General features: G+C 40.1%; 4 protein-coding genes across 8 annotated transcripts; 1 reads left to right on the top strand and 3 right to left on the bottom strand.

The window, feature by feature from the left end:
* Positions 1-43,402: 43,402 nt before the first annotated feature.
* cUnh8orf76 (chromosome Un C8orf76 homolog) lies at positions 43,403-49,102 on the bottom strand. Of its 2 annotated transcripts, XM_080767385.1 has the most exons (8): positions 48,990-49,102; positions 48,575-48,676; positions 48,077-48,220; positions 47,790-47,840; positions 47,261-47,405; positions 46,619-46,772; positions 45,218-45,350; positions 43,403-45,041 (listed from the first exon to the last, which is right to left on the bottom strand). In XM_080767385.1, exons 1-8 carry the CDS (start codon positions 49,095-49,097, stop codon positions 44,847-44,849), a joined length of 1,032 nt encoding a protein of 343 aa, XP_080623511.1. In that variant the 5' UTR covers positions 49,098-49,102; the 3' UTR covers positions 43,403-44,846. The 2 variants fall into 2 exon arrangements, with proteins under 2 accessions (XP_080623511.1, XP_080623512.1); XM_080767386.1 differs by lacking the exon at positions 48,077-48,220.
* Positions 49,103-50,740: 1,638 nt separating this feature from the next.
* Positions 50,741-69,366, bottom strand: tbc1d31 (TBC1 domain family, member 31). Of its 2 annotated transcripts, XM_080768900.1 has the most exons (23): positions 69,025-69,366; positions 68,423-68,563; positions 65,997-66,112; positions 64,761-64,939; positions 63,728-63,876; positions 63,239-63,398; positions 62,374-62,574; positions 61,356-61,517; positions 60,853-60,932; positions 60,323-60,469; positions 59,499-59,632; positions 58,670-58,803; positions 57,005-57,184; positions 56,418-56,650; positions 55,731-55,803; positions 54,881-54,960; positions 54,642-54,777; positions 54,298-54,390; positions 53,865-53,993; positions 53,326-53,520; positions 52,497-52,566; positions 52,130-52,309; positions 50,741-51,531 (listed from the first exon to the last, which is right to left on the bottom strand). In XM_080768900.1, exons 1-23 carry the CDS (start codon positions 69,093-69,095, stop codon positions 51,392-51,394), a joined length of 3,183 nt encoding a protein of 1,060 aa, XP_080625026.1. In that variant the 5' UTR covers positions 69,096-69,366; the 3' UTR covers positions 50,741-51,391. The 2 variants fall into 2 exon arrangements, with proteins under 2 accessions (XP_080625026.1, XP_080625027.1); XM_080768901.1 differs by lacking the exons at positions 68,423-68,563; positions 69,025-69,366 and adding an exon at positions 66,849-66,939.
* Positions 69,367-71,041: 1,675 nt separating this feature from the next.
* derl1 (derlin 1) lies at positions 71,042-78,971 on the top strand. Its single transcript, XM_080767168.1, has 8 exons — positions 71,042-71,398; positions 73,218-73,329; positions 74,486-74,550; positions 75,157-75,183; positions 75,349-75,444; positions 75,571-75,623; positions 76,010-76,120; positions 77,147-78,971. Exons 1-8 carry the CDS (start codon positions 71,246-71,248, stop codon positions 77,304-77,306), a joined length of 777 nt encoding a protein of 258 aa, XP_080623294.1. The 5' UTR covers positions 71,042-71,245; the 3' UTR covers positions 77,307-78,971.
* On the bottom strand, positions 78,735-105,332 carry zhx2a (zinc fingers and homeoboxes 2a). 3 transcript variants are annotated; one of them, XM_080767166.1, is made up of 14 exons: positions 105,183-105,332; positions 102,145-102,260; positions 93,082-93,607; positions 91,327-92,022; positions 90,663-90,875; positions 89,624-89,866; positions 87,742-87,957; positions 87,148-87,232; positions 86,800-86,985; positions 85,582-85,967; positions 84,139-84,382; positions 83,873-84,029; positions 82,885-83,010; positions 78,735-82,392 (listed from the first exon to the last, which is right to left on the bottom strand). In XM_080767166.1, the coding sequence occupies exons 3-13, from the start codon at positions 93,178-93,180 to the stop codon at positions 82,893-82,895; spliced, it is 2,643 nt and encodes an 880-aa protein (XP_080623292.1). In that variant the 5' UTR covers positions 93,181-93,607; positions 102,145-102,260; positions 105,183-105,332; the 3' UTR covers positions 78,735-82,392; positions 82,885-82,892. The 3 variants fall into 3 exon arrangements, with proteins under 3 accessions (XP_080623292.1, XP_080623293.1, XP_080623291.1); XM_080767167.1 differs by lacking the exon at positions 105,183-105,332 and adding an exon at positions 104,985-105,153 and having other exon boundaries at positions 82,889-83,010; XM_080767165.1 differs by lacking the exon at positions 105,183-105,332 and adding an exon at positions 104,985-105,153.
* Positions 105,333-144,179: the final 38,847 nt, after the last annotated feature.

Below are 144,179 nucleotides of genomic sequence, written 5' to 3' on the forward strand. Positions count from 1 at the left end.
ACTTGGTCATGCTACAGTGTCACACACTAAAGTAGCAAATGGCTGATCTACAAGCTCAGGATGCAAAGATCATCCATTATTGAATATAACCTATTTTTGTGTGCACGGTTTCTACCCGACCTTTCATCTCCTCTTCTATTCTTTGCTTTAATAAACGTATTGGTTTTTCTGGTCTCAGAGTTTTTAATCGCATTTTGCTTCATATTTTAAAGTAATTTCTTTCTTTCCTGTGATCTTTCCTATCACTAGTTCTTCACTAGTGTATGTGGTGCGTGTGTCGGGTCGTGTCTCGCGTACAGTTTCTAATCATTTGATTGGAGCTGTATGTCGTTTCACGTCATTTGCGTTGAGTCATTTGCCGGTAAAGCGCTATCACGTCAGTTCACATCAGATATGAACACACCCTGTATGTGATGTGCATTTATGTGATTTATTTTCACAGTAATTGCGGATAGCTCGTCTGTGTCGTCGCACGCCATACGAATTTTGTTCATTGCTGTTGTGTTCTAATGTCATTTGTAGTGTTTTCTCATGTTCATAGTGTTGCTGACAAATACTGGGGTCCAAAGAATGCTGCTGCCATTGCATAATTTGCACCTCGTATAATTAGGCAATTATTTTGAAAACACTAAATATCAATTTTAAAATAAAAATGTAGAAGACCAGGGACAACTAGCTAGAAAATCTTGCACCACGAAAACCTAAGGCCAACTGCTTGGGCAGAGACCAAGAATCTTTTTGTTTTGTTCATGTTCATAAAGCGCTCCAAGTGTTTCAAGTGAAGTCCAGCAGCAAACCTCTAGGAGTCATAAGACCATTGTTGGTGCTATATTATCAGATCTAATTTTGAGTAAAGCTTCATCTAAGCCCACATCACATATGCACACAGGCCCGGTATGTGATGTGTGTTTATGTCTCGTATCATTTCACATTGGTGAGTAAGGCTTCATCACGTCATCCCCACATCACATAATGAACATAGGGTTAGGGTAGGGTTAGGTATGTGATGTGGATTGATGTGATGTATGTCTTTTATAATGTGCGAGTGAAGCTTCATCGTGTCAATACACATCACATTATGTGGTGTGTATTGATGTGATTTATTTATGCTGCCATTTGCAGCTAAAACTTCATTCATGCCGGTCAGTAGGCGAGGCATTGATGATGGTCCTATGACCCAAAGGTTTTCTGCTGCACTTTTCACTTTTAGCACTTTGGAGCACTTTATGAGCACGGAAAAATAAAGATGTTCTTAGTTTATGTCAGGAGTTTTCTTTAAGGTATTTGTGGAGTGAGTCTTCTTCTTCTCTCTTTCAATTGTATAAAGACATAATCATGGCTATCATTTATAGTCTGTTATGAATCAAATTGTTATGAATGATTGCTTTTGGACATGTAAATTACAACAAAACCAACTAAGGCACTGGTGTGGTACTACTGGTTTACCAGAATGGGGTTCAACTCCCTGCGGTGCCCTCAATTTGTTGTATTTACATGGTTCATTTTCATAGATGATAACCCCCAGGTTCTTTGCTGTGTTTGTACTCCCTACAGTTGGGTTACAAGTCCATTTAGGGACCAAGACCAAATGGACTCTTGGTCCCTTATTTTTCTCTTCTCCTTCCACCAAAAATGCCAGTTCTGGCTGAACCGTCGGGTTTTCGCGAAAAGATATGTGACCAAATTTGTCTGAGACTGCCATTGGATTTTTTGCTTTTTCAAGTTGTATGAATCATAGCTTCAAATTGATGTATCTGTTGTTCAGTTTGACCCACCAGTTTTGGAGATATGGCTTATAGAGTAATGTCCAGGTGGAAAACCCAGTTTACCTTGTTTTATACAGGCAAATCCCTGTTGTGAGACTTGATTCCTGACGTCGCTCAGTACTGGAACATTAGATGTGATTCGGTGAGATATCTGTGGCTGTTGAAATGTTGTTGTAACTTACTAGTGTGCTGGGAAATATATTATTGTACTAACTGCACAAAAATGGGGTTTGAGTTATAGGATGCCCTTTAAAATGGGAAATGTTACAATTACTCCTTATGGTGCAAATGCATTTTAAAGGTGCATTCCACATGTTTAAATTTATTTTTAGTTCATGATTAATAAGAGGTATTTTATGTTGATATAATGGTTAAACTGAAGCAGTTTAATACTTATGTATTCAACCAGTTATTGGTTAAAAATATGTGACTATGTGAAGATATAATTCTAAATTCATCAAACCCAAGTTGGCCGCTCCCACTCCACCTAATCACCCAGAGAATAAGGGGCTTAATGCATCATGGTATAATGGACATGGATCACAAATCAAAAGACAAAATCAGAAACAAACTGTTACATATACTGTGTGGCATGTGCACATGCAGAAAAATGCTTTAGCGTCATTTTAGATGGATACACAGAGTGATAAGATAACTAAGTGTGATTAGATGGATAGATATACAATTACAAACGTGCACATGCATACATCGCAATTTTACAGTATATTTGCATGTATGTTTTCTCATGCCAATAGTGTGTTTGATGGGGGCAAAACTTGATTGGGGGGTTAGTAAGCATTAAGACTGAAGAAAATCTAAGCTCTTTAACCGGTACTCCTTTGCATATAAATGAGAGATTAGGCAAAAAGTATCTTTACTGAACTGCTCAAATACATATGCCTAATTACAATATATTCATAAAGTGAGAATGTAATTTCCACAAAGAAGATTACAAAACGAGCCACAAGGTCATGAGGAGCCCTTTTCTAATCTCCGAATGCCATTATGATGTCGCTGCTGATGCTCGGCAGGAAAATGACTCATGGTCACAGGTTGTCTTTTCCAGACCAGATATCAGGGTAGAAGTGACAGGAGAAAGTGATGAGTGACTGATATACACACAGGTGGTCTGTAATGTGAAACTGAACCAAATTAACCCTACTTCCTGGGCATGTGAAAATGGCCAATTTACACGCTCACATGCTATACTATGGCAAATAAAACCAAATGCACTATACTACTGTTAAAAATCACACCTGTGTGAACAGAGTGGTGCAACTCTCCTCTCTCTCTCTGTCTCTGTCTCTCTCTCTCTCTGTCTGTGTGTCTCTCTCTGTCTCTCTGTCTGTCTCTGTCTCTCTCTGTCTCTGTCTCGCTGCATGGCACAACAGCGCCCCTACTGGTGCTCATTAACACATGCATACATAGGTGAACACATACATAGGTGAACACATAGGTCTACACGGACATTGCTGGTTGTAGGAGTGGTTGCACCACTCAAAAAGACATAATTATGGCATGTTCACAGATCGATCATTGAAGATCCTGTTAATTAACGGTCTTAACGGATAGACTTTTCACAGATCATTGAAGGTCTTGTCCACAAAATATACATGTATACTGTAGCTCTCCATTACAGGCAAAGACTGAATGTGAGAATTACAGTATAGAAGGCATGCTCAGCCAATGGTCTGGTTCAAATGTGAACGTCTTTGTCCTGAATGATGGTGGCAGAGTGAAAATCACACCTGTGTGAAGTGAGGGGCGCTCTTGTCATCGTACAAATGTACGTCATATTCGGCAGACATTTTTAACCTAATTTCTCCTTTCATTGTCAATGGCAAATATAATATGAGATGTGTGGGGACAAGATATACGTCATATTTGGGCGGACATTTTTACCCAATTTCTCCTTTTATTGTCAATGTCAAATATTGAGACGTGTGGACAAAAGCTGTGTAGGAGGGGCTAGTGCCCCTCAAAAAACATTTGCCTCTGGTGTTAATCCATTTTGGGCGGGAACCCCTTTTGGTGTTTCAAGCATCATGTTATGCTTTAGCTATTGAAAAATAGCAGATCTACAAGCTCATAGCGAGCCACCGAGTGGCGCGCTACGAGCTTGTAGGTCTGCTATTTTTGAAAAGTCGTGAAAATGTGGCACAAATATTTGAATATATATTTCAGAGCGAACATTTTTAACTAAAGTATTGGCTTCTGGGGGGTCCCTGAAACTACATATTTTGAGATGGGGGTCCGTGGCCCAATAGAGATAATTCTGGGGGTCCTTGACATGAAAAAGGTTGAGCACCACTGACATATAGAAACATGGGTTTTTTAGAAAAATGTTAGGATTTTGAAGCCTTTTTTTATCAACCTCAGTCCAGAACGGGTTAATTAAAGACCACACCATTATGGCGGTGTCCAAGTTGTAGATGCCACTCATGTAATTCATATCGTCCTCCAGTCAGCCCCCCCCCCCCCCCCCCCACACCACCACGACCTTCACAAAGACACAGGCTGAGTGGTATTCCCTTGCCGTCGGGAACAGTCCCATAAATCTTAGGGCTTGAACTACTTTGGATGTCAGACATCAAATACATAAAACATGTTGCAGAACTCCAAGCTGACAATCATCCCCCACAAATAATAATAATGTAGATATAACCTTCTATCAGTAATGGCACGCACACCTGCTGTGTGGCCATATAGTGCATGGAGGGGAACCTCATTCTCCATTTTGGGTTGTCGCCGCTTGGGCCAACATCATCCAATTTAAAGGCTAATGTTGAAGATATGGATGTCTGTCTGTATCAAGGTTCAAGGTTGTACTTAAACCCATTTTGGTGTTTTAAGCATTATGTTAGCTATTGAGAAATAGCAGATCTACAAGCTCATATAGCGTGGCACAGAGTGCCGTGCTACAGGCTTGTAGGTCTGCTATTTTTGAAAAATCTTGAAAATGTGGCTCAAATCTTTTGAATATATCTTTCAGAGCGAATGTTTTAACTCAAATCTTTGCTTCTGAGAGGTTCCAGGAACAACATATTTTCATATGTATGTTATTTTATATTTTCGGTGGCCAATTACATATCATTTTTGGGGTCCTTGACATGAAATATCGAGCACCACTGATATAGATACATGAGGTTTTTCAGAATTTATAAAAAGACATTTTTTAAATTTCGATGTCGGGCCTAAACGGGTTAATGTTACATCCTGTGTACAGTACAGGTACTGTATAAGAGTAGAACTTATTTTGGTTTGGCTTCCTTCAGACAACGCAGCATACAGTAGACTAGAGCTAATCCAGGGTGGAAAACAGGGTAATTTCTTGTTGCAAGTGTGTGTAAGGATGCTACAGTAAATTAATGTCCTATATTATACTACGTTGTATGACAACCTTGTATGCGCAAAAGTAGCGGAAATAGTAGATCCAGAAGCTCCACAATGAAGTACTGTACAGCCTGTACAGGTTGAGGACAAATCATGTTGCCGTTTGGATTGTTTCACCTTCTCAGACAAAATGAATTAACATTTGAGTACACACTCAATTATAATGATATTGAGGTATTAGGGAATTCTATTTTAAAGAAAGTAAATTTAACTTACCTCCTTATATTCCCTTTAAATTTATGTTTTTGTATAATATGGCAAAACCTTATGTTGGCTATAATCTATTTCCACATGGCCATAAAACTCTGCAGTATTAATTTAAATAAACGAACACTAAACGAGGGTTTTAATGTGTACATTCTTAGACAGCTTTCCACAATCTTGTAGAATATAGATTAATCATTTTGTGAGCAAAGTCTTCATTGTTTGACAGCCATTGACAAATATCTGGCACTTGATTGACTAGTATAGTACTGACAAAATTAATCATGTATTCTTTATTTATTCATTTTAAGACAGCTGGGCTTTTGCTCAATTTAAATAAGTCAAGTCAATTTTATTTATATAGCACATGAGTGCTTTCCAGAATAGGTAGACCGTAGTCCATCACAGTGCAATAACAAAACATGTAATACAATCGAAGAAAAAAAACAGGCCAAAACAAACAAAATAACAACAAAAACAATGAACAACAATAAACACTAAACTTCACACTGTATTAAAAGCCAGACTAAAAAGGTGTGTTTTCAGGTTATCTCCAGGGTGGGGCTAGCCTTTATGTGGAGTGGAAGACTATTCCAAAGTGTAGGTCCAGCTACAGAGAAAGCCTGATCACCTTTTGTTTTCAGATTTGAAGGGGGACTGGACTGTAATGAGTTTGAGAGTGGAGGATCTGAGTGTCCTGGTGGTATAGGCGGAGCTGTTATTAGTTCAGAAATGTAGAAAGGGGCAATGCCGTTTAGGGATTTAAATACAAAGAGTGATTTGAATTGAATGCGGAATTTAACAGGCAACCAGTGTAGTTTTTCCAATGCTGGGGTGATATTATCTCGTTTTGTCGTTCCAGTTATCAGTCTGGCAGCAGCAAATAAGACACAACTTTGCAAGTTAGTGAAAGGGAGCTTTGCATTCATAAGATAGCTGCTGATGTCATTAGTATTAGCTTTTACTCTACCTTTAAATGTGAGAATATTTTGGCACAAAGACGATGTTTGCTCGCTATGGTTTTACAGTGGTTAATTATGTACTGTATACATGTATTAGCATAGCCACAATACCATATGCTTACAGTGAATGAATGCAGATTTGGGTTAAAGAAGGACCGGCCCACCCTTTGGATCTTTTTATAATCGGCTTAATCGATTAGTCTGAATTAAGCCCTGTAATATACAGTACTTCGTTTTCCAATGGAGAATAGCCAATAAACAACCTCACAATGTAGTGAAGAAACTAGTCCGCACACAGGCTTTGCTCCAGTACCGTAGTTCATCAGGATCCTGATGAAGGCCGTCGTGTATTTACTAATGGTGTTTTAAATGCTGTGTTTTAATATGACTGTCTCTGATCTAGAGAAAAACATCACGGAATATACCATAAAAAAGCGTTTTTTTTAGCTCTTCTGCAGCCGACGAGTTCTCTCGTCATCTGGGCCCCCCCCTGCCCGATACCCCCCCAGTAAATGATATGGTTCAAATTTTTAATCTTAAACTAGAGTCAGCTCTTGATATAGTGGCTCCTTTGAAAACAAAAAAGAAACATAACACCAGAATAACACCCTGGATAAATGAGCATACACGCTCACTGAAGCAAGAATGTCGTAGAGCTGAGCGAGCGTGGAGAAAAAACAAACTCACCATCCACCTAGAGATTCTTAAAAAGTCAACAGTCGCCTATAACAAAGCCTTGCGTCTAGCAAGGCAGGCATATTTCTCTGGCATTATTAATGAGAACAAGAAAAATGCCAGAGTCCTATTCTCTACCATTGAACGACTTTTAAACCCCCCCCAGTCCTACAAGCAGTCATTCCCGGCCTCTAAAGCTAAGTGTAATGAGTTTGCATGCTTTTTTGATAACAACATTTTTAACATTAGAGCTGATATTATGAATGGTGCTGCTGCTAGCGCAAACCCTCAAACAGCAGCTAATGGTCCCAGAGTAGATCTCTCCAGGGGGAGCCTATTAACGTTCTGCGCAATTGATGAAGATGAACTCCGCAAAACCATATCACAGATGACATCATCCTCCTGTTCATTGGATAAAATTCCCACCACCTTTCTCAAAGAGGTCTTGGACAGTGTGATTGGAGATATCCTAAAAATTGTAAACAGCTCTCTACAATCAGGTGTCTTGAGAGAATGGCAGTGATACCACTTGAGAGGACCTCCGTGCATAGGTGCCTCTGTGGCAACACACACCTTTTAGTGGTACCACGATTCACACTTAATTTAAAGGTGTCAACCGTGTCAATGGGTGTAGTGTGGCAAATCAGCCCATATCGTACGGCATACTATAGCGCGCCGTTTTTCATCATTTTTGATCATTTGACAAAAATGAAAAAATGAAAAAAACGATGGGTTATAGCCCATGTTTTTTGAAATTTTGAAAAAAAAAGTTATCCTCGTTTCTCATTTTGGACCATGGGCTATAGCCTATATCGTACGGCATACTATAGCGCACCGTTTTTCATCATTTTTGATGATTTGACAAAAATTTAAAAATAAAAAAAAACGATGGGTTATAGCCCATGTTTTTTGAAATTTTGAAAAAAAAGTTTTCCTCGTTTCTCATCATTTTGGACCATGGGCTATAGCCTATATCGTACGGCATACTATAGCGCGCCGTTTTTCATCATTTTTAATGATTTGACAATATTGAAAAAATGAAAAAAACGATGGGTTATATTGAAGCGTGCACCTACACACGCACAGGCGCACATGCGTATGCACTAAGGCACTGGTGTCGGACTTCTGGTTTACCGGAACGGGGTTCAACTCCCTGCAGTGCCCTGCTCAATGTGTTGTATTTACCGGAAAGGACGGGAAACATTAGCAAATTGCGGAGGATGGGAAAAATTAGCAAATTGCGGATTGTCAATGGTTTTTTGAATTTTTTGAAAAATTGCGGAAAAAACGTTCAGTTATAACCGATCGTTTTTTTAAAAAAATTGAAAAATTTCCCGATACCCCCCCAGTAAATGATATGGTTCAAATTTTTAATCTTAAACTAGAGTCAGCTCTTGATATAGTGGCTCCTTTGAAAACAAAAAAGAAACATAACACCAGAATAACACCCTGGATAAATGAGCATACACGCTCACTGAAGCAAGAATGTCGTAGAGCTGAGCGAGCGTGGAGAAAAAACATCGTTTTTGTCATTTCGTCATTTTTTTCAAATCTTCAAAAATGATGAAAAACTGCGCGCTATAGTATGCCGTACGATATGGGCTATAGCCCACGGTCCAAAATGATGAGAAACGAGGCTAACTTTTTTTTTCAAAATTTCAAAAAACATGGGCTATAACCCATCGTTTTTGTCATTTCGTAATTTTTTTCAAATCTTCAAAAATGATGAAAAACTGCGCGCTATAGTATGCCGTACGATATGGGCTATAGCCCACGGTCCAAAATGATGAGAAACGAGGCTAACTTTTTTTTTCAAAATTTCAAAAAACATGGGCTATAACCCATCGTTTTTGTCATTTCGTCATTTTTTTCAAATCCTCAAAAATGATGAAAAACGGCACGCTATAGTATGCCGTACGATATGGGCTATAGCCCACGGTCCAAAATGATGAGAAACGAGGCTAACTTTTCTTTTCAAATTTTCAAAAAACATGGGCTATAACCCATCGTTTTTGTCATTTCGTAATTTTTTTCAAATCCTCAAAAATGATGAAAAACGGCGCGCTATAGTATGCCGTACGATATGGGCTATAGCCCATGGTCCAAAATGATGAGAAACGAGGATAACTTTTTTTTTTCAAAATTTCAAAAAACATGGGCTATAACCCATCGTTTTTGTCATTTCGTAATTTTTTTCAAATCTTCAAAAATGATGAAAAACTGCGCGCTATAGTATGCCGTACGATATGGGCTATAGCCCACGGTCCAAAATGATGAGAAACGAGGCTAACTTTTTTTTCCAAAATTTCAAAAAACATGGGCTATAACCCATCGTTTTTGTCATTTCGTCATTTTTTTCAAATCTTCAAAAATGATGAAAAACTGCGCGCTATAGTACGCCGTACGATATGGGCTATAGCCCACGGTCCAAAATGATGAGAAACGAGGCTAACTTTTTTTTCCAAAATTTAAAAAAACATGGGCTATAACCCATCGTTTTTGTCATTTCGTCATTTTTTTCAAATCTTAAAAAATGATGAAAAACTGCGCGCTATAGTATGCCGTACGATATGGGCTATAGCCCAGGGTCCAAAATGATGAGAAACGAGGCTAACTTTTTTTCCCAAAATTTCAAAAAACATGGGCTATAACCCATCGTTTTTGTCATTTCGTAATTTTTTTCAAATCTTCAAAAATGATGAAAAACTGCGCGCTATAGTATGCCGTACGATATGGGCTATAGCCCACGGTCCAAAATGATGAGAAACGAGGCTAACTTTTTTTTTCAAAATTTCAAAAAACATGGGCTATAACCCATCGTTTTTGTCATTTTGTCATTTTTTTCAAATCTTCAAAAATGATGAAAAACTGCGCGCTATAGTATGCCGTACGATATGGGCTATAGCCCACGGTCCAAAATGATGAGAAACGAGGCTAACTTTTTTTTTCAAAATTTCAAAAAACATGGGCTATAACCCATCGTTTTTGTCATTTCGTCATTTTTTTCAAATCTTCAAAAATGATGAAAAACTGCGCGCTATAGTATGCCGTACGATATGGGCTATAGCCCACGGTCCAAAATGATGAGAAACGAGGCTAACTTTTTTTTTTCAAAATTTCAAAAAACATGGGCTATAACCCATCGTTTTTGTCATTTCGTCATTTTTTTCAAATCTTCAAAAATGATGAAAAACTGCGCGCTATAGTATGCCGTACGATATGGGCTATAGCCCACGGTCCAAAATGATGAGAAACGAGGCTAACTTTTTTTTTTCAAAATTTCAAAAAACATGGGCTATAACCCATCGTTTTTGTCATTTCGTCATTTTTTTCAAATCTTCAAAAATGATGAAAAACTGCGCGCTATAGTATGCCGTACGATATGGGCTATAGCCCACGGTCCAAAATGATGAGAAACGAGGCTAACTTTTTTTTTCAAAATTTCAAAAAACATGGGCTATAACCCATAGTTTTTGTCATTTCGTCATTTTTTTCAAATCCTCAAAAATGATGAAAAACGGCGCGCTATAGTATGCCGTACGATATGGGCTATAGCCCATGGTCCAAAATGATGAGAAACGAGGATAACTTTTTTTTTTCAAAATTTCAAAAAACATGGGCTATAACCCATCGTTTTTGTCATTTCGTCATTTTTTTCAAATCTTCAAAAATGATGAAAAACTGCTCGCTATAGTATGCCGTACGATATGGGCTATAGCCCACGGTCCAAAATGATGAGAAACGAGGCTAACTTTTTTTTCCAAAATTTCAAAAAACATGGGCTATAACCCATCGTTTTTGTCATTTCGTCAATTTTTTTCAAATCTTCAAAAATGATGAAAAACTGCGCGCTATAGTATGCCGTACGATATGGGCTATAGCCCACGGTCCAAAATGATGAGAAACGAGGCTAACTTTTTTTTCAAAATTTCAAAAAACATGGGCTATAACCCATCGTTTTTGTCATTTCGTCATTTTTTTCAAATCCTCAAAAATGATGAAAAACGGCGCGCTATAGTATGCCGTACGATATGGGCTATAGCCCATGGTCCAAAATGATGAGAAACGAGGATAACTTTTTTTTTTCAAAATTTCAAAAAACATGGGCTATAACCCATCGTTTTTGTCATTTCGTCATTTTTTTCAAATCTTCAAAAATGATGAAAAACTGCGCGCTATAGTATGCCGTACGATATGGGCTATAGCCCACGGTCCAAAATGATGAGAAACGAGGCTAACTTTTTTTTTCAAAATTTCAAAAAACATGGGCTATAACCCATCGTTTTTGTCATTTTGTCATTTTTTTCAAATCTTCAAAAATGATGAAAAACTGCGCGCTATAGTATGCCGTACGATATGGGCTATAGCCCACGGTCCAAAATGATGAGAAACGAGGCTAACTTTTTTTTTCAAAATTTCAAAAAACATGGGCTATAACCCATCGTTTTTGTCATTTCGTCATTTTTTTCAAATCTTCAAAAATGATGAAAAACTGCGCGCTATAGTATGCCGTACGATATGGGCTATAGCCCACGGTCCAAAATGATGAGAAACGAGGCTAACTTTTTTTTTCCAAAATTTCAAAAAACATGGGCTATAACCCATCGTTTTTGTCATTTCGTCATTTTTTTCAAATCTTCAAAAATGATGAAAAACTGCGCGCTATAGTATGCCGTACGATATGGGCTATAGCCCACGGTCCAAAATGATGAGAAACGAGGCTAACTTTTTTTTTCAAAATTTCAAAAAACATGGGCTATAACCCATCGTTTTTGTCATTTCGTCATTTTTTTCAAATCTTCAAAAATGATGAAAAACTGCTCGCTATAGTATGCCGTACGATATGGGCTATAGCCCACGGTCCAAAATGATGAGAAACGAGGCTAACTTTTTTTTCCAAAATTTCAAAAAACATGGGCTATAACCCATCGTTTTTGTCATTTCGTCATTTTTTTCAAATCTTCAAAAATGATGAAAAACTGCGCGCTATAGTATGCCGTACGATATGGGCTATAGCCCACGGTCCAAAATGATGAGAAACGAGGCTAACTTTTTTTTTCAAAATTTCAAAAAACATGGGCTATAACCCATCGTTTTTGTCATTTCGTCATTTTTTTCAAATCTTCAAAAATGATGAAAAACTGCGCGCTATAGTATGCCGTACGATATGGGCTATAGCCCACGGTCCAAAATGATGAGAAACGAGGCTAACTTTTTTTTTCAAAATTTAAAAAAACATGGGCTATAACCCATCGTTTTTGTCATTTCGTCATTTTTTTCAAATCCTCAAAAATGATGAAAAACGGCGCGCTATAGTATGCCGTACGATATGGGCTATAGCCCATGGTCCAAAATGATGAGAAACGAGGATAACTTTTTTTTTCAAAATTTCAAAAAACATGGGCTATAACCCATCGTTTTTGTCATTTCGTCATTTTTTTCAAATCTTCAAAAATGATGAAAAACTGCGCGCTATAGTATGCCGTACGATATGGGCTATAGCCCACGGTCCAAAATGATGAGAAACGAGGCTAACTTTTTTTTCCAAAATTTCAAAAAACATGGGCTATAACCCATCGTTTTTGTCATTTCGTCATTTTTTCAAATCTTCAAAAATGATGAAAAACTGCGCGCTATAGTATGCCGTACGATATGGGCTATAGCCCACGGTCCAAAATGATGAGAAACGAGGCTAACTTTTTTTTTCAAAATTTCAAAAAACATGGGCTATAACCCATCGTTTTTGTCATTTCGTCATTTTTTTCAAATCTTCAAAAATGATGAAAAACTGCGCGCTATAGTATGCCGTACGATATGGGCTATAGCCCACGGTCCAAAATGATGAGAAACGAGGCTAACTTTTTTTTTCAAAATTTCAAAAAACATGGGCTATAACCCATCGTTTTTGTCATTTCGTCATTTTTTTCAAATCCTCAAAAATGATGAAAAACGGCGCGCTATAGTATGCCGTACGATATGGGCTATAGCCCATGGTCCAAAATGATGAGAAACGAGGATAACTTTTTTTTTCAAAATTTCAAAAAACATGGGCTATAACCCATCGTTTTTGTCATTTCGTCATTTTTTTCAAATCTTCAAAAATGATGAAAAACTGCGCGCTATAGTATGCCGTACGATATGGGCTATAGCCCACGGTCCAAAATGATGAGAAACGAGGCTAACTTTTTTTTTCAAAATTTCAAAAAACATGGGCTATAACCCATCGTTTTTGTCATTTCGTCATTTTTTTCAAATCTTCAAAAATGATGAAAAACTGCGCGCTATAGTATGCCGTACGATATGGGCTATAGCCCACGGTCCAAAATGATGAGAAACGAGGCTAACTTTTTTTTCCAAAATTTCAAAAAACATGGGCTATAACCCATCGTTTTTGTCATTTCGTCATTTTTTTCAAATCTTCAAAAATGATGAAAAACTGCGCGCTATAGTATGCCGTACGATATGGGCTATAGCCCAGGGTCCAAAATGATGAGAAACGAGGCTAACTTTTTTTTCCAAAATTTCAAAAAACATGGGCTATAACCCATCGTTTTTGTCATTTCGTCATTTTTTTCAAATCTTCAAAAATGATGAAAAACTGCGCGCTATAGTATGCCGTACGATATGGGCTATAGCCCACGGTCCAAAATGATGAAAAACGAGGCTAACTTTTTTTTTCAAAATTTCAAAAAACATGGGCTATAACCCATCGTTTTTGTCATTTTGTCATTTTTTTCAAATCTTCAAAAATGATGAAAAACTGCGCGCTATAGTATGCCGTACGATATGGGCTATAGCCCACGGTCCAAAATGATGAGAAACGAGGCTAACTTTTTTTTTCAAAATTTCAAAAAACATGGGCTATAACCCATCGTTTTTGTCATTTCGTCATTTTTTTCAAATCTTCAAAAATGATGAAAAACTGCTCGCTATAGTATGCCGTACGATATGGGCTATAGCCCACGGTCCAAAATGATGAGAAACGAGGCTAACTTTTTTTTCCAAAATTTCAAAAAACATGGGCTATAACCCATCGTTTTTGTCATTTCGTCATTTTTTTCAAATCTTCAAAAATGATGAAAAACTGCGCGCTATAGTATGCCGTACGATATGGGCTATAGCCCACGGTCCAAAATGATGAGAAACGAGGCTAACTTTTTTTTTCAAAATTTCAAAAAACATGGGCTATAACCCATCGTTTTTGTCATTTCGTCATTTTTTTCAAATCTTCAAAAATGATGAAAAACTGCGCGCTATAGTATGCCGTACGATATGGGCTATAGCCCACGGTCCAAAATGATGAGAAACGAGGCTAACTTTTTTTTTTCAAAATTTCAAAAAACATGGGCTATAACCCATCGTTTTTGTCATTTCGTCATTTTTTTCAAATCCTCAAAAATGATGAAAAACGGCGCGCTATAGTATGCCGTACGATATGGGCTATAGCCCATGGTCCAAAATGATGAGAAACGAGGATAACTTTTTTTTTCAAAATTTCAAAAAACATGGGCTATAACCCATCGTTTTTGTCATTTCGTAATTTTTTTCAAATCTTCAAAAATGATGAAAAACTGCGCGCTATAGTATGCCGTACGATATGGGCTATAGCCCACGGTCCAAAATGATGAGAAACGAGGCTAACTTTTTTTTTCAAAATTTCAAAAAACATGGGCTATAACCCATCGTTCTTGTCATTTCGTCATTTTTTTCAAATCTTCAAAAATGATGAAAAACTGCGCGCTATAGTATGCCGTACGATATGGGCTATAGCCCACGGTCCAAAATGATGAGAAACGAGGCTAACTTTTTTTTCCAAAATTTAAAAAAACATGGGCTATAACCCATCGTTTTTGTCATTTCGTCATTTTTTTCAAATCTTAAAAAATGATGAAAAACTGCGCGCTATAGTATGCCGTACGATATGGGCTATAGCCCAGGGTCCAAAATGATGAGAAACGAGGCTAACTTTTTTTTCCAAAATTTCAAAAAACATGGGCTATAACCCATCGTTTTTGTCATTTCGTCATTTTTTTCAAATCTTCAAAAATGATGAAAAACTGTGCGCTATAGTATGCCGTACGATATGGGCTATAGCCCACGGTCCAAAATGATGAGAAACGAGGCTAACTTTTTTTTTCAAAATTTCAAAAAACATGGGCTATAACCCATCGTTTTTGTCATTTTGTCATTTTTTTCAAATCTTCAAAAATGATGAAAAACTGCGCGCTATAGTATGCCGTACGATATGGGCTATAGCCCACGGTCCAAAATGATGAGAAACGAGGATAACTTTTTTTTTCAAAATTTCAAAAAACATGGGCTATAACCCATCGTTTTTGTCATTTCGTCATTTTTTTCAAATCTTCAAAAATGATGAAAAACTGCGCGCTATAGTATGCCGTACGATATGGGCTATAGCCCACGGTCCAAAATGATGAGAAACGAGGCTAACTTTTTTTTTTCAAAATTTCAAAAAACATGGGCTATAACCCATCGTTTTTGTCATTTCGTCATTTTTTTCAAATCTTCAAAAATGATGAAAAACTGCGCGCTATAGTATGCCGTACAATATGGGCTATAGCCCACGGTCCAAAATGATGAGAAACGAGGCTAACTTTTTTTTTCAAAATTTCAAAAAACATGGGCTATAACCCATCGTTTTTGTCATTTCGTCATTTTTTTCAAATCCTCAAAAATGATGAAAAACGGCGCGCTATAGTATGCCGTACGATATGGGCTATAGCCCATGGTCCAAAATGATGAGAAACGAGGATAACTTTTTTTTTTCAAAATTTCAAAAAACATGGGCTATAACCCATCGTTTTTGTCATTTCGTCATTTTTTTCAAATCTTCAAAAATGATGAAAAACTGCTCGCTATAGTATGCCGTACGATATGGGCTATAGCCCAGGGTCCAAAATGATGAGAAACGAGGCTAACTTTTTTTTCCAAAATTTCAAAAAACATGGGCTATAACCCATCGTTTTTGTCATTTCGTCATTTTTTTCAAATCTTCAAAAATGATGAAAAACTGCGCGCTATAGTATGCCGTACGATATGGGCTATAGCCCACGGTCCAAAATGATGAGAAACGAGGATAACTTTTTTTTTCAAAATTTCAAAAAACATGGGCTATAACCCATCGTTTTTGTCATTTCGTCATTTTTTTCAAATCCTCAAAAATGATGAAAAACGGCGCGCTATAGTATGCCGTACGATATGGGCTATAGCCCATGGTCCAAAATGATGAGAAACGAGGATAACTTTTTTTTTCAAAATTTCAAAAAACATGGGCTATAACCCATCGTTTTTGTCATTTCGTCATTTTTTTCAAATCTTCAAAAATGATGAAAAACTGCGCGCTATAGTATGCCGTACGATATGGGCTATAGCCCACGGTCCAAAATGATGAGAAACGAGGCTAACTTTTTTTTTCAAAATTTCAAAAAACATGGGCTATAACCCATCGTTTTTGTCATTTCGTCATTTTTTTCAAATCTTCAAAAATGATGAAAAACTGCGCGCTATAGTATGCCGTACGATATGGGCTATAGCCCACGGTCCAAAATGATAAGAAACGAGGCTAACTTTTTTTTTCAAAATTTCAAAAAACATGGGCTATAACCCATCGTTTTTGTCATTTTGTCATTTTTTTCAAATCCTCAAAAATGATGAAAAACGGCGCGCTATAGTATGCCGTACGATATGGGCTATAGCCCATGGTCCAAAATGATGAGAAACGAGGATAACTTTTTTTTCCAAAATTTCAAAAAACATGGGCTATAACCCATCGTTTTTGTCATTTCGTCATTTTTTTCAAATCTTCAAAAATGATGAAAAACTGCGCGCTATAGTATGCCGTACGATATGGGCTATAGCCCACGGTCCAAAATGATGAGAAACGAGGCTAACTTTTTTTTTCAAAATTTCAAAAAACATGGGCTATAACCCATCGTTTTTGTCATTTCGTCATTTTTTTCAAATCTTCAAAAATGATGAAAAACTGCGCGCTATAGTATGCCGTACGATATGGGCTATAGCCCACGGTCCAAAATGATAAGAAACGAGGCTAACTTTTTTTTTCAAAATTTCAAAAAACATGGGCTATAACCCATCGTTTTTGTCATTTCGTCATTTTTTTCAAATCCTCAAAAATGATGAAAAACGGCGCGCTATAGTATGCCGTACGATATGGGCTATAGCCCATGGTCCAAAATGATGAGAAACGAGGATAACTTTTTTTTCCAAAATTTCAAAAAACATGGGCTATAACCCATCGTTTTTGTCATTTCGTCATTTTTTTCAAATCTTCAAAAATGATGAAAAACTGCGCGCTATAGTATGCCGTACGATATGGGCTATAGCCCACGGTCCAAAATGATGAGAAACGAGGCTAACTTTTTTTTTCAAAATTTCAAAAAACATGGGCTATAACCCATCGTTTTTGTCATTTCGTCATTTTTTTCAAATCTTCAAAAATGATGAAAAACTGCGCGCTATAGTATGCCGTACGATATGGGCTATAGCCCACGGTCCAAAATGATGAGAAACGAGGCTAACTTTTTTTTTCAAAATTTCAAAAAACATGGGCTATAACCCATCGTTTTTGTCATTTCGTCATTTTTTTCAAATCTTCAAAAATGATGAAAAACTGCGCGCTATAGTATGCCGTACGATATGGGCTATAGCCCACGGTCCAAAATGATGAGAAACGAGGCTAACTTTTTTTTTCAAAATTTCAAAAAACTTGGGCTATAACCCATCGTTTTTGTCATTTCGTCATTTTTTTCAAATCTTCAAAAATGATGAAAAACTGCGCGCTATAGTATGCCGTACGATATGGGCTATAGCCCACGGTCCAAAATGATAAGAAACGAGGCTAACTTTTTTTTTCAAAATTTCAAAAAACATGGGCTATAACCCATCGTTTTTGTCATTTCGTCATTTTTTTCAAATCCTCAAAAATGATGAAAAACGGCGCGCTATAGTATGCCGTACGATATGGGCTATAGCCCATGGTCCAAAATGATGAGAAACGAGGATAACTTTTTTTTCCAAAATTTCAAAAAACATGGGCTATAACCCATCGTTTTTGTCATTTCGTCATTTTTTTCAAATCTTCAAAAATGATGAAAAACTGCGCGCTATAGTATGCCGTACGATATGGGCTATAGCCCACGGTCCAAAATGATGAGAAACGAGGCTAACTTTTTTTTTCAAAATTTCAAAAAACATGGGCTATAACCCATCGTTTTTGTCATTTCGTCATTTTTTTCAAATCTTCAAAAATGATGAAAAACTGCGCGCTATAGTATGCCGTACGATATGGGCTATAGCCCACGGTCCAAAATGATGAGAAACGAGGCTAACTTTTTTTTTCAAAATTTCAAAAAACATGGGCTATAACCCATCGTTTTTGTCATTTCGTCATTTTTTTCAAATCTTCAAAAATGATGAAAAACGGCGCGCTATAGTATGCCGTACGATATGGGCTATAGCCCACGGTCCAAAATGATGAGAAACGAGGCTAACTTTTTTTTTTCAAAATTTCAAAAAACATGGGCTATAACCCATCGTTTTTGTCATTTCGTCATTTTTTTCAAATCTTCAAAAATGATGAAAAACTGCGCGCTATAGTATGCCGTACGATATGGGCTATAGCCCACGGTCCAAAATGATGAGAAACGAGGCTAACTTTTTTTTTCAAAATTTCAAAAAACATGGGCTATAACCCATCGTTTTTGTCATTTCGTCATTTTTTTCAAATCCTCAAAAATGATGAAAAACGGCGCGCTATAGTATGCCGTACGATATGGGCTATAGCCCATGGTCCAAAATGATGAGAAACGAGGATAACTTTTTTTTTTCAAAATTTCAAAAAACATGGGCTATAACCCATCGTTTTTGTCATTTCGTCATTTTTTTCAAATCTTCAAAAATGATGAAAAACTGCTCGCTATAGTATGCCGTACGATATGGGCTATAGCCCACGGTCCAAAATGATGAGAAACGAGGCTAACTTTTTTTTCCAAAATTTCAAAAAACATGGGCTATAACCCATCGTTTTTGTCATTTCGTCATTTTTTTCAAATCCTCAAAAATGATGAAAAACGGCGCGCTATAGTATGCCGTACGATATGGGCTATAGCCCACGGTCCAAAATGATGAGAAACGAGGCTAACTTTTTTTTTCAAAATTTCAAAAAACATGGGCTATAACCCATCGTTTTTGTCATTTCTTCATTTTTTTCAAATCTTCAAAAATGATGAAAAACTGCGCGCTATAGTATGCCGTACGATATGGGCTATAGCCCACGGTCCAAAATGATGAGAAACGAGGCTAACTTTTTTTTTCAAAATTTCAAAAAACATGGGCTATAACCCATCGTTTTTGTCATTTTGTCATTTTTTTCAAATCTTCAAAAATGATGAAAAACTGCGCGCTATAGTATGCCGTACGATATGGGCTATAGCCCACGGTCCAAAATGATGAGAAACGAGGCTAACTTTTTTTTTCAAAATTTCAAAAAACATGGGCTATAACCCATCGTTTTTGTCATTTCGTCATTTTTTTCAAATCTTCAAAAATGATGAAAAACTGCGCGCTATAGTATGCCGTACGATATGGGCTATAGCCCACGGTCCAAAATGATGAGAAACGAGGCTAACTTTTTTTTTCAAAATTTCAAAAAACATGGGCTATAACCCATCGTTTTTGTCATTTCGTCATTTTTTTCAAATCCTCAAAAATGATGAAAAACGGCGCGCTATAGTATGCCGTACGATATGGGCTAAAGCCCATGGTCCAAAATGATGAGAAACGAGGCTAACTTTTTTTTTCAAAATTTCAAAAAACATGGGCTATAACCCATCGTTTTTGTCATTTCGTCATTTTTTTCAAATCTTCAAAAATGATGAAAAACTGCGCGCTATAGTATGCCGTACGATATGGGCTATAGCCCACGGTCCAAAATGATGAGAAACGAGGCTAACTTTTTTTTTCAAAATTTCAAAAAACATGGGCTATAACCCATCGTTTTTGTCATTTCGTCATTTTTTTCAAATCCTCAAAAATGATGAAAAACGGCGCGCTATAGTATGCCGTACGATATGGGCTATAGCCCATGGTCCAAAATGATGAGAAACGAGGCTAACTTTTTTTTTCAAAATTTCAAAAAACATGGGCTATAACCCATCGTTTTTGTCATTTCGTCATTTTTTTCAAATCCTCAAAAATGATGAAAAACGGCGCGCTATAGTATGCCGTACGATATGGGCTATAGCCCATGGTCCAAAATGATGAGAAACGAGGATAACTTTTTTTTCCAAAATTTCAAAAAACATGGGCTATAACCCATCGTTTTTGTCATTTCGTCATTTTTTTCAAATCTTCAAAAATGATGAAAAACTGCGCGCTATAGTATGCCGTACGATATGGGCTATAGCCCACGGTCCAAAATGATGAGAAACGAGGCTAACTTTTTTTTTCAAAATTTCAAAAAACATGGGCTATAACCCATCGTTTTTGTCATTTCGTCATTTTTTTCAAATCTTCAAAAATGATGAAAAACTGCGCGCTATAGTATGCCGTACGATATGGGCTATAGCCCACGGTCCAAAATGATAAGAAACGAGGCTAACTTTTTTTTTCAAAATTTCAAAAAACATGGGCTATAACCCATCGTTTTTGTCATTTCGTCATTTTTTTCAAATCCTCAAAAATGATGAAAAACGGCGCGCTATAGTATGCCGTACGATATGGGCTATAGCCCATGGTCCAAAATGATGAGAAACGAGGATAACTTTTTTTTCCAAAATTTCAAAAAACATGGGCTATAACCCATCGTTTTTGTCATTTCGTCATTTTTTTCAAATCTTCAAAAATGATGAAAAACTGCGCGCTATAGTATGCCGTACGATATGGGCTATAGCCCACGGTCCAAAATGATGAGAAACGAGGCTAACTTTTTTTTTCAAAATTTCAAAAAACATGGGCTATAACCCATCGTTTTTGTCATTTCGTCATTTTTTTCAAATCCTCAAAAATGATGAAAAACGACGCACTATAGTATGCCGTACGATATGGGCTATGCCCATGGTCCAAAATGATGAGAAACGAGGATAACTTTTTTTTCCAAAATTAAAAAAAAACATGGGCTATAACCCATCGTTTTTGTCATTTCGTCATTTTTTTCAAATCTTCAAAAATGATGAAAAACTGCGCGCTATAGTATGCCGTACGATATGGGCTATAGCCCACGGTCCAAAATGATGAGAAACGAGGCTAACTTTTTTTTTCAAAATTTCAAAAAACATGGGCTATAACCCATCGTTTTTGTCATTTCGTCATTTTTTTCAAATCCTCAAAAATGATGAAAAACGGCGCGCTATAGTATGCCGTACGATATGGGCTATAGCCCATGGTCCAAAATGATGAGAAACGAGGCTAACTTTTTTTTTCAAAATTTCAAAAAACATGGGCTATAACCCATCGTTTTTGTCATTTCGTCATTTTTTTCAAATCTTCAAAAATGATGAAAAACTGCGCGCTATAGTATGCCGTACGATATGGGCTATAGCCCACGGTCCAAAATGATGAGAAACGAGGCTAACTTTTTTTTTCAAAATTTCAAAAAACATGGGCTATAACCCATCGTTTTTGTCATTTTGTCATTTTTTTCAAATCCTCAAAAATGATGAAAAACGGCGCGCTATAGTATGCCGTACGATATGGGCTATAGCCCATGGTCCAAAATGATGAGAAACGAGGCTAACTTTTTTTTTCAAAATTTCAAAAAACATGGGATATAACCCATCGTTTTTGTCATTTCGTCATTTTTTTCAAATCTTCAAAAATGATGAAAAACTGCGCGCTATAGTATGCCGTACGATATGGGCTATAGCCCACGGTCCAAAATGATGAGAAACGAGGCTAACTTTTTTTTTCAAAATTTCAAAAAACATGGGCTATAACCCATCGTTTTTGTCATTTCGTCATTTTTTTCAAATCCTCAAAAATGATGAAAAACGACGCACTATAGTATGCCGTACGATATGGGCTATGCCCATGGTCCAAAATGATGAGAAACGAGGATAACTTTTTTTTCCAAAATTAAAAAAAAACATGGGCTATAACCCATCGTTTTTGTCATTTCGTCATTTTTTTCAAATCTTCAAAAATGATGAAAAACTGCGCGCTATAGTATGCCGTACGATATGGGCTATAGCCCACGGTCCAAAATGATGAGAAACGAGGCTAACTTTTTTTTTCAAAATTTCAAAAAACATGGGCTATAACCCATCGTTTTTGTCATTTCGTCATTTTTTTCAAATCCTCAAAAATGATGAAAAACGGCGCGCTATAGTATGCCGTACGATATGGGCTATAGCCCATGGTCCAAAATGATGAGAAACGAGGCTAACTTTTTTTTTCAAAATTTCAAAAAACATGGGCTATAACCCATCGTTTTTGTCATTTCGTCATTTTTTTCAAATCTTCAAAAATGATGAAAAACTGCGCGCTATAGTATGCCGTACGATATGGGCTATAGCCCACGGTCCAAAATGATGAGAAACGAGGCTAACTTTTTTTTTCAAAATTTCAAAAAACATGGGCTATAACCCATCGTTTTTGTCATTTTGTCATTTTTTTCAAATCCTCAAAAATGATGAAAAACGGCGCGCTATAGTATGCCGTACGATATGGGCTATAGCCCATGGTCCAAAATGATGAGAAACGAGGCTAACTTTTTTTTTCAAAATTTCAAAAAACATGGGCTATAACCCATCGTTTTTGTCATTTCGTCATTTTTTTCAAATCTTCAAAAATGATGAAAAACTGCGCGCTATAGTATGCCGTACGATATGGGCTATAGCCCACGGTCCAAAATGATGAGAAACGAGGCTAACTTTTTTTTTCAAAATTTCAAAAAACATGGGATATAACCCATCGTTTTTGTCATTTCGTAATTTTTTTCTAATCTTCAAAAATGATGAAAAACTGCGCGCTATAGTATGCCGTACGATATGGGCTATAGCCCACGGTCCAAAATGATGAGAAACGAGGCTAACTTTTTTTTCCAAAATTTCAAAAAACATGGGCTATAACCCATCGTTTTTGTCATTTCGTCATTTTTTTCAAATCCTCAAAAATGATGAAAAACGGCGCGCTATAGTATGCCGTACGATATGGGCTATAGCCCATGGTCCAAAATGATGAGAAACGAGGATGACTTTTTTTTTCAAAATTTCAAAAAACATTATAACCCATCGTTTTTGTCATTTCGTCATTTTTTTCAAATCTTCAAAAATGATGAAAAACTGCGCGCTATAGTATGCCGTACGATATGGGCTATAGCCCAGGGTCCAAAATGATGAGAAACGAGGCTAACTTTTTTTTCCAAAATTTCAAAAAACATTGGCTATAACCCATCGTTTTTGTCATTTCGTCATTTTTTTCAAATCTTCAAAAATGATGAAAAACTGCGCGCTATAGTATGCCGTACGATATGGGCTATAGCCCACGGTCCAAAATGATGAGAAACGAGGCTAACTTTTTTTTTCAAAATTTCAAAAAACATGGGCTATAACCCATCGTTTTTGTCATTTTGTCATTTTTTTCAAATCCTCAAAAATGATGAAAAACGGCGCGCTATAGTATGCCGTACGATATGGGCTATAGCCCATGGTCCAAAATGATGAGAAACGAGGATAACTTTTTTTTTTCAAAATTTCAAAAAACATGGGCTATAACCCATCGTTTTTGTCATTTCGTCATTTTTTTCAAATCTTCAAAAATGATGAAAAACTGCGCGCTATAGTATGCCGTACGATATGGGCTATAGCCCACGGTCCAAAATGATGAGAAACGAGGCTAACTTTTTTTTTCAAAATTTCAAAAAACATGGGCTATAACCCATCGTTTTTGTCATTTCGTCATTTTTTTCAAATCCTCAAAAATGATGAAAAACGGCGCGCTATAGTATGCCGTACGATATGGGCTATAGCCCATGGTCCAAAATGATGAGAAACGAGGATAACTTTTTTTTTCAAAATTTCAAAAAACATGGGCTATAACCCATCGTTTTTGTCATTTCGTCATTTTTTTCAAATCTTCAAAAATGATGAAAAACTGCGCGCTATAGTATGCCGTACGATATGGGCTATAGCCCACGGTCCAAAATGATGAGAAACGAGGCTAACTTTTTTTTTCAAAATTTCAAAAAACATGGGCTATAACCCATCGTTTTTGTCATTTCGTCATTTTTTTCAAATCTTCAAAAATGATGAAAAACTGCGCGCTATAGTATGCCGTACGATATGGGCTATAGCCCACGGTCCAAAATGATGAGAAACGAGGCTAACTTTTTTTTCCAAAATTTCAAAAAACATGGGCTATAACCCATCGTTTTTGTCATTTCGTCATTTTTTTCAAATCTTCAAAAATGATGAAAAACTGCGCGCTATAGTATGCCGTACGATATGGGCTATAGCCCAGGGTCCAAAATGATGAGAAACGAGGCTAACTTTTTTTTCCAAAATTTCAAAAAACATGGGCTATAACCCATCGTTTTTGTCATTTCGTCATTTTTTTCAAATCTTCAAAAATGATGAAAAACTGCGCGCTATAGTATGCCGTACGATATGGGCTATAGCCCACGGTCCAAAATGATGAAAAACGAGGCTAACTTTTTTTTTCAAAATTTCAAAAAACATGGGCTATAACCCATCGTTTTTGTCATTTTGTCATTTTTTTCAAATCTTCAAAAATGATGAAAAACTGCGCGCTATAGTATGCCGTACGATATGGGCTATAGCCCACGGTCCAAAATGATGAGAAACGAGGCTAACTTTTTTTTTCAAAATTTCAAAAAACATGGGCTATAACCCATCGTTTTTGTCATTTCGTCATTTTTTTCAAATCTTCAAAAATGATGAAAAACTGCTCGCTATAGTATGCCGTACGATATGGGCTATAGCCCACGGTCCAAAATGATGAGAAACGAGGCTAACTTTTTTTTCCAAAATTTCAAAAAACATGGGCTATAACCCATCGTTTTTGTCATTTCGTCATTTTTTTCAAATCTTCAAAAATGATGAAAAACTGCGCGCTATAGTATGCCGTACGATATGGGCTATAGCCCACGGTCCAAAATGATGAGAAACGAGGCTAACTTTTTTTTTCAAAATTTCAAAAAACATGGGCTATAACCCATCGTTTTTGTCATTTCGTCATTTTTTTCAAATCTTCAAAAATGATGAAAAACTGCGCGCTATAGTATGCCGTACGATATGGGCTATAGCCCACGGTCCAAAATGATGAGAAACGAGGCTAACTTTTTTTTTTCAAAATTTCAAAAAACATGGGCTATAACCCATCGTTTTTGTCATTTCGTCATTTTTTTCAAATCCTCAAAAATGATGAAAAACGGCGCGCTATAGTATGCCGTACGATATGGGCTATAGCCCATGGTCCAAAATGATGAGAAACGAGGATAACTTTTTTTTTCAAAATTTCAAAAAACATGGGCTATAACCCATCGTTTTTGTCATTTCGTAATTTTTTTCAAATCTTCAAAAATGATGAAAAACTGCGCGCTATAGTATGCCGTACGATATGGGCTATAGCCCACGGTCCAAAATGATGAGAAACGAGGCTAACTTTTTTTTTCAAAATTTCAAAAAACATGGGCTATAACCCATCGTTCTTGTCATTTCGTCATTTTTTTCAAATCTTCAAAAATGATGAAAAACTGCGCGCTATAGTATGCCGTACGATATGGGCTATAGCCCACGGTCCAAAATGATGAGAAACGAGGCTAACTTTTTTTTCCAAAATTTAAAAAAACATGGGCTATAACCCATCGTTTTTGTCATTTCGTCATTTTTTTCAAATCTTAAAAAATGATGAAAAACTGCGCGCTATAGTATGCCGTACGATATGGGCTATAGCCCAGGGTCCAAAATGATGAGAAACGAGGCTAACTTTTTTTTCCAAAATTTCAAAAAACATGGGCTATAACCCATCGTTTTTGTCATTTCGTCATTTTTTTCAAATCTTCAAAAATGATGAAAAACTGTGCGCTATAGTATGCCGTACGATATGGGCTATAGCCCACGGTCCAAAATGATGAGAAACGAGGCTAACTTTTTTTTTCAAAATTTCAAAAAACATGGGCTATAACCCATCGTTTTTGTCATTTTGTCATTTTTTTCAAATCTTCAAAAATGATGAAAAACTGCGCGCTATAGTATGCCGTACGATATGGGCTATAGCCCACGGTCCAAAATGATGAGAAACGAGGATAACTTTTTTTTTCAAAATTTCAAAAAACATGGGCTATAACCCATCGTTTTTGTCATTTCGTCATTTTTTTCAAATCTTCAAAAATGATGAAAAACTGCGCGCTATAGTATGCCGTACGATATGGGCTATAGCCCACGGTCCAAAATGATGAGAAACGAGGCTAACTTTTTTTTTTCAAAATTTCAAAAAACATGGGCTATAACCCATCGTTTTTGTCATTTCGTCATTTTTTTCAAATCTTCAAAAATGATGAAAAACTGCGCGCTATAGTATGCCGTACAATATGGGCTATAGCCCACGGTCCAAAATGATGAGAAACGAGGCTAACTTTTTTTTTCAAAATTTCAAAAAACATGGGCTATAACCCATCGTTTTTGTCATTTCGTCATTTTTTTCAAATCCTCAAAAATGATGAAAAACGGCGCGCTATAGTATGCCGTACGATATGGGCTATAGCCCATGGTCCAAAATGATGAGAAACGAGGATAACTTTTTTTTTTCAAAATTTCAAAAAACATGGGCTATAACCCATCGTTTTTGTCATTTCGTCATTTTTTTCAAATCTTCAAAAATGATGAAAAACTGCTCGCTATAGTATGCCGTACGATATGGGCTATAGCCCAGGGTCCAAAATGATGAGAAACGAGGCTAACTTTTTTTTCCAAAATTTCAAAAAACATGGGCTATAACCCATCGTTTTTGTCATTTCGTCATTTTTTTCAAATCTTCAAAAATGATGAAAAACTGCGCGCTATAGTATGCCGTACGATATGGGCTATAGCCCACGGTCCAAAATGATGAGAAACGAGGATAACTTTTTTTTTCAAAATTTCAAAAAACATGGGCTATAACCCATCGTTTTTGTCATTTCGTCATTTTTTTCAAATCCTCAAAAATGATGAAAAACGGCGCGCTATAGTATGCCGTACGATATGGGCTATAGCCCATGGTCCAAAATGATGAGAAACGAGGATAACTTTTTTTTTCAAAATTTCAAAAAACATGGGCTATAACCCATCGTTTTTGTCATTTCGTCATTTTTTTCAAATCTTCAAAAATGATGAAAAACTGCGCGCTATAGTATGCCGTACGATATGGGCTATAGCCCACGGTCCAAAATGATGAGAAACGAGGCTAACTTTTTTTTTCAAAATTTCAAAAAACATGGGCTATAACCCATCGTTTTTGTCATTTCGTCATTTTTTTCAAATCTTCAAAAATGATGAAAAACTGCGCGCTATAGTATGCCGTACGATATGGGCTATAGCCCACGGTCCAAAATGATAAGAAACGAGGCTAACTTTTTTTTTCAAAATTTCAAAAAACATGGGCTATAACCCATCGTTTTTGTCATTTCGTCATTTTTTTCAAATCCTCAAAAATGATGAAAAACGGCGCGCTATAGTATGCCGTACGATATGGGCTATAGCCCATGGTCCAAAATGATGAGAAACGAGGATAACTTTTTTTTCCAAAATTTCAAAAAACATGGGCTATAACCCATCGTTTTTGTCATTTCGTCATTTTTTTCAAATCTTCAAAAATGATGAAAAACTGCGCGCTATAGTATGCCGTACGATATGGGCTATAGCCCACGGTCCAAAATGATGAGAAACGAGGCTAACTTTTTTTTTCAAAATTTCAAAAAACATGGGCTATAACCCATCGTTTTTGTCATTTCGTCATTTTTTTCAAATCTTCAAAAATGATGAAAAACTGCGCGCTATAGTATGCCGTACGATATGGGCTATAGCCCACGGTCCAAAATGATAAGAAACGAGGCTAACTTTTTTTTTCAAAATTTCAAAAAACATGGGCTATAACCCATCGTTTTTGTCATTTCGTCATTTTTTTCAAATCCTCAAAAATGATGAAAAACGGCGCGCTATAGTATGCCGTACGATATGGGCTATAGCCCATGGTCCAAAATGATGAGAAACGAGGATAACTTTTTTTTCCAAAATTTCAAAAAACATGGGCTATAACCCATCGTTTTTGTCATTTCGTCATTTTTTTCAAATCTTCAAAAATGATGAAAAACTGCGCGCTATAGTATGCCGTACGATATGGGCTATAGCCCACGGTCCAAAATGATGAGAAACGAGGCTAACTTTTTTTTTCAAAATTTCAAAAAACATGGGCTATAACCCATCGTTTTTGTCATTTCGTCATTTTTTTCAAATCTTCAAAAATGATGAAAAACTGCGCGCTATAGTATGCCGTACGATATGGGCTATAGCCCACGGTCCAAAATGATGAGAAACGAGGCTAACTTTTTTTTTCAAAATTTCAAAAAACATGGGCTATAACCCATCGTTTTTGTCATTTCGTCATTTTTTTCAAATCTTCAAAAATGATGAAAAACTGCGCGCTATAGTATGCCGTACGATATGGGCTATAGCCCACGGTCCAAAATGATGAGAAACGAGGCTAACTTTTTTTTTCAAAATTTCAAAAAACATGGGCTATAACCCATCGTTTTTGTCATTTCGTCATTTTTTTCAAATCTTCAAAAATGATGAAAAACTGCGCGCTATAGTATGCCGTACGATATGGGCTATAGCCCACGGTCCAAAATGATAAGAAACGAGGCTAACTTTTTTTTTCAAAATTTCAAAAAACATGGGCTATAACCCATCGTTTTTGTCATTTCGTCATTTTTTTCAAATCCTCAAAAATGATGAAAAACGGCGCGCTATAGTATGCCGTACGATATGGGCTATAGCCCATGGTCCAAAATGATGAGAAACGAGGATAACTTTTTTTTCCAAAATTTCAAAAAACATGGGCTATAACCCATCGTTTTTGTCATTTCGTCATTTTTTTCAAATCTTCAAAAATGATGAAAAACTGCGCGCTATAGTATGCCGTACGATATGGGCTATAGCCCACGGTCCAAAATGATGAGAAACGAGGCTAACTTTTTTTTTCAAAATTTCAAAAAACATGGGCTATAACCCATCGTTTTTGTCATTTCGTCATTTTTTTCAAATCTTCAAAAATGATGAAAAACTGCGCGCTATAGTATGCCGTACGATATGGGCTATAGCCCACGGTCCAAAATGATGAGAAACGAGGCTAACTTTTTTTTTCAAAATTTCAAAAAACATGGGCTATAACCCATCGTTTTTGTCATTTCGTCATTTTTTTCAAATCTTCAAAAATGATGAAAAACGGCGCGCTATAGTATGCCGTACGATATGGGCTATAGCCCACGGTCCAAAATGATGAGAAACGAGGCTAACTTTTTTTTTTCAAAATTTCAAAAAACATGGGCTATAACCCATCGTTTTTGTCATTTCGTCATTTTTTTCAAATCTTCAAAAATGATGAAAAACTGCGCGCTATAGTATGCCGTACGATATGGGCTATAGCCCACGGTCCAAAATGATGAGAAACGAGGCTAACTTTTTTTTTCAAAATTTCAAAAAACATGGGCTATAACCCATCGTTTTTGTCATTTCGTCATTTTTTTCAAATCCTCAAAAATGATGAAAAACGGCGCGCTATAGTATGCCGTACGATATGGGCTATAGCCCATGGTCCAAAATGATGAGAAACGAGGATAACTTTTTTTTTTCAAAATTTCAAAAAACATGGGCTATAACCCATCGTTTTTGTCATTTCGTCATTTTTTTCAAATCTTCAAAAATGATGAAAAACTGCTCGCTATAGTATGCCGTACGATATGGGCTATAGCCCACGGTCCAAAATGATGAGAAACGAGGCTAACTTTTTTTTCCAAAATTTCAAAAAACATGGGCTATAACCCATCGTTTTTGTCATTTCGTCATTTTTTTCAAATCCTCAAAAATGATGAAAAACGGCGCGCTATAGTATGCCGTACGATATGGGCTATAGCCCACGGTCCAAAATGATGAGAAACGAGGCTAACTTTTTTTTTCAAAATTTCAAAAAACATGGGCTATAACCCATCGTTTTTGTCATTTCTTCATTTTTTTCAAATCTTCAAAAATGATGAAAAACTGCGCGCTATAGTATGCCGTACGATATGGGCTATAGCCCACGGTCCAAAATGATGAGAAACGAGGCTAACTTTTTTTTTCAAAATTTCAAAAAACATGGGCTATAACCCATCGTTTTTGTCATTTTGTCATTTTTTTCAAATCTTCAAAAATGATGAAAAACTGCGCGCTATAGTATGCCGTACGATATGGGCTATAGCCCACGGTCCAAAATGATGAGAAACGAGGCTAACTTTTTTTTTCAAAATTTCAAAAAACATGGGCTATAACCCATCGTTTTTGTCATTTCGTCATTTTTTTCAAATCTTCAAAAATGATGAAAAACTGCGCGCTATAGTATGCCGTACGATATGGGCTATAGCCCACGGTCCAAAATGATGAGAAACGAGGCTAACTTTTTTTTTCAAAATTTCAAAAAACATGGGCTATAACCCATCGTTTTTGTCATTTCGTCATTTTTTTCAAATCCTCAAAAATGATGAAAAACGGCGCGCTATAGTATGCCGTACGATATGGGCTAAAGCCCATGGTCCAAAATGATGAGAAACGAGGCTAACTTTTTTTTTCAAAATTTCAAAAAACATGGGCTATAACCCATCGTTTTTGTCATTTCGTCATTTTTTTCAAATCTTCAAAAATGATGAAAAACTGCGCGCTATAGTATGCCGTACGATATGGGCTATAGCCCACGGTCCAAAATGATGAGAAACGAGGCTAACTTTTTTTTTCAAAATTTCAAAAAACATGGGCTATAACCCATCGTTTTTGTCATTTCGTCATTTTTTTCAAATCCTCAAAAATGATGAAAAACGGCGCGCTATAGTATGCCGTACGATATGGGCTATAGCCCATGGTCCAAAATGATGAGAAACGAGGCTAACTTTTTTTTTCAAAATTTCAAAAAACATGGGCTATAACCCATCGTTTTTGTCATTTCGTCATTTTTTTCAAATCCTCAAAAATGATGAAAAACGGCGCGCTATAGTATGCCGTACGATATGGGCTATAGCCCATGGTCCAAAATGATGAGAAACGAGGATAACTTTTTTTTCCAAAATTTCAAAAAACATGGGCTATAACCCATCGTTTTTGTCATTTCGTCATTTTTTTCAAATCTTCAAAAATGATGAAAAACTGCGCGCTATAGTATGCCGTACGATATGGGCTATAGCCCACGGTCCAAAATGATGAGAAACGAGGCTAACTTTTTTTTTCAAAATTTCAAAAAACATGGGCTATAACCCATCGTTTTTGTCATTTCGTCATTTTTTTCAAATCTTCAAAAATGATGAAAAACTGCGCGCTATAGTATGCCGTACGATATGGGCTATAGCCCACGGTCCAAAATGATAAGAAACGAGGCTAACTTTTTTTTTCAAAATTTCAAAAAACATGGGCTATAACCCATCGTTTTTGTCATTTCGTCATTTTTTTCAAATCCTCAAAAATGATGAAAAACGGCGCGCTATAGTATGCCGTACGATATGGGCTATAGCCCATGGTCCAAAATGATGAGAAACGAGGATAACTTTTTTTTCCAAAATTTCAAAAAACATGGGCTATAACCCATCGTTTTTGTCATTTCGTCATTTTTTTCAAATCTTCAAAAATGATGAAAAACTGCGCGCTATAGTATGCCGTACGATATGGGCTATAGCCCACGGTCCAAAATGATGAGAAACGAGGCTAACTTTTTTTTTCAAAATTTCAAAAAACATGGGCTATAACCCATCGTTTTTGTCATTTCGTCATTTTTTTCAAATCCTCAAAAATGATGAAAAACGACGCACTATAGTATGCCGTACGATATGGGCTATGCCCATGGTCCAAAATGATGAGAAACGAGGATAACTTTTTTTTCCAAAATTAAAAAAAAACATGGGCTATAACCCATCGTTTTTGTCATTTCGTCATTTTTTTCAAATCTTCAAAAATGATGAAAAACTGCGCGCTATAGTATGCCGTACGATATGGGCTATAGCCCACGGTCCAAAATGATGAGAAACGAGGCTAACTTTTTTTTTCAAAATTTCAAAAAACATGGGCTATAACCCATCGTTTTTGTCATTTCGTCATTTTTTTCAAATCCTCAAAAATGATGAAAAACGGCGCGCTATAGTATGCCGTACGATATGGGCTATAGCCCATGGTCCAAAATGATGAGAAACGAGGCTAACTTTTTTTTTCAAAATTTCAAAAAACATGGGCTATAACCCATCGTTTTTGTCATTTCGTCATTTTTTTCAAATCTTCAAAAATGATGAAAAACTGCGCGCTATAGTATGCCGTACGATATGGGCTATAGCCCACGGTCCAAAATGATGAGAAACGAGGCTAACTTTTTTTTTAAAAATTTCAAAAAACATGGGCTATAACCCATCGTTTTTGTCATTTCGTCATTTTTTTCAAATCCTCAAAAATGATGAAAAACGGCGCGCTATAGTATGCCGTACGATATGGGCTATAGCCCATGGTCCAAAATGATGAGAAACGAGGCTAACTTTTTTTTTCAAAATTTCAAAAAACATGGGCTATAACCCATCGTTTTTGTCATTTCGTCATTTTTTTCAAATCTTCAAAAATGATGAAAAACTGCGCGCTATAGTATGCCGTACGATATGGGCTATAGCCCACGGTCCAAAATGATGAGAAACGAGGCTAACTTTTTTTTTCAAAATTTCAAAAAACATGGGATATAACCCATCGTTTTTGTCATTTCGTAATTTTTTTCTAATCTTCAAAAATGATGAAAAACTGCGCGCTATAGTATGCCGTACGATATGGGCTATAGCCCACGGTCCAAAATGATGAGAAACGAGGCTAACTTTTTTTTCCAAAATTTCAAAAAACATGGGCTATAACCCATCGTTTTTGTCATTTCGTCATTTTTTTCAAATCCTCAAAAATGATGAAAAACGGCGCGCTATAGTATGCCGTACGATATGGGCTATAGCCCATGGTCCAAAATGATGAGAAACGAGGATGACTTTTTTTTTCAAAATTTCAAAAAACATTATAACCCATCGTTTTTGTCATTTCGTCATTTTTTTCAAATCTTCAAAAATGATGAAAAACTGCGCGCTATAGTATGCCGTACGATATGGGCTATAGCCCAGGGTCCAAAATGATGAGAAACGAGGCTAACTTTTTTTTCCAAAATTTCAAAAAACATTGGCTATAACCCATCGTTTTTGTCATTTCGTCATTTTTTTCAAATCTTCAAAAATGATGAAAAACTGCGCGCTATAGTATGCCGTACGATATGGGCTATAGCCCACGGTCCAAAATGATGAGAAACGAGGCTAACTTTTTTTTTCAAAATTTCAAAAAACATGGGCTATAACCCATCGTTTTTGTCATTTTGTCATTTTTTTCAAATCTTCAAAAATGATGAAAAACTGCGCGCTATAGTATGCCGTACGATATGGGCTATAGCCCACGGTCCAAAATGATGAGAAACGAGGCTAACTTTTTTTTTCAAAATTTCAAAAAACATGGGCTATAACCCATCGTTTTTGTCATTTCGTCATTTTTTTCAAATCTTCAAAAATGATGAAAAACTGCGCGCTATAGTATGCCGTACGATATGGGCTATAGCCCACGGTCCAAAATGATGAGAAACGAGGCTAACTTTTTTTTTCCAAAATTTCAAAAAACATGGGCTATAACCCATCGTTTTTGTCATTTCGTCATTTTTTTCAAATCTTCAAAAATGATGAAAAACTGCGCGCTATAGTATGCCGTACGATATGGGCTATAGCCCACGGTCCAAAATGATGAGAAACGAGGCTAACTTTTTTTTTCAAAATTTCAAAAAACATGGGCTATAACCCATCGTTTTTGTCATTTCGTCATTTTTTTCAAATCCTCAAAAATGATGAAAAACGGCGCGCTATAGTATGCCGTACGATATGGGCTATAGCCCATGGTCCAAAATGATGAGAAACGAGGATAACTTTTTTTTTTCAAAATTTCAAAAAACATGGGCTATAACCCATCGTTTTTGTCATTTCGTCATTTTTTTCAAATCTTCAAAAATGATGAAAAACTGCTCGCTATAGTATGCCGTACGATATGGGCTATAGCCCACGGTCCAAAATGATGAGAAACGAGGCTAACTTTTTTTTCCAAAATTTCAAAAAACATGGGCTATAACCCATCGTTTTTGTCATTTCGTCATTTTTTTCAAATCCTCAAAAATGATGAAAAACGGCGCGCTATAGTATGCCGTACGATATGGGCTATAGCCCACGGTCCAAAATGATGAGAAACGAGGCTAACTTTTTTTTTCAAAATTTCAAAAAACATGGGCTATAACCCATCGTTTTTGTCATTTCTTCATTTTTTTCAAATCTTCAAAAATGATGAAAAACTGCGCGCTATAGTATGCCGTACGATATGGGCTATAGCCCACGGTCCAAAATGATGAGAAACGAGGCTAACTTTTTTTTTCAAAATTTCAAAAAACATGGGCTATAACCCATCGTTTTTGTCATTTTGTCATTTTTTTCAAATCTTCAAAAATGATGAAAAACTGCGCGCTATAGTATGCCGTACGATATGGGCTATAGCCCACGGTCCAAAATGATGAGAAACGAGGCTAACTTTTTTTTTCAAAATTTCAAAAAACATGGGCTATAACCCATCGTTTTTGTCATTTCGTCATTTTTTTCAAATCCTCAAAAATGATGAAAAACGGCGCGCTATAGTATGCCGTACGATATGGGCTATAGCCCACGGTCCAAAATGATGAGAAACGAGGATAACTTTTTTTTTCAAAATTTCAAAAAACATGGGCTATAACCCATCGTTTTTGTCATTTCGTCATTTTTTTCAAATCTTCAAAAATGATGAAAAACTGCGCGCTATAGTATGCCGTACGATATGGGCTATAGCCCACGGTCCAAAATGATGAGAAACGAGGCTAACTTTATTTTTCAAAATTTCAAAAAACATGGGCTATAACCCATCGTTTTTGTCATTTCGTCATTTTTTTCAAATCTTCAAAAATGATGAAAAACTGCGCGCTATAGTATGCCGTACGATATGGGCTATAGCCCACGGTCCAAAATGATGAGAAACGAGGCTAACTTTTTTTTTCAAAATTTCAAAAAACATGGGCTATAACCCATCGTTTTTGTCATTTCGTCATTTTTTTCAAATCCTCAAAAATGATGAAAAACGGCGCGCTATAGTATGCCGTACGATATGGGCTATAGCCCATGGTCCAAAATGATGAGAAACGAGGATAACTTTTTTTTTCAAAATTTCAAAAAACATGGGCTATAACCCATCGTTTTTGTCATTTCGTCATTTTTTTTCAAATCTTCAAAAATGATGAAAAACTGCGCGCTATAGTATGCCGTACGATATGGGCTATAGCCCACGGTCCAAAATGATGAGAAACGAGGCTAACTTTTTTTTTCAAAATTTCAAAAAACATGGGCTATAACCCATCGTTTTTGTCATTTCGTCATTTTTTTCAAATCTTCAAAAATGATGAAAAACTGCGCGCTATAGTATGCCGTACGATATGGGCTATAGCCCACGGTCCAAAATGATGAGAAACGAGGCTAACTTTTTTTTTCAAAATTTCAAAAAACATGGGCTATAACCCATCGTTTTTGTCATTTTGTCATTTTTTTCAAATCTTCAAAAATGATGAAAAACTGCGCGCTATAGTATGCCGTACGATATGGGCTATAGCCAACGGTCCAAAATGATGAGAAACGAGGCTAACTTTTTTTTTCAAAATTTCAAAAAACATGGGCTATAACCCATCGTTTTTGTCATTTCGTCATTTTTTTCAAATCCTCAAAAATGATGAAAAACGGCGCGGTATAGTATGCCGTACGATATGGGCTATAGCCCACGGTCCAAAATGATGAGAAACGAGGATAACTTTTTTTTTCAAAATTTCAAAAAACATGGGCTATAACCCATCGTTTTTGTCATTTCGTCATTTTTTTCAAATCTTCAAAAATGATGACAAACTGCGCGCTATAGTATGCCGTACGATATGGGCTATAGCCCACGGTCCAAAATGATGAGAAACGAGGCTAACTTTTTTTTTCAAAATTTCAAAAAACATGGGCTATAACCAATCGTTTTTGTCATTTCGTCATTTTTTTCAAATCTTCAAAAATGATGAAAAACTGCGCGCTATAGTATGCCGTACGATATGGGCTATAGCCCACGGTCCAAAATGATGAGAAACGAGGCTAACTTTTTTTTTCAAAATTTCAAAAAACATGGGCTATAACCCATCGTTTTTGTCATTTCGTCATTTTTTTTAAATCCTCAAAAATGATGAAAAACGGCGCGCTATAGTATGCCGTACGATATGGGCTATAGCCCATGGTCCAAAATGATGAGAAACGAGGATAACTTTTTTTTTCAAAATTTCAAAAAACATGGGCTATAACCCATCGTTTTTGTCATTTCGTCATTTTTTTCAAATCTTCAAAAATGATGAAAAACTGCGCGCTATAGTATGCCGTACGATATGGGCTATAGCCCACGGTCCAAAATGATGAGAAACGAGGCTAACCTTTTTTTTCAAAATTTCAAAAAACATGGGCTATAACCCATCGTTTTTGTCATTTCGTCATTTTTTTCAAATCTTCAAAAATGATGAAAAACTGCGCGCTATAGTATGCCGTACGATATGGGCTATAGCCCACGGTCCAAAATGATGAGAAACGAGGCTAACTTTTTTTTTCAAAATTTCAAAAAACATGGGCTATAACCCATCGTTTTTGTCATTTCGTCATTTTTTTCAAATCTTCAAAAATGATGAAAAACTGCGCGCTATAGTATGCCGTACGATATGGGCTATAGCCCACGGTCCAAAATGATGAGAAACGAGGCTAACTTTTTTTTCCAAAATTTCAAAAAACATGGGCTATAACCCATCGTTTTTGTCATTTCGTCATTTTTTTCAAATCCTCAAAAATGATGAAAAACGGCGCGCTATAGTATGCCGTACGATATGGGCTATAGCCCATGGTCCAAAATGATGAGAAACGAGGATAACTTTTTTTTTCAAAATTTCAAAAAACATGGGCTATAACCCATCGTTTTTGTCATTTCGTCATTTTTTTCAAATCTTCAAAAATGATGAAAAACTGCGCGCTATAGCATGCCGTACGATATGGGCTATAGCCCACGGTCCAAAATGATGAGAAACGAGGCTAACTTTTTTTTTCAAAATTTCAAAAAACATGGGCTATAACCCATCGTTTTTGTCATTTCGTCATTTTTTTCAAATCTTCAAAAATGATGAAAAACTGCGCGCTATAGTATGCCGTACGATATGGGCTATAGCCCACGGTCCAAAATGATGAGAAACGAGGCTAACTTTTTTTTTCAAAATTTCAAAAAACATGGGCTATAACCCATCGTTTTTGTCATTTCGTCATTTTTTTCAAATCTTCAAAAATGATGAAAAACTGCGCGCTATAGTATGGCGTACGATATGGGCTATAGCCCACGGTCCAAAATGATGAGAAACGAGGCTAACTTTTTTTTTCAAAATTTCAAAAAACATGGGCTATAACCCATCGTTTTTGTCATTTCGTCATTTTTTTCAAATCTTCAAAAATGATGAAAAACTGCGCGCTATAGTATGCCGTACGATATGGGCTATAGCCCACGGTCCAAAATGATGAGAAACGAGGCTAACTTTTTTTTTCAAAATTTCAAAAAACATGGGCTATAACCCATCGTTTTTGTCAATTCGTCATTTTTTTCAAATCCTCAAAAATGATGAAAAACGGCGCGCTATAGTATGCCGTACGATATGGGCTATAGCCCATGGTCCAAAATGATGAGAAACGAGGATAACTTTTTTTTTCAAAATTTCAAAAAACATGGGCTATAACCCATCGTTTTTGTCATTTTGTCATTTTTTTCAAATCTTCAAAAATGATGAAAAACTGCTCGCTATAGTATGCCGTACGATATGGGCTATAGCCCACGGTCCAAAATGATGAGAAACGAGGCTAACTTTTTTTTTCAAAATTTCAAAAAACATGGGCTATAACCCATCGTTTTTGTCATTTCGTCATTTTTTTCAAATCTTCAAAAATTATGAAAAACTGCGCGCTATAGTATGCCGTACGATATGGGCTATAGCCCACGGTCCAAAATGATGAGAAACGAGGCTAACTTTTTTTTCCAAAATTTCAAAAAACATGGGCTATAACCCATCGTTTTTGTCATTTTGTCATTTTTTTCAAATCCTCAAAAATGATGAAAAACGGCGCGCTATAGTATGCCGTACGATATGGGCTATAGCCCACGGTCCAAAATGATGAGAAACGAGGCTAACTTTTTTTTTCAAAATTTCAAAAAACATGGGCTATAACCCATCGTTTTTGTCATTTCGTCATTTTTTTCAAATCCTCAAAAATGATGAAAAACGGCGCGCTATAGTATGCCGTACGATATGGGCTATAGCCCATGGTCCAAAATGATGAGAAACGAGGATAACTTTTTTTTTCAAAATTTCAAAAAACATGGGCTATAACCCATCGTTTTTGTCATTTCGTCATTTTTTTCAAATCTTCAAAAATGATGAAAAACTGCGCGCTATAGTATGCCGTACGATATGGGCTATAGCCCACGGTCCAAAATGATGAGAAACGAGGCTAACTTTTTTTTTCAAAATTTAAAAAAACATGGGCTATAACCCATCGTTTTTGTCATTTCGTCATTTTTTTCAAATCTTCAAAAATGATGAAAAACTGCGCGCTATAGTATGCCGTACGATATGGGCTATAGCCCACGGTCCAAAATGATGAGAATAGAGGCTAACTTTTTTTTCCAAAATTTCAAAAAACATGGGCTATATAACCCATCGTTTTTGTCATTTCGTCATTTTTTTCAAATCCTCAAAAATGATGAAAAACGGCGCGCTATAGTATGCCGTACGATATGGGCTATAGCCCATGGTCCAAAATGATGAGAAACGAGGATAACTTTTTTTTTCAAAATTTCAAAAAACATGGGCTATAACCCATCGTTTTTGTCATTTCGTCATTTTTTTCAAATCTTCAAAAATGATGAAAAACTGCGCGCTATAGTATGCCGTACGATATGGGCTATAGCCCACGGTCCAAAATGATGAGAAACGAGGCTAACTTTTTTTTTCAAAATTTCAAAAAACATGGGCTATAACCCATCGTTTTTGTCATTTCGTCATTTTTTTCAAATCTTCCAAAATTATGAAAAACTGCGCGCTATAGTATGCCGTACGATATGGGCTATAGCCCACGGTCCAAAATGATGAGAAACGAGGCTAACTTTTTTTTTCAAAATTTCAAAAAACATGGGCTATAACCCATCGTTTTTGTCATTTCGTCATTTTTTTCAAATCCTCAAAAATGATGAAAAACGGCGCGCTATAGTATGCCGTACGATATGGGCTATAGCCCATGGTCCAAAATGATGAGAAACGAGGATAACTTTTTTTTTCAAAATTTCAAAAAACATGGGCTATAACCCATCGTTTTTGTCATTTCGTCATTTTTTTCAAATCTTCAAAAATGATGAAAAACTGCGCGCTATAGTATGCCGTACGATATGGGCTATAGCCCACGGTCCAAAATGATGAGAAACGAGGCTAACTTTTTTTTTCAAAATTTCAAAAAACATGGGCTATAACCCATCGTTTTTGTCATTTCGTAATTTTTTTCAAATCTTCAAAAATGATGAAAAACTGCGCGCTATAGTATGCCGTACGATATGGGCTATAGCCCACGGTCCAAAATGATGAGAAACGAGGCTAACTTTTTTTTTCAAAATTTAAAAAAACATGGGCTATAACCCATCGTTTTTGTCATTTCGTCATTTTTTTCAAATCCTCAAAAATGATGAAAAACGGCGCGCTATAGTATGCCGTACGATATGGGCTATAGCCCATGGTCCAAAATGATGAGAAACGAGGATAACTTTTTTTTTCAAAATTTCAAAAAACATGGGCTATAACCCATCGTTTTTGTCATTTCGTCATTTTTTTCAAATCTTCAAAAATGATGAAAAACTGCGCGCTATAGTATGCCGTACGATATGGGCTATAGCCCACGGTCCAAAATGATGAGAAACGAGGCTAACTTTTTTTTTTCAAAATTTCAAAAAACATGGGCTATAACCCATCGTTTTTGTCATTTCGTCATTTTTTTCAAATCTTCAAAAATGATGAAAAACTGCGCGCTATAGTATGCCGTACGATATGGGCTATAGCCCACGGTCCAAAATGATGAGAAACGAGGCTAACTTTTTTTTTCAAAATTTCAAAAAACATGGGCTATAACCCATCGTTTTTGTCATTTCGTCATTTTTTTCAAATCTTCAAAAATGATGAAAAACTGCGCGCTATAGTATGCCGTACGATATGGGCTATAGCCCACGGTCCAAAATGATGAGAATAGAGGCTAACTTTTTTTTTCAAAATTTCAAAAAACATGGGCTATAACCCATCGTTTTTGTCATTTCGTCATTTTTTTCAAATCCTCAAAAATGATGAAAAACGGCGCGCTATAGTATGCCGTACGATATGGGCTATAGCCCATGGTCCAAAATGATGAGAAACGAGGATAACTTTTTTTTTCAAAATTTCAAAAAACATGGGCTATAACCCATCGTTTTTGTCATTTCGTCATTTTTTTCAAATCTTCAAAAATGATGAAAAACTGCGCGCTATAGTATGCCGTACGATATGGGCTATAGCCCACGGTCCAAAATGATGAGAAACGAGGCTAACTTTTTTTTCCAAAATTTCAAAAAACATGGGCTATAACCCATCGTTTTTGTCATTTCGTCATTTTTTTCAAATCTTCAAAAATGATGAAAAACTGCGCGCTATAGTATGCCGTACGATATGGGCTATAGCCCACGGTCCAAAATGATGAGAAACGAGGCTAACTTTTTTTTTCAAAATTTCAAAAAACATGGGCTATAACCCATCGTTTTTGTCATTTCGTCATTTTTTTCAAATCTTCAAAAATGATGAAAAACTGCGCGCTATAGTATGCCGTACGATATGGGCTATAGCCCACGGTCCAAAATGATGAGAAACGAGGCTAACTTTTTTTTTCAAAATTTCAAAAAACATGGGCTATAACCCATCGTTTTTGTCATTTCGTCATTTTTTTCAAATCCTCAAAAATGATGAAAAACGGCGCGCTATAGTATGCCGTAAGATATGGGCTATAGCCCATGGTCCAAAATGATGAGAAACGAGGATAACTTTTTTTTTCAAAATTTCAAAAAACATGGGCTATAACCCATCGGTTTTGTCATTTCGTCATTTTTTTCAAATCTTCAAAAATGATGAAAAACTGCGCGCTATAGTATGCCGTACGATATGGGCTATAGCCCACGGTCCAAAATGATGAGAAACGAGGCTAACTTTTTTTTTCAAAATTTCAAAAAACATGGGCTATAACCCATCGTTTTTGTCATTTCGTCATTTTTTTCAAATCTTCAAAAATGATGAAAAACTGCGCGCTATAGTATGCCGTACGATATGGGCTATAGCCCACGGTCCAAAATGATGAGAAACGAGGCTAACTTTTTTTTTCAAAATTTAAAAAAACATGGGCTATAACCCATCGTTTTTGTCATTTCGTCATTTTTTTCAAATCTTCAAAAATGATGAAAAACTGCGCGCTATAGTATGCCGTACGATATGGGCTATAGCCCACGGTCCAAAATGATGAGAATAGAGGCTAACTGTTTTTTTTCAAAATTTCAAAAAACATGGGCTATAACCCATCGTTTTTGTCATTTCGTCATTTTTTTCAAATCCTCAAAAATGATGAAAAACGGCGCGCTATAGTATGCCGTACGATATGGGCTATAGCCCATGGTCCAAAATGATGAGAAACGAGGATAACTTTTTTTTTCAAAATTTCAAAAAACATGGGCTATAACCCATCGTTTTTGTCATTTCGTCATTTTTTTCAAATCTTCAAAAATGATGAAAAACTGCGCGCTATAGTATGCCGTACGATATGGGCTATAGCCCACGGTCCAAAATGATGAGAAACGAGGCTAACTTTTTTTTTCAAAATTTCAAAAAACATGGGCTATAACCCATCGTTTTTGTCATTTCGTCATTTTTTTCAAATCTTCAAAAATGATGAAAAACTGCGCGCTATAGTATGCCGTACGATATGGGCTATAGCCCACGGTTCAAAATGATGAGAAACGAGGCTAACTTTTTTTTTCAAAATTTCAAAAAACATGGGCTATAACCCATCGTTTTTGTCATTTCGTCATTTTTTTCAAATCTTCAAAAATGATGAAAAACTGCGCGCTATAGTATGCCGTACGATATGGGCTATAGCCCACGGTCCAAAATGATGAGAAACGAGGCTAACTTTTTTTTTCAAAATTTCAAAAAACATGGGCTATAACCCATCGTTTTTGTCATTTCGTCATTTTTTTCAAATCCTCAAAAATGATGAAAAACGGCGCGCTATAGTATGCCGTACGATATGGGCTATAGCCCATGGTCCAAAATGATGAGAAACGAGGATAACTTTTTTTTTCAAAATTTCAAAAAACATGGGCTATAACCCATCGTTTTTGTCATTTCGTCATTTTTTTCAAATCTTCAAAAATGATGAAAAACTGCGCGCTATAGTATGCCGTACGATATGGGCTATAGCCCACGGTCCAAAATGATGAGAAACGAGGCTAACTTTTTTTTTCAAAATTTCAAAAAACATGGGCTATAACCCATCGTTTTTGTCATTTCGTCATTTTTTTCAAATCTTCAAAAATGATGAAAAACTGCGCGCTATAGTATGCCGTACGATATGGGCTATAGCCCACGGTCCAAAATGATGAGAAACGAGGCTAACTTTTTTTTTCAAAATTTCAAAAAACATGGGCTATAACCCATCGTTTTTGTCATTTCGTCATTTTTTTCAAATCTTCAAAAATGATGAAAAACGGCGTGCTATAGTATGCCGTACGATGTGGGCTATAGCCCATGGTCCAAAAATGATGAGAAATTTTACAAATTTACAATGGGGCTCAATGGCAGACATTGGCACGTCAAAAATCACTTTCACTTAGAAACTCCATTCACACTTTTTATTATTCAGCTTACTGTGGAGACACATGCTGGAACTTTTTACTTTGAAATGTTTTGTCGTTTCCGAGTTATTTAACTTAAACGCCCAATGCATTCTCTATGGCAATAGCACAAACTTTGGCATGCTACTAGTCCTACATACTTACACCGTGGTTACCACCGTGGCAACCACACCGCACTATCAGTGTTAAAAAACACGGCTTTGGATTGTTCTTTGTGCCTCTTCCCAGCTAGTTCCGTCTCGTCCTTCTCCAAGTGTAGGCCACCCTCTCTTCTGCTTCCTCTGGGGATTCCAAGTCAGGGCCTGACATGTAGTGGTGGTTGCTGGTTTGCGCAAAGTGTGGCCCATCAATACCCACAATTCTTTGTCTCTGAACCGTAGAAAAGGACAGATTTTACATTATAATTGAAGAGACCTTGCCATGGCCTTGTCCTGAAAACCTGGGCTTAATTTTAATTCAACAATGTATATAAAGGCTTACATTTATTGGAAAACAATTTGATTTGAAGAAATGTTGCTGTGGAGAGAATTGTCCATGACATGAAATTATAGACATCCATAAATAGGCTACATTTCCAGGTAAGCCACTTGCCATCTTGATCCAGTGTCCATTAATTTATTACTGGACATGTCTGACTGGAGCCCAAATGAACTGTGTGTGTGTACATCTATAGATCTAGAGTCTGTCACTTGTTCTTTCAATGAAGCAATATTTAAGGAAGCAAATGCTCTCCATGAGATTTCCAAACTGTACCAAGATTTCATCAGTGAAAGCCTTTTTCAGCACGTTTTATCCAATGGGTGCAGTCGGAAATATGCACACAGCGCTCACAGTGTACTGTTTAAATAGACATGAAGTCAGCACACTTGGTTTACTTGCTGGTTTTGGATTGCTGGTTAATATGCTACTGACTTTTGAATGGACTGATAAACAAACTCATGACCTGTACATGGAAATCACACCTGCTGTAAATATAAAAAGCAAAGCACCAATTAGTGATCCTCACAGTGGGGTCTGTCAGGGGTTCCCCAGCTAAATGTGTTAATACAGTATAAATAATTTAAAACACCTTATGCATTGGCTATCCAAAAATAGCAGATGATCATAGCATGGCATCGAGCTTGTACATCTTTTTTAAAGATCTCCAAAAAGTTTGGAACATTTTGACAAATCTTTTTTTCTGGGGGTCCCAGGCACAAAACATTTTCAAATGGGTGTCCGTTGCAAAATACATTACAATTTGGGGGTCCATGACATGAAAAGGTTTGAGAACCACTACATTCTCCACAGACAAGGCATGTTGTTTTCATTGACCGTTCATAAATCAATTGAACTCAGTGACATCACTGCCAGAGTGCTCTGAAAACTGAGCAGATTCTCAGTGTAGTTCCAAACGCATAGTTCCAGCGTTCCAAACGAGTCTTCAAAAAAGGTGATCAATCATTTCAGTCAGTTACATTTCGTCGAGTGTTTGTCTGTATCTTTCTATAATGACTAGGTCCATCGGTTTGCAGTACGCCAGTTAATAGGATCTTGTTCCACCAGCGATCTTTGAAGCTCTGCATACATAGACCTGCTAGACTTTCACCATCCTGGTTTTCTTCTCTCATCTTCTCCGGGATCAGATCCTCTGACATAACCTAATAATCAATGAAAGAAAGAAAAGAAAAGGGTAAATATATACATACACATAAAAACCTAATTCATTCTGCTATAAACCCCAAGCCATAATCTTTGCAACTACATGGCATAAGCTAAATTCTACCCCCCACCCCTATGCATTTGGGAAGATCATGGACAAAAAAATAAGTTTGACCTCAGTGAGTGTCTGCCTTGTGCCCTCTTTTGGATTTAGTTGCTGCAACAGTTCCTCCGTCCTCTGGAAGGTGTTCTCACTGCGCTGTAGCACAAAGGAGGACTGCTGCTGCCTTAGGATTCTCAACAAGAGTCTGCAAAGAACAGGACAAGAGAGAGGAAGATAAACATTGAATAAATACTGCTCTACATTTTGCCTTCATGTAGTAAGAATTCATGTAGTTATTCCATAACTGATGCATCACACACAAATGTTTAGCCCATTCTGCACTTGGAACCTGTGATGATTGCCTTAAATTATACTATTTAAAGTTTTAAAAAGCAATAAATACAGCTTTTGAGGATGCAAATTATGAAAAGCAAGTCCATCCTTTCAGAATGCACAATGTGTATAAAATATCTGAACCCACCTGCTTTCTCTATAAAAAACAAATGAGGGTGATTATTTCTCAAATAAATTTATCTAATGAAATCTACTTCATGGAGGAAGACAAACAATAAAGGGTATGGAGCGTTAGTGAACGACTGAAGCCTCCAGACAGATAACATGAACACAGAACGGAAAACCAGAGCAGGCTGAATGACTGGGGGTCTTGACTGTCTGTCTTCTATAGTAATATACCTTGTTCTTTTTTTTTTTTTTATGATCAGTACTTCATTTTAGATTTTTTACAAACACATAAAACAGAGAACTTAAAATACAAACACAAACAACAACAGCAGAGAACGTATTCATGGACAGGCAAGATAGATAAGATAAACAAATAGAAAGAAAAAAAAATCAAATTAAAATGTGAAAATAGTTTACATTATTTACACGACCAAACGCAGCATCATCAACCGTATCATAATGTGTAGTAATACAATAAACAATCAAGAGGGCATTGCCTGACCATGGATCACACCAAGGGACCTGCAACATGACTGAGGAACACGTCCCACTTCAGATCATATTTATCCAACTGATTATTCATTTTAAAGGATAACCTCTCCAAAGCAGCCACAATACCGAGCTGAGTGAACCATACATGAGCTGGAGGTAAAACCTCAGACTTCCATTCCTTAACAATGATTTTCCTACCCACCATTAATGCCGTTTAAATCCAGTCAGCTAGAGGTGCAGGGAGGTGTTTTAGTGGCGATGGATCACCCAGAATAAAGAGAGCCAGTGTATAAGGAATATCCTGGTTTGTGATTTGCATTATATTCTCATGAATAGCACACCATAGCGTCTGTACCCTAGGGCACTCCCACAGTACATGAATAAGTGTACCGAGGTCCTCCTCACACCTCCAGCAAACCGGACTATCTCTGAGCTTAGCCTTGAACAATCTTCTCGGAGTCCAGTAGACTCTATTCATTATTTTAAATTGAACTAATCTGGTTCTAAGTTGTAATATACCTTGTTCTGATTAAACACATGCAGGCCTTGAGCCAGACTCTGTCTGACTCCTCTTCCTCGCTGCTGTCTTCCCGGTCCGCATATTTTTCCGCTTCTCTACGTCTACCAGGCTGCAGTCCTGTGGAGTCACACTGCAGGGAGCAAAATCCTGGTGCTGTTGTCAAAGCACCAACAAAACGTTATCACAGTGAGGCCTGTACACACTATTAAAACGTTTCACAGAGCAGCTCTGCTCCATGGCTGTGTTGTGTGCCCCCCCCCCCCCATGGAGCAGAGCTGCTCTGTGAAACCCAGTGACTCCCATTGAAAATGAATTGCGAGCTGCTCTGCTCCCCCCCTCTTCCCCCGGAACAGAGAGAGCGATTTAGTTTCAATATCGTGTACGGCACCTAAGGGTGCGTGTTGGCTAAAAAAGCTAGAGCTGCTTGAGCTCCCCACCATACTATAGAGCGTCACAGTCCTGCCCCCTTTCAGAACAACGAGGACACCAGGAAATAATTCCTAAATACTTTTTGAAACGCCTATTGGAAAAATAAATGGGAAATTATTTCCTGGTGCCTCGTCGTTCTGAAAGGGGGCGGGACTGCGACGCTCTATATGAGATAGCAATCATAGTATATAATATGAGTATAGAAAATGTACCCTGTAGTTTGTCAGCCTCCAGCAGGTCCAGGCAGGTCAGTCCCAGGTCATACCAGTACCACGGGTTGAAATGTAGCAGACTGCACAGATCCTGCAGAGACGATATCTTGGATCCTAATGCCCTAAAGTGCTGGTGGATGCTGACCTTTTAGAGATAAAGAAAACTATGTATTTTTTCTCACATACACACACACACACAGAGCACTGAGGGGGCAGGGGCTAAAACCCCAGAAAAGGGCACATGTGTGGGCGCGTGTAGCGCGTGCCGATTTCTGAGGGTGGTTTTGTGGGGTCCATCCCTTGTGCCATTTCGTGTCATTGGACAGTAAAATAAGCAATCAAAAGTATAATTAATTATGATAGTGGAATTATCATAACTTGACTAATGTTCGTCTTGAAGGGCCAATGGCACTTATTGCCCCCCCACACACACACGCCATTATGCAGATTTTCTTTGGGGCAAAAGGGCAGGGGCTCAAGCCCCCCCTAGCCCCACCCTCTACACACACACACACACACACACACACACCTTAAGCAGCAGTAGGCAGGTCAGATGACATGTGTTAGAGGCGTCTTTGCTCTGGAGGCAGGAGATAAACAAATCGGCATACATAGAATTTATGTTACATACAATATGTAGTTGTAGGTGACATGCAGATGCAGTGATTCAACTACCGTGTCCTACTTTCATGTAGCAACTAAAGTCATAATATTGATTACAGTTCTGTAAAACAACTCACAGAATGCCTTCATGTACAGCAAAAGGAAGGGGAACTGTATAATAACTACAGTCAGTGATGTATTATGGTGTGGTACCAGTAAGTCAGTCATCTCCAGGGCTTTGTCTTTGTGTCCTAGGTGGGTGTAGCACCGGGCCATTCCCTCTAGAATGTCTCTTCTGATGGTCAGATTATTGTCAGGAAGCCATTCCAGACAGCCGCTATATGCATCCAGAGATTTCTGAAACACATGCTGGTTGAGAAATTGGGGGTTCTAGTGCAGAGGTTGTCAACTCAGGTTGGGTCCCCTGGTGCTGCTGGTGTTCTATGGCAGAGTTGTGCTACACAACACAGATTAAAAATAGCCTAGCCTATTAGCTGGGTAGTTATTGAAGGTTTAATGCTTACAAGTTACCATAAAATAATAAGGTGGAAGCAGGCCCAGGAAGAGCGACCACTTTGTGGAAGCTAATGGGGATCCGAATAAAAGGTAGCCTATCAATTTGGTAAACTAAGCATTAGCAAAATTGCTCTCTTTATAATTATTGACACTGCGACTTCACATTTTAAAGACTTGAAAGACTTTTCCAAATACCTGATAGCACCCCTGTCTGAAGGCCAAATCACCTCGGAATTTGAAGATTTTCTGCTTCTCCAAAGAATCGTCTGTGTCAAGAGCAGAGGCATCACAAAACCACTGGGAAAGAAAGAGCGAACTTAATTGCATAGTTTACCTCTTGAGTTGGGTTTCAACTTCAAGTCGTTTTCAATTAATCACAGTTGCCATTTATAGCTAGAAATGGAAACAACCAGCAATGCAAAAAGACAAATCAATTCCGATTTTCGCTTCTTGGGCTCTTTTACTACTACTGTTAGCTCTGGTCCAAAGCTCTAATGCCTTTAGACTAGAGCTACCATGTTTACTCAAGTTATCCTATAGCCTAACTAGCGTCTAGCTCTGGTCCATCTCTATCCCTTTTTTGGTCAAATCAAATGCCATGAATGCCTACCTCTGGTTCACAGAATTTCGCATTATAATTCACTAGTGTGGTGGTGGAAACTCTGTCTCTTGTCTCCCCAAACATAGAATCATCAAACCCACTTCCAAATAACTCCATTTTGACACGAGGGGGGCGGAGCCATTGTCCACACGTTTTGCGTCGCTGTGTACGCAAGGCGGACTACGTCAGGACGCTCGTTGACGAAATAAATAATTGTCATACAACCTTTTAATACTGGATACAACAGAACTAATGGTGCGTAAAAAAGAAAAAAAAAAAGTAGAACAAGAAAAATGAATGAAAGACTAAAACGAATGGTGTGTTCACACGGGCACCACTGGGGCACACGCAAAGACGAATGGGAGTATCATTTGGAGCAGCTGCATACGTACATGCATTATTGCGTCTTTGCATTATCATGCCCATGGAGATCCCTGATGTCATATTGGCCAGAAACTTTACATCTGACCTCAAACCCTTAGATCTCCATATATGGAGCTGACATTCCATATGTTGATCCTTCTCCATTACATCCATCTTCCTCTACGATGTCTCCTCTTTCATAAGTGCAGCCGCGCCAGGTAGCCGGCGAAAACTAGAGTTCTCAACAAAATTAAGGAACAGCCCCTAACTGGCCTGTACACTCAAGACACTGTCCCCGCTGCCACACTAGTGTCCTCATCAGGCCCGGACCTAACGGGCCCTCATCAAACCCTGTACACTCAAGACACTGCCCCGCTGCCACCCTTGGATCTCCATATATGGAGCTGTTCTGACATCCCATATGTTGATCTGACGCCCCATGCCAAAGCGCCAGCGCTCGCCCAGCAGTCTGCTGTCACCTAGGCGGATGCGTGCACGTGAGCTCGCCCTCAGGCGTCTTACTGGTATATTGACAATAGCAGATTTACAAACTCACAATGCATCTCCTATTTTTGCTACTTTCAAGTGACACTCTTGTACGTCAAAGTAGGGTGTTCATTTGCCAAGCATATTAATAATAGTCCTCTGTTGTTTCTTTGGCTGGACAATATGCAGTTGCATAGTTAATTAAATAATAAAGGTAATATCTAAACATTGTAAAAAATGAGAGCCAGTGACACTTTAGCAAGACTTAAAAAAAAAGAAGAAAAAAAAGAAAAGAAAAAGCAATGGTAGGCGACGGCATGAAAAATGGGTAGTGAAAATAAAAAGAATGTCTTTCACCATTTATTTTTTACTGTTCCTCACTTTCCCCTCTATCAGTCTATCCCGAGCTATTGTGATCAGCTTAATTAATTCAGTCTAATTTCATCATTACCACACACACATTATTAGCATGAATAAGAGACACACATCAATTTGGGGGTCCTTGGCATGAAAATGTTATTTAGAACTACAGAGTTGATTGAAGTAGGCAGCCATGGCACCTGCTGTAACTTCACTGTCGAGTTTGGGCGGCAAATCGCAGTTCTGGATTGACTGCGCCTCACACCCCTCCCCTGTCTGCCAAAAGCCAGTCACAAAGATGCCTACACAGGGAAATGTGGAACCCCTCCCACCTCCCGAATCTACAGACAATAATAGCCTAAAATAAAATGTGATTGTTACACTTTGTCCAAACAAATGTCCTTTTATTTGACCGACTGAGATTGGCAGGTATGTAGTATGTGCATCTGAGACTGCACAATGAATTCTGAACAGCAGGATATTTTTTTGAAATTTTCTTTTATTAAAATATATTTTTTAAATAAGTCAAATCATATAAAACGTAAAATACAAATCCACACAGCAGCTAAAAAAAGAATCAAACGTGAATGGAACTATTCCTTATGAGTGAGTCTCTGAGTACAGTACATACAGGACATGAGTAATGCACATTATTGGTATTGCTGTATGTGTCAAATATAATGACGTAGCATGGTCTTTTGTTTCTCTTTGCCCCTGATAACGTAGCATGGTCTTTTGTTGCTCTTTGCCCCTGATAAAGAGATAAGGCAGATTGTCACAACATTGCTGTGGTGTGAAAAAACGGTTGGCATATTAGAATCACATGCCCATGGAGCAGGATTGTGTCAACATGTCTATGCCACAAACCTGCATGGACACATGTCTATATAGTCTGGTTATGTTTGTCAGGCATATTACCAAACAGCTACTACAGTGTATCCTGGTCTCTGCTCTCTGTCCATATGGTGCATTAGTGAACCAAACTGGTAATTTAGTATGAGAACTTAAGACAGGGTGCACTGAGACTGTTGTACTCTTGATGGTAGTTTTTATATTGTTGGAACATGGTGAGCAGGTCTGCTTCGTTCCTGGCCTCTAGTCTTGGTTGAAATTTTGTTCACCATTTAAGTCACTGAGAAGACAGGGGTTGAGCTGGAGCTGGGTGACTGCTACTGGCGGGACAATAAGGACACCTGTGGCATTCACTGGGAGACAGGGGACTGCGAAGCAAAGGAGCTGCCTTCTCTGGCCCTGGCTGCTAGCTTCTGTCTCAGCTCTCTGACATCCCTCATCAGTTCTCTCTCTTTGCTGTCCAACTGGGCCCGGCCTCTGTCCAGTGAAACTGAAAGACAAGTCATAAAACATGTTCAACGAGAAAGGTCTCTATGCAGAGCACAGATCTCTGCCAGGCTGGGTGGCCTACAGGCATGTTGTCACGATACATAACTACTTAAACCCTGGACTCTGGACTCTGCATCAAATCTCTTCCCCAGAAACATCTGATCTACAAAGTAGAGTTTGTGCCATTCGATATGTTTCACAGGCGCACACACACAGCAACCCAGAAAAACCCAGAGAAACATTACATAGAGATCGCAAGCAACAGTGATCTCTATGTTTCTGATAGCTGCGCTGTTTTGGATAGCTGCGCTAAATTGGCTAGCTCTACTCCATAGCCATGACATGCATACTACAGCCTGGAGTAACGGTGGGTCTAATATGCAATGCATTCAGAAAAATATAAAACAGTTGTCGTTGCCAGATTGAATATAGTGAAAATATTCTGGGAGTGTCTTCTTTGGCCTACCGGCAGTTACATCAAGTGGTTTTCAAGATTAGTGGTGCATACTCACAGACACAGATGGGCGAAACCATAATCTCCTTTACATGCATGAAAATGGACTGTAGTATTGATTGAATAAAACAGAGAATGTGCTCACAGTTGGTGGAGGTGCTCTCTGAAGGTGAGTGGCTGTTGAGACACACCATGTTGGTTCCTTCCTGCCTTGGATTGTTGATGGTGACAACATTACCATTAGTAGTAGCAGCAGGGATGGCGCTTTGTTTATGGGGCAGACCTCTGGTAGAACATGGTGATCTTATCCTCATCTGTCTATGACCTAGTAGGACATAGGGAGTTAGGGACAACTGTTAGCGGTCAAAGCACAGCCAGAGGTGGCCTGAAGTACAGTATCTGGGGGTCTGTTTCAACTGAACCAGTTGAAACACAGCTAATACTAGGCAGGCAGTGTGTGTGTGTGTGTGTGTGTGTGTGTGTGTGTGTGTGTGTGTGTGCGTGTGCATTACCTGTGTCTGCTGAAGACAATGATGGGTGTGGCTCTTGTAACTGGGCTCTGGCACTCATGACTTCATCCCACTGGAGCACACAGGTAGAGGCACAGTAAAGGTTTTGAAAGAACACACGGATATTTGAATCATTTGATCAGCTGTGATGAACAGATGACATGACCATTTCCCCTGCCTGTGTTGAGTATTTGTACACTATATTGAGATGACACAAGCCTTGCAATCCTCAAAGCTTGTACTCCGAACTCGTCGTGTCCACACAGACACATGCATTGGTGTCAAATATAATGCAATGCACTACTAATGTCATCTATTGCTTAACTTTTTTTTGAAGGGCAATAGCCCTGTCCAGCTTGTAAACACAAACATGAAATGCCATCGACAATGAATGGACAATTTTGAGTGTTTGTGTAAACACAAACATTGCGTAACACAAACATTGAAGACGAAGGTGAGGACACAAATTCTGATTGGCTGGAATGAGATTATGTATGATGATAAGAGCGGCCCTCACTTCACACGGGTGTGATTTTTTTACTAGTTGCTAGTCAATTTAAATGTTGATGTAAAGGTCAGTCAATGTTCGTATTAAAAACAGTGACTTTCTACTTTAAGGGCGAATTCGCACCAGCAGTGTAGTGGTAGTTATTTCTACCACTGCCGTTTTTCGTTAAATGGGTGTGTACAGAAAAGCTCAACTTTGTCAATGCCGCTCAGCATTTTTACTAGGCTCTGTCTCCTACCACCGGATTAAATGTATGTGCATCACGCGCACACACACACACACACACACACACACACACACACACACACACACACACACTCTTACCTTCCTCCCCTCCATTTCTCTCAGTGTGTTCACCAGCCTGTCTTGCTGTTCGAGGGTTTCTCTGTGCAGCCCTGCCAGCCTGTGTGTTTTCCTCTCCTGTTCTGCATCGACCCTCTCAAGGCACTGTGCCACCTCTCTCTCCCAGTCTGACTCTTTGCCCAGCTGGCAAGCCTCGGCCATTGACTCCTCCAGGGCCTATGTGAAAACATGTGCTCATGGCATGAATAGAAGACAATCATACATAATACATGCATAATTAGCTCATTATTTGTCATTGTATTGTGCTGATATTGATACTGGGAATTCATCATGTGTGTGTAAAACACTCTAGTTTGAGTGTAGTAAACCTCATTTGATACCAACCCAGTTCAGTGTTTTCTCGAGTTCTATTCAGTCATTATTTGAATGTCCTGTTAGTGCAGGGATTCCCTGTGAGCCAGAACCATTGGTGTGGATGTGCTTCAGTCAGTCCTGGTTTTGTGTAATCGGTTGTAGACTCGCATGCATGCGTGTGTGAGATTGTAATTTGTATCACCAACCCTGAGGTTTGCATCTGCATTGTGTACAAGTTCTCTGTAGCTCTCCTCCTCTTTGTCTGCCTTCCTCAATCTCATCTCCACCTCCTGCTGAACCTCTTGGCCAACACGCTCCTGCTCCTTCAACAGTTCCTAAAAGGAAACAGAAGCAGAGACGTAAAGTTCACAACCAGACAATTCTGCTGTCAACTAAATTAGCCAATGATGCGTAGCATGCTGGTCCAATGTCATCTCACTTAAACAGGTGACTGCCACATAATTAGTTTATGTAAATGTTAGGGCTTTCACTTCTAGTGTTTTTTACTAGATGACTTTCACTTCTAGTGTTTTTTACTAGATGACTAGTTTACTAGTCGACTATTTGCTTAAAGCCCTAGTAAATGTACACATTTACACACACAAAAGGCCACATCTAATGTGAGGAGGTGAATTGCACCTGTTCCAACTGTTTCCTTTGAGCCTCCATTTCCAGCTGTCTTATTTCCAGATCCTCAACTGCTGCTGCCGTTTCATGCTCACGGAGATCCATCTATAGCAAGGCATGACCAGACTATGTTATGAATGTTATAAAACCACAATAATCCAATTAAAAGAACAGCAGAAACAGAACATGAAATGGCAAGATTGGGTCATAGATGTTAAATGCTAAGAACCTTTCACATCTTCAAACTAGGCAAGAACAATGACAAAATGCAGTAATCATTAATCTATAAAGCGTGTTTCATGCTATATATTATGACACAAAGCTCATGACATGGTTACTGGGAACCCTGGACGTACCTTCCTGCTAATCTCCTGCTCTAATCTTTCTATGTGGGAGGCTCTGAGGTCTTGCTGATGTTTGAGGAAGCGTCTTCTAGAGGCATCCAGCAGCTGTACCTCCTTCACCTTCATCTCCCTCTTCATGGCTGTCAGCCTGGATGAGGACAGACTTGCCTCATTAGGAAAAACACGATAATGACATGCAACAATTCACAAACTTGTTGAAGTAAAAAACGTTATGTTGTGTATGTGTTTACTTAGTCCTCTGTTGTGTTAGTTTTTCCTCCTCTTGTGACAAGATGTGTCGACGTTGATCCTCTGCCTGTTGTAGTAGCTCCTGCTCAAAACAATTAAACTCAGTCCAAGTCATATCCATTCAATTCAAAAAAGGTGAATCAAACATAACTTCTGGATGATGGCTATTGGCTACTGTTAGTACTGTATGTCGGTTGGTCTGTTCAGAAAAAGAACCACCCGGACACTCATCTGTTCCAACATGTTACTTTATTGATGACGTTTCAAGCCAAGGCTCTTCATCTGGTCAAACTCCTTCACCTCCTTGGCTTGAAACGCTGTCAATAGATGTTGTAGCAGATGAGTGTGCGGGTTCTTTCTTCTTTTTCTGATGTCACTTTCGAACCCAGTACCTCTACTAAGTGATGTGCGTATACTATTAGTTTTTGTTTGTTCTGTTCAACCACCGCTTTGGTCCCAATCATGGGAGTCAGAATGTTGACTTGCACACAACATATTGCAAAATCTAATGGCCATATTGCCATGAAACTTTCTGAATGCATTCATGCTTCCCAGAGGATGAATCATTCATTCCAGAAGGTGACTCCAAGTCCTTTCCACTAGCACAACCCCAAATGTCAACTTTGCACAGAAGTTATCGCATAACTATCAGATTTAGTCTAATAAGCAGATTGCAAGTTATCATTGTGATCTTGATGAACCCATGGTCTTTAGACTCATTTAGTCTTGTGAACAGATCAGTGCTGTGAATGCTGCAAATGAGAGATCAGCATGCTCAAAAAAGTGACACAACAATGTTCTCTCTTTATAAAAAGATACATATTTAGTGCAAGATGTTGGTTTTGAGTTTACCTGTTGCGCATAATAAGCCTCCTCTTCAGCTTTGCGGCGCACAAAATCTGTACGCAGATCTGATAGTGCCTGTCTGATGACAGAAAAACACAGCAGAACAAATACTGAAGAGATCACACAGACAGGTAAAAGAAGTTCTAACAGCATTCACCTGGACCCAAATTCTCAGCACACATACGACTTGCTTGAGGAGACAAAGACAACAGAGCAATCTTTTATTTATTTTTTTAACCTAATTTTTATCCCACAATTTTGCCCACGAAGGCCCTTTCGCCAACCCCGCCTTGGGTATGGGCACTGATGACACGGAGGAGAGAACACGCCCCCAGCATACCCAGCGGGAATCGAACCCAGGACCTTCTAGCTGTGAGGCTACAGCAGTACAGACTATGCCACCGTGCCCCCCCACAACAGAGCAATCTTGACATATTTCTGTACCCTGTCTGTTCAGATCCAAACACAGAAACAACACTTTCTATGATACTTGCCCACAAAATACCATACAAGAGTAAAGGTATTGTTATCATTTAAGCCAAGGTGCCATGGTGCAAAATCCTCTACTTTGCAAATAAAGTCACTGACTTAAGTGACTTTATGTTGCACCATTATAAACAGGATTATATCATAGAATTATGTATATTACCAGTCTTCTATAGGGAGCTATATATACTGTATAATGATCCTCACCTCTCTCTGAGGTACTCCATCTCCTGCTGTCGTATCTTCTCCCTCTCCCTACTCTGGTATTCTACTATGAACTCTGGGTAGTGGTTGAAGACGGGGTACTGGCCCTTGGTCAGAGGTGTGAAGTCAGACAACATGGCCCTGGGGTGGATGTCTGCTGGTGTGCTGCTCATCAGACGATAGGCCTCTTTGATCATTGCTCCCACGTCGAGGTTGTTACGATGGTGAAAGAAATACTGAGGACGAGGAAGAAACAGGTAGGGGCAGACTGATAGTTTAACTTAAGAGAAAACAAGTAGCAGCGATATAATGAGTGTGTGTTTATGGTGTATACGGTTTTAATTTGTTTTCTTTCTCATGGTCACTATGGCTGCACCTGCTAAGTTTTACGAAAAACAGCCTATACTGTACCCTAGAAAACGAAGTGAAGTGATCTAGCTTGAGTTTGAATTCTGGAATACCATATGGATACCATCACGGTAGTTTCATAGAATTTCACTACTGAAAACAGGTTAAAAATATGAAGAGAGGAGAAGAGCAGAGACAACAAGGTAAAGAACCTATTCCGGACAGCAAGAACCATCTACTACCTCAAAGTCCTGCTTCTGAGAGCAGAGAAGCAGCGGCGCGCGGCAGCACGTGATGTAGGCCACACAGACGATGAGCAAGAAGGACGGGTGGTTGGAGAATACATTGTCAAAGAGGCGGAGCCACTCCTCGCGTGTCAGCACCTCAGAGAATAACGTCTCCAGGAGGGGCCACACATAAAGCTGGAACAGAGACACACACTGACTGGTATCACATTGTATTTCAACTACTCCACCTGGCTCAAGAGTACCACCAAAATACAGTGTAAACATTTTCTGAGGGGAAAGAAATCCGTAAAACATCAGAGTACCACAACATGTAGAATATAGACTGATATCCTGTTAACCCATTCAAACCAGGAAAACAGCATTGTGTGTTCAAAATAGCAGATAGACGTGTACATCTGCTATTTGTGAACAATTTTGAAAAATCTTGAAAAGGTTTGAGAAAAGGCATTTGTAGAATCTGCCTCAGGTCTTAATGGCTTCACTGTGATACTTCACTGTGTTAGGCAAGTTAGGCTCCCTTAGGGGGAATAGATCCCCAGAGGGCATGGTCAGGCTCCCTTAGGGGGAATAGATCCCCAGAGGGCATGGTCAGTCACAGAGCGCTGTGAAGTTAGGCTCCCTTAGGGGGAATAGATCCCCAGAGGGCATGGTCAGTCACAGAGCGCTGACCGTGAAGTTAGGCTCCCTTAGGGGGAATAGATCCCCAGAGGGCATGGTCAGTCACAGAGCGCTGTGAAGTTAGGCTCCCTTAGGGGGAATAGATCCCCAGAGGGCATGGTCAGTCACAGAGCGCTGTGAAGTTAGGCTCCCTTAGGGGGAATAGATCCCCAGAGGGCATGGTCAGTCACAGAGCGCTGTGAAGTTAGGCTCCCTTAGGGGGAATAGATCCCCAGAGGGCATGGTCAGTCACAGAGCGCTGTGAAGTTAGGCTCCCTTAGGGGGAATAGATCCCCAGAGGGCATGGTCAGTCACAGAGCGCTGAACGTGAAGTTAGGCTCCCTTAGGGGGAATAGATCCCCAGAGGGCATGGTCAGTCACAGAGCGCTGAACGTGAAGTTAGGCTCCCTTAGGGGGAATAGATCCCCAGAGGGCATGGTCAGTCACAGAGCGCTGAACGTGAAGTTAGGCTCCCTTAGGGGGAATAGATCCCCAGAGGGCATGGTCAGTCACAGAGCGCTGACCGTGAAGTTAGGCTCCCTTAGGGGGAATAGATCCCCAGAGGGCATGGTCAGTCACAGAGCGCTGACCGTGAAGTTAGGCTCCCTTAGGGGGAATAGATCCCCAGAGGGCATGGTCAGTCACAGAGCGCTGACCGTGAAGTTAGGCTCCCTTAGGGGGAATAGATCCCCAGAGGGCATGGTCAGTCACAGAGCGCTGAACGTGAAGTTAGGCTCCCTTAGGGGGAATAGATCCCCAGAGGGCATGGTCAGTCACAGAGCGCTGAACGTGAAGTTAGGCTCCCTTAGGGGGAATAGATCCCCAGAGGGCATGGTCAGTCACAGAGCGCTGACCGTGAAGTTAGGCTCCCTTAGGGGGAATAGATCCCCAGAGGGCATGGTCAGTCACAGAGCGCTGACCGTGGCAATGGGATTGTCCAATGCTAGAATGGCCCCTCTCACGCCCTCGCCTTTCAGGCGATTTGTATTGTAATGCTGTTACCTGTGAAGTAATTCCACAATCCACCAGGTGTTGGAGCAGCTCCTTATCGTGATGAGCTATCACGTTCTCTACCATGCTTAAGACGTTCAGTGGAGGGTTGGGGAAGTACTCAAACCAATGCTGGCACCAGTTCACTGCAGAAAAGATTCATGAACAAAATGAAATAGTTGATGTTATTGTATTCACTTATTTGTTTCAGAAAACAATTAATTTGTGCTATTTCAGCTTAAACAAATTGTTAAACTTAAGTTGCATTAATGTACTAATGATTGCAACTAAAGTAGTGTATTTATCAATTATATATGTCACACTATGTCAATACTTAAATTGGGTTCCTGAAACAAAATACACCCAACCCTATACCTATAACAGTAGCCAGCACCTCTAACACACACACACACACACACACACACACACACACACACACACACACACACACACACACACACACACACACACACACACACACACACACACACACACACACACACACACACACACACACACACACACACACACACACACTTCAAGTTGTTCAATAAAACCTGTAAAACTCTGTCTCCACCTGCTGAGCCATTGAGGCACTACACTGTAGAGCCTAGTACATATGACAGACAATAATTATCATGAGGAACCTATGATGACTGCAGTTCCCCTCTAGCGAGAATCATAATCATACATTAAACCATACATTATACATTTTATTTGGTTGTTCATATAACCAGATAGCATTTTCTCAAGCACAATAGCTGGTGGATGCTGTGCAATACATAAATTGGGTTCCTGAAACAAAACACACCCAACCCTATAGTAACCAACAAATCTGTACCTATAACAGTAGCCACCACCTCAAAGCAGAGCAGTGGGTTGTTCTCAAACAGCTTGACAAAGGGAAATGCCACCAGGGGAAGGTACTCCGTTTCTCCAAAGATGGCCGCCCAGTGGGCTAATGAAGACAACACCCTGTAGAGAAGAGGGGATAGAAATGAATCATGTCTGCTGCGATGGGAAGCTAGAGGACGAACAGAAAGGGAGATTAAAAAAGATAAACCAGTTTTTTAGACATCATAAGAGTACCAAATATTATGTTTGTAAAAGGTTTGTACCTCTGTCTGGCATGCTTAGTCTATTGACTAGGATTCAATGTATACAGTACTACTACTTTTTTTTTAACCATTATTGCTGCTGAGCATATTACTTAAACTGTTAGTACAACATAGTTGTTGTCATTTTTCCTGAGGAAGCCATAGGATTCCATTAATTTTAGTAGAGTAAATCAACTTGCAGAATCGAATACACAAAATGTCATTGGCCTGCAATTTAAAATGATTAGTTCCTGGAGGAAGAATTTCCAAATTAAATTCAAAGTCAATGACTTTTATACCGGTAAGTGAAAGTTTAGCCAATGTTGACTCAATTATTAAGTTTGGTAATGTTTGGAGTAATTGTAACCATCTAAGCAAAATCTAAAAACGAAGCTATTATAAGGAAATAATGGTCGAAGCTGTAAATATTATGGTCATTTAAGAAGTGTTCAAAAATAAATTAATTTAAATGGGTTTTCACAACAATTGTATTTGTTTATCAGCCCAAATGTAATCATTATGATTTTTGTATATTTGAATGATATGATTGGAATTATGTATGATGTACCTTTGCAAACCCCTCTGTAGCTTGTAGCTCTTGATAGGATATTTCTCATGTAGGCTAAGGTAGGCTAAATGAAGCCCTTTATGGGTTAGACTGCTGTAGGCTGCATGATTCTCTGGGAGACGCAACAATGTGCGCCATACAAACATCCTGGAAGACACGCATAGTTAGAAAAACAGAAGAATAGACACCCAATAATATAAAAATCAAGATGGCTAATGTGCTAACAAATGTGTACGTAAAGCCTTTATGTAATGAAAACAACTTCCAATTTTTCTTTCCAACAGATATACAGCATATTAATTCCCAAATTGTGATGTGTAGCTGATAATTAATGACATACCCGTGCATATTTTCCGTTTCTAAATTAAAAGGCAGGAACATGAATTAATAATTCATTAAACACGCAGCTAGCTCCCACTACTTATTTTACTAATTATTTTTAATTATAAAACCTTAAGTGAAAAAATAAAAGTATGTGTTTCCTGTACACAGGAAATACAAATTATTCTAAAAGCCTTGTCTGTTTTTACCTGTATTTAGCAGGGTATTCTCCAAAGGCCTTGAGTAAACCCACCAGTCTCTTCTTATTCAGACCAGCTGGAAGCTCATTCTATTCAGACAGACAAACAAATTCCAAGGGGAGAGCAAAACAAAAATGTTTCCTTCCATTCTCCATGTGAGGATCTAAGGATTTCGCTAAGTAAAGTTTAAGACTGTTAAACGTTCCATTTCCAAAACACAAGACATGTCACTTCTTGTTATGTGTGTGTGTATAAAACATGTTGGGAAACACAGTATACATTTGAATTATAATGTCACTTCTGCCAAAATAAAGTGAAGATGTTTGTAACCTATGACGTATAGCAAGAGGTTTGCCAACCTTTATGAGTATAATGTCACATGCTTTGACACCAGCGGTCCGAGGTGTTCGTGTGAGTAAACTTTAGCATGTGTGCATGAAGCCATAAACATAAAGAAACATGTCCCTGTCCTTTATTGCATTCACATCATACAGTACATGTGCCAGGCCTACCTCTTTGTCGTCTGTCATGGAGTCAATGACATTGCTCTGAGTCCGCCTTCCGGAGGTCTTGGCTGGTCTATGAGTGACCTCGGACGCAACCTTTACTTTTAGGTTAGAAGAGATACCATCAACCTCACCACCTGACACTACTGCCACCTGGGGAGGAGGGGGCTGGGGGGGAGCAGAGAGGGACAAACTGAGGTTTGAACAGAGCAGTCCATTGACATACTGTATCCACTGCATAGTTCCGTTTGGTTCATGGTGGTACAATGGAAACAAAGGAGCAAGCTGGTGAGGAGGCTATAGGGGATTCACACTGAGTCCGTTTGATTCAAACTGTTCGCGAATACGGTTGCTTGGTTGGTCCCCGCTGGCCATGATTCACATTGGCCTTGATTCTTCCACACCCGAGTACATTTCATTCAACTGTATTCAATGCTTTCACATTGCATCGATCCGTATTCGTACTATTCGAGTACACTTCATCGGTCCCGAGACTACTTCCATGTGGTCCCTGGAACGGTTGTGTGATCCGCTCCCGGGAACGGTACGCAGCATTCACACTACCACAACCATAGTATGAATCCCTTAGAGTCCTTAGAGGAGATGTGGTTGATTAAAGTGGTTGATTAAACCTAATCAAAGCCTGATCTATGGTTTGTCGTACGTGTGTGTCATAGGCCAAAATGTAGATCTACAAGCTACATTGAGATTTGAGTACAAAATTATGAAGCATAGGCTATTATTGAGAAGAGAATAGGACATTAATGTGGTTTTAAGTCAATAGAGACAGATATCCACAATATCGAGTGACCGACGTGCATAAAACACACACACACACACACACACACACACACACACACACACACACACACACACACACACACACACACACACACACACACACACACACACACACACACACACACACACACACACACACACACACACACACACACACACACACACACACACACACACACACACACACACACACACACACACACACACACACACACACAGTTACCCTGTTAATCTTCTGGGTCAGGCTCTGGACACTGTAAACATTGATACTGCCATTATCCATAATGGCCACAACATGACGTCCATTAGGACTGATTGTTGCTGTGGTGATGGCATCGTCATGGGATCCAATGTAGAAGAGCAACTTGCAGGTGTGGATGTTGATGAAGCGCATTACACCGTCTTGACTCAATACGCCAAGTGTCTGAGAAGACAGAAATAGTATAATACACATAAGAACCAGTGGTGGAAGGAAGCCAGGTACCTTGTCCTTTTCGTTACTGTACAAAGTACAATTCTGAGGAACTTTTTAAATCCCTACAATTGTAACTTTGCAGATTTAGGGTATTATTAAAAAACATCAATTCATCAATTATTAAGTCCTACTTCTCATGTGACCACCGCGCTCTGACTGTAGGTGCGCTACCAGTTCAAAACATATCAAAATAACGGTAGTGAAACCCCACACTGATGAAGGCTGTATAGCCGAAACGTTTGTCCTGTTCAAAAATGAAATAAACAATTTGAACTGAAGTCTTGGTGTGTGCGACCCACTACCGTTTTCTTTATCTCTTTCATACTTCACAATTGTGGTATTAAGTAAAACATTTGTGTTCTTCCTCCACCACTGATTAGAACAAATTACAAAAACAGACAAGCAGTGAAGCACACATACACACAGATACACTGTACATTGACTTTTTTTTCTTTATTTACCCAGGGAAGTAGCTGAGCAGGTGCTCATTTTCAGCAACGCCCTGCACATAGAAACACAGACAGACACACACACACACACACACACACACACACACGTGCACACACACTTTCAAGAGAGAAGAGGGGGAGGAGAGAAGAGGCTCTCTGGGTACCTGGCTGGCTCCTGCATCAAAGCTGTCAGGCAGGAACTGCAGCTTTCGGATGGTTCTGACCTTGACAGGCATTTGAACCACTCTGATCAGCTGTTTGTTGTCCAGACACCACAGGTGAAATAGGTTGGAGCGTCCACCTGCTGCAAGTGTCTTACCATCACTGTCAACACAAAGACACTACACTCACTGTTTACTGCATACTAACAAGAATATCAGTGCAGAACGGATGTCACATTTATGTTCAATGATTCATTGATTATGTTTCTCAAAAGTCCCTTGTGGTGAACCACATGCCATACCTTATTTGAAATGTGGGTTTGGCTATTTTCACAATTTTGCTAAAAAACTTTTAAAAGTATAAAATAGGGTTTAAGTGATCAAAACCAGGAAAAGGCTAAACCTATGCCATATCAAGACGATATTTAATATCATGATTCACAATGACAATATACTGCCCAGCCGTAATTGATACTGCCATAGAAAACCCACCGTGTGACAGCGAAGGCCTTGTAGCAGATCCGTGGCCCTTCTGGGACTGGTAGTTGGTATTTGCAGGACAGCGTCTCACTTTCCCACGCAAAGATGGAGTCATCACTGAAACAGCTGAGGATGGTGTTACTCAGAGGCAGGAAAAATACCTACAACACAAACAACTGTATTACAATCATGACAACATCAATAACAGGAAACATTCCATGATGTTGTTGACGGCCAAGCTACACCAGGCAATTTTGCGCGCGTGCGTATGCGTTTACTGCGCGCGTTTACTGTGCGCGTTTACTGCGCTCGTACAGTGCGTTTGGATAGGACCAATATATGTCAATGATACCAGCTACACCAGACGCACGGATACGCGTGCTCTAAAAAATCAATCAATCAATCAATCAAAACTTTATTTGTATAGCACATTTCATACAGCAAGTGCAACTCAATGTGCTTCACAGTTTACAAATATAAAAACATTAAAGGAGATGGAAAACAAAGAAGAAAAATAAAGAAAACATTTAGGAAAAACATTATAGATAAACATAAACAAGGATAATGGTATGAGCTAATTAAACGCAATGTTAAAAAGGTATGTCTTAAGGTTTCTTTTAATAATGTCCGTGGATTCAGAGAGCCGCAGGTTAACTGGCAGGCTGTTCCACATTACAGGACCATAATGGCTAAAGGCTGCTTCTCCATGCCTTTTAGTCTTAGGTCTGCTCTAATAGGATCGGTTCTAATTTTTTTACGTGCGTATACCCCAATGCGCGCGTATCTATATATCCTCCCGGAAGGTCCCGCACAAATCTGCCGTGCGCCACAGATCTGGTGTAGCCGGGGCATTTCGCACGCATACTTTGTGCGCGCAGTGCGCTTACGTCAAATGCACACATGCCCGGTGTAAGTTTTATTTCCCCCACTGTTTTTGCACAACACCATTATGCGACATACCATGACACTTAATTACTTACTTAACTTAAGTGGTTAATTGATTCCTATAGTGCCTAAGCGGTTCATATTGTGTGTGCTCCCTTACCCTCTGTATGCCAACAGACTGTTTGATGTTGAGCTTTCTCTTCCTCTGGAAGGTGTCCAGGTCCCATAGCTGGGCAGTGTCTGAGGAGGTGGTGATGGCGTAGCGGCCTGAACTGTGGACGGAGATGGAAGAAACTGCTCCCTCATGACCCCGCATCCAGCTGACCAGCTGTTTTGTGTCTGGTAATAAAAGAACAGAATAAAGATTTAAAAAAACAACAGACGATCCGGGAGCTCAGGACTGGAGTAGAAATTAGGAAATTAAGGAAGTGGTTCTCAATGTGGGGTCCGGGGACCCCAGGGGTCCTTGAGGGGCTTGAAAGGCATCCCCTTCGGAAACATTGTATCTGAATTAAACATTTTTCAAGTATTACTCCTACTACTCATCTGTCCATTTTAGTAGATGTGCAAAATGACTTTTTTCTAGGGCGTCATAAATGAGTTAATATAGTCAAATTCGCCCCCGAGAATGTTTCTTGGCTCCCAACCTTTCTATTACCACGGACTGGCTGACAGTTTGGGTGCGTTGCGGTCGCGCATCATCATACCAAAACACAGAAGACATTTGACTGGCCTCAAGAAGCTGCTATATTATTATATCACAACATAATGTTATATCATTGTCATTGACCATATCATTGATCCTGGTGACGCACGGTTATAGATTCACAGTCGTGAAAACTTGGGATTCCCTTCTCGCGTACCAGCAGTGCACAGGTACACGTACTGTACCAGTGATTGGGAACATCTGGCCTAGCCTACTGTAGGTGTGAGTCAGATGTTCTGTCTGAAGACGTCAAACGAGTTGCATAATAGTGGCTGATGGATTCATGATGAACTAATTAAATTACAGAGATGACATTTGCAAGGTAAATGCATAATTATTTTCAACACTAACATTTGCCCATTAAGCAAGTAAATAGAATAAAATTGGATAAACTGTGGGTTAATATTAGGTCTACATTTAAGAGGTAATTTCACTAGTTAAGACATAGCCCCACTAGTTAAGAAATCCACAGCATATCCCTTGGTGACTGCATGCCACCATTAACCTCTTAAACCCCAGGGGGATAAAGGGGGTAAATCGGAGTTGGAACCGGAGACCAATTGGGTCTCCATTGACCCGCTGAGAGCTGTTCAGAGGTGGACAACCGCTGCCCCCGCTGGCTCAAGAGGTTTTAAAGTACTGAAGCAATGTCATTTTGAAAGAGAATGGCTGATTGAAATATTACCATACCTTTGTCAAAACATTTTATGGAGTAGTCAGCCATTGCCACCAGGAACTCTGTGGTCCTACGGAGGTTGAATGCCAGGGCAGTACAGGCCACACCTGTTTTCTGCACCAATCGGAACCTGTCACAGGTCAAAGTAAAATCTAATGTCAAAATACACTTCTTATACACAGACACTGAAAGTGATCAGAACAGTACATTCCATGAATTGCAATCAGAATCAGATGAATAGAAATTCTACCAGACTGGAATACACTTACACAGCACTAGGTGTAGCATTGGCAGTGAGTGGACAATAACTAGTGTAACTGACATTCAACCATCGTGGACAGAGTACAGACTATTATAAATATTATTATACAATAGTTCATTTACAATTTAGGCATTTACAATACCATACGCTCTTATTCAGGCCAGGGTAAGGATACCAGGTAAACACCAAACCAACATCAGTTTAAACAACAGGATTTGTAACAGTATATTATTTATCTACGTACGTTGTCGTGTATTCATTCATTCAAGTTTTATTTATTCTCGAAATTAAACTGAGTAATCAAACTCATTTTCAGTGTTGTCGAGTAATACAATCACATATACCGGTACATCAGAAGATCAGGAAAAGAAATGTGAATTACATAGGTTTACAAATAAAAAGCTAAAACTAAAACAAGCTAAAACAAATTTCAAAATTATCTAAAAACACATACATATTGTGGGGGTCTGTATGCTCACGAAGGTTTTAAAACGATGCAAGGGTACTAATGTGGTCAATTTGAATGTCTTTTGTAGGTCGTTCCATGTATTAGGGCACAGAAGCTAAAGTCAGATTTACCTAGTTTAGAGTTAACTTTTCGTACCTTGAATTTGGGGAAATTACTTGACCGGCTGTGGTAGGGTTCAGAGTCCCATTTCAGGACAATCTCCATGCATAGCTTTATACGAGAACAGGTGCCAATGCAGTTCTCGTCTCTCTGTCAGGGAGGCCCACCCAACCTTGTTATATAAGATACAATGGTGAGTACCATAGCTATCACCCGTAATAAATCTAATCGATGAGTGATAAACAGTCTAGGGATTTAAGAGTGGCTGCTGCATGTCTATAGATTTTGTCCCCATAATCCAAGACAGACAGGAACACTGCCTCAACTACCCTATTTCTGCTAATGACAGGAAAACTGACTTTATTACTATACAAAAAGCCAATTTTCTGTCGCAATTTACCAGCAAGGACATCTACATGATGTTTAAAAGTAAGTCTCTCATCAATCCAAATACCAAGATATGTATAATCTGTGACTCTGTCGATATCAACTCTTTTGCTGATGTTCAACATCAATCTGAGACCAATAAGAGCATCCTGGATCTAGGGCTGATGATAATCATTTACAACTAAGGTGGTGGCTGAGATAGTGATGTGTTTCTCTCTAAAGCCAGATTGATGCAGGCTTAGGACAGAGTGTTCTGAGAGAAATATTTTAACCTGGTTGTTTACCAGGAATACCATAATTTTAGCTAAACAGGATAGCTTGGAGATCGGTCTGTAGTAATTTAAATTGCCTCTATCTCCTCCTTTATGCAGGGGGGTTACTGAGCATGGGCTGTTTTCCAGGAGATGGGTTATGTGCCTAATAATAGAGAGAGATTAAATATATACTAGTGTGCAACAAGCAAGTATGCACTCGACAGAGTGCAGTTCTAGTTTCTAATGCATTTATTTCTAATTTGTGTGAATGAGGCCCAGTGTGATGGATCTCCAGATTTTCTGGCTAGCAACCAGGTTCTGTTCTTCTGTTTGAGAAGAGCAGACAACTCTGGTGTAAACCAGGGTGAAGAGCCATCTTTTACTCCTAGTCTCTTCCACAGGGCATGCTTATCGATAATGGATACAGATCCTGATGAGAGTGCGTAAATACGAGGACATCACACCCATCCTCCGCTCACTCCGCTCACTCCACTCATCTCATTCCGGACTGAATATAAGATTTCCCTGCTAACCCACCAGTGCATCCACGGCAACCAAAGCATTTTTATAGGGGCCTTGCCCCATATGTTTTAAATGTTCCTGTTCTTTTAGATGTTTTTAATGGTGTGTTGTTTCTTTTGATTTGATTCATTTGCTGTAGCACTTTGAGATTCTGACGAATATAAAGTGCGTTATAAATAAAATCCATTATTATTATTAATGGTAATAAAGGTTTTATTAACCCTTTATTACCTCTAGTGCCATTTCTACATCTGCAATGTACCGAATATCACTATGTGAACAAGTAAGAAAATATTTAAAAAAGGGTGCCAAGGCCCATGCCCTTGATTGTCCTGTAGGTCATCACCAGTGTTTTGAATTGGATGCTGGCAGCAACCATGAGCAATAAAGGGAATGCAGTTGAATGGTGATTTGGTTCTCTGTGGCAGGCAGTGGAATAGAGCTAACCTGTTTCTGCTGATGTCAAAGACGTAGATGTTGCCATGATGATCTCCAGCCAGGAAGCAATCTCCGGTGGTGTCAAAGGCCACATGGAGGAAACGCACAGTCTTGCCTTGTTGAGCACTGCGCATCACTGTCACTAAGATTCTGAGAGGCAAATAACATGTTTTACATAAACAGCACTTCACCACTGCTATTTTCTTCTATCTATGACAACCCTAGCTAATTCATCCGTTTGGCAAACTCTTAAACTGCACTGTTGCACAATATTTGACACATTTCCCCAACATGTCCAAGGATTTTATTTTAAGAGCAGCTATGTTTGTTTCTAGACCAGTGAGTCCCTCATAATCACCCTGACGGTGGATAGAGCGGCTGTCTGGTCACCAGGACAAGGTCACCATGTTCCTCCTTGGAATCAAACTATATGTGTCTTAGTGTTCCTGAGCAAGACACTTAACCCTGAACTGCTCACATCTGAGCATTATGATCGTAACCATCTGAGCAGCCATCAGCATGGGTGAATAATATTTTCCCCATGGGACCATAAGGTATCAAAAACATTGCAAGAATAAATGAACACTTAATCAAAGTGGTTTAAACCTCACCCATTGCCTGGTGCTGGCTTTCGGTGCCATACTTTCCCCTCCTCTTTGTTTCCTATGTCTGTCACTTGCATGTTTACCGTAAATTAGAAATGAGCTACAGGTCACAGAAAGAGAGGTTAGGATGAACACTTAGCTAGTCTTCATTAGCCATAGCCATAAACACAACCTATCGTGCGGCGGGTTGATCAGCGCGAAATTTGAAAGAACATTACGTTTACATTTCTCCACGAATTCACGGATAACATGAGCTAAACACCGTTTTATCGCTTATAAAATGTAATTTGATTACGATTACACCTCCCCTTGGTGTAATCGCCGGGACTCGGGAGAATTGTTTTGTAATAATTATTTTCACGACAGATAGTCTGTGTCGCCTAAATTAGATGTCATGCACGCATGTAAACAGAAGTGTGCATTGTGGGAGCTGTAGTCCATAATACATGATTCAGTGTTAATTCCAGTTAGACTAAAGTAGTTTAATGACATGTTGCATCACTGAATGCTATTATTGTTATATGTCCAAATGCTCATGACAATAATTTAAAATATAATATAATAAAATAATTAATACGTGGTGCAAATTTTACAGGAAGTAAGCAAAGCAGAAATCTAGAAATGCTGTCAAGTTGTCGAACACAAACCACAGTCGATTTCACTTTAGTTTGTCAAAATAAAAGACCACCGTGACATAGTTGTAAAACAAGAATGCCAACTCACACAATTTTGATTTATTTAATGGATTGATGGATGGATCCATCCAATCCAAATCTTGCAATGGGTCTGGTCCACAAGATTCCATACACCACCAAGATACCCATGTACCTTCCTTAAAACGAAGTCCACACCCACAACACCAGAGGGAGCTCAACAAACCATGTGCAAACCAGATTTGGCACAAACAAGGGACTAAATTCATTTCGCTCCTATGCCACCAAATGTGGAACGCCCTACCAACGGTCCCCCCACTGCCTCCCCCCCCCTCCTTTTCCCCCTCACTGTATATGTTTCTATTCCCTTTTTACCTCATTTATGATGAATTCATGTCTATTTGTATGTCTCTAAATGTTTTGATGAATTGAACATGGTAAACCAGTGTAGGCCTAATGCTTAATTGGGTCGTCCACTTGAGTTAAGAGTTTTTTGTATTTAGTTGTGCTTGAAATGTACTGTAATTCTGCAAACTGTTAATACATACTTCAATCAATCAATCAATCAATCAATCATGGATGGTTCGATGGATGGGTAGGGGTCTGTGGGAGAAAAGGGGGTCTGTTGTGTTTACTAATATCATTTTTCACTTCCATCATGTTTTTGTTGCATTGCATTGTTTACCTCCCACTGTGCTGTGACTGCTATGATCTATCTTCGTATGTTGTTTATACAACCATTCATGTATAATCTGTCTAATGTTTAGTACCATCCACTTCTTTTCAAGAGGTCATTTTATTTGTAAATAAATTGTTCTTTAACCACTTAAACCTTATTTATTTGACCAGAGTCAATGTACTTGCCATGTTATTGGATTATAACAGAATATCTTCATCAGGATGTGTGGTTATAATTAAAGCTTCCATGTCATTCTCAACTTGATACCTGCTGTACCACACACACACACACACACACACACACACACACACACACACACACACACACACACACACACACACACACACACACAATATGTGCTCAGTGTTGCATTTAAAACGTATTCATTGCACTTGCACTATTAGCCTACTATACTACCTAAAAGTTTAATTTGTTACTACTAGTGTATAAAGCCTATTCATACATACAGTTTTTTGATGAATTGAACAATGTGGACCCTGTTGTAAACAAGAGTAATGCTTAATTGGGTCGTCCACTCACAATTAACAGTCTTTGTATTGAGTTTGTGCTTGAAATGTACTGTAATTCTACAAACTGTTAATAAATATTTCAATCAATCAATCAATCAAGTAGTGTAGTCTCATGAATTATTTTATTTTGAAAACAACTGACCGGAAATGTCCTGGTGATTTGCAGCACTTGACGCAGATGAAACGCTAGCTACTTGCGATTAGCCACGTCATGTAACTAAACTTAGCAGCGGATGAACAAACCGTGGTATCGGGAATCGTTTTAATTGTACGAGAGGGGCGCCACTGTGTGCCAGTCAGTTGTTTTTCTTCGGGTGGACTTCTATTTCTCTGCGTCTGATCGGTTGTTGTGATCATATGCAAAGATGTCAGATATCGGGGAATGGTTCAAAAGCATCCCCTTTATCACCCGGTACTGGTTTGCTGGGTCGATAGCTGTTCCTTTGATAGGGAAACTTGGATTGATTAGTCCGATGTACCTCGTACTATGGCCGGAAAATTTCTTCAACAAGTTTCAGGTACGTCTAGTGGTTTTGTGTGTTCGTCTGATAGTTGGATCGTCCAGCTGCTAACTCTTATGTAGTAGCCTTTAGTTTACTCATCATGTTAGCAGGTGGCTAGCAAGGCTCATAGGCCTCCTTAAACAGTAACAGCCAATCAGAGCCAGGGAAAATGGGTATGACTTCCGGATGCTGTCAAGCAACTATATGTTATGAATGTTGTGGAATGTGGAAATTGAAGGACACCTGTCTGTAGTTGAAGCGTGTAGTCTTTATTTTACTCATGTTATTCACTCTCACTCACTCAGACACACAAATCAATACACCCTCATCGAATGGCAAACGTTCATGTGAACCATAGAGTGAACACACACACACACACACACACACACACACACACACACACACACACGAGGGTTAAGGTGACAAGAAATGACAAGGATCTGGGATATTACAACTACAATGATTCCTCAGAGAAACAGACATAAGTATTATTTTAGTATGACTTCATGACTTGATATGGCCCGTTATTGCTGGGAGCGCATTAATCAACAAGGGTTTTTAGCTGAGTTGAACATGAGCTGGGATAGAATAGATGACACTTTGTCTTTACAATTTAGATGTGGCACATTGTAATAAGATTTGCAAAAGGGATTCAAATCATAGTAGTACTGCACTTATGCTCTAAGTACTATTAATACAGAGTTTGACAACACACACACACACACACACACACACACACACACACACACACAGTTTTAGGTTGAAATTATGCAAAACAAATCCTGGATGACTTATGCTTTTGTGAAATGGGCCTCAGTAAGAAGTAAGTTATAGAGTATCGTATTGTCAGTATCGGCCCACGAATGAGGGTGTATATCCCTTTTTTAACGCACTAGACCTCTGAGAGATGGATTTCTGAGGTGGAGCACAAGTTGCAACACCTACAGTACCATCGGCACTCAGGCGAGTGCTCTCCGACTGAGTGGACACATTACTTGATGTCATTGTTTTACCTAGCCGCAATTTGCAACACTAGATTTTTTTTATATTGGGGTGAATCTAGAGCAAGTTGCAACACCCTCCATTGACAGCCCATTCATCCATTCCAAATAGAAAAGTCTGATCTGCTTGTATTAAACAATGTTAAACTCACCAACATTGCAGCTGTAAGGCAAGCTTGAATTATCCTCTTTCATTTCAATCTGCAAAGCGAAAAACTTTGTTTCATAAAAAATCCACCATAGACATGTTATGAGCTACTTTCTGTCCAGAAATTCTGTACAGGTGATTCTTTTTGTGTTGGAGTTTGGAAGTTTTCATTAACGCCAGGTCGTCGCCAAGTAAAGTACCAGACCTAGGGGGGCAGGGCTTTCTCTGGAACGCACTCCCCAACCATATTAAAGACATTCTTCCTTCAAAACTAAACTCAAAACACATCTCTTCAGGATAGCCTTTCCCAGTTGAGGTCTATTTAGGATGTTTAACAAGCTTAACCTTTTATCGTTTTTTTTTTTTTTTCCATACTAAAGTTGGTTCCTTCCTTATGTAAAGCGACTTTGGTTACTTTGGGGCAACACTGTGTGCCCCGGGGGGCCTGATGTGGCCCCTGGTGATATTGTCATGGCAGACCCCTGAATAGTGTTTGTGCCAAGTTTGGTGCGGATCGGAGCAACAGTGCGCCTATTAGCAGACAGACGTCTATCCAGGGAAGTGAAAAAAATCAAGCTGTTCTTTTGGAACATCGGGTATCTTCTTGTCTCTCAGATTTGGAGACCAGTGATCTCTCCTCCATGTAATTCACACAAGACCTTAGTTGGATTTTTCTTTTTTTCAGATCTGGAGACCATTGACATCTACCCTGTATTTCCCAGTAGGCCCCGGGACTGGATTTCTCTACTTGGTCAACCTCTATTTTCTCTATCAGTACTCTTCTAGGCTAGAGACAGGTAAGCTTACTGGACGGACGCTACAGCAGTGGTTCCAAAACGGTGTGCTCTGCGACAAGTCTAGGTGTGGCCCCAGATTTTGTGACCACCATACATTAGGCTATTTTAATATACAACTATACAAAAAGTTATTAATTAATTTATATTAGAACTTTGGTTGTTTGTACAATAGAGTGTATGCACGTGACATCATCAAATCTGGCAGTTATGCAGGAACGCCTACTTTCTGGCCTTGACAACCCATGCATCCAAACGGAAAAGTCCTATCTGATGGCATTAAACAATGTTAAACTCACTTTGCTCGATGTGCCATTCACTTTAAGCATGCGCATACCCTCTATTCACAATGCTACTGATGCAAATTCTACACCCTAAAAACGTATACCGGTGTATATATATTATATTTTTTACCACATTATCCAACTCTGATTTTGACTTGCTCAGTGTGTCAAAGTTTGGAAATCACTGCGCTAGAGTATGTTGTATGTACACTCATGTACAGTACACACACATGGGATCATATGAAAATTCATGTCACGATTATCCTAGCCAACATAATCCGATTTATGATTGTTTGACAGTGACACTGGTAAAACATACTGGAATCACTTAATAATTTTGTGAAACAATTATTTTGGCACACTTTTGTGATCATCCAAGGGCAGATTCACACTTCATATGAAGTATGAATGGGATTCATGAATCCCATTAACAAAATAAATCTACACATGGTACCGATCAACCTGATCCAAGCGTTAAATTAGTAGTATGCATAGTAAAATGTATGTAACTAGTTTTGTTTTCAGAACACTCAGATCAATCAATATTAAATAACAGTAATCATAAATTTACATTTTAATTAATGCAGGTCCCCCTACATAAATAATGGATAAATAAAAAAGTATTCAAAACATTGTGTGAATCTGTTCTTTAAATAAAATAACACCAAAACTTGCATTGAAGCATAAGGACACTGTAATACTTTCAACCTGTTTTAAAAACAAACCTGCTTTTTCAAGTCAATATTCACAACAAATAAGGGAAACTATCTGAGTGTTTTTATCCTGATAAAAGAACAAATCTAATAACCTCCCATCTCCGGTGCAGCATCACACTTTTCTGTGTTAACCTATAAATGTTCCATTTTGTCTTGCAGGAGCGTTTGATGGCCGGCCAGCTGACTACGTCTTCATGCTCTTTTTCAACTGGCTCTGTATTGTTGTATCCTTACATTCTTCAGAGATACACTGGCCTTCATCTTCAAGTGTCCCAAAACCATTACTGTACATCTTCTATTCAGGGCAGGCTATAGGCCTGCTTTTTACTGCATTGCTTTGGCATCAAGGTTAAAACTTTTGTTAGCTTGTATTCCTCTCTACTTCTTTTTCTGCAGTCTCTACCTCTCTCTCTCTCTCTCTCTCTCTCTCCATCTCATCTTCTCTTTCCTTGTCCCTCCAGGCTGCAGCAATGTGCCAGGTTTGGGTGGCATTATGCCAGTGGCCCAGTGGCATTCTACCCCTGCAGAGCAGCCTAAAATAGGTCACATGCAGCATGGGCTCGCCCACACCCTTTCCTTGTTTGAAGTTGTGTAGTACACTATCAAGAGTTCAGCTCCTGATTAATAACCCTTCTGGATTGACCCCGATTGATTTGGAACAATGCATTATTCTTTCAGTGTACTGTCACACTCCCAAGCTGCCAAGTTAATGTGTGTAGTTCAAGAACAGAGATGGTCAAAAGCTTTTCTAATTCTCATGTTACTGCCACAACAAGCCATGCTCTATAATCAAATTGTGCCATAAGTGGTCCTTGACTCGGAACCTGTAGATAACTGGGCTGATGATGGACATGCAGGTGAGAATTTGTTATATTTATACTGTAGTACACTACATCAGCGTTATGATCTCACATTTACCCCCAAGTAAACAGCAACTCTGCTGCTAGCAGAGTTGTTGTCGCCCTCTTATCATGTCTAGGTATTTAATCATTATCTATTAACATTGTCATTGTTGTTTCCAGTTGCTAATGATCCCATTGATCATGTCAGTACTCTACGTCTGGGCTCAACTCAACAGAGACACCGTCGTCTCTTTCTGGTTCGGAACACGATTCAAGGTAGCCAAGCTTTTCATCCTCAACCACCTTTTAATGTGTTGTGAGCTTGTAGTAATTATTATAACATTATTCATTGTTAAACATAATATTAAGGTTAATATTAATTTATAATTTCCCATATCTCAGGCTTGTTATTTACCTTGGGTCATCCTGGGCTTCAACTACATCATCGGAGGCTCGTAAGTCTCCCTATCTGTTGTGACAGGAAAGACATTTAGCATGTTGCATAGTAAATGTCTAACTCTCTCACACAGTTTGCAGTTGTGGCAAACATCTAAATTGTATTTAGCTCTGAACTTGAAATAATAACTGAATGCATTAAAGCTGCAATTCATAACTTTCATGTCCTACTCGAACTTGGGTACCTTGCGTAATTGCCAAAATCGTTACTGTTGAGCTGTTGGTTAAAGTAAGGCTTTATTCATATACAAAAGTTATGGATTACAGCTTTAATGATGAATTCAAATGAATAAATTCTTTGTTTTGTGTATGTTGTCTAAGCGGGTTAATTAATTGAATACATGCATGAATAATTCAATGAGTAAACATTATGTTTGTTCTCCAGTGTGGTGAATGAGCTCATAGGGAACCTGGTGGGTCATATGTACTTCTTTCTGATGTTTAAATACCCCATGGACCTGGGAGGACGCGCCTTCCTCTCCACACCAGAGTTCCTGTAAGTATGTTGTACCTGCGTGTGCACAAACAATTGACTGCACATCCTTCTACTATTTGAGTCAAACTGCAAGTGCAGTACAATAATTTAGAATAGTAAGGCCTCACAACTCCCTTTCAATGCTTCAAACATTATTAATCAATAGAGTTTGGAGTATTGACACTGCGGGTACAGGCTTTAGTTCTGGCATACCATTGATCCGACTGTCATTAGACCGATAACCTCACACACAACCCAAGCAGTTTCCCAGTGAGCATGCAGTGACGATTTACCGGTGTATAGTTAGTTGACTTATGTCAGAATGTTGGCTCAATGAAGGAACACTGCAAGTGAAAGGACTGCCAAGTGGGGTAAATGCACAGCACTTCATCAGCTGGCGCCTGGTCAAGGTGTAGGAGCCCCATCACACATCTGCATCCCCGTTCACGTCCGGGGGGCGTCCTGTTGTGGCCCATTGGAAGCATGTGAAGTCTGACACGTGTGTAGTGTCAGGTACACGTGTGTACAGTAGGTTCAACATTGGCGAACCTTGGTCGGACGCCAACCAATGGGAGAGAAGTGCTATGTGTTGACCCCACTTGGCAGCCATATTCGCTTATTCTTCTTTCACTGAGCCAACACTCGAACGTACAGTAGGTCAGTACCAGAAAACTGGCACTCCTGCTGGCACTGCCCACAGCCCCACAAGATAACATGGGAAATGATTGCGTCTGACGCTTGTGGATTGTGGTGCAGATGCACTGAAGCTTATGTGGCTGAGCCCTGTCCCTAACCCAGTCACACTGAATGGCACTGAATTTTGCCATGTTTACTGTAAGCAACAATATGAAAATGTAATCTGGGATGACACAAAGAAAGCCAAATATCTTGTGTGGGTGGACACCTTTAGATAAACGTTTGTCACGTTGCCATTGTAATTTTATATATTTTTTGTACTCTGATAAAGACATGGAGATAAGGTTAAAAAAAAAAACAAGAAAAAACAGTGGAGCACTCCATGAGAATTATTCACCTATTTTCCTCTAGGTACCAGCTGTTGCCTAATAGGAGAGGAGGCGTGTCAGGCTTTGGAGCTCCTCCCAGCAGGAGACCGGCACCAGAGGCGCAAGCAGGAGGTGGAGGAGGTGGAGGAGGACTCGGTGGCCGTCATAACTGGGGCGCGGGCTTCCGTCTGGGGGACGACTGAGATGACAAAGAGAGGAATTCCTACTCCTGACTCCCTTTATTGAGTGTGCAATGAATGTTCATCATTAAAATCCTTTCTTCTTCGCATCCTCCCTTGGAAGGATGACATCTTTGCTATTACAAAGGATGAGAGCAAGTTATTTATCCATCTTAGTTTATTTCAGAAATGGTACCATCAGGGAACATGTATTAGCTGGTAACTGCACAAAACAAACAGGAAAACAAATAACCACCTCCCACCCTGGAAATGACATGTGCGTGTGTTCTTCAAGGCAATAAGGGAAAGTGGTGTCGAAGCAAGCATTTTAACCAAGAACACAGCGTACATCATGACTAAGACTCTGCCTGCAGGTTCCACTCATGAAGCAGAGCTGGCTTTACAACTACTACTGTGGATGAAGAGATGACAACAATAAATGGATTTCATGACAAATCCCATAGTCCTTCCACTTGTTATTTTTCCTTCCTTCTCATCCTTTCTTTGGACTGCGAGACTACAGACTAGAGAAGTTGTAGCTGCTTGTTCCTGTGCTCTCTTTAATCTGGTCCGTGTCTCTTGGTCTCCCTCTCTCTGCGATGCCATATCATATTACATTGTAATTATTGTAATTACCTTCTTGTTGGGAGTGCACAGCCAGCCAACCTTCTGCTGTAACACATTTGAGACCATTTGGAGAGCATAGTTTCATGGTCTGGATTTACATACTGTTCGGCACAGAAGATTTAATTTCTAACTTGTTGGGTTATAGGTGTGATAAAGCTACAACTGTCTAAATGGTGAGAAAACAAATGCGTTTTATTGTATTCATTTTTTAGAGTCATGGAAATGTTATGTGCACCATGGGGAATTAGAAAATGACAAGTTTGCCTTCCGTTGTAAATACAGAAATAGATTCATGGGAGAGTTGGGATTCTGTAAGTGTCTCACTTTTAATTATAACTTAAAGATAAAACTTACTTTTCCCATGGCACTGGACAAAATTACTGCAAGGGTTAATGATTTGTTTTGCTTAACGTTGTGCAAAGTCTCAAGGTATACGTGAGCTTACCCTGCTGCACACCACTGTGCCTCTGCACCCTGGTTGAGAGTGAGATGAGATTCACTGTGACTATTGTATAAGAACCTTTTTCTACACGGAACCAAACACCACTGTTCTGGGTTCATTATAAGCTTGATGTTTCTCACTGCTATGTTTAAAAAATGTTTTGGTTTATCTTAAAGATGCTAATATGAAATACCAGTTCAAAAACAAGCCCAGTTGATGTGTTTAGTGATGCCGGTATAATTACTCGCTACAGTTTCAGTTGTCATTGTCGGCAAATGGCATTTTTAAAATATGAATATCACATCTGACAATGCATAATCAGTCTTACACGTAGTGGCTAACTCGGGGAGAAATAATTTGAAAGTGGTTTAAGATTGTTTAAAGTAACTTAATGTTAATGGTTTTGTGGACATTCACTGAAAATATGAATCAAGGTTTTTTTTTTTTTGAATACAAAATGTAGTTGACCACTCACCCACGTGAAACGTAAAAGGTTTGATCTGACACACACCACCTGGTTTGTCTAGAGCTTAATTATACTTTATTGTAATACTGCATCGCTCACTGAAAATGTATTTTTCAACTGAAAAACATTTGATATAAAATAGCCATGACAGATTTTCTCTCAAGACTTGTCTGCTTTGACCTGAACCATCCGTCTGTTTCATTTTTGTACAATTGCATTTTGTACCAAGTAAACAGAAGCAAACTAAAACTGCCTCGATAGTTATTTGCAAAGCCCTACTGCCTTACATGACATACAATTCATTACCAGACATGAGGTCTCAGTTGGTTGTGTATTTATTGAGTTACAGCAGAGTTGATGTAGAAAACAGATGTAAAGCAAGCAGTATTCCACGGTTAGCACCGAAATGTACAGTATTCCAGATAACTGAACACGAAACTAAAGCAGCAACAGCCATACATCCACAGTGCAAAGCAGGGTTAGAGTCCAGAAGTTCAACCAGATAACAGCCATACACCCACAGTGCAAAGCAGGGTTAGAGTCAAGACAATCAATTCAGGTCATTTGTTTGGATGCTGGAATTTACAAAATACCAATCATCTTGACTGATGACAAAATGGGGTCTAACGGCATGGCTTCCCTGTGGATGGATCACTGATGGTGCCCATACACACACACAGCTCCTTCTCAAATAAATTGAATATCGTGCAAAAGTAAATTCTTCAGTAATATTTCATATACCGGTATTCTCAATTCATTGCGCATAAAGTGGGGTGCATACTTAGTTTAGACTAGTCATTGGTTAGACATGGGTTAAGGTTAGGTTTAGGTGTGCTGCCCCGTGGGAGGTTAGGGTGACTATGGCATACAGCTCATGAAAATAAAAATAAAAACAATCCTATCTCAAAATATTACAATATTTTACTTTGATAACAGCCGTAAGTTCATTTGTATTGTTGAAGCTTATGTCTCTTATGTCTATATTCTCTGTGGGGCTCAGGCCAGCTGGCTGGTCAGTTAAGCACAGTAATACCATGGTCAGTACATCAAGTTTTGGCATTGTGGGCAGGTGCCAAATCGAGCTGGAAAGGAAAATCAGCATCTCCATAAAGCTTGTCAACATACTGAAACACAAAGTGCTCTAAAATATCCTGATAGATGGCGGTGTTGACTCTAGATTTGATACAACACAGTGGACCAACACCAGCAGATGACACAGCACCCCAAATCATCACCGAGTGAGAACTTCACACTGGAGTCAACACAGCCATCTACTAGGAGATTTTAGAGCACTTTGCTTCAGTATGCTTTTCCTTTCCAGCTCGATTTGGCACCTGCCCACAGTGCCAAATCTACTAGTAATTGGTGTATTACATGGTATTACTGTGCTTAACTGACCAGCCAACTGGCCTGAACCGAACCCCACAGAGAATCTAGGTTGTATTGTCAAGAGGAAGGTGTGAGACATAAGATTCAACAATGCAAATGAATTTACAAGCAATCAAAGCAAACACCTCAACAGTGCCACAGGCTGATCACCTCCATGCCCCATTGATGAAATAATTTGTTCAAAAGTAGCCCAGACCAAGTATTGACTGCACACATTAATATACTTTTCAGATGGTCGACATTACTCGATTAAAATGTTTTTTTTAGTGGTCTCGTAAAATATTCTAATATTTTGAGATAGGATTTTTTGATTTTCATGAGCTGTATTCCATAACCAGTAAGACGCGCAAACGCGGGAAGCGAACGCAGCTCGTACATATTTGGTTTTTTTTAAGTTAAGTTTTATGTGGACCTGGCCCCTTTTGTGCCCATATATGGAGCTGAGTGATTTATTGATGCAACACACTCCATATTTGGACGTATAGCTGCTTTGGGGACTCCTTATATGGTTATGCGGGACAGACACACACACACACACACACACAGACAGACACACAGACAGACATGATCTGCTAGGTCTCATAGTAAGTGCTCACTGCATTCGCAATCACTGCGTTCGCAATAATCATTTATTATGCACAATGAATTGAGAATATGAAATTTCACTTTTTGAATTATATTAAAGAAAATGTACTTTTGCACGATAATCAATTTTTTTGAGAAGGAGCTGTAGTGTGTGTGAGTGCACATACATACCAACACACACATACACACATTTCCTTGGTCTACTGGCAGCGTGCACAAGAAATATGGCGGAGTAGTTTGCAAGAGTAGCCGTGGACACCCAGACAGACCCTCTTCTAGATGCCGCCATGCCGTAACAATGCTTTACTCCTCCTTGTACTGATAACGTATTGAACCTAACCCTGCTTCACATTAAGGGAAACATCTAAATTCAGCCATACAGCTAGAGAGAAAATATAGGGAGGGGCTGTTCAAATATCACAGCTGAACAAATCTTTTTAACGAGAATTTGAATCAGTTTATACTAGTGTGTGATATGCAAGTGCCTGACATGTTGAGACAAGTTTTCAAAACAAACACAATTACTGAGAAAATAAAAAAATATTACAAATGTATTTCGCCCAGTTCTGATGTTATAAATCAAAATGTTTCCAAAACAAATGTCAGACAACAGAGCTGACAAGGCAGCATGGTGTGACTGGTCAGACATTCAGACACTGGTCAGACACTCCTCACTCAGTGTTGCATCATCGCTATTTATGAAAAAAAAACTAAAACAATAAAACATTCAGGAACATTTCAGCTTCTTGAACATACCCCCAGTCCTGAAGCAAGGAAGCAGCAGTTGATTGTAAGAATACTAAATGAATTAGAGAAACATCATGTACAGTGCATTAACCTGCCATAAAAACTGACATCCAGGTCTGCCCACTTGCCTAGTTAGTTATTATCCCAGCATTAATTATCTTGTCTTGTTTTCTCAGCAAGCAGGCTGTGGTTGTCTTTAAATTGCCTAAAATCTGTCCTTTCCTTGTAACTGCTCCTTCATCTCCACTTTTGAGGCTGGTTAAGTGTCTTGAAAAACATTTCAAGGTACTAGGAAAGGTAAAAATTCAGACAATTCAAACACATCTTACTACGATAAAGATGACATGGCCTATAGTGAGAATAGCTGTTATTACCAGTCCATGCAAATATAAGTGCCATCAACTGCCCTTAACGAGTAGCCTGTAGTTTGAATTTCCAATATATGACTGAATACCAACTGACAAACTGGCAGGCTGTTATACGCCATGACCTAAAAAAAACATTCCTCCTTTTGGGGCACCTGTCAAAGACTTATTTTATAAATGTAACAAAACCTTCCATCCCAGCTAAATTGTACAAAGGTTGTTGTCATTTTTGCAATACAGAAAAATATTTACAAGGGCCCTTTTTCTCTCTTTTTTTAAGTGTAGTAGTAGTAATAATAAGAACAATGCATCAAGTCCAGCTTTGGCACTCTTCTGTCAGCCTCTGCGACACCATCAGTGCTCAACAGTGGAACTTCAAAGTCCACAGCGTTTTTTGTGATGACATCACAGGCAGAGTGTAAGATCATTGGTTCCAGATTCAGCCATCTTGAGTCATCACCATGGTGACTCAGCAGCCAGTTATTCCCACTACATGAAAAATAATGACACATAAGAAGCCATTTACAAATTTCCACTGTACATGTGTCCTGTCCTTGATTCGGGGTCCTTGGAATAATTTCATCCTCTCTGTGAGAGTGCATGTCTGCTGCTGAACACATGGTGATCAGGCTGTCAAAATCTCTTTCTATCGGCCCGGCATGTGGTATTTTAAAAAGACCAATCAGGGATAATTATAGACTTCAAACTTCCTGAAAGGCTGGAGGCTGCAGTTATAGAATCTTAAAGGAATACCGGTAATTCACAATTTGTAGGGTTTTCTATTTCTATTCTAGTTTAGTTTATACTGTACAGTAGGGGCTAGGAAACGTAAGAAAATGTATTATTTTAACTTATAAGCTAATATTAGCCATCTGAAGACCCATTATGAAATGGGGCAAGCAACTGCAATCTGTTATTGAGAAGGTGTATTTTATTCCCTCACAGCAATATTTAAAGTTTTATCTCACTAATGTAACCTACCTACAGTATCAGCCAGTGACTCTTCCAGGGTGTTCCAAGGCCAGCACATCAGTGTCTGCTGCCAGTTTCTGTCTATCCACTCCTCCATCGGTCTCCTCTCCCACCGCCATAGTCACCTTCACCCACCTACCACAAACCCAAACACAATTTAATAGTCAAAATGTTTACAAATCCTTCATTGGAGCAGGAACAAATGTCAGTAGTCACTTGAGTGGCAGTGACACAGCGTGCCTTCCACACTTCCGCTTGACTTACATGGCTCCAATGACCTGCAGGCTGTAGTGGCCAATGAGGCATCCATTTTTGATATACAGGTTAGTTTTTAGTTCAATGTTTGTTTTAAAATCCCATTAACAATAAAGAGAATTTAGAGTTTGTTTTGACACCGTTTGTTTTACATCATCAATACATCACCTAATTTATAAGAGCGCCAAATTTTGCACACATAAAACCCCCCAGGAAAAGGTTTCTTGTGTCCAAAACATCATTAAAATAAGATCTGGTTGCAAAAGGGGTGAAGTGGCCCTTTAAAGCTCATGTGCTTATCAAGACTTTAAGTGCAAGCAGTGAAATATGTCAAAATCTATTTTAGAATCTTATTTGAATTACATTTTGGTTGAACTCGTATGCATTTGTACAGCATTATGTCACTTAAACAAGCTTTAAGTTATGTTAGTTATATGTTATGCTATTCTATATAATTATGTTATTGTCCCGGTCACTGCCAACGCCTACTGTTTGGTATGGGTAGGGTGTAGAGACAACCAGCCGCTTCCTTTCACCTGACAGCGAGGAGGTTTATTTGGAGGGCATAACATGTGTAGTCACCTGCATGTGTTAGTAGCAGCAGAAAACACACAAAGCTGGGCATAGCCCTCAAAAATGCTAACAGTAGAACAGCACAATACTGCATTGTAGAAGATTCATTTTGCTTGATCATTGCTCAGAAAACGAATACGAGGCAGACAATCTCTCTGTCTCTACCCACCTCCCTTTGTCAGCAGTGTTTGGGCTTATGTGGCCCGGACTGGGCAGGCTCAGGTCTGTCACACTGTGAGTCAGTCTGTTAGTAAACCACTGGACTATGTCTTGGTTAGACAGCTTGGCTGTTGGCTTCGTCCCAGCCTCCTCACCAACCCCAAGGGCTACGTAAGGGGAACAAGAAACATTACAATTTCAACGTGGTGCCCAGAAAGAGAAACAGACAAAAACTCAAAGATTATTTGATAGCCATATTTCCTGCCATTGTCCTACCTTTCAGGATCTTGGATTCCTGAGGAGCGTTGAGGTTTTTCTCAGTGTTCCCAGATGCAGAGTTCTGTCCGTTCTGCTCAGGGCCTCCTTTCTGGAAGCCATCCATCCAGTCAAGGAGTCCACCGGTCTTCAGAGCTGAGCGATGATCCTTGAACCACCTGACAATGTCGATACGTCCCAGTCCAGTTTGGACCTCCAGATGGCTGTACTCCTCAGGAGACGGCCACTGGGTACGACAGAACACCTGCCAAAAACAAAGAAATACTATTATTATAATAGATAAATAGTACATTTGATGAATTATTATTATTATTATTATCTGAGTATTCATTTATCAAGTTAGTTCCATTACAATCAGGAGATGAAATAATAGAGGAGCAGCATATTTATTTAAAGGCCTAATCAGTGATACAAACAAAGGGGTAGCCCCACCACCATAGGAAACAAAGTCTTATGCACGTGACGCAGCGCACCTGATCGTCTCAGAGACAAGGTGCGTAGGCAGGGCAATTCACACAATTTACAAAATGTTACCCGCACACACACACTTAATGCAATACTGAACACTTTTACCGTAAGCAATGTTTCAGTCTTAGACCTTCAGGCCTGAACCACTATGTGTGAAGTGAGGGGTGCTAATTTATTAAAGTCTAACTCATGTTGATTAGGTGATGTGATGGTGATGCAAAACAAACGGTGCCAACACAAACATTAAATTATCTTTATTGTTAATGACATTTAATAACATTAAACCTGTATATAGGAGGGGCTAGCGCCCATCAAAAATAGAAAAACAGCAATGGAGCCATATCTTTTTGCTGTAATTTGTATAAAACTGCGAAAAATCCAAATGGCATATACAGTGTATATATATATATATATTTTTTTTTTTTAGTTATTCATCTACAAATCATACTCTTTGCAGCTGGAGGAGTAAACTGGGATCAATTATCTTTGCCAGCATATTCAGTACTAAGAATCTGTGGATATGTAAATGTTTTTTGTGCATGCACAAATAGGGAGGGGAGAGGGGTTTACCCAGGCTAGGCAGGCTCTAGACTAGATGACACTGGTTATGGAATGGATACCAGTGGTGATGCAGTGTTACTTGGCTGTTCAGCATGAGCAAATCAGAGCATGAAAAGAGAAACGGAAGTGAATGATAAAATAGGCCTAGAAATAGGTTATTTCAATTGGCGATCGCTCACGTGCGCATGTTATGTGCGACCATGTGTTCACTAGTTTGACTCCCGGGCAGACGCTTAATTTGACGTTGGGAAACACTGGTCTAAAGAAGTAATGATGAATCCTTGGGCAAATATAAAAAACGTAATGTTTTATTTTGTATCAGACTTATAATTAAGTAATGCCATGTCAAGTGATCAGGTGCAATATCATGCCATCATCTCATTCTGTGCGACAAGGATGTCTTCTCATGCTTACCTCTCTGAGGAGGGCGAGAGAGTGGCTGGCGATGGGAACGGGACTAGTGGAGGCCGAAAGGACGGGAGGATGGGGAGAGGAGGAGGAGGAGGAGGTGAGGATGGGAGGTGAAGCGGAGGACGAGAGGACCGGTGGATGAGGAGAAGAGGCTGTGAGTACAGGAGGGGAGGAGGATGACGAGGACGACGAGGAGGAAGAACAAAGGACGGGTGGATGAGTTTTCACGTCCTGTTCATGATGAAAAGCTCCATTAAGCAGTCTCTCCTCTGTGCTTTTAGAAGCCATGGTGAGTAAGACTTTCTCCATGTTGTCCCTCAGTGCTCTGCGCTCCGAGAACCAGCAGTCCACCTCCGTCTTGGAGAGCCTCGTCTGCAGGGCTAGCTGGTCTACAATGGGACAGAGTTAACGTCTTTAATATGACACAGGCATGTATCTGACAATTGTCAAAATAACCCATCCCATAATTCCATGCACTCTGCACTATCTAGCCCTATCTGGATGTGGAAAGTTGGTTATTGCCATAAAAGGCTGCACAGATTCCATAGGCAGCGGCTCAAATCACATAGCACGACAACAGGGTGAAAGACAGATATCGAGACCATCCTGCCACACTGGATTTGTTATATAGAGTAGAACATACATGCATGTTAATTGTAGATATCCACATTATGTCATTTATCTTTCCATTCTCACAACAATATACAGAAAAACATGGCATATTTTGGACATCACGATTAATAAATGTTTAAGCTGCGATTATTCTTATTTCTGTTTGACAGCCCTACTGACAATATAATAGTCACAATGACAACTTTGACGAGGCAGTATTGCTTTGTATTAAAAATATATATTTTGTATTTATTTATTTTTCCATAAATATATGGAATATAAAATATATTAAGTTAACTAGTACTTGCGCGCTCTGCTTGCGCAAGTAATTAACATGTTGGAGATAGCTGGTTTCTTTCCAACAGCAGAGATATCATGTAGGGGTCGGGACCATCTTGATCATTTAGATGGGAATCCTATTGAATGCTTATAATTAGTTATAACCATCTGCAGGGGGCCGGTCATGACAGTTCAGTGGATTAAGGCAATATAAAGGGTCATGATAAGGGTTTCATAATCAACTCTGTGGCTCATTATTTCTCCCATCTTTCCTGTCCTCTATCCAATGATCAGAAAACGAATATGTTATATAATGAGCTTCCTTCTTACCTCGCTCTGCCTCAGTTGGCGAGTCGCTCCTCTGGAAACTCTCTTCCATTGCCTTCAGCTGTTCTGATGACTTCCCCTTCACTCTCTCCAACAGGGGAAACTGGCTGGGAACCATTTTCCTCAAAGGACCCTCCTTAGATGCTTGTGTCATCTCTGCCTTAACTAGCACCGGTGGCTGAGGAGCACCTTAGATTGACACAGACGGATGTAAAAGGCCAAGACATACAGTAGGTATGGTGAGGACTGATGATTATAAACAATAATACCAAAGGTATTAATGCTGCAAAACAGCCAAGGAAAAAAAACAATATAATAGAGATAAATGTTTAACCATTTTTCATGTAGTACCTTTGAGGTTGAGGAGCCTCTGTTCACTGAACCACTTTTTGATCTCTCCTCTTGATAGTCCTGTGGTCTCTATGAGTCTGTAAATCTACCACAAGAAAACACAATATGATTAGGCAAGATAAAATACCTCATCAGATGAAAGACGTCATCATCGTGTGAAAATCTGTATCATTAGTGTGCCACTGTGCCTTGCATATTTTCTTAACTCTTTTTTTTATTTAACAATGTAGAAGCTTGATCAAAATAATCTATCCCACAACTTTATAATTATTAAACGTATGTGACAATAAAGGTGAAGTTTGGTAAACAAATTAAAACAAATATGCAAATCTCTGTGTCCAAAATCCCTGCAACACAACACAAAATGTAATAACACCGATGCCTCACCCAATTTCTAGCCTGTATGTCTGCAGATTGTGAATGAAGCCTCACAAATGACAATGAAGTGCTCAGTGGTGAAACTGCACAATACAGTGTAGAGCTGCTTGTGTTCATGTCCTAAAAGAGTACTTTTGCATAGCTCCAACATTTGCTTTCATCTTCTGTGGCATGACCCAAAAACAAATAAAATACCATTCAGCTATCCATTCCTACCTCCTCTTCCTCAGGAAATGGACATTGTGTGTAGCTGGCCCTCAGCACAGACAGCTGTTCAGCAGTTTTATTGGGGTCAACAGTAAAACTTAGCAGCTTGGGTGACACACACTTGGATGTGGCAGCAGACACCTGGATGGTTTGAATGATGGAGGGTCGCTTTGTTTCTGCAGCAATTACAGGAGATGGTAGGGGCCGTTTGAGGGACTGTGCGACCTGTGGTAAATGTAGTGAGAATTCATTAGAAAACTACAGCTGTAAATTGGTGATTTGTCTGATGAGTCAAGAGGTAAAAAAGCAGACATTTTTGTATAAATTATTATAAGTAGTCCATAGTCTTCCGGGGATATTCACACTTCAGACTGTGAGTTATGTGCTGTGTGCATGCATTGCTGACCATCCGTAAGGAAAGTAGTAGTAGCAACTATTAGTACCATTCAGGTGAATTAATTATTATTATATAATATAATATTATATTTATTATAAACTTTGGTTTGTCAGATAATAGACCGCTACCTGGACAACATCCTTTTCTAGGCCGACCCAGAAGTTCCCACTGCAGATTTTCAATGCAATAAATGCGAAAGCTTTTTATGAACTTTTGCATAAAATAAGTAGCCTAGAAAACCACCCCAGTCGATTTCAGCAAACCGGTCTGCTGAAATCAAATGAAACGTGATTTCCATGACCGGAGTGGTTGAGCAGGCTATAAAAGAAGCTTTGTAGGGGAAAAAAAGGCTTGAGTTTCAGATATTAAAGGGTGTAATTTATGGCATAGAATATAACATATTCTTAGGCAAAAAATTCTGCATTAATCAAAAAGCTATGGTAAGTTGGTAACACATCCCAGGCTAATGGGTGATGGAACCCATTGCAAAATCATTCCCACTTCTTGGGACCACTGAATTTCAGACAAGGTAAACAATCTGGTGCTGTACTGTACTTGTCTTGTGCTGTACTGTACTATACAAGCCCTCCTCCCTGGTGTGTGTGTGTGTGTGTGTGTGTGTGTGTGTGTGTGTGTGTGTGTGTGACTGTGTGTGACTGTGTGTGTGTGTGTGTGTGTGTGTGTGTGTGTGTGTGTGTGTGTGTGTGTGTGTGTGAGAGCCCTGCAAGCCCGTTGGGACCCAACTAGGTCGAGGGCCGGGCCGGGCTCACGCACCGTTATATACATTTTCCGATGTGAATTTCACCCAGACTGGACTTGCTTTGGCAGCATGCTGCTGTCCACTCCATAATGACGTTACAACAACCCCCCTCCCTACATACAAGACGCAGTCTCAATGTGTTTTTACTGGTTCCTTTTTCTTTTTTTAAAGCACACTAAAATCTGGTAAAGACTTAACAAACATGTTTTACATTATCTTAATCAAACATTTCTCTCTCCTTCCTTCCTTCTCTTCTCTGTCTCTCCTCTTTAACGCGCACACGGCTCTGACAGAACTGACCAGAGGAGCTCCACAACAAAGCAATCACATTTTAAATACACGCACACTATACAAGCCAGTTGGTTTTGTACAGTGCAGATAATGTTCTTGACTTATTATTGTGGGTTTGGTTTTTATCATGCAGCACGAGTCCGCAATAGCCGATTTATAAGCTCACAACCTAAATTGAATCTTGACCATCGGGTCCAAATTCATGTGAGATCCTGCGTCTAGGTGGGACATGACTTTTGGCACGATATAAACGTCTCAATAGAAGAGCAGGGAGACATCTACATTCTACAACCACCCTAATTGTATAAGTTAGGTATAAGTTCGGTTGTATTAACATTCTACCATACAGATTGGAAGAAAAAGTTACATAGTTGTGCTGTAACACCCGGGAATCGAACCAGCTGTGTCTGTACAGGTTGCACATCTATAAGAGTCTGTAGTACCTGGTTTGCCACAGTGAGTGCTAGTGGTGCACAGGTGACCGTAGAACCATTAGCAACAGGAGTCAGCACCAAGCTGGTTTGTCCTAGGAGCTGACATGGAAGAGACTGGAGGAAAGATGCCGTGTTTTTAGACAGGGCAGAGGAGACAGAAAGGCTAGTGGATGATTGGCTGGGTACAATGGTGAATGTCTGGGAGACAGAAGAGATGGTGCCATTGAACATCTTTTTCCTCGCTTCTTCCACCTGTAAATGAAGAAAAAGTACATGCTGTACTCTTTTTGAGCAAAATGATACACAAATTATGTAAGCAGTGACTGTAGCAATAAAAGAAAACTGAAAAAAGGAATGCAAGTCCTATGTGTTGGTAAACACACAATATGGGTTGAAATCTCCCATATTATAGTATTTGATTATACCTCCTGGAAGCCTTCTTAGTATGCATTCAAAACAATCAGGTTGCCCCAAAATAAGAATTAAATGTACGCAGTATTAGGAAATTGAATGCTACCAAGTGGCGATCAAATAGTGAGTGGCTTGTTTCAAAGTAGACTGCATATTGAGATCACATTTAAGCTTTGAATATATGTGCACTTACAAGACACATGCTTTGGCTGATGTAATCGAGTTATTATCCGGGTCATTGTATTGTATCAAAATGTTCTTGTATAACAGCTGAGGGTGTGGGTGGGAAAGGGTGAGCAAGCTATCTGTGTATTTATAATTTAGTTATATAATGTTTTTGTTTGCATTGCTGTTATTTGGTATTTGTACCCCCTCGGAAATGAGAAGATACATACATCTCAAGGGGCTGCTATCCTTTCAATAGCGTCTGAAATTCTGAGTAAATACAGCCAATACAAATGTTAACACTACAGGGCTTTATACATAATCATCACCATTATATCAAATTATTAATTAAGAGTTATTCCTCCTCAAGAGTGAAACAGACTTTAATTTCTACTATACTAAATTATATCACACTGAGCAGAACGATGAACTATGTGCCATTATATACTAAACTAATAATTATAAATCTGACCTCCTCAGGTGACCAGCTGATGCCCTGTTTGAGCCTCTGCGTGGTGAACCACACTTTGATTTGCTCCTCTGGGTGTTTGGAGGCTGCAGTGAGCCAGGACAGCTCAGCCTGTGTCGGGTAGGGGAACTTGTTGAAAGATGAGATGAGAGTGAGGTTCCCATCCAGTGACGGGTTGTATTTGGTCGTGTTGAGGGGCACAGCGATCTTCGGCACCTGGACAATAGTTGGTTTGGGTGGTCAAAAGAATTATGAAAGAAAAAACATTGATCTTCAAACTTTAACCCAGCTAACTTTCAAATGAGGTTCATAAGGCATAATAGGGGGGTGCAACTACCGATTATGTTCTTAGAAATTATTCTATCGATTACTTTTCATGAATGGAATATCAGGACGCTTATTTTTTGTATTATGTTTTTGTTTAATGAATCGATTAATCACCTAAGCGTTAATATTTTGTCGCACAATAGTGTCCTGCAAATACGCCGCATTGTGTACATCTTCCTTTTTCAATATTTTTGAAATTGCCCATAATGACAAGCCCAAAATAGGGATTGATTATGAATCCAATATTTTATCAAATGGTTGATTATTCTTTCTAATCGGTTAAATTGACTAATTTGATTAACTTTTCTCGACTGGCTGTATCCTGGCCATTGATTCCTACCTGGGCGTAGTTTTGAGGTCGCTGCAGAGAAGGCATGATGTGGGAAAGGCCATCTGCTTTGAGGAGCGTCGACTCTGGGATGATGACGGTTCCGTTTACATTGACCGCAGTGATTGGTTTCTTGGACAGATCTGGAGTCAACTTACCTAAGTGAGACTCTGTCCGTTTATTATCCGATGCTGCTCTCGACTTGCCACCCTTGACCACAGCAGACTTACTGTGAGAGTGTGTACCCGGTAACTGTCCTTTACCAGAGTTTGATGTGTTGTAAATAACCGCGTTGTTACTGCACCCTTCTATCGTCTGCTCCAAGATCGTCTGATTGTTCAGTTTAATCCGTTTGAACTTGAAGTTGCTCTCGCCCGGGTGACATCTCTCATTGTGCTCTGTTAGGGTGTCAAACTTCTTTGTGTTGAAGTTGCAGACGGCACACAGGTATAGAGGGTTGAGGATGACATTTGGGTGGTTGGCATCGACATGCTCTTTGAAGGTGTTGATGTTCAGGGTGGAGAAGGTACAGTATTTACACTCATAGCCTCCTTGTTGTCTGCGCTGAGGTTTGGAGGAGTCGGGTGGCTCCGTTTCTGGTTTGTCTGGAGCTAATGGAGGTTCCTGGGGTTTGTCCACAAAAGGATGCTTCTCTCTGGAGATATCAGTTTCCATCGGTCCCTCCTCAGCATGATCTTCTACTGTTGTCTGTAAAACAGAAACTTCGCTATAATATTTGTAAACTGATTAATTTAGCCTTTTCCACTATTATTTAATTCAGTCTATTCATTGGATTTGTGGTTTTGGTTATCAATTGTTTTTTTTATTCGTAACAAAAAAAACAGTACAATACGACATTATGAATGAATAAAGAAACAAACCCACCCAGTACCCACCCCTCCCTCCCAGGACCAACGATGTCACGAAAACCATACCTGTGCCAAATGTCTTACCACTGTGTAAAAGGGAAATAAAACTAAATCATATCATTCATATTATCTGCAATGTTAGACCAAATATTAACATTTTCCTCTTTTGCTCCATGTAACATCGCCGTTGACTTCTCTAGATAGACAATATCTAAAAACAAAGTTAATGTGTGAGGAGGTTTCCACTGCGTAGCAACCATCTTCTATGCTGCTGTCAAACCAGTACAGATGGGGAAGATGTAATGTTACATTGGATTTGTGTTAAAACTTAAAAGACCATACCTACGTTCTGGCATGTTTAAGTTATTGACTGAGACTCCTCATATTAGAAGGTTAGATACAAGTGTCATTTTGTTCCCTCAGTGTTGTTTTTGTTTGTTCTCTTGTTGAGCTCTATGTTCTTTTGTCTTTGTTGTTTTTCTTTCTTTTTTTATTTGATGTAATCATGGTGATATAAATTGTATGTATGGTTGGTAGCATCATCAATTAGATGTTTTTCTTTTAATGATAGGGGCAGGTATAAATAAGATTTATCTTCTTCCTGCTCCTTTTCTTTTCTGCTATGGAATATGTAAAAAAAAAAACCCACCAAAGTACAAAGTAAAATGAATATAATCATGTAAAACCATAACTGAAATGAAATAAATAAATATGAAATGAAATATTCTTGACATTACTGCTGACCATTTACTGTACCAAAGCATAGCACAGAAAAACGATGTTACAGTTTCTTACAAACAAACAAACATTTGTACTCCGTTTCAGTTTTACTGTATTCCTTAAAAGAACCACAGGTGCTGAGCCCACACTGGTTAAAGATACATAAAATCGAACACACCTCCATTTCCTGCGGTTCCTCTGCCTCCTCATCCATCTCCACCAAGGTCTGCTCCGGGCGGATCATGCAGGGTGTAGAGGCCTTGCGTCGGCTAGCCATAGTTGTTAGAGCCTGAGTGCGTGATGAACAGGGATGTGGTGCAGCAAACTGCTGTTTAGGCTCTAGTATTAAAATAATGCCTAGAGTTCTTGTCTAATGTGGATCCTCTTCTAGAATTGTCAGCAGAGTGAAGCAGAAATGCCTCAGCTAGGGTGGCAAAGGTCAACAAGGAAGAAGGGCCTGTGTTAGGAGGTCCTATCCAAGGCATAAGCTCCTAGTACAGGGGCATTTCTCAAAGGGAAAATGGGGGCAAACGCCTTGGGCTGAGGCCTACCCTTGATGCAGGGGGGTAGCTGGGTAGAGATGCAGGACAATGGTGGAATTTGAGGGTCTGTCAGGGGTACTATGGTGTAAGTGGGATATAGCCCTCTGACAGGGTCAGCTCCAGTGGTGGCCAGCATCAGGGAACTGCATGACTGGACATTATCTGGATGAGAGAAAGGCATAAAGAAAAAAAGACAATGGCAAACTTTTAGATATTAAAATAATATATATTACAATATACATTTTCTGGATAGTAGTTGCACCCGTTTTTCTTCTCCCTCATCTTGAGTTGGTTAATTTCACTCTCCTCTTCACTAAATAAGTCCTACCCACATCCCATAAAACAGTACCGCCCTCTGAATTGCGACATCGCCCACCCTAAAGGGAATACCGCAGGGGAAACGGTAGCATCATCTCTACTGGTGAACCAACGTGTGCACGGTATAGGCTTATACATCATACACCACAACAACAGCTGTAATTAAACAGAGACTACAGAGACTTAATTAGAATGTCTTGATATTGTGGGTGCCTCATGCAGTATCCAGTTGCATACAGTATTCATACCGTACAAAATTCCCCATAGCTACTTTTATTTTTGCCTTATTCAGGTTCAGGTTCAGGTTTTATTTATGTGTATAAATACAATGAAATTTATTTTGCTCAGAGCACTCTCAGTCTTACATACATAGGACATAAACAAACATCTACAAACATGCTATTCTATTCTATTTAGTGCAGGCCTATTTTCAGCCACTCTCTAGTTTGAAGACACACATACAACAGAAATAAACCTACACATGACATAACACTGAGAGCGCTTTTAAAGCAATTCTGCAAAACAGACGTAACTTTTTCGCTGCCGCTAGGTGGCAGAATACGCACACCTAAGGAATGCCACCTGTCCACTAACTCTACGATCCTAGTTTCCTTTCCGGGTTATTCAGGGAGGTGGGGCCTGCTGATGTGAGCACAGTGATCAGTCGCATTAGCTCAGACCCCTTAGCCATCATTACAACCAGTTACATGTGCTCAGCTCAGACCCCTTAGCTATCATTACAACCAGTTACATGTGCTCAGCGAAGCCATACAAACTCACAACTGATTTACGACCGTCGGTTGCGTGACGGCTCACCATGGACAGCGCTTGAACCTTTTGAGATACAGCGCTTTGAAAATCCTGTCATAATGGAGGCTCTCAATCTGCGCACTTTGAGGACTTTTTTTCGTGTGAGGGCTTCTGAATGTGTGAACTATAAGTACCTAACTTTGTTTGACCGATTTGGTCGCTTTGATTCTTCTTTTCCTTCCTTGTTTATTGACACCTCATTGTACCGCCTATCTGGCTAGCTAGTGGCGCTATAGCTATGACAGAGCAGATCAGGGGCAGGAACGTAGCCGGCACAAGCCAACCGCACAGCGGGAGGCGGTACAATAAACAAGAAGAATCAAAGCGACCAAATCAGTCAAACAAAGATTAAAAATACTTAACGGCTTCCGCGAGGAGATATTCGCAGCGGTATGTATAGGTACTTATAGTTCACACATTTAGAAGCCCTCACACGGAAAAAAGTCCTCAAAGAGCGCAGATTGACTTATGCGGAGGATGTTTATGTCCGTGTTCCAACATTCCCATACGAAAATATAGATACGCACAGGGACCCTACGCAAAGCGACATCCAAATTTCATAAAAGCTTTACGGAGGGTTCCGAGAGGGGCTAATATGGAGTATACGGTTGTCTACGAAGTACGAACGTACACGTAGTTAGCACCAGCAGGTACCGATAGCCTAGCTACGTTTATGAATGTAGATAGCAGTGAAAAAGTTAATTTCATACTACTGTTTAATAAAAATCAAGTCAACGTCCAGGTTACAGCCATCAAAAAGTCCACAATGAAAGGGCCGTTCACACCCGAAACTAGAGCTGTAAAAACAGTTTTAAAGATCAATCTTTAGAAGTCCACACCACACATATGGTGAACAATATAGTTGTAGTTATCTTTGTAGTTAGTAGCAGTGCTCAGACCGTTTAACTTCAATGATCTTAACCCATTTAGCTCCGACGTCGAAATAAATAAAAAGTCTTCTGAAAGAATATATATTCAAAGATTTGTGCCACATTTTCACGATTTTCCAAAAATAGCAGACCTACAACACCAAAACGGGTTCCTGTCCAGAGTGTGTTAACTGGCAGTGTGTGTGGTTTTCCAAAAAAATCAATTAAAATCTAAAGTTAAATATTGAGATTAGCTTTTATTGATAATGCCAGCAAAGATAGACAGGAAACGGGGAGAAAGCTGATGAGTTGCAAGCAGCAAATGGCCAGCCCAGCCTGGGAGTTGAATCGGGTACTTGCTGTCTGACTGACAGAAAGTGAGACTAGAGCCTATGTGGTACGTGCCTGACCACTAAGCCACCGGGCGCCCCCGACTGACAACTTCTTTAATGGATTGGGAAGCATTATTAAACTCAGATACTGATATCCCCATGATATCTAAACTCATTGGACAACCCACAGAGAGAGACATCATTATAATGCACTCATTACCACAGCATTGCTATGGCAACAGTGGACACAGTGCTCGTCACAGATACAGTAGTACTAATGCAGGATAGTGGCACGGTGTGGACACTGAGGACACTAGAAGGAGCTACTGTGGCATTGTGATTCCATACAACTAGGATGAGATGGCTAGAAAGGATGGGACTTAGAGCTCCACTGTAGGATAATGTTGATCTGAACAAGACAAAATGAGAAAACAATCATGTTTACTTTTCTTCTATTCTGTTGGGACAGAAGATCAAAAGCTCAACTAGAACTGCACTTCAATTTTGAATTAGTGCTCATTGCTCAAGAATGCTGGTTTCATGAAAACAGTGGTTGCTGCTTATGACTTATTTAGACTGTGTTATATTGAGGATTACAACTTGCGTGCTCAACATAGCTTTTGTAGGACTAGCCAACTGCAGGTACAATACAATTAGTACTCACTCATACCGAGTACGAGCATTATAATACTGGCTTTTTTCTTTCTCGTTTCTTTTTGCCGACAAAAGAGAAACAATTCCAACAATCTTTAGCATTTTAGCTTATGCTGAGCTGGATTTGCCCTCTGGCAGTAAAGTATCCTAAAATCTCAAGCTTGAGACCTTGAGTGGGTGTAGAGAGTTACCGATCCATGCAGGGGAGGAGTTTAAGCGTAGCATGAGTGCTGGGTGTGAGTCGTGACATGTGCAGGTCCTTCGGGTCCATGCTGTCACACCAAATATGAAGTATTGTCTTGGAACCGTTTGATAGACACGCGCGCGCCATGACCCCACGTGCATGACCGACCACACACACACACACACACACACACACACACACCTGTGCTCCTGTGTGTGCATGCTGAATGTAGCCAATCAGAGGTAGCCAGGGGCGGGTCTTGGCCAAGCATCACCGTAGATACGCATCTGAGCCACTCCTGCAAACTTTGGAAGTCAATCTTAGCCAATCAGGATGGAATATGAATAATTGTACAGATCCATCTTGATCATGACTATAGAGGTAATGTGTACCAAATCACGCAATGTTTGGACAACATCTCTAGGGGAAATTGCAAAAATTGGCCTCCACAAATTGGAGTTTTCTTAAACTGTGCAGTTTCATACTTATCGGTCCAAACACACACACGCGCGCAAGCGCACACACACACACACACACACACACACACACATTGCCATGCCTTAGGCCTGGCGGACATAATAATAATGGCAGTAACAGAGGACAATCTAATTCATGCAATCACATTAATGAGTTTGTCACAATGTCAAACACTAAGAAAAACACATTAGATCTGATGCACAAGGTGCTTCATGTGTATATGAAAACAGCCAGAAAATAACCAAGTTACTGACAAATAACAGTAATATTACCTCCCTTTATAACCCTAGTCTGCAGACTGAGCTGTGTTCTGGAGCCATACTGTCTCAGTGCTCATTAAACTTGTATGAAGGTTCCTGGTAGCCTGCTGTCTCTCTCTCCCTGTATGGTCTGTGGTCTGTCTGAGCCATGCCACATATCATCACCAGTCACCTCTCTGAGAGTTGTGTCATTAAAATCTGTAGAAGACCTGATAGTTCCTAATGATTGTTGATCATGGTTTTAAGCTAATGCTGCCAAACGCCAAAATCCAATCCATTTTCCAGACTCTTCAGTAATGTCAATAGCAGCATCAATAGCTTTAGCTGCAACATTCACAGGAGCAAAGAAGGTAGTTTATTTATTTAATTTATATATGAGAGAGAGTTGTTTATCACAAATAATATAACACCTGAAGGGTTGGAGGAGTACATATGGTAGCTGTGGGATGGGGTTCATGGTGCTTCTACGGGGATTACAATGCAGTGCAGACTCACTGTGTGTGCGTGTGTGTGTGTGTGTGTGTGTGTGTGTGTGTGTGTGTGTGTGCGTGCGTGCATGCTATGTTTTACCCTTTTCATCCCAAGCAGCAGTGTGTAGGAGGATAAACATGTGCTTATACATGATGTGTTTGTGTGAGGGGTGGAGAGTCACCAGTGCTACAGTGACTGTAGGTCCCATTGTGGGTGTTAAGAGAGATGTGTACTACATTTAAAAAATATAATGTAGAGACAGAGACACAGGTTGAGACTGAAAGGGTGAGAAAGAGATGGCTGGAGGCTGAATTTGGGACTGGTGCCGAATTCATTTAAATCTCATCAAAGTGCTGCACTGTGCATGGGTACTTACTTGATCTGGTCTGCATAGCAACAGGCTAATGCCCATGCAGGGCTGTGATCAAGCTATAATAAAGTGAATAAATAATGAAGAAATTATTTCCCCATAGCAGGAATTAGAGGGAAGGCATTCCAGTGTTGCCATCTTCTAGCTACCGCAGCATAATCGTTCATCATATTGTTATATCGGCTGGTACTTTTAAATCATCTGTAAAATAAGCATCGGTAATTATTGACATTTCTAACCAATATTTTACTTTATATTTATGTTTGAATGAGAAACTGCAAATGTTTACATCTGCGCCTGGAATCACAATTACTGTAAAACAGATATACAGTAAACCATGCTGGAAATATGTATTTCAATATTGGTGTCGGTATGGATCGATTTGACGATGCAATTGATCGGTTATTGGCTAAAATTTCAATATTGTTCATCCCTATTCTGAAGGTTTGCAGCAGTGCAACAAAGGAAAGGAATACACTTTACTATCAATCAATTAGCCCTTCGCTAAGTCCATCCCCAACCCATCCTTATCCAATAGGCAAGTTAGCAGCGAGGAGACAGAGCGAGCGGTCCTTCTCTCCCATTGAGATACATGTTAAATGACGGGATTTCTCCATATAAATAATCGATCATTTCAGTAGTAAGAGCTCCAAAATGTCTTCTAAATTTAGTCAACAAGGCCTGCAGTAGGCTATGCATTGGACAAATGCACATGACATTTTTTCAATAAACTAGAAATACGAGGAAATGACAGAGAGAGAAACAGTATCCAACAATCAACTTCCAACGGGAGTTTTCATGTTGCACGGTAAGACTACGGTCATTAGTATTATTGCCATTCGAACTTTTTGCGTTTTTCCATAAATTAATAATTAATTAAGTTGATCATACTACTGTGTCACACAAAAGCATCATAGCAGATCCACAAGCTTTTTGTTTTATTACTGTGGATCTGCTACTTTTGAATTTCAATACTGAAAAGTTTTGGACATACGTTATGAGGTTTCCACCCGACAGAGATGATATCCCAAGACTCCGATTCAGGCGGCTATGTTACCATGGTAACAGGCTAGCCAAGTAAGCACATTATGCATCCAGCAGCAGAAAAGTTCAATGTTTTGATATGAACCAATGCCGTCTACAGTGGGGATGTGTGAACATGTTTTAACATGATGGCATGCCATTTACAATTATTCATGTAACATTCATGTAATAGCCTCACTGCTTATGTGCATTGTGTGTGCATGTGTTTGTAAAATATTGTCTTGGCTACCGCTATATGACCTTCACCTTTGTATACCTCACTGTTGTTTATTAATTTTGGTAATCTAATAAATCACGCTGAGGAAGACCTGTCCGTGGAGAGGTCAAATTAAACTATGTGAAAAGCAAGGACAATTACTGTGTGCTGGCTGTTTTCTCCATTTCAATCTGATAAATTAATAACTGAAGCTTAAATTCTAGGACTGCACTAAAGTTGAATTAGTTGCACTACAGTGAATTCAACAAATATAAGATCTCTCTTTGTGTTTAGGATCTCTAGGCTCTTGTGATTGGCCCAAAGCTAACCATGGAGGCATGCTTGTGTTCTGCATTGATGACGCAGAGCAGAGAGCCTCTAAGCTTGGTGGAAAGCTATGTCTCTCCTTTTCTGTACATATTGACAAATAACACATGAAGTCTTTAAAAGTCAATCATGTGTTCAATCTTATAAAACTGCAATGATCATTATTTTCTTAGCAATTGATTTATTTTTAGTTTAATTGAATAATTGAGAAGCACTTTATGTATCATTTATGAATTCGTTCGACAAATTCGATTAAACATTGAAGCGTTATTATATACTCTGTTGCGCAAAGGTGTTGTATGTCGTGCAAAACTAGTCGATCTACAAGATTACTTGCAGAACTTAATAGGACTTTAATGCAAGAAGTAGAACATGGATAAATTTATGTTTAAGTTTATGTGACGTAAACAATCAGCTAACACCTCATAGGCTAACATGCGTGTAATGTCTATTGTACAGTATTGCCATATTTATCCAACCTGTGTTAGCCAATATTACATTAATCAGTAACAAGCATTCACATGGATACCACATTAGCTGCTCAATTCAAGAGCCAAACTGTCACTGATATAAACCATACATTTGCCTATAAATAATCACTGCATGTTTTGTTAGTAAAGATAATGTGTGCAGTGTTTCCCACAGAATGACAGTGTGATTGTGGCAGTGAGCATTACCGTTTGTGTCAGTGAGCATTAACGGTAATGACAGACGCTGGCAGCAGATCCAGTTTTACCTCTGTAATAGAAATGGGACTTCACTTCACATTTCAGAGGAAAGGAAGTATACAGTATTTTCTTGTTCTCTCTCTCTGTGCATGGTTTGATTGGTTTCCTTCCATCTAGGGACACAACACTTAATCTAATCTAACCAATCAATTCAATCAATGTAATAAATTATATACAATAATCAACAATCGGAGAGGGGGAAACGTTTTTTAACTTCAGATCAACAAGCTTGTAGATAGATACAGATCGGCCATTTTCAATATTGTTGTGTGAATTTTAAAAGAAATTTCACTTTGATTTGTATACAGTATAATAAATAAAAAGATGATAAAAATGTGCTTCTTGGTTATAAAATTAATTGAAAAAGAAATCAATGGAATAATCACTAAGAAGATAACCGATAGTTGCAGTCCTGCAACTCTCCATGATGCGATGCATCCTTGTTAGGGTCTAAGATGCAAGGAACATACACAAGTTAGAGAAACATGGATCTAAGTTGAGACACTTGGGATGCACCTATTGTCTTCCTCTCTGTCTCTGTCCTGTCTCTTTCTCTCACTGAGATCCGCCCACAAGTGATGACCTCATGTCTGTAGTTGCCTTAGTCACCCAACAACACATAATAGTAACCAAGCAGCACACAGCCGAGTGAGTGGAGTACAGAACAGAACTCAATATAGGATTTAGTGACATCATCACAGAGCTGAGCATGCCAGGTCATGATGACAACATCTGAGAGCTCAACCAATCCACCATGACTCACACCAAAGACCGTCATTTTTCACAAAAGCATCAGACAGCCTGAAAAATGAATGTAGGGGTCTGTAATTTATTAGGCTAGTGCCTGAAGAGCACATTCCCGCCCCTAACGAATATGGCCATACACCGTTGCCTCCCTATTCCGCCCTACGACTCAGGCGGCCATGTCATGTCTGAAACAACCGCTACAGGTGAAGACAATGTTGCTACACCGATTCAGAATTTTCTCTCATTTATGTAGTTTCTTGCAGGAGAAAATATTGCCATTTTCAGATAATGCAAGTTGTTGATATTTAAATGATTTCCCAAAACCATTTAAATTATCATGTAGTAGTCTATAAAAAGAAAATGACTTCAATGTCCTTCTGTAAACTTGATAGCTTACATTGAACACTTATGTCTAACATTTATTAACACATACACAGTAAGGCACCATCTAACATTTTTACACCTCAATTATTCAAAAGTTACACTTTAGAGGTCCCAGACCACATTTTTATATACCGTAATCTTCCAAAATATTTTCTACAATCAGCATTCTACATCAATGCGTTTTGACAACTAAACACTACTAAACATTATCTTTATTTGCTAGTGTTGGCACTCACACCAAAATGACATAGGCAATTTATTTATTTATGTATTTTACAGTTAATAAATACCGTTTGACAACCAGTGTTGTTGTTTTACAAAATATCCTCCAGACATTAATTTTTCAGCGTTCCTTCTGTATAGGCCAACTACTACAATGAATGTTACACAGTATGACTTTTGTATATGACACACACACACACACACACAATAAATACACACACACACAATAAATACACACACACACAATAAATACACACACACACACACACACACACACACACACACAAGTATATAATTGGAACATACCCGGTGCATGGTCCACCTTCACAGAACATTGGTACGTGATGTAGTCTATCTATGCTATGTCTTAGATCTGGAACTGGTCCCCTGGTGCTGGAGAATTGGCTGCTCACAGTACTGCTCTGTTAGGATGGGTTAAATAAAGAAGACAAATGGCAATAAATACACAAAATATGCATGATCATCAGGGTAACAAAAACACTAAGCATTAACTTTTTGTGTTTGTTTGCTAGTAGGCATGCACGTGACGATGTTTGGCTAAGATTCAATCATTTCAATGGTCATATGAAAGAAGATTTGTAACAATAGTGTGTCTTGTTCAGAGCCTGTGACATAATTTCACATTTGACATTGTATCCTTTGTAGGTAAGTTAACACAAGCTGTTTTCCCACAAACACATCAATGTAGTATTGTGGTCACTCACTGGTTGGCACAATGGCACATAATTGTTAAATCGGTGCTAGTAGTTACATGTGTTTTTTGGTATGTGTCCATTACCAATAACACATTTTCTTTTTTTTTTAAAGATATATTTTTTGTGGCTTTCGCCTTTATTTTCTTTTTTATAGAGGGATAGGTATACAGTAGGCTGACAGGAAATGGGCAGAGAGAGATGGAGGGGGGGGTGACACACAGTAAAGGCCGTCGGGATCGGGAGTCGAACACGCGGCACACTGCCAGACTGGATTACTAGCCAAGGTGCCCAGACGGCTACGCCAGCCGACCGCCACCAATAACACATTTTCAAGTAATGAACTAATTATTGGCTGATACTGATAGGAGGACCTACATATATCATGCATCCTTTTTACTAGCCAACACTGCTGTTAATTACCTAAACAGCTTAACATAATAGTTTCATTCTAGTTGAGACACAGGTGAAGTTTCAATATCCACATAAGATATAACACACAGCTCTCTGTGTGTGCCAGCTCAACTTTGTAGAAGTCTTTTCCAAAATAACCCAAAGACCAATATTTACACCATTTAGTGCAAATCATCACTACATAGGTTGTTTTTGATGGTTGTTGTTCATGCATGTGCTGCTGTGCAAGTGTGCATAGTTGCATACTCATTGTAAGACATTGTAAACACACAAGTGGAGGATTTGGCTTTCTTGCTGAGCAGAACATACACTAAATATTAAATAACCATGTAAATATAGTATAGTAGGCCTATACTAGTATAGCCTTTGTTTTCAGAAAAAAACAGATTATGCTGAATGAGCTGGAGTAATGTTATGGTAATTTTTGCCCTACTTGTAACGCCAACTGTTCACCTTTGGTTTTGGTCAAGGCTGCTACAAAGTTGTAATAATAGGTACGTCCCTATGTGTTGTGTGGACTAAGAAACATCGCCCGTGTTTCAGTGGCATGAAAGAGTAGTAGAATTTACATTTTAGGTGAGCTATTCACGGCTTTAATGGTAAAACTATGCTTCCACACACAAACACATCATTGCAAAACCTCTAAATTGTCAACCATCAGTTATTTTGCACATGTGTGCCAACAGTCCAACCTTTTACTTTCCTAAGCCAAAGCAGCACCAGATGTGATAGAGATAGACAATACTTTACAGGAAACAATATTTATACATATACCATCATTAATTGCATGTCTACAGACTCTACCACCCTACAACGGATGTACTATAACTATAGCATAACCCTCAAATCAAATTCCTCATTTAAACCCAGTCTTAATGGCTTCCTTCTTATGTATTCTGAAAACTGCCAAACAGTTTAGACTCAGTGGTGACTACAATGCAGGTGGACAGCACTTACCCTGTCGTTTGTTGACTAGGGTTCATTCATGCCAGTCTTTCTGGATAAGACTCGTGTCTGCTAAATTATTGCATATACGAGTCCTCTCTTGCTAAAAGTCTGTGGACTTCAGTGCAACACTGTCTTGGGGGGCCGCCTGGCAGTGCCCTGCCCCTGCTAAAAAAACAAACTATGTAATAATGTAGACAACACAGGAGTGACTCACATACTGTACAGCAAAGTCTATAGACTCCTCCAGAGTGCCGCACACATACTGCAAGCACCCTGGCTGAGTACAAAGCTCACAAAAGTTCCAAACTTCCAATACCAATTTCTGACCAACTGCGACTGACTTTTACAGCAATTGTACCGCAGTGCACAGATACACAGTCTGTCTGCCTGTGTGTCGGTCTGTCTATCTGCAGCAGCAGAACGGCCGTGGTCGCGGAGGGAGGCAGCGTCACCAGGGGTCCGCCTACATCACACAGTCACGGCACCAACCCAGAAATCAAACTGTCCACAAACACGTTGGGACAACAAAAGTAGCATTATAAACCCCTCACGGTCAACACAATAACATGATGCCCCGACCCTCCGGGGGTTGAAACGTGGTTAAAACAAGACGTGACGGAGAGAGGGGCACAGAAACCTCCTCTAAAATGTTCCCTCGCCACCGACGTAACAACATGTCGGCAAAGGACGGCCATATTTTGCTGGTTATGTCGACACAAGAGGGGAGGGAAAGTAGACACGATGTTCTCCCTTCTTCTCGCTTTACTGGCTGGTTACAGTCAGTAGAAGTAGAACTCACATGAGAGCGAACGTCAATTAACAACTTGGCACAGTGTGCGAAGCATTGGAACATTGTTTGTGTACGCATGCAGGTGTAAACGGCGGGGCAGGCAAAGTTCATGCGCCTAGACAAGTTAAAATATTAACCCAGAGGCTTGTTGGTGTTTGTGAGCCACACGCAGACGATATAACTGAAAAACAAACAACCCCATGCAGGTTTAACTTTGGCCAGCTTTCCTTTGGACCGTTTCCAACACAACAGTGGAAGAGTTTAGCGATTTCTTTTTTTACCTGCTGCCCAATATGGTGCGATGCTCAGGTGGATCAACAAATCCCAAAGCGATAGTTCAGCGACTGATAAACTTGACTCTGTGAACAATATTCCTGAGCGGGTCAAATATCCGACCACCAGACAACAGACGACAGAAAAATTGCCGATCACAAGGAGGCTCTACGCCAAATGCCACATGATCGCCGACGTCAGCGTACGTATTTGCATGCGATACCGGAGCCGCGGTGTCCGTCCATAGCGGGTCCATACAGTTACTACAGACCCGCCCCGGTTGGCGTAAACACCGCTGGTAAGTGCTTGATGCAGGGACCATGCTTCCTGTTCTAAAAATGAATGAACTGTGTCTTGCCGTCAAGTTGCTTCTGTGTTGATGTCTGCCTCTCTCCTCTTGCTCTTGGTGCTCATTGAATATTAAATGACCAGAGAGAGAAGGGGCGTTCGTTGGACAAAGTCCCGCCCACCTCGTCCTGCTATCCCCCCATGCCCCTCTCTCTCTCGCTCTCTCTCTCGCTCTCTCTCTCTCTCTCTCTCTCTCTCTCTCTCTCTCTCTCTCTCTCTCTCTCTCTCTCTCTCTCACACACACACACACACACACACACACACACAGAGAGAAGGGGGGTGTATATATTACTGCAGTGTCATCTCAGGTGGGATCTGTCCTTTGCAGAGAAAACTGAAACCCATCTCTCTCTCTCTCTCTCTCTCTCTCTCTCTCGCTCCATCTCTCACTCACACACACACACACACACACACACACACACACACACACACACACACACACACACACACACACACACACACACACACACACACACACACACACACACACACACACACAGTGGATATCCTCACATGGTACATATCCCTTAGGTCAGCATTTAAATTACAGTTAAGGGAATAACAGGGAATAACAGACTACAAGGGAATAACTACAACTATCCAGAAGTGTCAGAATCTAAAATCTTTGACACACAACAGTGACCTCCACTGGACCTGCTGTAGAACGACATATCTGACCTTGGCCCATCTGCACAGCATCCTATCTTAATGCGGATCTTTATGACTGCCTTTCTTTTTTAGTACTCAGACTTTTTGCCCTTTCCATTAAATGTTCTAACAATGATTATTGCTTTTCTCATTTCGCCTATTACGTGTAGACCTACACACTTTCAAAAATGAAATATGTTATGTAAATTAAGGTATGTTGAGGCAACTAATATGGGTTATGTAAAAGGGAGGCTTTTATTCCAATCTACTTGGATTTTGATTTAATATTGGTACAGTTGGGTAAAAACAAAAAAAGAGAACGAAATCTACCGGTATTCTGTTCCAAAAAGCACTGTGACTGCAGTGCCAGTGATCTATACCTGATGTTTTATTCATTGGCTGAGTTAGCGTCTACTGGCTGCCGGGGAGTTTGGGTTTATTAGAAATGCAAATTGGATACCAATGCTCTCATTAATTATTAAAATATTATATTAATGTTAAGGTCTCACTATATTGGTTTAATTGGCATTCATGTCCTGAAAATGCCCAATAAGATAAGGAAAAAATACAATACAATGCTTAATCACAATGTGATTTGTATGAACTGTAATATCTTGCTCGTGTGGATTTTTACATTGATGACCCAGTGGTCATCATATTGGAACTTATTGTATTAGCTGCAATATGTAATTTTATTTAATCTTTAATCTTTAATCTTTAATGTTTAGTCCATCTGCAGTGGTTGGTGGTCTTCCTACTCTTCCATTGAATTTAGACCCTGGTCTCTGGTAGGACACCTACTGGTTGTCAAGTGGTATTGTCTGAAGATGGCAAAGTGGGGATTCCCTTTTGAGTGTGTAGATATTGGGAGAACCAGGTTCGAATCTCAGGTAGGAATCAGGATATGAAACTTATAGAAACAGTATGTACTATACAGTTTGTTGTAATAATGTGTCCTCTTTCCAATGTGTTGCAAAATAAATGCAAAACTAGAACTGCACTCTGTCGAGTGCCTACTCGACAGAGTGCTTTGTTATGGCCTACTAGTGCGCCTACTAGTGGCCTACTAGTCGGGTTATAACTGGCTGTCAATTGTGACGTATTACGATAGGTTTCAATATTGGTTGGGTAACAGGTAACGCATGTATGTATGTATTTGGTTAAAATGGGTAGTGTTTAAAAAAAAGGCAAGAGTTTGCTCTGGTGCACTGGCCTAAAAGTGGGTCCTTAAAAACTGCTAAAACTTCTGAAATGTATGCATGTAGGTATGTATGTATGTGTAGTATTTAAAAGGGGGGCTTTTTTGTAAAACGCCCAGCCCACAATACCTTCATATATTTAAAACTAATCCAAAATAGGGTTACCAGTGAAGGGCAAAATGCCTATTCACTGGGGACTATGCAAGGCAGAGGCGTCCACCCCCCTGAGTCCAAGTTAGGCTAGACCGCATACCTAAACCATGGTCCGAAATTGTCCTCTAAAACCCAATGGTAAAATGGATATAAAAATAGACAACCTAAAACCATAAAAGAGTAAAAGTTCACAGCAAGGCCTGGATACCATTTATTGATTTTACAGATAAATGAACAGAAAGGGATAAAAATCAACTTCTTTCATTATGCATGCATGTATGTATTTGGTTAAAATGGGTGGGGTTTAAAAAAAGGCAAAAGCTTGCTCTGGTGCACTGGCCTAAAAGTGGGTCCTTAAAAACTGCTAAAACGTCTGAAATGTATGTATGTAGGTGGGTATGTATGTATGTGTGTAGTATTTTAAAAGGGGGGGCTTTTTAGTAAAAAGCCCAGCCCATAAAACCTTCATATATTTAAAACAAATCCAAAATAAGGTTACCAGTGAAGGGCAAAATGCCTATTCACTGGGGACTATGCAAGGCAGAGGCGTTTTTTTTTTTTTTTTTTTTCCTTTTTGAATTTGTTTCAGAGGGGCCTGTTTGGTCACGGTTGTTTCCGTATAGAGGCCTACTCATCATTACCCGGGATCTTAGGGTACCGATCCCGCGCTTCACACCGGCGCCTCCTGGGTTGGATGCGCCTGGAGCCTGGAGCCTGGCTGGAAAGCTGCCTGCAGTAGATGTTGTGGCTGCAGTTGATGTTGTGGCTGCTGGATCTGCGGGCTCAGTGGTGGAGATGGTGAAAAGTGGACTCAACAACGCGTGCAGTTGTGACCAGGGTTGGGCCCCCCATAGAAATTGTATTAAAAACCAAATTTATTGATTAAAAGATGCAACCAAGACTTAAAATCAAAGAAACAATTAAAAGGGGTCTATGCTAAAAGGTCCTGACGTTTCGCTGTTCTTGCAGCTTCTTCAGAGGATAGCATATCTGGGGCAAGGGTGAGAGCCAACACCCCAAGGAGGAAATAAGTAAGGTGGTGTGTTCTGTGGGTGGAGTTAACTGTGGGGGTGTCCTAGGTGGTAAGGTGGTTGGTCTGGGAGTGAGGATGGGGGGGTGCATTATGGAGGGAGGGGTTTTCCTGTTTGGGATTTGTTAAAGGGATGGGGGGGGGTTGGAAAGGGGGGGGAATAAGGAATAAAGGGGCTATAGTATAGCTAGCCTGTACTGTATCCCATGATATAAAAGAATAAAAGAATAAGGGAATAAGGGAATAAAATAATAAAATAATGAAATAATAAAATAATAAAATAATAAAATAATAAAGTAAAAAAATATACTAAAATTAATAAAATAAATAAGAACATAATAAAATAATAATATAGTAAAAAAGGCACTTAATACATAATGAGATAAAGGGAAGGAATGGAGAAAGGCAGAGGGGTTAGTCTTAAAATAATGACTGACCATGGAACAGGGGTATGGTTAAAACATGGAGAGAAGGTTATTTGAGGGCACCCCATCGCAGGAGCCCCCTGTAGGACAACGAGACAGGCAAACTCTAGGGTTATGACAGAGGGGTTACTCGAGACACTCCCATATATGCTCTGTGTGTACAGTGAGGACGGCTGATCCTCAGCCTTATGTGTCCAATTGGGGGACTCCAGGATACCCTCAGTGGGCCCATGGTCCACTATAGGACCAGTGGACAGCGGAAACACATCCCTAAAATGTGTGCTATCATACAATAAAACAGTTTTGCTAAAACAGTTAAAAAGAGACCCCCAGTGGCACTGGCCTTATGTATTTGGTTAAAATGGGTGGGGTTTAAAAAAAGGCAAAAGCTTGCTCTGGTGCACTGGCCTAAAAGTGGGTCCTTAAAAACTGCTAAAACGTCTGAAATGTATGTATGTAGGTGGGTATGTATGTATGTGTGTATGTATGTATGTATGTATGTATGTATGTATTTGGTTAAAATGGGTAAGGGTAAAGTAAGTACTATACTGTGGTCGGCTGGCTTCTTTATGCGTGTGCTCGGCAGTATACATACTGATGTTGATGGTGACGTAATTAAGATGTATCAATGCCGGATTATAACTGGCTTTTGATGGTGCCGTAATAAAGATAAGTTTCAGATTACATACATGTATATACATACAGACACATGTGTATACACACACACACACACACACACACACACACACACACACACACACACACACACACACACACACACACACACACACACACACACACACACACACACCGATACACTTGTATAGATGGCTATCCTATGGAGCCATGCCATAAAAATACCATTGAAAATACAACTTCATATCTTTCTGAAATGCTCAAAAAACTGTTGCTTCTTATTGTTGTCATTATCATCAAGTAAATTAAATGTTTCTTTCTCAGGTGCTTTGGTTTTGTCATTATCAGCAGTAGCACAGCTTGGTTCATTAGTTTTTCTAAATTTTGACAGTGACAATAAGAAATAACAATGTTACTTTTATGTATTGAGCAGCCTTTCCTGCAGTAGCCTGTGCTGGTGCCTAGCCAACTAGTTGTTGTTGTTCAGACTACATATTGGGCAGCCTTTAAGGTAGTCTACAGTAAATGCCTATACATACTCCAGTGATAAGGTGACCACCGAAAATTACACTGCCGCGGTGGTAAGCACTTCACCGCTCACCCAAACACATCTCTCTGTTTTTACTAACCACTAGGCTACTAGTTACTAAAACCAGAGAGATTTGGTCACCTTATCACCTTTTCACCTAAAACTGGAGTATGAATAACCAATCAATCAGTAGCTTGCTTTCAAAGTCCTTTTGAACACTGTATTGTATGGCATTGTATGGCATGTATTGTATTATTATTTAATTTCTAATGCACAATGTTGAGGCTCAAGCTCATAATTCCACAGGCTGCAGTGCAGCGACAGCTTTATTGTTAACATGTGACATTAAAAACCTTGAAACGTGCTGAACCAGCGCCTAGTAAATTGGTTCCTTAAATGAGTGATTGAATGATTTGCTGACTGGCTAACTGACTGACTGATTAATTGACTCTCTGACTTATTAATTGACTACCTTGTTACTTTAATTCACCCGACACCGAAACATATTGTAATTAATTGTGGCAGCGGTGGCCGAACGGTTTGCGGAGCGGTCTTGATATAGGAAGGTTGCTAGTTCGTATCCCCGGACCGGCATGTTAAAATTACCACCACTGAAGTGCCCCTGGACACCTACCATGAAATGTTCTATGAGCAGGGCCTGGCTGTAAACAAGTTCTTGAGCTTAGTCCAGTTACCCTGGGTAAACATAGTACCTTTCCTTTCCTTACCATCGACAGCCAGTTATAACCGGACATTGAAACATATCTTAATTACGTCACCATCAACATCAGTTTATACCTCCGAGCATACGTACCAGCACGTCCAGCACGACCACAATACTTGCACGCTTCTCTACTACTACTTTTCTACTATTCTACTGTATTCTATTAATCCATTCAATGATATTCAATGATATTTCTTAAAGGTTTTGGGGGGGCTTTTATTGATAGGACAGTAGACTGACAAGAAATGGGTAAAGAAATGGTGAATTACATGCAGCAAAGGTCGTCACGATCGGGATTCGAACCCACAACATGCTGTCAGGCTAGAGTGCCCCACGGCCCGGCCCGGACCACCACACGTGACAGCACCAGCAATGTCCTGCATCCATAGTGCTTTAAAATCCTGATTTATACAATGCTTCCAGGTGGCCTTCACAAGTCATAGTGGCCACCAATAACTACTGAAACTACAGCATATTAAGCCCAAACCACACCAAAGGGTCGGGTTGGGACAAAACGTTTTTTAAGGTCAACCACACCAATGCAACTCATTGCCAACCGGACCCTTTGGTGTGGTTTGGGCTTTATTACCAATGTGTTACCACTTTCGCACAATCGCACCTTATGCTTGCCTTAACCTCATATACATATGGTATGCTTCCTGGTCTTATGCTATGTGTAGGCCTATATGAGATATCTTGATCTTTTTGTTCTCTTTGACATGTTTTTTGAATGCTTTTTTTTCTGTCTCCATGACTTTCTAGATGAGGTTAGCCTACAAACAAATGCTTAATGTTATTTCTTTATTAGAAATCACAAGAATTGCAACATATCCTATAAAAAATGGCTTAATAAGGGAGGACCAGCCGGTCGGCCACCTGGACTACAGGCAGACCTCTGACATCACGCTCATGTCACCATGACCCAGCCATATAAGGAGTTTCCAATGCAGCTACACCCGCTCTGGCTACACCCTAATACGGAGTGTGTTGTCTAACCTCAATGTGTCTTCATGGCATCAGGAGCAAACAAATCACTCATCTCCATTATGGCACATCGGGGACATTATTCCCATAGGCATAGACTGATGACATCTGTGATCTCTGTCACACTTGCCTAGTGTGGGTAGTATGAAAACCGGGAAAATATATAGAAATAACCTCTCTTTGATCCAGAGATGCTGTTCGTCTATATTCACCAAAAACAGAAGTATTTACAGTGATACTGGACAGGTGGCCCTAGCTTCCACCTCCACAGTCCTACTTTGACTGCCAGGCAGTGGGAGGCCTCCCTACATGTAAAGGCTAAGCCCCTCCCACTGGAACACACCACCCTGAATTGATTCCACAATTACACCAGTACTTCATAATGTCCAGGGACAACACATATTATTCATCACATATTATTATACATCACTTATTATTCAATCAATTAACCATATCGTCTAAACAATGAGAAAGCAGGGTGCTCTAACCAAACCCTCATACTGTTGGTATGTTCCCCACACCCCACAGCTGATAGTTGCTCCCTACAATGGAGACAACAAGCAATTAGCAATCAAGCATCAACCCATATACATACACAGCCCAAAATAATATAATTCTCTGCAACATACACAATGAATAATAATTAAAACTTTAGCCATTCAGTCTCAGTGTCAGGCTGAACTGCCACAATCTCCATGTATGGGCATAAAAGGGGATTGGCGCCACGGTGCAACATAGGTGTGAGGGCTGCGTAGCGGCCCGAACTCGAGGCTTTGGTTAGTTGTTAGTCGTTACCTAGTACTTTAAAATGAACATGAAATAGGCAGTTTTTAAAATATGTTTGAAATAAAATAAACATTTGCTTTTGTATCTTCCAGGAAGTGATCCGTGCTATTCTGTTTCAATCAATATACTTAATTGTCAAAATGATCCGATTTCCAGAGAGCCATGACTGTCTGACTGTAGCTAATCAACACTTTCATTAAGGGAGACACTTACAACCTGCTCTGTTGTGAGTTCAAAGACTGATAATCAACATTACATATAACTGAAACATTACAATACATTGTATACCATGACACTTTCAAAGCATCCATTAAATCTTACTTACTTACTTACTTACTTACTTACTTACTTACTTACTTACTTACTTACTTACTTACTTACTTTTAGGCCTTAGGAACATAGGCCACTGATGAACTCTTCCATCCCCTTCGGTCTTGTGCCCTCCGCTGTTGTCATGAGAGCCCTTGTGCCTTCATCTTCTGTTGTGTGGTTCTTCTCCAGGTGGCTCTATAGCCAGGGATCTCAACCTTCCAGAAAGTGGTGTGTAAAAACATTTAGTCAAAAGAAGCTTTGAGAAAATGGTCACTTGATGGCGCCAAATAGCTTTAGAATGTACTCCTTATGAACTTGGAACACAGAACATGACTGAAGTAACTTTCTTTGTTGTCTGTCATTGTTTTTCATAATTCAATAATATTTAATTAAACTAATTAATCATCAGTAACCATCATTCAATTTGGTAAAATTGCCGCTAGGGGAGATAGGCCTATTGTTAAAGACATGGTCATGGAATAGAGCAAGTGAAGTTATTAACAGGGCGAGGGAAGAGCTTGAACAAGAGGGAGACAACTAGAGGAAGAAAGCTATAGATAGAAAATAGGAAGAATTATATGACAATGGCTTACATTGAAGGATACATGTCAGTGTGGTCATACGAAATTAGGAGCAGCTGGCTATTGGCACTGGTGCCCTGTAGCTAATTAGCATGTATACTGTGTATGTTCCTCTCGTCTCAGCTAGCAATTCAAGTAAAAGAAGACAAATGGTTAATTTCATTTTTGTCAGTACTGTAGCTGTGTGTTAGTGTGTGTGTGTGTGTGTGTGTGTGTGTGTGTGTGTGTGTGTGTGTGTGTGTGTGTGTGTGTGTGTGTGTGTGTGTGTGTGTGTGTGCAAGCTTATCTTAATGTCTGTCTTCTGTACATGCTTATTTTGTGTGCGTGCATCAGTGCATGTGTGTGTGCAGTGCACGTGTGTGTGCATTGTGTGCACACACACATGAATTTCTAGAAAATAATTTGGCCCAACCAGACACTAGACTGATACTGAGTTTCTGTTTTGGTATACCTGCTGGATCCACAGATGGATTGTGTTACCAGAGCAATTCAGACCAACTTCCCTTAATTCCCACTCTTTGATTCTACCGTGTGCGATACATCTGATTGAGAATTACACAGAGAAGAGGAAGTGGATTCGGGGAGGATGATACCAAGATGAATGTAGAGAAACATTTCAAGGCGGAAAAATGGGGATAGTTTAAAACAATGGCCAACTAACTAGAGTAGAGACTGTCTCTACTCTAGTATTGCACACAGGGACAAATCTCACACTCTCACACTTAAACCACTGCAAATGAAGTCCAGAGCTCTAGGAGATCAAGTGAGTAGTCCTTCAACACAGCCTACAGTATTGTTCTGGTTTCATAGAAGGATTCTGACCTGGTCCTGGACTAATTAAAAAAAGGGAGTTACTTAAGGGTTTGAGCCAATAGCTCAACATATAAAGGCACATGTACCAACTTCATGAGTTTAAATCCAATATGCTTTTTCATGTCAAAGTATGATAATGTGCTGTGCCACATCTTCTGTCTGGGCCCATGAAACTTTGGTGTAGATTTAGGGCGTCCTCGTATGGTGGCACAGGGGTGCCCCACTATGGAGACAGGGGTCAGATTCCTGCACAGCACCCCCCGCTTGACCAGGTTCTCCAATGAGTGAAAGCCAGCAGGGGAGGGCGATCTGTCTCACTGCACTATTGAGAGCTACACGTTATTTGGGAAGGGGGTAGCCCCTGAATTTGTTTTACATTACAGTAAGACACTGTAATGTTAGTTATTTAAGTATATATGATTAGGTAGTAGTGGCCACGGAGACCAAAAAACGACGCCTGTAGGTTTATGTTTCAATCGGGTCACCCCAGTCAATAAAGTCTGGACACGCCACTGACAGTGAGGGATAAGTGACTTGCTCAGTGACACTAGACTAGATCAGGGCCAGGAGGCAAACTGGCGACCTCTTGTTTACCAGACGGCCTCTCTCTCTACCCACTAAGCTACAGTACATCCTTCCAGGGTGTTAATTGTGTTAGGTGTCCTCGTACTTCTGTCTAATCAGGGTCCAGTTAGGCCTTGCAAAGCAGGTGAATGCAATTAATTTACTGCAATCCTCAGTGTGTTAATTTAAGTATTATGGGACTAGGGTAAATTCTTGCACTCTAAACTGAGGATTTACATTTTACAGTGTGGAAGGATTGAGGCTGCACGCAATCAGCCGCTCTGCTCCACACCTCTACTCCAACCAGTTACAACCAGTAAGACGCCTGAGGTCACGTGCACTGGCCATATATGGAGCGTAGCTTGAGTGTACAGTGTGGCCAGAAGAACCAGGTACGCTTTCAATGGGGTGACCCGAAGGTCTAGGTACACTTTCAATGGGGTACGCTTTCAATGGGCCAAATATTATGTCTCGTGCAAACCGAAGGTTGGGACGAGACAGAATATTTGGCCTTCATGCAACTCGGATAGCATTATATTAGAAGCTTCGGCATCCTGGTTTAAGTTCGGATCCGACACCACTGCAGTGGGTGACCACCTGCAGTGGCTTAGGGTATGAGTGACCTCTGAGTGTGCCATGATAGGACTAGAGCTAACTGTCCAGGACAACATCCAGGTTCTTGGCAGTTATAACAGAAGCCACCAGGGTCATGTCGATGGAATTGGAGAGCTCCAGGGGCCAGACTTACCTGGGAAGAAGAGAAGCTTAGTCAGGATTGATCTTGAGGTGGTAGGAAAAAATCTGGTGCGTCAACCAGGCATGTTGCAATGCACTCTTCAACCCAAGGAGCAGAGAGGGAGTAGAAACTGTTGAGTATAACAGTAACAGAGAGCTTGTGAGCAGAGCCAAGTGATTTGGTGTAGCGGGAGAAATGGAAGTGGGCCAAGTGCAGACATCTGGTGACATTGGTCAAGAGGGTATATGTGGGGTGGAAGCAAACCTTTCCAATAAACCTGGTAGGTCCGACAAGTCAGGCAGGAAGCACTTGAGTGCCGTCCCAGTGATGCCAAGTTCAGAAAGGGTGCCCAAAGAAGCTGAAGGTTCACTGTGTCAAATGCTGCTGATATGGTACAGTACATGTATGAATCAGGACTGCTGAATGGGAGGCAGCCTGGGCAGCATGAAGTTATTTTGTTACTGTGACGAGTGCTGTTTCAGTGGAGTGAGCTGGTTTGAATCCTGACTGGCTGTGATCCAACAGGTTATTTTATGAGAGATGAAGGGAAAGCTGGTTAGAAACACATTCAAGAGTTTTGGAAAGAAAGGAAAGGATACCGTCTGTCTATAGTTAATTCTTGAGTGGTCAAGGGTGGGTTTCCCCTGCACTCCTCTTCCTCCACGCTTCCTTCTCTTTGAACATGGATTTTCTTTTTCTTTCCTACAGAAGATTGATTGATTTATTTATTGAATGCTTTATTAGACAAAATGTGAAAACAGCAACAGTGTACAGTCAAACACACTATAAAAGGATAGCAACTAAACAAGTCTGTGCGGTCTTGTTTCCATTTGGGTCCTATGTATTCAATGAATGATGAAGATGATAAAGAAGATAATTTGTTTGTTTCTTGTGACATAGACAGCATATTTTGTCGTCAACCAAAGGCAGCAACACAATACACAAAGCTTGGCTTTCCAACCATTCCTCTCGGGTAGAAAGCAAGAGGAAGAGGGCAATTTAAGCCAGCGATTCATCACCATGTTTCTGTGAAACACTTATCCCTGCGGTTTGAGGGTATTGTCACTTCACAAAACCAAGATATGACAATATTTACCACAATGACGTGCTGGGCCAAGGTTCTGTTTAGCTTTTAATTGTTTCCTCTTTTTGTGTGGATTTCTTGCATGCATGCACGTATACATTCATGCATGTATACATTTGCATGCACACCTGTATTTGTGTATGCTCAGGTTCATCTTTGACGGAATAGCTGTGAGTCTGAGTTTGAACATGCTTGTGCACGTACCTGTAAGTCTAAGCGTGCATGCTGGTGAGTGTGCATATTGCATGTCAGCTTTCCAGGCAGTGTGTGTGTGTGTGTGTGTGTGTGTGTGTGTGTGTGTGTGTGCATGCGTGTGTGCGCGCGTGCGTGTGTGTGCTACTGTGCGTGTGTGTGTGTGTGTGTGCGTGTGTGTGTGTGCGCGCGTGTGTGCGACTGTGCGTGTGTTTGTGTGTGCCTGCGTGCGTGCGTGTGTGTGTGCATGTGTGTGTATTTGCCTGCGTCATCTCTCTGTGTTACAGTAAGGCAATAAAGAGCATGTGAAATGTTCAGTGTGTGACAGAGCTACCACTGTGGCTTCATCAAACACATATGGTTACTATTAGACCATATGGCTTCAAAGACGAGAGGGGGGCACAATAGGATTTAAACAGTGAGAGATAGGAGAGAAAGGAAGAGAATGAAGTATAGCAGACAGATTAACTTGTTACGCTGGTACCTACAGTAAAAGGTGACCACTGACAATTTACTTTCTATTGGGTGCACACCAACTCCTTGCGGCTCTCCATCCTCTTTCTCCCCATGTAAAGCGTCTTTGGGTACTCCGGAAAGCGCTGTATTAAATTTGAGATGTTGTTATTATTATTATTATTATTATTAATAATAATTCCGGTTACAGAATGTGGTATAGCACCAACCGTTCTTTCAGAATAAATGTATTTGTAGTAACGACTAACGAGTAACAAGCTTCAAAATGTTAACAGATGGTGAAGCGATAACAAGTTATCATTACACTTGGGTGAATCTGAATGTATCGTTTTTGCAACAAGGCACAATTTAAGGGAGGTAACCAACATTTCCGTTGAGCTAATCTCCAGGGGAAAACATCCGTCACTCCTCTATGCACATTGGAGCAGAGCGTGACAAGTGAGTCAATGGCTCTCTCAGTTATTTGGAAGATTCATGCAAGGATAAAGTGCCATAGCAAGAACAGCCAAGTTATTTGATAAGACCACCATGAGGACATTGGCTTCAGCATGATAGTACAATGCCATTTCGATTACTCCTGCTTAACGTGGCATATCTAAACCACAAATTAAATGCTTCACAAAAATGGGTTTAGAGTTTAGATTATGATTTTTGGCATAAAGCACACATTGTCAGGACTGGGGAGAAAACCCGGCCTCAGCACAGGCAGGCTGTTCTCAAAATGGGTGATAACTCAGGTGCAGAGGCATAAAAAATAATAATTTCAAAATCCCAATAAAACCCTTGACCAAAGTAATGGGGGAAGGGATACTGTCATTACATAATTACGGTGCACGGTGAGTGACAGCCTGACAGGCTGTATGAAGACAAATATTTGGACAGTGAGTGAATTCACATTGAAAAGTAATTTGGCATTTTGTTCACTACGACAAATATGATGTTATAGCCAAGGCCAATAATCCAGATGTAGCATACATCTAGCATGTGCTCAATGTTTACCTAGCATTCACATACTGGCATGGCTCGCCATTAAACTGTTTCACGTCAACATACACTATCAATAACAAATCTAATTCACAAGAACAATGTTGGTGTGACTAAGGGACTTGATGAAAAATATATATTTAGATGATCAATGACGTTGTTGATTGGCATGTCAGTCTGGACAACGGTGTAATTCATGCCTGCGATTGATTAATATAGGTACATACTACAGATGTGCTGGAGGTAAATATTGATTGTTTAGGAGACAAGTTGGGAGACCCCGCTTGTGATTGGCTGAGATGGGCTGTCATGTGGGTATGGAGTGCTCCGCTGTGTCGACTTGGAGCTGCACGAGGCGGTGTAGACATGGCGGAGGTACAGAAACTAGGGGGGAGGAGGTTTCACGATTATGTCCCTATCAGAACATAACTCGGACAGCGCTGAGTCGGCTCAAACGAACTTCGCAACATTCGGCATGGCGACTGCTCGCTTTAGTTAGCTCGGTTCACTTGAGACGGTGCGCCTCCGTTGCTGTGAAAACAAACATCTTGCCTCCTATGGAAGCAATATTAGCATGCTGGAGGGACCGGCTAGTTTTGGTCCATATAGCCTTTTTAGTTAACACCTAAGGAAATATTTGGCTCTCCATGTACCACCATAATAAATAACATTTATAATTTATTTTAAATAACACAGAGCGTATACCTGCCCTTTTTGTTCCATTCCTAAGCCAATAATGCTGCTGGATAGCCTATTTCATCCAATTGCTTGGTCAGAAGAACTACCTGTAATAACATAAATATTTCATTCCACTTTTGTCTTTTTTCTTTTGAGCGAGGGGGGCTCAAGTACCACTAGTGGTACCAGTGGTTGGGAACCTCTGCCTTGGATGACCTCCAATGAATGACCTTGGATGTGAGTCTCCACATACTGTTCAGTAGAGATGTGTGTGAAGCAGGGGAGGTGCACTGCAAAGAACTGATGATGAAAGCCTATAACTACACACAACAGAAGATATGTGCAGCTGTGGATCAGTGCAGACCATGACCGTGTCCTGTTGGAATGTGCTGATGCCCCCTGGTGTAGCCCAGACGACCTGGCAGAACCCACCTCATGTCATGGACTCATGATGTGTGCTTGTAGAAGCGCTCAAAATCATACAGATAAAGTTACACAATAACAGAGACATGCATCTTCAACCCTGCATATGTTATACAGTATACTGTATATACACAGTGCAAAGCCAAATGAGGACATAGACCTCGGAGGAGGAGGAGGTGATAAAGGATACTATGCAGGCCATTATTATGGCATACATCCTTCTCTTCCGCTTTGTTCCCCTAACCTGCCTGAGGCATTTAGACGTGCATATATCACTGTCTTCCCCTGGCATCCACATGTATCCAAGTAGTATACATAGGCATGACGCACTTAAGCCGTTGGTCTATAATTTAGGTATAAAAGGCATCTACATGTAATCTGTTGTTGCAACGTGCTGGCTATTACAATGTGTTTCCTCTTTCATTTCTGTGTAGATAGAATTTCAGAAAGCCTTTCCTTCCTTGTGTGAGAGGAATGTTACATGCATACAGTGGGGCAGAGCTGTAAACACTGCACTGGATACATTTTAGTAAATAAAGAGCTCCATAGTTTAGATGAGGTTTTTACTGCTGGGCTATAATCTCCTACAGAGTTATACTACATGGCATCTCTCTTACCGTTTCTTCTCTTTCTTGCTCTCTCTATTAGCCTCAAATACCTTTCCTTTATTCTCTTTGCTTTCAATCAACTGTCTGTCTGTCTGTCTGTCTGTCTGTCTGTCTGTCTGTCTGTCTGTCTGTCTGTCTGTCTGTCTGTCTGTCTGTGTGTGTGTGTGTGTGTGTGTCTCATCAGCTGTGTCCCTGATTACAGATGTCTTGTTGTCTATATGTTTGAAAGTTTCAGCTTTCTCCAACCGCAGGAATACCCTATCCTGTAACCCTACCAAAAGACATGTGAGTGCGCGCACACAACACACACACACACACACACACACACACACACACACACACACACACACACACACACACACACACACACACACACACACACACACACACACACACACACGCACGTGCGCACAGAATAGATTCTACAGTGACATCAGCCCCCAAGATGCAGGGGAATACTTAGTTGGCCAGTAAAGTGTGGAAATTATACAGAGTGTTGCTAGGCAGACACAGGGCTGAGAGAACGTCTGCCTCAACTGACTTCTCTACTGTCATCAAACCATTTACAACATTCTGATACTATAAATCCCCCCCCCCCACACACACACACACACACACACACACACACACACACACACACACACATACACATGCCCTCACCCCCAAATGCCCATTTTCCATCCACTCACCCATATACAAACACATGTATATACACACAACATACGTACACGCACGCACACACACGTTGCGACTGTAGGTCACAGATTACTATGAAATTCTGCAAAACCTGTCAGTCAGTCCGTCCTACAAGCCACCATACTGTATATGGCCATCAGTCCGTCACGCCTCGTGACACATCATGCCACCATATATGGCCGTCAGTCTGTCACGCCCCGTGACACGCTCCATATATGGCCGTTTCCATTCATGAAGATCACGACACTGACATCATCAAACCCTGGATAGCCATACATGGAGAAGACTGGAACATCACCTAGATCTGCATATATGGAGCCGGCCAGGAACTCTACATCTGACCTCAGACCCTTACATCTCCATATATGGAGCTGACCTGACATTCCATATGTTGATCCTTCCCTTCCCGGCAGCTGGCGAAAACTAGAGTTCTCAACAGGCCTGAAAATTAAGGCCTGGCCCTATCTGGGCCGTCATCAAACCCTGTACACTCAATACACGCTCCATATATGGCCAGACCACATCAAACCCTATACACTCAAGACACTGCCCCCGCTGCCACCCTTAGATCTCCCTATATGTAGCTGACCTGTTCTGACATTCCATATGTTAATTGATCTGACCTCATCAAACCCTGTACACTCAAGACACGCTCCATATATGGCCATGACAGAATTAATTTCATATGGGGCGCCTGCTGGCCTAGCGGTCCAGGCGCATGCCACATATAAGCTTTGGCCTGACAGCGCGTCATGTGTTCGAGTCCCGTTCATGACGACCTTTGCTGCATGTCTCTCCCCTTCTCTCTCTTCCTCTTTCCTGTCCATCTTCACTTGATACTATCAATAAAGGCAAAAACTAATTTGAAACAAATAATTAATTTCATATGTTGATCTGACCCCCCATGCTAAAGCGCCAGCTCTCGCCCCAGCAGTCTGCCGTCTCCCAGGCGGATGCGTACTACTGGTATTAGCCTACTATATGTGAGGACGACATTTTAGTAGGCCAATTTTATAAATGTAATTTTTACAGTTTTTTGGTATGGAATTTGTATAGTATAGCCCTGAGTTATACTTAGTTGTGTGCTGTTGTCACGCACTGAAAATAGCTGATACAAGCTCACAACGCAATCACACAGGGACTATTTTTCGAGAAAAAAAAAGGCTTAACCTCAACCCCTAATCCACCCCCTAAAAGCCTAATCCTAACCCTATAACCCCAACCTGAATATTTTTATAATTGTAAGCCTAACTCCCCAGATGTATTTATTTATTTTGACCATAAAAACAGCCATTTATTTCTCTTGTGAGGACTCACGCATGCGCACACACACACACACACACACACACACACACACACACACACACACACACACACACACACACACACACACACACACACACACACACACACACACACACACACACACACACACACACACACACACACACACACACACACACACACACACACACACACACACACACACACACACACACACACACACACACACACACACTTCTTCCTTTGGTCCCATGGTCCAGTGGTTTCCACCATGCCTGTGTGTAAACTTTGGCTCACTTGTAGTATTATCTGCCATTATAGTTAATGGACCTATCTAAATAACTCCCCGTTAGCCAATTCCACAGCTTGGACTGATTGCAGAGGTTGTAATAGTTGTTGTGAATTCCAGCATCAATAGAAAGACAATGTCCTACTGTTGGATGATGAGAGGAAAAGAATAGCATCTTCTCTACTCATATTTATATTTATTGCTTTTTGTTATTTACCATATTCTGTTCTGTACTGTTATGTTGAGTTCTCTACTTGGCTCTGCCCTGCCATTATTTATATCTGAGAGAAGAATGTTGGTCCTCATGAAGTTACAATATATAAAAAATTGGGGGGTGGGGGTAAAAAAACATCTATGAACATAGCACTCAAACATTATTGTGAGATTTTACATTAAACTTATTTATTTATTTAATTACAACTAGCTATTTCTATGATATTTCTAACCTAATTTCACCACATCTGACCTCTCTTCGCTATTCCCGATTCCTTTCACTTCCACCTTCAACCTTGTCTGTATAAGGTCTGTTGATTGTGGACACCATCGTACAACGTAGTTATATATCCATAAAAGTTATGTACTCAAAGTAAGATGACATTGTCTCCACCTTCCTCTCATTTCTTATTCTTCAGATTTCTCTTTTCTCCTGCAGAAGGTGAACCTTCCAACTGGGCATGTTTGCGTGTAAAGGAAACTTAATTGGTCTAAAGTGGCTTAACAACCATGCCGGCTAATGGTGTCCGTTTACAACCAAGTGAGTGAAACTGAGCAAACGAGCGAATGAGGGCACTGCTGTGTCCCTGGCCAGGGCTGGTCAACTTGAATTGCACTCACCCTGGAATCAGCGTTTGTTCGACGTCAGTCGATTCAGTCATATTCCCTGGTTTAATTGAATGAATGACTTAGGGTCACTGATTTGGATGGAAGGAAATCACTGCATGACCAACAAAGTAAATGAGCAAATGGGATATGTGGTCATTGAAGCAGCAAATAGCTGGGACTAGTACCCCTAGCCATGAGAACATTACTGTTTGATGTCCAGTGCAGGATTTAAGATGCTACCTGATTTCACGCTGTTCTCTTCTTAGTGTGCTGGGGCTGGTGGAGTTACGGGCATTCAGGATGTGGGCATACTGCTGAGCAAAGGTGGTATCCCATACTGTGATGTTAGCCTCTATTAAAGTGCAGTTAGGCGGATGTGTGAAGGACCCTAAATGCCTACAGAGAAAGGTAGGCATACCCTATGTCCCACTTCTAGTGGATTCAGAGGAATGTAATTCTCTCTGGCAAGAGATGATGTAAAAGGTCATAAGCAGGATACTGTAAAGTCCTTAAATTATATAACTAATAATATTTTTTAGTTAACCCATTTAGGACTGAGGCCCATTCTAAAAACGCCTTCTAAACCTAAAAACATTGTATATCAAATGAGTCAAATGAGTTTCATGAACATTCAGGATTTTATGTGTTTAGTTCATTCTTTTAGTGTCGATTATTCTACTCTATTCCACACTTTGTTTCTGCCATACAAAACCCTTTTTTGAATAATGTATGAGTCATAATTCACTAGAAATACCCATACATTTGTGTGGGGGACTGAGGCTACAGTAGGCCTACATGCTACAATCTATGCTACAATATAGTAGTGTAGTAGACTTTGGTTGGTCTTGTAAAAGTGACCACAGCCAGTTCCTTCCTAATAGCTTTATAGCATGCTGTGTGTATAGCTATGTGTATAGTAGAGGAAGCTAGAGTGACATTTGGTCTCCATTCCAGAGCCATAAAGCTTGGGACCATTTGTTATGAAATGTCTATATGCCATCATTTGGTGTCACACAATGTAGAAAATTGATTTGCAGTCTATAGTTTGTGACTTGACTTCATAGAACATTGGGACTTGTAAGTAACTCAAACAAGCGTGACTTGTCCCCGCACCACGGTCTCTGACCATTCATAGCTGGCTTAGCTGGGTTTTATACTGGGGTCTGTTTCTTGTGTTCTGTCATGGAAGCTGGACAATGCAGATTTACATAACTTCCTCCACAGCTGTTCTGTCCCAAACAATCATCAAATAAACAAAGCTCCAAGCAGGCAAACACTGGTGGTTTTGAATGCCCTCTAAAACTGACCAAACACAGTGCCATGTGGGAAAACCTATAGCACTTTGGGAGTGAAAATTAAATAAATGCCATGGCTTGTTAAATTGCACTATAGTTGGTATGTGGATTCAGAGCGGTTTAGTGCCAGAGTAAAGATTGATTCTGTATTTCAATGTGGTTACTTCACATTTTGACTTAAGAAGGGGAGCTGTTCCAACCGCCTCTGCTGTACACAGGAGAGGAGAGGAGGACATTGGGACATCTGTCCAGTGAATCTGTGTGGGTCTCTGGCAGTACTGTTTCTTTTTTCTTCATTTCACTTTACGTGAGTGTACATACTGTATAAACATACAGTACACATAAATCAATCAACCACTGCTGCTGCATATCGTTGGTCTCAGGCAGAAACCTTGTATAACCCCATATTTAAACCTTTTACCTTAAAAAAAGAAGATGGAAGGGGGCACAGTAGCACAGACGGTAGTGCTGTCGCCTCACAGCTAGAAGGTCCTGGGCTCAATTCCTGCTGTGTTCTCTCCTCCACGTCATCAGTGCCCATACCCGAGGCGGGGTTTGGCGAAAGGGCCTTTCTGTGTTTCCCCCCCCCCCCCCGGTTGGCAGAGGAAGTGTAGCACCCAGGATTACATTAGATAATTGACACTGCGTGGAAAAAAAGCAAAATTGTGGGATAAAAAAATCAATACATTAAGATGGTTGTACAAGAGTATTCACTGGCACGCAAAAGTACTGAAAAGATTTTGTGATGACGACTCAGACACCATTAAGTTAGATGGAGCCTCCGAAAAATCTGTTTATTCCTTTCTTATGGTCCTGCGGTCCTGTTTCCTCAGTGTCACATCAATTTTCAGAACAAATTTTCAGAATTCTGAGCAGAACCACCGGCATGAACACAAACAAATGTGACGTTTCTGTGTTTCTTATGACTGGGCAATTAGCTCTGTTAACCACTATGAATTCTTGCTCTAATCAGATCCAGCGTGTGTGGACTGGTTATAGCATGAACATCATCCAACATTCAGCACTATTTCACTCTTTTGGCTAGACCGCAACAGTGGGCAAGCCCTATAAACACGAATGCCTCTGACTGAGTGATTGATAAAGTTACACTATTGGTCAGCTGGTTGGCCTAACAACAAGCTAGCACATTGCAGAGCAATTTGTCCCTCCAGGCCATTTCATTTCTCCAAGTAATGGGACGAGGTCTATCCTAATGGATCTTTGTCTCCACCAGGCTGAAGGTATGGGGAGAGTGTGTTTTGCACTCCGTCTGTCCGTACATGTCCGTCCGTCCGTCCGTTCGTCTGTGTACAGCTAATCTCTGACACCGTTGACCCAGCCGATGCCAAACAACCCTGTATGCCAACAACGAACCTCTGCCCAAATGTTTTCCACAACGGCCTGTTATAGTGCCACCATGAGGCCGACTTTTTCAAAACACATTTCTTTATATTACTCGTACACATTTTATCCATACATCAGGCAAATCGCTATACATTATGTCCATAGTCATGTGGTTCTCATCCTTTTTCTGGGTCTACTTGAATATTTTGAAAGTGTTTGCGGTCCACCCATCTGACGACTGTTCGGCTGCTGTGTTAAGTGGTCGGATGGGTGGGCATCATTCAATGATGTTCTGGCTTGGATCAATGGAACAAACACAGTATTCCAAAACTGCCATGTATTTTGTTTTATATTAATATTATATGATTAAAATGTGTTTTGCCAATCATTTTAAGTACGCCTTTGGGGGCCCACTTGCAATACCCTCACGGCCCACCAGTGGGCCCCGGACCACAGGTTGATGATCACTGATAGTCTTGTTTCCCTTCTGTTTAGTTGCCCTGCCAAGCTCCTACATATCTCTTACTGCATGTTGAGTCCTGGTCCTGACCTGATACCCCGCTCTCACTGAGCTCTAGGTTATCACCGGGTGGTCCAAAATACAGGAACTACGCTGAAAATGACCCAATGAGAGCTGATCCTGAGGGGATGCCTGCAGGCCAATCAGGGATTGAGATAACCTTATTTAATTCCTTGTGTGTGTGTGTGTGTGTGTGTGTGTGTGTGTGTGTGTGTGTGTGTGTGTGTGTGTGTGTGTGTGTGTGTGTGTGTGTGTGTGTGTGTATGCACACACATGTGATGTCATCTTCCAATGGCTGGTCACAGCGGTTAAAATAACTGCTGTGATGTATTACTTCTGGAGTCACATTCCACACACACCTACAACCCTGCCCCCCAGAACACACACACACACGAACACACGCACACGAACACACGCACACACACACACACACACACACACACACACACACACACACACACACACACACACACACACACACACACACACACACACCTGGAGGAAAGACATTTTCCCTCACCATGACAAATTGCAAAAGACTACACTGCATTTTTCACTTGATAATAATACAGTAACCTATTCATATTATAGAAACAGTAATTCATACTGGTCTCCTGGTGCGAGGAAAGGAAACAAACACTTTATTTTACTAGGAGAAGAAACATTAATATCCATGTCTCCATTACCGGTTAAATATTGTTGGTTTTTTGTTCCTTTAATATTTCAGAATAAGTCAGACATTTCTATACGAACCCCCAAATGTCTTGAGATCTGTATCATGTTTTAGCACAGCTTCGTTCTATCAGATTTATATCATGTTTTAGTACACCTTCATTCTATCAGATCTGTATCATGTTTTAGCACACCTTCATTCTATCAAATGTCTTCAGATCTGTATCATGTTTTAGCACACCTTCATTCTATCAATGTGTGCTCCTACTAAAAGAGGTGCTGCAGCTGAACCTGAGTCCATTCCCAGCCTTTCTTTTGCCTGCCATATCCAGTCACGAGTCATGACTTACTAGCCTACACCAATTCACGAATTAACAAAGACACATTGAGCTCATTACCATTACATATATTGTTTAAACATAAGATTACAGTTACGTTAAGTTGACTATTAAAAATGTGCATAACTGCATATTTTCATGCCTGAGGTTCTTTGCCCATTGAGATTATCATTGAACGATAAGATCCTAGAAGATATCCTACTAGGCTAATCAGCATCATATTTCTTATGCCCGCTGACAGCAGGACAAAGGCCACTCTTGTGACAACTATTATCAATTAATAATCACAGAGCAACCTCCAGGCTATGGGATACATATCCCACAACACTGGACTTGAACTAGCTAATCTGGTACCTGTCTGGTTTATGTTCGCACACTGGATTATGCTCCCATGACTTGATTTACTTGAATAGGTGGCGCAATCACACCCCACCATCGGACTCTGTTTTGGGCAGTTTTCTTCACCTGGGCTCATGATAGTCCGGTTGTCTTTGCCTCACTTTTCACTTCTCCAGGTCTGTTTTGCCTCCCCACTTTTCTTTTGCCCTGTGGATTCCAGTCCAGTCCAGTGCTTGCCTAGTGAAGTGATGTTGTCAGTAGGTTTGCGGAGGGTGTGTCCAATCCACCCCCACTTATTTTCTTCACATCTTGGCTGAGGGAATTTTGATTGGTTTTCTCCTACATGCTGGCATTTTATCGGACCACCTGATGCTCAGAATGCATCTCTGGCATCCGTTAACAAAGGTCTGGAGTTTGTTGGTGGTCACTCGCCATCTCCATAGAGGAGAACTGACTTAACATTGGTGTTGAATATTCTGATCTTATTTTGGAGGGACAGTGCCTCTGAGTTCCAGATGGGTCGTGTGGTAAAAGCGTACCTGGTATGCTCCTCAGATATGTGAAGCGGTAAAATGGATGTTCTCTCCCTGTAGTTGGACTGGGAGTTCCTGTTTGTTGTTTAGCCTCATAAGTTCCGTCTTCTCCACATTTATCTTGAGGCCAGTCTTTGCTGCCTCTTCGGAGGTTCCCATGAGCATTATCCATTGTGCCGGCATAGTCTGTCATGATCCATATATAACTGTGTACTGTACATGCCATCATGTTTTATGTCAACTAACTTGCGTACCGGTAGTTGTAATGTCAACAACTGTGATGCAGCAAAAAAAAAACCTGGCATTTCAAATCATAACCTTTGATTGACTGGTAATCCTGCCACCCTAATTAAAACCCACCCCCATTACTGTACAGTTTGCATTTGCATGAAAAACCCTGTTACAGTACAGTACAGTACAGTACAGTACAGAACACTGGCCACCTGGATGGCGTGGCTCGGCGCTAGAGTGAGACCGGCCGAAAGCCGGTCGAATTCTAGTAAACATAATTGTCAGGAATTAACAATCATACTCTGTCAATCTGTTCATAATTACATCTTACTCACAGTGGAGCTGGGATGAGGCACACATGTTTGCAATGTATTAGGCTATAACATGTTTGTTCAAGGCATGTCAACATGCCATGGCACACTACTTTAAGATCTGTTCAATATGACACTATCCAAAGTTGTGTATGTCTCCACATCCTGCCACTCTGGTTGCACTGTAATGATGAATGTCATTTTGTTATATCCCTTCCTCCCATTGACCCTTGCCTATTCATACACACCCAAAACATTGTCGTCACATGTTCTAGACAGACAGAATGATGGAGAGAGGTAGGGCATGACTCCCGGCAGAGATGTGTGCTCTACTCACTGAGTGCCCCTTTCTAGTTAATTAAGTCGTGCTTTGATCATCGTTCAGCAGCATCAGCAGAAGGAGCCAGAATGGAAGAAGCGACTGAGAAGAAGCGACTTTTATGTTTTCTTTCTTTCTTTTTTCTTCTTTTTGTAATTGCTCGTATGGACCAATGCTAAATGAACACAGGAGACACTGGTCCATTACAATTAAAGTATATATTATACGGATGTGCACAACTCTATTAAGGGGGGAAATAACAATAAAAGCATCTTTATTGTATAGCTGATCGTCACACATGGAAATGTGCAAACATTTATATTCTCTGTCCATACCACAGTATGATGGAGTGACTAACTGACTGACTGACTGACTGAGTGGGCTTTGTTCATTGTGTTGTGTGTGTGTGTGTGTGTGTGTGTGTGTGTGTGTGTGTGTGTGTGTGTGTGTGTGTGTGTGTGTGTGTGTGTGTGCGTGTGTGCGTGTGTGTGTGTGTGTGTGCGCACGTTCGTATGCACAAGCACATGCACAAGCCAACTGGGGGTCTGCCTTGGTGGTGGCCTATTACGAAAAAGGCAGCGGGGGGCAAGGTACACAGCCACAGAAGCAGACATACACGTGTGTATGACATATGTGTGCGCACATACTCCCTCACACATACACAGAGGCTGAACTGAAAGGCTACTGAAGGTAATCGTGTCAAAGGAGATATGTGGTGTAGGAAATGGAGGGAGGGAACAGAAGAGGAGAGGAGGTAGGGGAGGAGGAAACTGGAACTCGGGGGGTCTGGTTAGTAATTGGAGCCAAATGGACAGCAGATGAACCAGAGAGTTTTACTACACAGTCGGAACAGTTTTCTCTCTCTCCGTCTCGCTGTATGTCTTTATCACTTTGCATCGATCTTTCATTGTTTTCAACATTTTGACTTTGTCTTCATTTGTTGTGTTGTCTATATTTTACTATAGGCCTACAGTATCTATATATATACCAGAGTTGGGGTCACTTTTGTTCAATTCTGTGCGATATTGTGAAATGACCCAGAAAATGAGCTGCAATACTGTGGAGTATTGAAATTGAAATTGAAGTCGTTATTGAAATGATCAATTGTCTGTTTCATAAATGGGGTTAGTTGTTGGTTTTTAACACAATAACTACAAGTTTCTGTGATCTCACAACCAAGATACTAATTAAGAGAAAACATTAAGTGCACTGCAATATAATTATATTATTATTGTATAAACTGAGATCCTCAAACAGCTTGTGGTGCCAGCACCTTCTTATTGTACCTGTATTGATTATATAATTAACTCAGACAAAATACATTGTGAATCCAAAACCACATTGTTTCTGATATCATAAATCCCCAGAAAAAGTAATGTTAGCAAATCACTTACACAGAGGAAGCATTAACAGTCTGCCAAAATTCGGTGCAGCGAATCCTCAGTCACAGGAAGAACAGTAACTAAGCTCATTGAGCAACAGAGAGGTTGAGTGGATTTAACCTCTAAGAAACTCAACAGTCCTTTTGGGGGCTGCTATTAAACTCATAATTTCTAAAACACAAACCGATAGTATGTGTGTGTGTGTGTGTGTGTGTGTGTGTGTGTGTGTGTGTGTGTGTGTGTGTGTGTGTGTGTGTGTGTGTGTGTGTGTGTGTGTGTGCGTGCGTGCGTGCGTGCATGTGTGTACAGAGGGAGAGAAAGAGAGAAAAGGTGCTTTAAGTCAGAGTAATAGAGTGTAACCATGAATGAATGAAAATGAGCAAAAGGAAGAAGAAAGAAAAGTGAGAGAGGGGGGATTGGTAACGAAGGGGTTGTGAAAACAGCTAAGAGAGAGGTATTGAAATATTTGACAAGTGGTTTTCCTGTTATGAAACAGGAGTTGAAACTACGTTTCCTATATGCTCAGACTGTCAACAGAGACCTTAGCTAACTTTGTATATAAACTCCCCACTTGCTCAACATTTAAAATTACAACTGGTTTCAAATTGCTACAAACCATAGGCTTCTATCCTATGGTTTGAACTTTGAACAACAATATGATATAATTCAGAAATGATAGATAATAAAAGTGTGTGTGTGTGTGTGTGTGTGTGTGTGCGTGCGTGCGTGCGTGTGTGCGTGCGTGCGTGCGTAGAGAGAGAAAGAGAATATGTGGACTGTTGTGTTTGACTACATTGTACTGTATATACATGGTTGTGAATAGTTTATTCGTGTTTATGTGTACACATACGCATGTCTCAAATCTTTGTCCCAAGTCAAATCCCACAGGTCAAAACACAAAACATTAAACTCAGTAAGAATGTGAGTAATTCCCTTGATCCAATTAGTTGTTGGCCTGCCATGTCAGGACCAATCAAGATGAGTACCATGGGTTCATTAGGGAAAAAACAAAGTATTAATTAGCTTGCTTGGTTTTAATGCTAACAAACAGTGTGTAGTGTATGAATGGTAATGATGATGTAGTTGACATGCACATAAAGAAACCGCACGCACGCACGCACACACGCACGCACACGATTGGGCAGAATTACATTTGTGATAATTTGATTGGTTGAGCACGGAATGTGATGTATGATGATAAGAGCGCCCCTAACTTCACACGGGTGTGATCTTTTTTTAAATACATATTTTTATATTCTCTTTCACACATGCACTGTAACCTGGAATCTAGTTATGAATAGGTGGGGCTGTGTGTGTGACTCAGTAGGATCTCACATGCAACAGACTTTATGCTACCAGCCAGCTCTCTTGAGCTACTGTAAGTCCGAGCCTTGTTGGATTCCACCCTACCCAAGGAAAGAGGAAGCCTCCCCTTCCCGAGGTGTTTATACTATTTATATGTTGTACGGCAGGTACTTGCAGGGTCCCTACATTATATAGAGAGAGAGATACGATCACTGATCACACGGCGTCATTCATTCATTCTGCAGTGTTTTATTAGTGTTGGAGTTAGAAATATTCACACATTCAAACTTGGACAGACAACACAAAAAGTCTCTGGCCACCGCTGTCGCCAACAGAGGCATACAACGTGACAGAGTATACACTGGCAGTATACCTGATGGATGAATAACTTTCCAGCTGTTGTCATTCAGTGTGTATGAAGTAAGATTATGTATAAAACTAAAATTTACAATAATCCCATACTATAAATCAGACACAGACAACATGAAAGCATTCTTAGCTGGAGGAGAAAACACATAATTAGCACAATTTGATCAATCTGTCAGTGCTCTTGTAAGAACACCAAGCCACCTAACAGAATGTCTATTGTTTTGAGCCTGACCTATATTGCTGAGATCATGACAATGTCTGGCATGTACATTACATTATATATAATGTATGATCATTATGACACTGGAGCCAAGTTATGAATGGAGTGTGTGTTACAGATGAAGCTCTCTTGGGGTTATATTTGTCTGAGAGGCTTCAATGAGAGCCAGATAGTGATTGATTGCTGATGTGGAATCTGATAGTGTCTATGTGTGTGGTTGTATGCTTATGTGTGTGACCTATAGTGTGAGGAGTGTTGATGTTGCAATATTACTGGCCTATAATCGGGATTAGAAGCAGAAGCAGTCAATGTTATTCAGTTTGGATCCTCAAAACATGCGGTCTGTACATTTTATGGTACACACAGACAAGCCTCTATAACCATCAGCCAAAACGTCATATCAGAAACATCATTTTGGTAAAAACACCACTGTGTCACTACATATATTTTGTGGATCCTGAAAGATCACTTTGTTTTTGTTTTGGGTTCAAGACTTTGTTGTATCAGTGTATGTCATTGACATACAACATAGATTTATTTTTAAAGATCCTTTTGTCTTTGGCCTTGATACAAGCACAGATTACATAAGGGATATTGCGGGGGGAAGACATAGAAATGTGCTCAGTGATGGTACAACTGAGAAACATGATATGTAGGCATAGAGCATAGAACATTTTGACCTTTCACTGTGACCTTTGACTGAAACATCAACAAGAGTACACATGTTACCAACGAGAATCTGTATGCCGGAATATTCAGGGTGAGCAACAAAATAGCAGCCAGGAGAATGAGACTCGCAGGACACTGCCAAAGACACCAAGAGCTCCCAGCCAGTAAACTGGTGCTGTGGTGTGGGAACCAACACATGGGCAATTGGGCACCGGTCATGAGGACGTCCCATACTATGTGGATGTACTCAAGAAAGATGCAGGAGCGCAAAGCACCAACGAGCTGGCCGGATGTATGGAGAACCAGGATGACTGGAAGCGAAGATGGAAGGCTCATCTGAGGACGACCTACAGTAGAGATACTGTAGTGCAGCTGTGCATTTTTGCTCGTTCAGTTTCATCACCCCATAGCACAGCAAATGGGGTTTAATCCGATTTCCCAAAATTTCATTTTCACTTTATACCGTTTCGTAGAGACGGTCTACACGCACAATCTATATACCAAATGAAAGCTGCAGCACAAGTGAGACTTCAAGGCAAGCAACACATCACTCTTCCATGGGAGACCGTAAGGCTATGAATCAATAGCACTGGGCATAACGGGCTCTCTTAAAGGCAATGACATGTGGCACAGTGATTGGTTTAATTATTGTAACGCCCAAACCACACCTATGCATAATGTAATGGGTAACGGAGGTGTTTTAGGGATTTAGACAGGTAACCAAAATACCAACTTTAGTGGGGGAACACCCCTTCCCCAATGCTAAATCCTCAAATAGTGTATTTAGAATGCTCAAACGAAAATGGAGCCCCTACTAATACTATACACAAATAGAGCAGGGTATATTTTGAAAGAGAATATAAAAGTAAAACCTCAAAGGTTATATTGCTTTTTGTCATGGTCATGGACCAATAACCCTAATGGGAATCCTATAATGGGAGTAATGGTTTAATTAAGAGCGAGAGGTCTGTTTTTAATTCTGCAAGCATGCCCAAAGCATGGCTAGTAGCCTACACAATAATATATCGGGCACCCAGTAGAGATGTAATAGCGATTCATAATATATGATAATTCATGTGTCATTGTAATTACTTTAAAGCAGACATTAGCCTAGCAGTTCACATATTTTATGGGTGTTTTCACTGTGGTACCATAAACTAAACACCATAAGTACCATAAACACAGCATTCAACATGCAGCACCAAGTCTCAATCCTTTGGGTGCAAGTTATAACAATTTTCCGGTTGCTAATCCTCAGTTTCAAGACAGTTGGAATAGAGTGGATAGTGTAAATGTGCTTGATGTTTCCTAATGATGAGCGAGCCCTACAGCTGCTAGTGTTTTTGTTATCGACCCGAAGCTTCACACGCGATACCAATTATGGCTGAACACGTCCAGGATCTCCATAGGCTAATAATGATCTAAACAACAATGAAAGTGACAACATTGGCTTCCCTCCCTTCGTCTAAAGCTCTAGTCTGTCACCTGCCCTTAATCTCCATCTGTCTCTTTATGGCTCTTCTCTTCTATCTCTCACTCTCTCAGTGTGTGAAGATGCATGACTAGTTTTCCTCCCTGGTGTCTCTAAAACAACATCTAGGACATTTTAGCCAATTACATGCCCCTGGCTTTGTGACAGAGGAACAGGCCATTGTGGATTCATAATAAATCAAGTTAAAATGTGAAATTGTGCGCATGTGCCCAGCCCAAAAAATCTTTGATACATCAGCCAAGTGAATATAGAAGTCTAATGTCCCTCAGTTAAGCCAACAGTATCATTATCACTCTCAATTACAGTACATACCATTTGCCAAATATGTGAGAAATTGTCTTTTGCTGTCCATTTATATCTGCAAGCTACCACACCCTTTAGTCAAGAGAGAAAGACCAATTTAATTTGGGAATTGCTGTCATTATGTGGAGAGAAGGGCTGATGGATGGTAATAGGGAACCAAAGCTTTGATTTTCACTTCCAATTTCCTTGTCATACTCCTTGTGAGTGTGGCTAACAACTTCGCTTGTAAACTGTTGCAAAGCAGAATTCTTAACCAATGTTCAAGACATATACATTACCCCACCCAGGTCATGCCCATTTTATTATGGAGGGCTGAATTGAACAACAGTCTGTCTGCCTATCTATTCCTTCCTTCCTTCCTTCCTTCCTTCCTTCCTTCCTTCCTTCCTTCCTTCCTTCCTTCCTTCCTTCCTTCCTTCCTTCCTTCTGCATCTCTTTCTTCCACTGAATACTCTATGATTCTACATAATTGATACAGTATGTCTGATGTGAGGCATTGGGGATAGAGGAAAGATTGATACTGTATGTCTGATGTAAGGCATTGGGGATAGAGGAAACATTGATACTGGGATCATTGAACTCAGACAGGAAGTTCCTGAGGACAACAACTAAACCTTGACGTCAGGGGTTCTTAGATTGCGGGTTGGCATTCAGAATGAGTCACAGAGCTGGTGTCTGCATGCAGTAATAACTGTATTGAGCCTGCATGGGCCCTAGATTCATGGGGTTTAAATGTATTCAATGTGGGTATTGTGCAAGATTGGACATTAAAAAAGGTTGTTGTGACCATGTGTTGTGGTCTGATGACTCAATTGTACCTTTGTGTGACGTCATATTTTCCTAGCAATTTCCTTTGCTGTTGTTTGACCTGACCACACATAATCCAATTGGTCAAAATAAGCTTCAGGGAACCCCCAACACAAACACATGGCTCTCAGTTTTCACTCCCTCTCACACACACGCACACGCACACACACACACACACACACACACACACACACACACACACACACACACACACACACACACACACACACACACACACACACACACACACACACACACACACACACACACACACACACACACACACACACACACACACACACACACACACACACACACACACACTTCTGTCAATAAACTTAAAACTTAATCACGTTTTCACAGCCTTCATTCATCCAAACAAAAAATAGCATGCAAACAGGGTCCTTGGACAGATTGAATTACGTGGCATGCAGGATGTACACAATGTTTTAGCCCTGCAAGCAAAAAGCAAAAACGACAACATTGTCAGTCCATCTAACACATTCGTCCCATATAAGCTATAGCTGCATTGCCTTCATATTTGCTGTGCACCTTCACACTCCCCAGAGGATGAATCCTACCCACTTTCGTGGCCCAATGGCATTTCCTCTAGTGCCACCCTTATACGGAATTGTATCAGAGACACTTTCTCACAATTGGCAGACCATTTAGGTTTTGCTGAGAACATTAGTCAGCGGACCATAGACAAGCTGCGTTTGGACTTTTGGATAAGCTACTTACAGTATGATGTGGATAAAGATGGTGGTGCTGAAGGTATGTGCATGTGCAATAATTCCACATATCCAGAAACAGAGGATAACTGTGCAGTGTTAAAGTTCTGGGCTGGCCCACCAACACTGTAGTATGTTCTTCCATATCCATCCCGGCTGTGAATCTTCTCACTGTCAGGTAACAAGAAGAATCGAAGGAGACATGTGGTTGTCTACATCGTTCCCTAGACCAACAGGGCTTGGCAGTGACAAGGACTGTATACATGGGGGGAATTGGGGGAACGACTAAATTGAGGAGAAAATTAAAAAGAAAGAAAGAAAGAAAGAAAGAAAGAGAAGGAAAAAGAAGAAACAGGAGTGTGAGGTTTTGGCACGTTGTCTATGTTTACATCATCATCGTGCTCAACATCCTGCCAGGATGATGATGTGGGGCTGATCATGAACATAAAGATAAATATTGTGTGTGCGCATGGGTTCATGTTGCACGTGTGTGTGTGTGTGTGTGTGTGTGTGTGTGTGTGTGTGTGTGTGTGTGTGTGTGTGTGTGTGTGTGTGTGTGTGTGTGTGTGCGCGCGTGCGTGTGTGCGTGCAAGTGTGAGAGAGAGGGAGAGAGAGAGAGGGGGAGAGAGAAGGAGAAAGCGCTTATTTACTTGTGTGTGAGGAAGTTTGCATACAGGGAGGTCAGCTGAGTGATTTCCAGGTGGCAGGCAGCCTGTCTAATGCACACTAGAGAAAATAAACTTTCTCACAACTCCCACTGCAACCTCAGCCCAATCCAACCCTGACGAGGACCCCAGCCCTTGCCTTCTCATCTGGCTCTCAACATAACCATGAGTGTGGTTGTCCTACTGCCTGGCTGGAGACACTTTGCATGTTCTGGTGTGTGACAACATTCAATTCAGACCCATTTTCTCAAGTGTGCATGACTCTCTTTATGCTTATCTGTATTTCACTTTATGAAATCAAACAAACAAACAAACAACCCTACAGGCTGTACAGTAGCCTACGTGTGTGTAACAGAGAGATACTGTATGTACACTGGCATTAAATATGTCTGGACCGAGGGCCTATTCATGATCATGAAGCCATGACAGAAAGAGTGAGAATAAACATGAAGAGATGGATGAGGTGAGTCATGTTTGAATTCCTTGAAAGCCTTAAATTACAGGTCCTTTATAAGTATGCATGTGTAATCCAACTGTAGCAAAGGGTGATACAGCTGCTTCTGTTGACAACATTATACGCCTTACTTAAATGATTCACTCACTGAGCAGGTTGATGAGTTTGGTAACTTCTCAAGGCAAAAGGGAATCGTTTGTGATAGACAAATAAAACAGTCTGCCTCATAATATTAGTAGTCTCTCTGTATATACACTGGTATAGGATATTTTTGTCAGTGTCTAATTACACAATAAATACAGATATGAGTGGGCTATAATTTACAGAGTTGCCATCTGTTTCTATGTGATTCTAAATATTTGTTTCACATACTAAATGCAGTATTGTATGATTAACTGGATGACATTTCATGGTGCTTTTTTAAATTCTATTTCATGACATGCTCATCAACTAGACTCATTTCTATTTAAATCTTAATCTGAGAATATGAGAGATATCAGATATCGTCTTTACTGAGCTTGAATTGCTGCACTGAAATAAAAGTAAAGTACTATATTCCCATCCTCCAAAATATTCATTAATGTAGTTAAGAGATCTTTTTGTGTCTTTTTGGTTCCATTGTTAGAGACACTCAATTAACCACTATATGAAAACAGAGATTGAAACAGTCCTGACCATTTTGAGTGGTTGCATAATCACACACGCTCTGACAACAATATATTCACTTTGGCAACATGGAGGCAGTCTGCTTTTAGTCAAACACATACAGTCAGCTGTGATTACGTCTCTCTCTCTCTCTCTCTCTGTCACTCTCGGCCTCTCTCATTCTCACAGAGACATGCTGTGTAGATACACAGGCTACATACATCACTTGGCAAGCAGCCGTCAGGCACACATTGTGCACATATACAAAACACAAACACATCTTTCCACCCCAAGTTTTGACTGTGTTATAAAGCAGAATAGCGGAAGCGTGCACACACACACACACACACACACACACACACACACACACACACACACACACACACACACACACACACACACACACACACACACACACACACACACACACACACACACACACACACACACAAAATGCAGACCACTCCAAATGTGTATTTAAATCACTCAAGGCAGTCTGGATTGGCTAATGGTGATGTATTTGTACAATAACAAGCAGCACAGCCCTCCGAGGAACGGCCACTCACAGCCAGTAATGCAGAACCTCACAGTGGTTCCATACAGTTTAATGGGCTGACAGAACTGTAATACACTGTGTATACAACCCACTCAGAGAGCTAAGACACAGGAGGCAGATGGATGAAAATGAGTGGAAGACAGAGTAGGAAGAGGAAGAAAGAGGGGAAAAGGCAGATTCAAAGGAAAAACTTGGCTGCAGTGTGTGCGTGTGCGTGTGCGTGTGCGTGTGCGTGCGTGTGTGTGCGTGTGCGTGTGTGCATGTGTTCTTTGCACTCACTGATCTACAGTGCAATACTATACAATCCATATGATGCAATTTAACCTCTTTAAATGGAGAATTAGTATGTGGTACCAGAGAGACAAGAGGCAAATATTGATCAAAATAACAAAAGGACCTGTAAGGGTCCATGCTCTATATTCTATAAGGGTCCATTTGGTTACAAACTCTCCTTAATTTAGTTGGGTACCACCTGGAACCGCTTCAAGGATCACTGGTGGTCCCCGGACCACTGGTGTAAAGCATACTCTGTCGTACTATGGTGTTGTTTACCGAAAATCTCTCTCTCTCTCTCTCTCTCTCTCTCATTATCTACTCCTCCCTCATAATTCAAGTGGGGGATTAAGTGTTGCAACATCAGCTCTGGTCGGATTTGGAAGATATTCACTTTATTACCATGGCAATGGCTGGTTGATACACAAAGAAAGAAGTTGGCTTCTTCCTAAAACGTCACACAAGAACACAACTCCTTTGACATTTGCTGACGCACTGTGAAGAGGGTGTGATATAGCAACAACCATATCTCTTCAGAAGTTTAAAAGAAAACGAAACAGAGGGAATATTGATGACACGTGTGCACACACGCACGCACGCAGCAGACTGTTGTTTACACCAAGTTATAAATGTACTTATTCGTCCTAATTTAATCTCCTATTGTAATTATTGGATGGAGGTCATTCTGAATAACAATATCACCAAAAACAGAAAGTGGAAAATGTACTGTAAAATTTGTAATTGAAAATACTCATGTCAATTCTGTAGGCCGACAATGACAATATAGGTTTCCCATGTGTCAGTCCTAAAGTATATTAATCCATTTCATGTCTGTCTGTCCGTCCGTCTGTCCGTATGTCCGTCCGTCCGTTACAATTGACTACCGGGATGTCTGACCACGATATGATTGTCATTGAGAGATAGATCAATAAAAGCATTACTCAAGATAACAAATGCCAGAACAGTATACTATTATTAGTAACAGTAAACTATTATTAGAGTCAATATCTAAGAGTCAATTAAATAAATAAATTGGAATTTCCATTTTGTACAAAGAATGGAAGATAACTGTAATTCTGTAAACTTCAAACAACCATATACAGCTTTAAGAAGAAAGGGAAACAATAGCTCAAAGAGATAATCTACTCTTAAATTACAAAAACATGGCCACTCAACAAAGGGAGGGCTCTTAAGATGGCTCTCAAGATCAAAGTAGAACATGAGAGGCAGTTACTTTGCTGAGAAATAATGTTGTAATTATTATGGTGTTAAGTGATCATTGTGATGTGTTGTTGTGTCTTGTGTTACTGTCATCACATGATGCTTTGTTTCCGGCTGTGTGATCTCCCATTAAGCCTACCAATACAGTCAAAATGATAAATAAATCAATAAAAAACAGTAAGACGCGCTTTGGCATGGGGGGGTCAGATCAACATTATGGAATGAATTCTGTACTCACCATATAAGGAGCATGTCTCAAGTGTACAGGGTTTGATGAGGTCAGATCAACAAGAGTTGCTGGCCGGCTCCATATTGTCACGATCAGAGTCAGAGGTGTGTAGGACCCAAGCGCAGGACAAAGGCAGAGGATGAGGCAGACACAGGGCAGGTCGAGTGCACGGTGGTTTATTAACCAAAAACCAGGTACAGGAACAAACACAGGAAACACGAGGATACTATAACTAGGAGCAAGAAATAACACTGGGACTAGGAATATACAAGAAACCACGAGGAGCTGAATAACACTGACAACAATTTACGAACCAACAAAGAACTGACAACACAAGGGCATACTTATAGACATGGGGTAACTAGACACAGGTGAACAAAACTCAAATCAAGAAAGGGATTGGCTGGGGGACTAAGAGGACACAGGTGGAAAACAAAGACTGATCACAATACAGGTTAGACAAGGCAGGTACAGAACTACAGGGGCAGACAGGAAGGCACAAAACACTACTACAAAATAAAAGGTACACAAGAAAACATAACATGTCACGGACCGTGACACATATATGAAGATCAACATATATGGACATATGGTGTGACGTGTCACGAGGCGTTCTGTTGTATGAACACAAGGCTGCTGTACTTTATACCTCATACTTTAAATGCTTATTATGATGTATAAAGTACAGCAGCCTTGTGTTCATACAACAGAAAGAGTGGGTATTGTGTAAGACTGACTTTATGTATCTTTCAGGACCTTTCACTGCTTCGTCTCAACCATTACTCTATGGCTCTGGTCTCAGCCACCGCAATGTATTTTTTGACATTCCATTTCTTTCAAAAGTTAAATGTTGCCACTACTGTTGCCACTCTACCATTCAATGTAGTAGAAGAGCTGGCTGTTTACACCGCAGATATGTCATCTCTGCCTACAGGAAATACGTTTGCTGCGAGCATGAGACCTGTTTCTGAATTTGTCTATATAGAAAGGAAGGGAGAGTATTTTCTGACCCCCAGGGGGAGTGGAAATGACTTTTACTGCTTCACCCAGCAGATGGCTCAAATGAGCACACGACAGGAGCTGTTATGTGTTAAGTGTCTTGCTCATGGGAGACGAACCGGTGTCCAAATCAGAATCACAGACGGCTTCTCTAACCACTCAGCTACGGCCGCCCCAAATATACACGGCTGCTTATTGCTGCTGGGTGGAAACCTTGTATGTCCAAAACTGTTACTTTTCAGGAAAAGGAAAGTATCCTTAGTGGTAAATGGTGCATTTATCCAAAGCGCTATACAATAGCCTACTTGCTATATTATCCCGATCCGATCACGTGATTGGAAATCGGGGTCGGTCACGTAATTTTCAAATGATCGGAATCGGATTGGGAACAAAAAACGTGATCGGGACATCCAATATATCAATATTATATCATATTAGACTGGATATTGTCTGTGTAATATATATATGTAATATTGTGATATGGCATAAGTCAGTGTTCTATAAAAATATCAATATAAGATCGGGAAAAATCAGTATTGGCAGATACTCAAAATCAAATGATCGGGACATCCCTAATAATTGCGCATTACATTCACCCATTCATACACAGGAAACCATCCAAGGCACCAACCTCGCTCATCGAGAGCAATTAGGGGTTCAGTGTCTTTCTCAAGGACACTTTGACAGTAACTCTGGGGGAGCCTGGGATTGAACTGGGAACTTTTTGCTTTCCAAGTGGCCACTCTACCTCCTGAGCAACACTAGCAGACATAGTCAACTTTGCGTTTCACTTCCATAACACCCAATTATATGACAAAAAAGGAGAATGGAGATAATGTGGTTTATGCCCCTCAGCGATGTTATGTGATTTATCAGATGCATATTTACGAGGTCGCCCCAGGAACAACTGGAGAAGTATCGAGGCAGAAATGGCAGAGAGTGGGCTCAACTGGGGAGATCTCGAAAGAACGGCTAAAAACCGAGTGAAATGGAGGACATTTGTCAACGGCCTATGCACCCTAGAGGAGCAAAGGGCTTAAGTCAAGTAAGTCAATATTTACCCCACAGATAGCAGGTACCCACAAATCACATGGAGACACAGTTATTACCGGTAAGTCAGCCTCTGTGGCATCTGTGTTCACACTGCACAAGTTTAGGGCGTCTTCAACATCTTTGAGAGACAGAAACAATTGCAGCATGGCAGACTTGTAGACATGTACAAATTAGTCAGAACAGACTCCCTCAAATTAAGAAACCCAACCTGCAAATGCTTGACAAAAGATTTGATCCTTATTTCATGTGCACTGTAAAAAACGTGGTGTTAATTAATATATCAATTTCTAACTCTGTGAGTGTGCAAATGTAACCAAATGGACCATTACGGACGCATTTGGTTACATGTGCACACTCTCAGAGTTAAAATGAACACTGATGATTTGTACAGTGTATTGGACCATTTGTGAGCAGCTGCCTGGAATGGACTGATGTGCATTAATAACTGGACATGAGTCAATGGGTGGTTTAACCCCACATCCCCACTGCAGTGGCTGGAATGCAACAGTGCTTCCAGACTTCAGAGTGATTAAGTTGAATAACATGGACTTTAGTTGTAGATGGACCTCACACACACTTCCTGAAACCTGGATATGTTCTACTGTATACGTCTTCACATTAATGCTGGTCCACACCGTTTCCTTTTGTTAAAATAAATACATAAATGCTGTAATTCTTCTGACCCAATGTGAGATATGTTGAGTGTTATTTGACTCTGAGAGTGTACAAATGCGGAATTACGCTCTTACTTGTTCTTAATTACTTCTACTCTAACAGAGGCAAATGTTGTACTTTTACTGCACTATATGCTAATTGAAAGTAGCCGATCTACAAGCTCACAACGGGTCACGTTTTCAAAATGTAGGCCGGGCTATACATTTTGAATACGTGTGAAATGGGACATTCTGCGTAATGAGTACTTTTACTTTTGGTACTTTAAAGTATATTTTGATAGCAATACTTTTGTACTTTTAGTAAAGTATGAATACCGGACTTTTACTTGTAACAGAGTATTTCAATATTGTGATATTGAGCTTTTACTGTGGGTATATTATTACAGTGCCCTCATAAGGCATTCAACATATCAGTTAATGACTGATATATTGACAAGACTACAGTGCATCAGTCATACAGGCTTTGAGGCTTGACATATCTTCGCCTCATATTCCTAAAGGCTTGATGAATACATAACCAGACTTTTGAGGTCCATGAATCATCACCCGCTCTTCTCCCAGGACTGCTGTGCATTCTTGTGTCTGTTGGATTTAACCATGTTATGGGAAGCATGCTTTGATGCCTGATGACTTTGACTGTGGTAACCATTGTGCTGGATGTAACGTGAGAGAACTTGTGGTTATTAAGTAACTTTGTGAGAATCATGTTCATAGGGTACACATGGCAGCAGTTGTAGGTGATGTGTGCGTGTGTGTGTGTGTGTGTGTGTGTGTGTGTGTGTGTGTACACAGACATACATCTTAGCTTACATTTACAGTTATGTCTGTTGTGTTAATATCAAGAACAAGAACATCTGCTCAGAAGTATTATCTTTCTATGAACTATTATGTTCCTTTTTTCAGTCGCCCTTACATTCTCTCTCACACAAATGTTCCCACGCACGCACGCACGCACGCACACACACGCACGCACGTACGCACACACACACACACACACACACACACACACACACACACACACACACACACACACACACACACACACACACACACACACACTCACGCGCACACACACACACACACACACACACACACACACACACACACACACACTCACGCGCACACACACACACACATGCGCGTGCACACACGCACAGACCCATGGAAACTAGGGCAATGGAAAGCCCCTTCACTTTCTCTGCCTCCCTCTGTAGTAATGACTGTAAAACACTGTAATGGCTGTTTGATTGAA

The sequence above is a fragment of the Protomyctophum bolini genome (assembly GCF_963924005.1).
Source record: "Protomyctophum bolini genome assembly, chromosome: 7".
NCBI lineage: Eukaryota > Metazoa > Chordata > Actinopteri > Myctophiformes > Myctophidae > Protomyctophum > Protomyctophum bolini.

Bases quoted from the DNA above. Each gene is read 5' to 3' on its own strand.
- cUnh8orf76 (XM_080767385.1), bottom strand. From the start codon at position 49,097: ATGGAGTTATTTGGAAGTGGGTTTGATGATTCTATGTTTGGGGAGACA. The intron at 47,841-48,076 runs GTACCACACCAT...TCCTGCCTCCAG, and splicing joins TGGAGATGACTGACTTACTG to AGCAAAGACGCCTCTAACAC. The intron at 45,351-46,618 runs GTATATTACAAC...TGTTCTTTGCAG, and splicing joins ATGTGTTTAATCAGAACAAG to ACTCTTGTTGAGAATCCTAA.
- tbc1d31 (XM_080768900.1), bottom strand. From the start codon at position 69,095: ATGCAAGTGACAGACATAGGAAACAAAGAGGAGGGGAAAGTATGGCAC. The intron at 68,564-69,024 runs GTGAGGTTTAAA...TTTGCCTCTCAG, and splicing joins AAGCCAGCACCAGGCAATGG to AATCTTAGTGACAGTGATGC. The intron at 54,391-54,641 runs GTACGTCCAGGG...GCCTTGCTATAG, and splicing joins AGCAGGAGATTAGCAGGAAG to ATGGATCTCCGTGAGCATGA.
- derl1 (XM_080767168.1), top strand. From the start codon at position 71,246: ATGTCAGATATCGGGGAATGGTTCAAAAGCATCCCCTTTATCACCCGG. The intron at 71,399-73,217 runs GTACGTCTAGTG...TCTTTTTTTCAG, and splicing joins ATTTCTTCAACAAGTTTCAG to ATCTGGAGACCATTGACATC. The intron at 75,184-75,348 runs GTGAGAATTTGT...TGTTGTTTCCAG, and splicing joins GGCTGATGATGGACATGCAG to TTGCTAATGATCCCATTGAT.
- zhx2a (XM_080767166.1), bottom strand. From the start codon at position 93,180: ATGGCTAGCCGACGCAAGGCCTCTACACCCTGCATGATCCGCCCGGAG. The intron at 92,023-93,081 runs GTGTGTTCGATT...TCTGTTTTACAG, and splicing joins AGGAACCGCAGGAAATGGAG to ACAACAGTAGAAGATCATGC. The intron at 84,030-84,138 runs GTAGGACAATGG...CCCCTTACGTAG, and splicing joins GGAATCCAAGATCCTGAAAG to CCCTTGGGGTTGGTGAGGAG.